Consider the following 144,179-nt stretch of genomic DNA (forward strand, 5'->3'; position numbering starts at 1 on the left):
ACTCTTTCTCAACTGTTAACATTTTTTCTTCTGGCCTCCACAATTTTTTTTTCTTTGCCTCAAGTCTCTCTGCTTTTAGTCTCAACTTATCTAATCTACCCTCTATACAATGCCAATTGTCTAAAATTGGTACCTGATCAAACTGTTCAACTTAAACACATTCAGTAACCACTTAATCAAAACTGAAAACTTTATGGCACACAAGAACCTTCATGATCTGGCCCATTTGCCTCTTCAGCTTCTCCAACCCCCTATCTTCCCACATAGACCACTTGCAATACTGCAAATGCACTATGTTGCTTCATCATTTCTCCATACGTAGAATTCCCATTTCCCCTATGACCATCCAAGGACTCTTCATTCATTCCTCTCTCAAGACTGATCTTTTCTACAAAAACTTTCATTAATACCCTCCCCCAAATAGAGCATTCCCTCTTTGATATCTCTAGCTGTAATATTTGAGTAGTCTTAACAGCTATAGCAACTGTGTTTGCTTACCTGATAGTCAAAAAATTGCCTTGCTAAAACTTGATCTCTGTCTAGCCCTTTAAAATAATTTAGCTATGCTGAATTTAACACTGCTGAAAAATTCCCAACTGTTACCATTTCACTTAACACGATGTATTTTGAATAATCTGTTCTGTAAGATTCAAATTCTTTGGATTTAAAAGAGGGAAAAAAATCCATTTTTAAATGATAAAAGCTTAGGTAAACTGAGATTACAGGAAGAAAATACCCCAAGACAATAGACTGAGGAAAAGTATACCATGAAAAATATATACTTTATGATTCCTTTTTAATACTTAGGCATTACATTCCATATCAAATTTTACCAACATGCTGTTTTATAAATTCATATTTTATACCATAATTTGAGTTTTCTGTTCCATGCTAAAAAGCCCACTCTTCCATAATTACTTTTAGCATACAGTACCTGGAATATAAAAAAAAATAACTCAGTGTTGGCAAACTTTCTCCTGATACGTAGGAGAACAATTACAGAAATGTCTAGTTAAGCTAATGAGCAAAAGAAAAGCCCCAATCCACTGGTATTTTCACGTAACTGTGGCTCATCACTACATTTATCAGAAATAAAACTACTTGCTACTGCACTATTTAGGGCAGTTTTGCCCAAGGCCTATCTTTAAGAGCTAGGTCAACTTCCAAGAAAACTGTACAGAAACATTCAGTTGTTAACAAAAATTTAATTTCAAAATCATTCAGAGTTAAGTTATTGTTAATTTAGAAAAAAAACATGTATTAATCACCCATAAGAACAACTTTTATTTTAATAAATAACAGTGGGCTTGCCAAAGGGAAGGGATTTTAATGTGTCAAGTTTTATGCATATTGGTAATAAACTTTAAGGAGGTGAAACCAACTATTCAATATAACCCATTAGGCCCTAAAAATAAAACTACAATACTTCAATAAAACTTAAAAAAATATTTTCCAAAAGAAAATAATTCACTCCTTGACCATGCTTATTTATTCAGAGTACCAGCAATTTCAGTTAAGTGCTTCATTTGTCCTGCAAATCTGATGTTGCACAGGGAATATACACATTTTCATATTATCACAACATCATCAATATCTCAGGCTAATAATATTGTGAATGCAACTAGTTTATAACAAACACAAAGTCAAAAATCAATGCTACTATATATGGCAAACAGAAACAAAGTAAATCTGAGAAGATGTTTTGTTTCCAGTACTGACTTAGTTGGACTTCAAATGAAGGTCCTAAACTCTCCTGAAATAACCTCTATCTCTGGCCGTGAATCCACAGTATAAATATGGTGAATAGAGCTAACCTATACGAGCTAATTATATACTGAATAACCAAAATAATCAATTATGACAACTAATACTGCTCTGGAAGACCAATCTAATGAAAAAAGTATCATTAGATATGGTGGGAAAATACAAATCTGTACAATCTAACATCTATAAACAGTAAAATCAAAACATCCAACTTCCTTATAGAAAGTGTTTCATCTATGTAATTATAAATGTTAAGGACTCTTGCATTTTATAAACACAAGATGGGCTCACTTTGATGATACCAATTTTAAGATTTATAAAAATGTTTAAAAAAATCTTTCCACAAAAGTTTATACAGTTTAAAGCTATACACCAATCTATAAATCTCAGAAAATGGAAAAAAAAAACTTTATAAGATCACATGTATAAAACAAGAAATGAAATGTGATTTTATTTAAGGCAATACTGGGCTACTTCACAAATCACCACCTCAAATATTTACACTGCTCCACACTACTAGTTTCTATCACATTCACAACGGATTTTTTTTTAATACCAAATGTTTAAAATCTTTGATGTAGTAAATTCTTTATTCACATTTCCATTATATTTCATGGAACCATAATAACTATATCCAATTAGAAGCAATGAAAAAAACTGTCGCTATAGGAAACTGCTAAAGAATCTGCTATAATTTCACATGAATACCATCCCCAAATCCTAGAGGATAAATTTACAAAGCAGAGCAAGGTGTTGATACAATGTGCCTACTTTGTGAAAAGTAATTTTAAGATCTTGTAAATAAATGTTTTATGTAAAAATCAATGAACTATGGCAGAGTTTCTACTTTTAGTTTGAAAAATTCTTAATTTAAAACAATAAAAGAACAGTTTTAAAAACTTGATCACTTAGTTAAAAATTAAAATTCCAAATATAAATGTGTCATTTAATAGTTTAGACTTACACACTGCTGGTGGCAGCAAATGATTTACAATAATAAATATATACAAAAAAGATATCTACAGAGTACTGTTCTACATGAGCAGTGACCTGGTGAAACATATCAATCACACAGATAATTCAGATTAGTTCATGGAAAGGGCAACTGGCTGATAGAAATCTGAGGTGTAGCTCAACTATTTACAATAACTGAAGTATTGATTCTGTTCAAGTCCCATAGGGATAAAAAAAAAAGTTTTACATGACAAATGTCATGTGTTTTTTTTTTTTTCCTTTTTTCGGCCAGGTTAATTCATGTCAACAACAAAAATTAATGAAGAAGGGTCACAATTCTAGCATGCGTGATGACTTCCTATTTAAAATAAAACCGTAAATGATGTATTTATATTACATTAGGTATCAGTACTGCCCTCTCCCTGTTGCTTTACCCAAACTAATTTCTTTCATAACAGACACATCTGGATCATTTGAATGTACTTCAAGTTTTTTCAGACTGACGGTAGGTTTCATTTCCTGAAGCTGTTTTAACACAAGTTCAGTGCAATCTTTAAGAGTCTTGTCTAAAACAATTTTTACATTATCACTGCACTGAAGCTGTGATGGATTGGCAAACTGTACAAAGGTTTCACTTTCTTTACAAGAACATACATGATTTCCACTAGTCACAGCAGTCTTGTCAATATTTTTTCTTGAATTTGAATGGGACCCTTTCTTATTTCCACTATTTGGATGGTCTTTGTCAGAATTTTTCTTCTGCTTCACTGCAGACTCTTCAAGAAACTTCAGAAATGATACTTCAAATCCCATTGGTTTAAACGAGCTCCAGTCAAAAGATGCAGGATGCTCCTCCGTAGTCTGAATTGCAACAGCAGTTTCTTCTTCTTTATGTGTGCTACTTAACTCAACTGCCGATGTTGGTTCAGCTTTTTCAACTTTCCTCTTTTTATTTTGGGAGACATTTTTTTCTTTATTAACTCTCTTCAAATTACTTGTTTTTTGTTTTTCTGACTGGCAGGGGTTACTTTCCTGAAAATTATTACTTACATTTGAAGAGGTATGAGCTTGGGTCTCCACACTTGCATTGTCTTCGTTTATTAATTTTGTAATAAATAATTCTGTTAGCTCATCCATTTCGTCTTTTTCATTTTTTTCAGTTTCCCTCTGTGGAACTGTAGCTGTTCTGGAGTTATCACTGCTCTCTGGTACACATGTGTCAGAATTTTTCACATCACTCTTATCAACTTCTTGCTCAGAAGTTTCCTTTAATTGTGAGTTGCAACACCGTTTGAAGACAATGAGGAGATTACGGTGTTGTGATGTAAATGCCTTTGATAATTTATGGCATTTATAATGTCTAATTATATTGCTTTCACTTGTAACAACTGATGTACACCCCTTTATCATACATGGATACTGGGTTACAAATCTGCTTGTACACTCAGACAAGGCATCGTTCCTAGCCTTTATAGAATATACATGCTTTCCACGTTTCAGAGAATAAGGTTTATTTTCTTCAATCTGCACAATTTTCGCAGTCTTGTTTTCTAAATTATTTTTTTTCTTTCGTTTAGTCTTAGGCATTTTTATTCCTTCCTTTCCAGATCTGTGTTTTGTACCCCGATGTTTAGACTTTGTCTTTTCTTGGTTTGCCTTGCTTGATATATTTTCCTGACCAGGTGTTAATCTTCTTGGCCGAATCAAATGAGCTTTATGTTTGTCATTATGCTTATTAAAAATGTGTCGGAGGAGATTTGACCGAGTTGCATATATACGGTCACAGCCTTCACAGTCACACTTGTATATGCCATCTTCTTCAGTTTTATTTCCCTTTATCCCAATTCCATGATCTGCCTCAAGATGAACAACATAGTTCAAGTATGTAGTAAATGAAGATTTACACTCTAACTGGTCACATGGAAATTTCCCAACATCCACAGAAGCAGTCATACTTTCAATTTCCTCAGGAGTCATTTCATGAAGTTTCATGTAGTGCTGGATCAGGCCAGTAATTGCTTGGAAGATTCGAGAACAGTCACTCACCTGACATCGAAATTCTTTCACAGTTTGTTTAGTTTCAATCTCTTCACTTTCTTTACCAGCTTCACTTTCCTCTTCAATCTCTGCAGAAAATGCAGGTAGATCTGATTTGTGGACAGCCTGGTAATGCAGAATTAAGTTTTGCTGTATAGTGAAAGCGGCAAAGCAACCTTGGTGAACACATCGATAAGGTCTGTAGGGACTGTATCTTGTTGGAAACTCATGGGAGTGGGAAACTGGCTTCTTGCGTTTTTTCTCCTCCTTTTCTTTTTTATGTCTCCTAATTTTCCGCCCTTTGGTTTGTATGTTTGTGAGAGAATTTGTATTACATTGTTCTGAAGTAACTGTAATCACTTGCAAAGAACTTTCTGTTTTTTCAGGACTTTTTTTTTCTACAAGTTGTTTTTCTGGGATCACTGCTGTATTACTGACGGCATTTTCCTTCATTGCTCCCAATTCTAAAGCAGGCTGGAACTCCCTTTTATTTTCCTCTGTCATAGTTAGCTGTCTTTTTACTTGTGCAATTCGTGGAGCTGACAAATTTTCACTCTGAGATTTTCTTCCATAAGGCCTTTTTATTTTTAACTTTACCATTTCTTCTGTTGTAAAATGATGGACCAACTGGCAGTGTGCTCGGAGATTAGAATTTCTTGTAAATGTTTTTGTGCAGGTAGGCACTACACATTTAAATGGAGCAAATTTCAACTGATTCTTCTTAATTTCAAGAATCATCTCTGGAGTGTATTGATGAATCTTACCATAGTGCTTAAATAAAGCATCCTTTGTCATAGCGCTATAATTACACCCTTGGTTTTGACACACAAAGGGTTTATTAACTTTGTCACTAAACTGAATGTTGCTTATCATTTCAGAAACTGGCTGAACCACTGTGACATTTGGGATTGGTTTAATGGGAGTGGGAGTCAGTGTCACTGATGTATTTATTAGTACACACTGCGATGCTGGAGTGGACAGGTCATTTTCTAATTTTAATTTCTGTAAGCCTTCTAAAATTTCCTGTATTTGATCCTCCTTATGTAATACTTCAGACTGAGGAATGTTACTTTTTGCTGGCAATACACCTATGAAGGAGGAAAACTGAGAAGAATCAGGTAACTTGCTATTTTGTACAGTGTTTACTGAAGGAAGCTGAATGTTATAATTTATTTGAGCATTCTGTGATGTTTCACCAACACCCTGAGATCCACTTTTTACCTCTAGTATTTGAGAATTCATAGCACTTTTAATAATTTCAAGAGTCTTTTCGAAGTTTTGTATAACATTGTCTTCAGAAATCTGCAAATCAGAATTTATTGAAGTTGTGCATGAATTCAAAGCCATCATTTGGGAATCCCCATTTTCAGTTTTTAATGTTAAAGGAGCTAACACCGTATGGGACTCAAGATTGGTTTTAAAGTTTTCTTTCACATCAGTAATAAATAACTGATTGTCAACATTATTTAATTTCTGTGCTAGGTTTTCCACCAAACCCTGAGGCTCACAATTTGGAATTACATTTGAATGGAGGTTAGTGGTTGGTATCTCAATACTCTTTGCTATAAGTCCCATTGCTGTCAAGTCACTTGTTACCAAGTTTTGGGAAGCATTGGGTGCAATTAGGGGAGGGGCAACTTTCTTTCTTCTCTTCGAAGCACTGTTTCCCTTTTTATTTAAATGACTAGACCTTGTGTTCTGAGGACCACTTATAACTGAAACACGTGAACTGTTACTGGTAAAATTTTGTGATGGCCCACTAGAATTAGGGAATGAACTAGAACACAAACCATTTTCAACAGTCTTCAGTAGTAAGTCATTTGTTGGGAAAACAGGTAAACTGCTGCATTCCTCAATGGAGGAAGTTTTGGAGTTTGGTGTCCTATTCTGGTTTGTCAGCAGGGCGTTTGGGTGGCATACAGTCTGCAACAGGGGTGGCACAGCTGGGTTTGGCATCACTGTTGCATTTACTTGTGCTGCATCTGAAACACAACCTGCTGGAACATGAGAAAGCATTTCAGCACCCTCAAACGTACTGGGAATGCCAGCAGTTTCCAAAGCCTGTTTAATAATTTCACTTCCTTCTTGACTAACACTGGTACTAAAGCTAGTCACACCAGTCCGGGGAAATGTATTTGGTAAAAATGTTGATGAGCGATTTTCAGCAGCAAGAAGTTGCAGGAATGATGGATCTTTAAAACACGCTTCTGGGTTGAAGGTAGACTGTTGAGGCTGCTGCAAATTTACTGCATTTGTGGAGAGAATCATGCTGGCAAGAAGAGAAGGCTGTCCATTATTCTGTAGAAGTTCTTGAGCAATTTCTGCTCCATCCAGTGGTTTACAGTAAGATCGCTTAGACAAGTGTCCACCCAGAGATCTGGGATTAGTAAAAGCCCTGTAACACCTGCTACAGATAAATTTCCCATCTCTGATAATTGCAGGCCATTTGGCCCTTTTGTTGTGCTTGGGTTTTCTTTCCTTCCCATTTGGGCCCCGCCCACGGTCTTTTTTAACTTTTTCAGGGGCAGACTGTTGGGCACTGGTGCTATTAAAGTCATTTGCAACATTGACTTGCGAAGGAAAAACTGCATTTTCACCATTGCCTCCCTTTAGAAAGGAGGAATTGGTGTTTCCTTCAATCTGCGAGGAAAAATGATTTGTATTATTTTCCAGCTGGGAAAAAACAGAATTAGCCCCATTATCTGCTGGTGAAGGGAAAAGAGACATTGAACTACTTTCTGCAGGTAAAGGAAGGAAAGGATCCGAGCCACTGTCAATATTCAAAGGCAAAACTGTTTTGGTTAGATCTTCCATTTGTGCTGGCAAGGCAGTAGTAGATAAATTTTCCATTTGGGAACATATAATACCACCACCTTGTTCATTTTTATCCTGAGAAGGTATATTTGGATTTATGACACTTTCCACTGAGGGCAACAGTGGAGCTGACACACTTGCTAAATGAGCTGGAAAAATGGAAGGCGAGACATGCTGCAACTGATTTGAACAAGTAGGATTCCCATTGGCTTTGGTCTGTGGTGTAAAAAATGCATTGTTAGAGCTGCTCACCTGTGATGGCAAAAAATAAACAAACTTGCCATTATTTGGTGTATTTAAGTTGTTCGATTTTTGACCTTTTTTACTTTTGCGCTGCATTTTAAATGCCGCATACTGGTCAGGGTGTGCTGTCTTCATGTGTTTCCCAATACTCTGTGAAGAATTATAGGTTCGAGTACATCCCTCAACCTGGCAACTGAATTTCTGACCTGGCGCTTTTGGAGGTACTGATGGAGTTCCTAAAGAACTACTTGGGTTGGGCTGTGATGGAACAAATGTGATACTTTCCAATGTCTTAAGAGGTAAATTATAAAGACTGGATGATGTTTTAACATTACCTCCACATTCAAACTTAGAAGCTGGTAAACTGTTTTGAAATCCTGCCTGGTTTTGCACAGAAAAGGTCATCAGGTTGTTCACTTGCCTTTCTAAGTTTTGTGGGGTAAGGTCACCTATTTTAAGGGTTTCTGAATTTACTAAAGAATTCTGAGTTATCTGGGCTTCATTAAAGCAATCCTGTTCTTTTCTTTCTTGAAAACCTGGACGACACAAATCATTACAAGTATCTTCAACCGGTGTATGTAAGTTTGTGACCAATGATTCACCAGTGCCTTCCACAGTTGAGTTTTCTTGCTTTCCAAAGTTATCCTCGATCCCCTGATTGAGGGACACTTTAATGGACACAGCCACTTCACTGGCCTGAAGCAGAGGAGTAGTCACTGGGTTTTCCAAACCATTTGACAATGGTCCATCAGCTTGCCTGAGCTCTGATGCAGAAATCTGGTCTTGTTTGGTCACAGCTGATTCTGTTTTGCTTTTATCCCAAGCATCACTTTTCTCTGCTGGTAAGGCGTTTTCAATGTTATTTTCTGAAGGAAGCATAGACCTCTCTTTCTCAATGCTCACTTCTGTGTTCTGATTCACTTTAGAAGGCTGAACACAATCTCCAGATGAATTAAGTTGGTCTTCAGGAGGCAGCACTTTTTCAGGAGTACTGTGATCATCCAGATGCTTTTCTAGCTCACTCTGAGAACGATAAACTTTACCGCAACCTGTGAACTTACAAGTATAGGTATTATAATGCTGTGCTTCATGATCATATAGTAAGTAAGCTTCTGAAAAAATTCTGCCGCATTTAGGAAACATACATTTCGCTCTAAAGACTTGATGTTCCTTTCGGTGTGTTAAGAGCTCTGCGTAACTATTAAAACCAGCCTTACATTTCATCTGTATACAGATATATGGTTTACTGCCACAGTGCATTTGTAGGTGATCATTAAGATGAGTAACACTTACAAAATGCCGTCTACAGTATTGGCAAATAACTTTTTTGCTTTGCATTTCAAGAAAGCGCTTGGCATCTTCATTATCCTTATGTCCCTTTACATGAGCGATTAAATTTTTAAAGTACTTAAAGCCCTTTTTACAAAAAGTTACAGGGCAATTAAATTCATTAACAGGTACTGGTTTCTGGACTGGGATCACTTCTGGCTCGTAAGATTTATCTTTGTCATCATTCTCATCATCTGAACCATCATTGTCATTAAATACTATGAAATCTGTTGAATAGAGACTATTCTTTTTTATAGGCCGCTGTTCCTGCTTGGTCACAGCATTAGTCTTTTGATTCTCATTGGTAGTTGTGATCTTAGGTGGCCTCCCCAATCTTCTTAATGGTTTCATAGCTGCTAGTCTCTCTTTACTAGATTGTTTAACATGCAATGTGACATGAGGGACAAAAGTTTCTTTAGAATTGAAGTTCTTTGCACATATAGGGCAACTGTAAATCCCATCTTTGTAATGTTTTTGAGCATGCCGTACTATTCTATGACCAAGGAATTCTTTGTCACACAACACACAATACTGCATGTAGGCTTGCCAATTCCTAAACCTAGCAGATATAAATCCTCTCTCTCTTAATTGTTTTATCTCTCTCTTCTTCTGCTTTTCATCACAGATGTCTTTGAGAAGGCCAGAATTAGCACCAACTCCACCAGAAAGTCCATTCATAGAAGTTTCTTTTATCTCTTCCTGGTAGTCTACTGCTTTCTCATAAACTTCACTGTCGTTTAGTTCATCTATTGAAGACACAATGGATGCTTCTTCCCCCATTAATGCAAGACATTGTCGTTTTAAGGTTTTCCAATCCCAGAATTCTGGATCAAAGGGCCACTGAGTTTTCAATACCAGTAAGAGCTCACAGCGTAGAGAATTTGGTATTGGAAGATTTTCTTCATCATATTTCTGATCTGGCTGGTTATACAACATTTCCACAGCATAATATGCATCTACTGTAGGCTCAAGAAGAAATTCACTCAGTTGACAAGCACGTTTAACTTCCAGATCATCAGGCAACAAGCAGGAAATGGTCTTGCAAATAGATATTTTCACTTCAGTATTTTCTGTAGATTCCAAACGAAGGGCTTTTACACATAGTTCTATACAGGTGGCAAGTCCAGCCCCTTCAGTCTGTGAAAAAGCAAACAAGAAATGTCAAATGTCAATTTATACTTAACCAACCCTTATAAGTGAATTTGGTTATTTTTAAATTGAGGTTTGCTTTTCTCAAATTTTGCAAATAGCAACATATGAAAAACTGCCTCTTCTAAAGCATCGTAGCTTAGCCGTGTGTGTGTGTGTGTGTGTGTGTGTGTGTGTGTGTGTGTGTGTAAAATGAATTATAAAGAATAACAGAAAATGAATAAGCACTGGGAACTAAGACAAGACCTGGGTATAAAATCATCTAATACAGCTAGGTAAACTTGGAAGTTATTACCATCTCTAACCGTTCATAGCCCACTTATAAAAGACAGATCAAAACAACACAAACTTCATAAAACTGCTGTATTAGTGAATATTATGTATTTAAAGTATCTGCTATAGTATAACGTCTGGCACATAGGAAGTGATCGATAAATGTCAACTCTATCACAAATTTCATTTCTTAACTTTGTATTTACAGTCCTTCTGAAATAAAAAAACTCTTAATCCAATTACAGAACTGAGAATGTCCCCCTATTTCCTAACTTACTAGTAATGAAAGGAGATTTTCACTTTTAACAGAATAATCTGATCCTTCATGGGGGAAGGGGTTGTAGTTCTATCATACATTGGCTGAATGCCAAATCACCTACCTTGCTGCTGAACCATCTTAAAAATGAGTAGAAGGAGACACAATAAATGTTTTTCCTTTTGAATTAGCATTTTTTAAAGTTTATTTATTTTGAGAGAGAGAGAGAGAGAGAGTGTGTGTGTGTGTGTGAGAGAGAGAGAGAGAGAGAGAGAGCGAGCGAGCAGGGGAGGGACAGAGAGAGAGGAAGAGAGAGAATCCTAAGCAGGCTCCACGCTGTCAGCGTAGAGCCCGACATGGGGCTCAAACTCACAAACTGAAATCACATAACATGAGCTGAAATTAAGAGTTGGATGCTGAACTGACTGGGCCACCTAGGAGTCCCTGAATTAGCATCCTGAACTATTATTACAAGACAGCAGTAATGAAGGTAAAAGTTATTTGAAGATATATGAAGTGAAGAGATTAAAAAAAATGGGTTTTTAAAGACTAAGGAGAACATAAATATAAGAAATAAGCCAGCTATAAGGTGTGGCCACGTTCATGGGAATGGAATATATGTTATATAGGATCAAAAGGCAAGAAAAAAATAAGTAAAAAAAAAGCTGATAGGGTCTGTATTTTCACAGACTAAGAAGGAAATAAAGTTTTTTGTTTTTTTACTAAAACAGGAGCTTAGATTCGTGAGCCAAAAGGAAAGTGAGGGGAAGATAAATTGGTCTTGACTTTAGGAAAAACAAGGACACAAAGACCAAGAAGAAAATGGACAAAAATAGATATGAGACCTATTAAATTTTTTTTTAATGTTTGTTTATTTTTGAGAGAGAGACAGAGGATGAGCAGGGAAGGGGCAAAGAGAGAGGGAGAGAAAGAATCTGAAGCAGGCTCCAGGCTCTGAGCTGTCAGCACAGAGCCCAACATGGGTCTCGAACTCACTGACTGCAAGATCATGACCTGAACCGAAGTCAGATGCTCAAGTGACTGAGCCACCCAGGTGCCTGAGACCTATATTCTTAAAAGTGACAGTGAAGAAAGGACAACTAGGAAAGAACTGGGACCATATGGTTGTCTCTAGCTTTCATGTCAAACCTGTATAGTTATTTTATACTATTCCAAGATAAATCTGAGCCAGAAAACTTTTGTAGTAAAAAACATTTGCACCTCTGTTACATGACTTAGGGGCTACTTCTAATAATGCACAAGTGATGATGAAGGCACATATCAAAAGGACTAGTAAATATGTAGGGGATGAGAATTCTGAAAAAGGCTGTAATTATTTAGAAAATTTAGGAAATGGTAGAGAAACAAAGTACTTTAAGAAAGGATTCAGGATATAGGGGTTTTGTGGATGAAGGACACCTACTCTGATGAAGCTGACTGTAACTATTCCGTCACGTGAATGTTGATCTCTTTCTCTATCAATGACAAAAGTGGATTCAAAAATTTTACTTATTGCTTAGAAAATGCAACTAAAATTATTTCAGAGAGAAACTCAACTGACAGTTCTATCCTAATACAGTCGGCTCCTGGATTCAAGGGTTCATTTCAACTCATTAAGAGCAAATGGCTTTGAATAAATTTGCTTTAAAAACATCTTAATGTTGTGTAATTAAATGTGAAACCTTAAATGATGCCAACAGAAGTACAACAAAATTTTTATTCTTTTGAGTTTTCATATTTGCGTGTGTGTGTGATTGAAAATTAAGTTTACAGGCGATATTCAAATCATAAACTTGTTATATAACAAGTGTTTTTATTTTTTATTAATTTTTAAATTTTATTTATTTTTTAAGTAGGCTCCATACCCAACATGGAGCCCAATGCAGGGCTTTAACTCCCAACCCTGAAATCAAGACCTGAGCTGAGATCAAGTGTCTGTTGCCTAGCCGACTGAGCCATCCAGGTGTCCTTATAATGGGATTTTTTTATTAATTTTATTTTATATTTACTATTTTTTAATTTTTTTTAAATCTTTTTTTTTTGAGAGAGAGAGAGAGAGAGAGAGAGACAGAATGCAAGTGGGAAAGGAACAGAAAGAGAGGGAGACACAGAATCCCAAGCAGGCTCCAGGCTCTGAGCTGTCAGCACAGAGCCCAACGCAGGGCTTGAACTCATGGACCACAAGATCGTGACCTGAGCCAAAGTCACTTAACTGACTGAGCCACCTATAATAAGGGTTTTTAAAGATGAGTCTGAATTCACAATTTTCCATAAATATGTGATTAAACAAGTAATTAGCCTATAATAATGTACTTAATAACATTAGTTAATAAAAGTACTGATAGCACCAGCCTGAATTTAAGAGTCACAGGAACAGAAGAAAGCTAAGTGCTAAAAACTCAGAGGGAGGAATAGAGACCCACCCCCTTCCCGCCGCCCCCAGACAGTGGTCCAGCGCCAGGCAACCTTCTGAAAAAGACAAGGTTTTATATTTGGTATCCACCCCCCTGCCTCCACTTCTCTGTTCCTCTCCTCTGACTGCCTAGTGTCCTTGACCCAAAGCTACTTAAGGCTTACAGACTGGTTAGTTTCCCCATGAACATCCTATTCAGCTCTTCTCCATCCGTGCATACCATGTCTTACCCTGCTTTAAAATTCTTAAATGGTTACCTTTGTATTTCAGAATTAAATATATATTCTTAATTGGTAATACAAAAAGGTCTTAACAATCCTACCTATGCCTCATCTGGTCTAGACTCATCTTTTATCTTTTGCCCTACACCCAAATAGCCTATACTGCAGGTAAACTAAGCTAACTGTAGATCCCAAAATATGCCATTCTCTCATTTGCTTGATACCACTTGTGATACTGTGATATAAGAAATACATATATATTTTTTCATCCAGGGCTCCCAGCACATAGTCCTAAAACCTTGGTAATTTCCTAAATGATAAGAGCTGTAAGGGAACCTTTTGTTCCCAGCTCCTAAAATAGCTCCAGAGCCTTAAACCATGAAACAGGTGTTGCTATTAATAAGGCCCTTTTAACCACAAAGGAGTTTGTTAATGAGGGGATTTTTGGAGAGCCCCCAGATAACCACCGGATGGTGTCTGGTAGTCAGGGGAACAAACTTGTAATTAGAGGGTTGGAACTTTCAGGTCTTGCCCCCACCCCCACCTCCAAGGGAGGGAGAGATGCTGGGTTCTGAATCAATCACCAACGCTGGCCAATGATTTAATCAAATGTGCTTATGTAATGAAGCCTCTGTAAAAACCCAAAAAGAACAGGGTTCAGGGACCTTCTGCGCTGGTAAACATGCAGAGATCTGGGGAGGCAGGCAGCTTGCCCTTTCCCCCATACTTTGCCCTGAGCATCTCTTTCATCTTGCACTTTCTAAGTTGTATCCTTTTACAACAAACCAGTAAGCTAGTAGGTAAATTGTCTTCCTGAATTCTGTGAGCCACTCTAGCAAATTAATCAAATCTAGGGAAAGATATTGTAGGAACTTCTGATTTCAGCCAGTTGGTCAGAAGCACAAGTGACAAACTGGACCTGTGATTAGCATCTGAAAGGGGTTGTGTGTGTGTGTGTGTGTGTGTGTGTGTGTGTGTGTCAGTCTTGTGGTATTGGGCACTTAATCTGTGAGATCTGTGCTACCTCCAGGTAAATAGTGTCAGAATTAAGTTGTAGGATACCCAGCTGGTGTCCAGAGAATTGTTTGATGTGAAGAAAACCCCCACACATTTGATGAACAGAAGTATTCAGTGAGTAGTGAAGAGTAGTGAAGAAAAGAGAAGTTTTTTCTTCACACTACTTTACATGCTTTTTCTAATACTAGGGACGCTTTCCCCTCCCATTCTGTCTGGCTATCACTCAGTCAAAACAGACAAGTGGGTTGGATGGTCCACATGTTTGTGTGTCTCCATCAATAGACTGAGTGCTATAGTGCAATAGTGCTATATTTTTCAACCTTTTAATTTCAAGGGTCTAGGAAAAAGCATGAATAAACTGGCCAACAGTCTTCAACAAACCCTGGAATTGTGTTTTTTTGAATTCATTTATTTATTTTTAAATTTATTTTAGAGACAGAGAGTGTGTACAAGCGGGGAACAGAGGCAGAGAGAGAGAGAAAGAGAGAATGAGAATGAATCTTAAGCAGGCTCCCATGACCCCAGGATCATGACCTGAGTCAAAATCAAGAGTCAGATGCTCAACCAACTGAGCTACCCAGGTGCCCCTAACTCTTGGATTTTTTTTTTTTTTTAAGTTTATTTATTTTTGAGAGAGAGAGAGACAGAGCATGAACGGGGGAGGGTCAGAGAGAGGGAGACACAGAATCTGAAACAGGCTCCAGGCTCTGAGCTGTCAGCCCAGAGCCCGACGCGGGGCTCGAACTCACGGACCGCGAGATTGTGACCTGAGCTGAAGTTGGACGCTTAACCGACTGAGCCACCCAGGCGCCCCACTCCTGGAATTTTTAAAAAGGGCCACCAGGTAACCCAAATCACTGACCTTGAGACTAAATTGCATCATGTGAAAACTGAGAAGTTTTACTAGAACCTAGTCACTATAGCATTAATTTTAAGGTCTCTTTTGGTCCTTAATAATAATCTAGGATTCTAGTTTTAAGATAAAACCTCTGCTTGATCAGATTTCAAAAAGTAAAAAACAAAGGGAAAAAATTTTTATGGAATGGGAAACAAGATTTTTGGGGCAGAGTAATTAGCAAGTTGCAAGTTATTCTTGTCAGTAGGTGTGCTCCCCTGACCAACTCTCTAAGCTATTATTCATGCTTTTAAGTGTTTTATATAGGTGCTTTACTTCTGAATCCAAAGTCTCTCCAGAAAGGCACTACTCAACAGAACTGTGATGATGGAAATCTTTTTTATACTATTCAATATGGTAGTCACTAGCCACATGGAGCTACTGAGCCCCTAAAATGTGGCTACTGGCTATGACAATGCACAGTGTAGCTCTTGTCCAAGTTCTTCCCCTCTCCAACACAATCTCCTTCTAAGTGGGGTGTAAGTTTGACGGAGGAGAGTCACTTTTACTTAATGTCCTTAATTAATCTAATTAAGGAATGAGGGGCGCTTGGGTCGCTCAGTCAGCTGAGCATCTGACTCTTGATTTCAGCTCAGGTCATGATCATATGATCATGGGATCGAGCTCCATGCTCAGCATGGCGCCTGCTTAAGATTCTCTCTCCTCTCTGTCAAAATAAATAAAAATGAAAATAAAATTTTAAAAAATGTAACACAAAGTGGTTAGAGTTAACAGGTGGTCAACAGAACATCAAGTTTCATACCCAATTTGTCTGGCTTCTGATTTCAAGCTCCTTCTACTTTGCTACACTGTTCTTTAAGTGAGACATAAAGCCACTAGTGGCACAACCTATGTTTTAAAATTGCACATTAATTTTTTAAGAAACTTACTATTGTAAGTTCATTTCTTTTAACTGCAACACTACAATATAGAAAATGGAAAATCAGAATGAATTAACAAGGCTGACAGAGGAAAAACTGGAAAGCAGGACTCATTCCTGTCCTTTACTTTGAGAGAAATTCTTTTCTCCTGAAAAGAAATTATTTCAGGAGAAAAAGTGAAGATATATGTAAAATTTATGGACCAACTACAGGTTTAAAAAGTTACTTTTAAAGGGGGGACAGAAGAGTATCTTTCGGTCCCTCCTTTCAAAAAAAAAAAAAAAAAACAAAACTACACATGAATTAAAAAATACTTCTTGTCATGCTGCACACCAGATTGTAAGGATTCCTAAACACTGTTTGGCATCGCATTCTATGCAACGTAGCAACTATGGAAAGTGTCTTCTGTGTACATTTAAAATGGGAACCAACTGCATTACTGCAAGGGTTATGCTATAAGAAAATAAATTAATCTTATAAAACTTGGATTCCAATTTAAATAAATAAATGGAAACACACAGGTAACCTCTGATTATTACATGCCTCTTCAGTTGTATTTAATTTGTTTGATCTACTTATTAAATGTTTTCATTTCAATGACTTGTGTTTTATTTGCAAAAGTTCTTCTGACTCTTTAAAATCTGATCATTTTGATAGTGTCTTTCTTATACTTCAATCCCTTATTTTATGTCTTTAAATACATGTATTTTGTAGAATTTTCCATAATTGTGTTAAACTACTAGGCAAATAATTCTATTCTTTTTGTCTACTGAAATTTAGTCATGTCATGTTGTTTCACATGCTTTATAAATCTTGGTGGTTAAATTTACTTATGTCTTCAAGTATATGTAATTTATAGTTTCTATCCTTTCATGTTTAATCCTATTGTTACTTCTGACAGAATTCCCTCATGACAAACTGCTTCATGTTCTGTAAATCTTGATCACAAACTCATCTTAAGCAGGGCTTTATCTAAGAATCCTACATTGAGGGTATGTCCCTCCAAAGTTCCGCATTTGCTTCTGCCAGGTATCCCAGCTGTTACCAGCCCAGTTCCACCCTTACCTTCTTCAACATTACTTATTCAGCATGGGGATTTCTGGACTATACAGACAGGGTAAATCTGGACCCCAAATCTGTGTAAGGATAGACCTATGGGTACAACTGCTTAAAGAAAACTTTTTTCCTTCTGTGACCCACAGCCCAGTTGGATATGCACAAAGTTTCCTATCATCTATCTGTGTTAAATAAAAAGTAGTATTTTTCTAGTCTACTTTTTCAGTGAAATTATAGGACTTCAAGGTTGGGGAGGGGAAGGGGGACAGGGGAACTCACTTTCAGCTCCCTAACATGAGAGGGCCGAGCCCAAGATCTTATCTCCTATCCCCATAAAGCTATCTTCTACCCCCATGGGCATATTAAAACTCAAACCCCTTAGTTACCACAAGTAGTAACATACCCTAATCCCCACCCAAGCCAGGAGGGGCCCAGCATCAACTCAAGCTTTCTGCTCTAGTTTTTAGGTTCTTCTTCATTTTGAGCCTAAGGATTTCCCCTCCCTAACATTCATGCAATCTCAGATGCTATACATCAATAGAAATGTTTATGTCATCAAGTATTTTGGGGCATTTTGTAGAAAAAGGATTTTTAGACAATGTAATCTGCCAAACTACCAACAAAGGAAGCTATCTCTCCATTTCTCTTCACACTTTCTAAATCTCTACAGAGCCAAACTATCAAAACAGCAGAACACATAGGAGTAAAAATTATAGAATGATATAATACTAGAATATTACTTTTCTTCAGGCCAAGAGCAAGACTCTGGCTCTCATTTGCATTTTTAAGTTTCTCTATAGCAAATCTCTATTATTAGACTAATAAGGAAAGCAATGTTGAAAACTCTAAATGAAATAAACAAAAATCACTGGAAGAAGTGCCAAAATAATGTCTTTTATTAAAGATTATTTATGTATCTTAAATTAAGAAAAAATAGCTTGATTATTCTTACCTCAGAATTAATAACTTTAATCAGGAAGAAAATGTGATATACCGTCTTGGTTAACAGAGAAAGCTGACGACATCTTTCTAGGTACACTTGTATAGATGGTTCTACTCTTTGCTGTAATTTACTCCAAAAGAGAGTGAGTTCCCTAAAAAAAAGAAAAAAAAAATTAAGTTGGAACAATAATGTAACAATCATGGACTATGTCAGTCCAGTCATTACATCTGAAATTAAAGCTGGTTTTAGATTCCAATTCTACATGTGAAATTAAGTTTAAATAAAATATAAAATAGATCTCAATTTTTTAGAGACTAAATAAAACCAGGATATGATTTATCACTTTATTGACTGATATTTTTCAATCTCAGGGAGAAGCACTGCCTGTCACTAATGAAGCACCTCTCATTTAAACTAAAAGTATACAAATGGTAACTCTGAGTCACATCTGTGACTTTATAAAGCACAAAATGTATGTATACATAAAATGCATATACATATATATCAATGGCATATTTTAAAAAGCATTTCATTTTATCTTCTACCTTAAATTTAAAATTGACCAACTGGTCAATTAAATTTAAAATTTAAAATTTAATATTATTAAATGTTAACAATCAATGATCACACAGAACCCAAAAGAAAGTAATTTAACTAATTTCTGTCAAATTGGTAAAATAAAGAAATTTTTGAAAATGGACTTTAAAATTGATTTCAAATGCAATTAGAATGTATCTTTCATAGAAAATAATCCTACTGAAATGATGAATTTTCCTCACTTTTACCTATTGTCCTATTTCTCTTCTGTCCTCTGTGGTTAATTTACACAAAAATCTTCTTCCTTGTTTCAAATTTTTTCACCAAGTATTCTCCTCAATACATGCCTTTCCTATTATTATTTCCTCAGTCTGCACTTCTAGGAACTCTGCTCTTTCACCACCCAATTGAACAACTTGCTCATTTACTGGATTTTAACCTATATATGGAGGACTTCAAAAATCTGTCTCTCCAGTCTTGACCACTTTCACCTCTCTAGTTCTTTATAAGACTTCTCCACTTTGATCTCTTCTGAAACCTGAAACTTAATATATGAAAAAGATGATTAACATTCTTTCCAGTTCACCATCTTTCTAATTTAATGCATCATTATCACTGACCCTAACAGCCCCTGCTTTTTACTATCCTAAACACAGCTATCGTCATTTTTTTCCAACATCCATAAGGAAGACTTCGTAACTTCCCAGATGGACTGTTGTACTGGTTTTCTAGTTGATTTTCCTATCTCAGCTCTGTCCTGCCACTTCTTCATCCCAACTCTACCCTCACCATTCAGCCCCCAACCCATTTTTCTCCATTACTTGTATTAAACAGCATTTCTTACACATAAACTTCTACTTTGCCTTCCTTCTTAAGACCTTATAATAGATTGCCTATGTTGGTCATATGAAATCCAGACTTTGATGCCTTTTTTAAAGCAACAGCACACTTAATTTCTTAGTCACTACTATTTATGTTACATAGAAAATATACTTGTCCTCAGTAGTATATGCATGTTATTTATTCTCCCTTCAGAATCTTCCTACCTGCCTTTTATATCAATCCTCTCTGTCCTGCATTTATGACTTTCCCTTCATAACAAAACTCACAGCTGCTCAGAAAACCTTTATAAACTTTATTCTTCTTTAATTACACATTTATTTAGCTTGCCTGTTCCATATTCATTTGTATGTAATGTGTTAGTCACTTGGTAAAAATTCTTAAATGTTAGAATATTGTAAACTAAATTTTGTGTTCCCATATTACCAATACAACACTGAAGACTAATAATGCTGCTCACTGAACAGATTGTCAGCTTTAGCTAACACATTAAGACAGCTGACCTTAAGATTTTTGAATCAGCTGAGGTCAACAGCTCCATTAGTTGCAAGCTCCCAAAAGATTATATAGAACAGGCTTTGCAGAATTGAAAATGTATCATATAAAGTAATGTGCACTGAAGAAGTTAGTGAAGTAAAATATCTCACAGACAGAAAATGAACTATATTTCTATACACGAATGATTAGCAGCTAATTATGTAATTGAAAGTATATAATATGCAGAGGGAAAAAATACAGACATTCAATCATAGATTGCTTACATATTTGAAAAAATTGTTATTGTGGCATCAGATAAAATAAACCTTTCTTTCATCTTCTAATATCTATTAATTATTATACAATCATTACTGGTATACTAAGGAGTTGTGTGGTCCTTAATAGAAAAAAAATTTTCAGTTATAATATGAATTAGTTGACAGTTTACATAGCATGTAATAACTGCAAATAAGCTTTTTGTCTTGTTAAGACTTTAAAAGATTAAAAATATGTTCTTGAGCTCTCTGCACTCTCACAACCTATCTTGTTTTTTTGTTTAACAAAGTTTTCCTTACAAAATAAAATCAACTCACCAAGCACAGTACATATCTCCTTGTTGGAGCTGACGTGATAGAAATGCAGTACATAAGACAAGAGCACTTTTTTCATCACCCTCAGATTCTAAGTTACAGATCATTTCTAGTGCATCTTTGCAATCAACTTCTGAGATCTACAGAAAAAGGACACAGAAATATGCCATAAAATGGTTTGTATTAGGATATATAGCAATACATGTTAAAATCTTCACTAGATATTTACAGATCATTTTCATCAGTAAAACCTCATATATACTATCAATTCATAGTTTGTCATTACTAGGCTGCAATAAAGAAATCTTTTTTCAAGTCAAAAACCAACTATTTTCAAGAACTTTACAAATATCTATATGTAAAAAACTAATGCTCATTGTAAGTACCCTCTACCCATTAATCAAGTCTATGATACTGAAAAAGAAAAGCTGTATTTTTCCCCTTTTTCATCTGGTAATTTAGAATTACCTGCATTAGAATCAGCAGAAAGACACAGAGATCTACTGGATATAAACTAATAAAGTGTCTATTCATCTGAGGGAAAAAGGTATAATATGAAACATTTTATACTGTAGTTATACTACCTTTAAACTCATCTCAGCTTTCTATAAATCTCCATTATTTTTCTTTTCATATCAATTCACTTCATCTCAAAGCCTGTCAACAGCCATGCATACATAAGTATAACCTAGATAAAGGCAACTTCATTTAATTACACACATCTTATTGCTTATTTTTTGAAAAGTTAAAATTTACTATCATATTACAATGATTTACTACATAAACAGAACTTACATATGATCTCTACAAGCATTTGCTATAAAACAAGAATATGGCAAACATCACATAATCACAAATCACCAGTGTTCCACAAAATAAAAAGATTAATTCCAACATGTTATAAATGACAAATGGCCAAAAAAAATTGAAGACGATACAGAGCACTGGCACCCATGCACCACAGAGGTAACCATGCCCCTCCTTATTGATCTTATGTCTCTCCTCATCAACTTCTGAGTATGTCAGTGTGAGAGAGAGAGAGAGAGAGAGAGAGAGAGAGAGAGTGTGTGTGTGTGTGTGTGTGTAAAATATGTGTTTAGGACTGAATAAGTATCTAAATGAGGATAACTTTGAGGCTTATCTTTGAGAACAAAGGTTGCATGAGAATAGATTCAGAGGTCCCATTCTATACCTTAAGCTGCCCTAGAAAACACTAAAACAAGAGAAGACACAGCTCTGAGTTTGTGTGTTTAACAACAATGACTTCTGAAAGGAATTATGAAGTTAGTGGCAGCGTTAAGAGTGAAACTGGAGTCTTGGAATTCCAACTCCCTGGTGCAGTGCTCTTTCCACTATGCCTCTACCTAACTCCTTCTAACAAATCTTTAAGTGAGCTCATTTAAAAAAATTAAAAAGGGGCTGAACAATATGTAATCATACAATATTTTCAAATATCTATATCACATTAAGTGCACTGTCAGACATATTTTATTATTTAATCAGAAATTTTCTACTAGGTAGGCATTATAATTAACATTTTTTACATAATGAATGTGGTGTTCAAACAAATTATTTGCCCAAGTTGCAAAAGTTAATTAAGTGGTAGAACTATAAATCAAATTTTGTCTGATTGACATCAAATACATTCTTTCCATTTAATCACATTATCTTTTACTGCAAACTGTGTTAATTTTAAACAATTATCCTGGTACACACATACAGACAATTATTAGAAGTCGACCTATGAGTTTTGTTTACTTTTTCATGTTAATAATAACAATAATAGCAGCTTCTATTTATTTGTGCCAGCTTCTTCAGAAATAGTATTGCTAAATCTGCACAATATCTTGCCTGGTAGATATTACTATTAACTTTTTAGAGATAAGGTTCAGAGAGGTTACTTGCTCAGTCACATGCTTAATTAGTGGTAGTCAAGATTTCAGCCCAGATGTAGCTTCAAAGTCTGTATTCTTTTCAGAATTCTCCATGCACAAGCAAGTTGAGGCCCTTTATTGCTAAATATTGATTTTCACATGTTCAGGTTTAATAAAAAAATCTTATATCCTGAAAATCTAATTTGTTTTGAAACCGATCTTTTGTTGTCATTCTTCTACACTATTTTTTTTTTTAATGTTTATTCATTTTTGAGAGAGAGAGAGAAAGAGAGAGACAGAGCGTGAGTGGGGGAGCAACAGAGAGAGAGGGAGACACAGAATCCAAAGCAGGCTTCAGGCTCCAAGATGTCCATAGAGCCCGACGTGAGGCTCAAACTCACGAACTGTGAGATCATGACCTGAGCTGAAGTCGAAGTCGGACACTTAACCAACTGTGCCACCCAGGCGCCCATGTTGTCCGGTTCTTCTAAAACCTAAGCCACTCTTCTTGCTCCAATGATGTAAAATGTGTATATTATATATAAGGAAACCTATTTTCCCAATGCCATTACTTACATTAGCTTACAGTTAATCATTAGAAATATATATTTGTATGTTAGGTAGCCGCTACATACTTATTTCATACATATACAACATATCAACTGAAACATTTGCCATATTCAATAATACAGAAAACCTCACTTTTTATAGGTATACTAAGAAAACAATTTTTACTGTCTTTCATTTCCCTGATTTGCCACTAGAGAGTCCTCTCAAAAAAACAGGACACTAAAGAGAATGGCAGGGAAAATGAAACTGTATTTAGACTAATGAATGGCTCTATTCAAACTATGAAAGTGAAATACAAGTCAAATATAGCTATCAATGAACAAGAATTATTATTTTTTTAAATCCAAGGCAGCATAAAGTAGCAATTGCCAGTGTTTACCTAAATAGGGACTATTTATATAAGATGGATATCTTTTCTCTATTGCTTTGAAAAATGAGCAAAAATTTAAGTACCAGAAAATTTAGAACTGAATACATTTTTAAAATCAGAATGATCTGTTAAAGACGTATTATGCTAAACTCTGTAAAACAGAAAAACCACTTCAAAAACATGAAAGATGAGGGGTGCCTGGGTGGCTCAGTTGGTTAAGCTCAGGTCATGATCTCATGGTTCTTAGGTTCGAGCCCCACATCAGGCTCTGTGCTGATAGCACAGAGCCTGGAGCCTGCTTTGGATTCTGTGTCTCCCTCTCTCTCTGCCCCTACCCTGCTCATGCACGCAGATATAAACATTAAAAAAATTAAAAAAAACATGAAAGATGACTTTTAGGTTTTAATATGGCTCTTTATGCCAGGTATTCAAAAAATATAGAACATTTCACCAGTATTTATATACATTTACTGAGTATACTTTTAAAATGTATTGGCTCTAATCACATTTTAAGAAGTCTTTTTTGCTTACCAAGATAAAATTGCTTTCCTTCTATAAAATAATTTAAATGGTAAACCTCTCATACTAATAAAACATAAAATCAAATAACGAGCTTTTTTTTTTTTTTTTTTTTTTAACTCTCAGGCTAGCAAAAATTTAAAAGACAAATTATTTCCAGTGTTAGGGAAGAGGAAATTTCATATGCTGTTTATGGGAATATAAATTGGCATAATCTTTTTTGGCTGGTAGTAAGTCCCTATCTATTAATTTAAAAATTCCTTGATCCAGGAAGTCCACTTCCAGAAATCTGTCCCACCAGTGTACCCCTGACAGGAATGAAAGGACATATATACAAGACAATAGTTCAAATGCCCCCTAGTCTGACTAAAGTTATTACAAATACATACTATGGAATTATGCAGCCATAAGAATGAGGTTGATCTATATGGAACAATATGGAAAGATGTTCATAATAAATGGGGAAAAAGTAATTAGCTGCCAGGGTGCATACATATATAGAAAAATATACAGAAAAAAATATATATATAACTATCAGAAAGGTTATATATCAAATTTCAAACTGAATGATTACTTGGGGGAGTATTAAATTGAGAAGTGATGGTTAGAGAGAAAGAAAATTTTACTTTTTAAATTCTATGTTTATTTTAATGACAAAACCAACAGAAATACTGGATCTAAAATAAACAATGCTCACTTCGTTTTATACCTCTATCAAGATTACAGACCAAGCTAGTAATTCCAGAGAAGCCAGACAGACACTCCACTCTCTCAGCCCCATTCTTCAGCCATCTACCAGGGCTAGCTGCTAATTCTATTAAAATGAAAGGATCCTGGGGGAATAGTCAATCCCTTGCCTACTGGCTCACTTGGACAAGGATTTCCTCAAAAGGACCACAGAATCCAGCCTATGGTTGACTCTTTCCACTATCTATTCCCACCATACTATAAGGAATGGGTAAAAACCTCAAATGCTTATAAGAACCAGACAAGTAAAGGTAAATGAATGTGTGTGAGAGAGAGAGAGAGAAAGAGAGAATACCACCTCTGTCTTTGGGCAATTGTTCCAAAGTGACTACTTTTCCCTGGGGCAGAAATAAAATAGACCTTGGTGACAGCCAATCTTAACCCACTTCAAATGGGAAATTAAGAAAAAGTTTCTATATGTTTGTAATAGGAACATAAAAGAATAACCAAACAATCTCTAAGCAAAGGGAGACTTTTAGGAAGAATGTGTAGACTTGGGGTGCCTGGGTGGCTCAGTCGGTTAAGCGTCAGAATTCAGCTCAGGTCATAATCTCACAGCTTGTGCATTTGAACCCCGCATCAGGCCCTCTGCTGTCAGCATGGAGCCTGCTTTCGATCCTCTGTCCCTATCTCTCTGCCACTCCCTTTCTCTCTCTCAAAAAGAAATAAACATTAAACAAACAAACAAAAAGAACATGGAATGCCTTAATTCTATCTGCTTAATGTAAGAAGGAAAAAAATCATTCCATAGGATATCAGAGATACTTGGGGTCCTCATAGAGAATTTTTCTGAGGACGTCCCAGAGCAAGCTGGGTTGCTACTACTCAACTAAACCAAAAGGAAACTTAGGTTCAGTATTGCAAGATCTTTTGATTATTCAAGAGAGTTAGAAATACAGATTCTTCCTGGAAATTACAAATTCATACTCTTCAACTTCAAACAGGACTTCAAAGCTAATCCAACGACCCTATGTTTAGAAAGTTTTCTATTAGAAGTTAAAGATTCTTTAGGCCAAGGCTTATGCCTTAACTCACATTTAACCCCACGGTGCTTAATAAAAATTTGCTGAAGGGAGGATGGATGGATGGACAGATTGACATAAGGACAAGAGCTGAACTGATAATGAAAGCTTTATTTGAGTTGAAAAAAATCTAAGATGTAGCAGCAGCACCATAGTTAATTTAAGAATTTTAGAAAAACTGTTAAATACATTTCAAAAGCTATCTTAAGAAACTATATATCTGCCAATTAACTGTCTGCATAGCTATTCTGAACTAATAAGAAAACTTCAGTCTCCTACTTTGCTCTGATATAGAGACTAAAAAGCCAATTATCTGAGATAAAAGAGAAATAAAGAAAAAAATCTATGGATTAGCCAATGTCTAAACTAATGATATAATTCCCTAGGCTACAGCCCTGGGAGCTATTCTATCCAGCCTAGAAAATGCCAGACATCACTCTTCCCAGTATCCTCATTATCCTCACCATCCACAACAACCTTATTGGACCTAATCTTGGTCCAAGGCTACCATCTTCCTCTTCATTTTCTAGTCTTTAAAAAAAAAAAAAAAAAAAAAATCACACAATTACCTCTACAATTACAACCTGTAACCTCATGTAGGCGTTCAAGTTTCTGTCTGAGGCTATATTATGCAAATTCCCATCTGGACCATGATTCTACCTCAGAATTCTGTAGTATAAAACAAATACATGAATACTATGTTTTATGTCAAACTAGAAGTAAAAATATCATATGTCACACAGAGAAAATAAAGCTTTACATTAAATATACAAGTAAAATTGTGACCTATATATAGACATTTATCTATCTGTATTTATAACTTCTTCCTAGGATACATTATGTTTTTGAATACATTATGTGTGCGTGCATGAGTGTGTGTGTGTGTGTGTAAAACAGAAAACATATTCTTAGTAAGAAGTCAAATAAATTCCAATAATTACTTAAATTAGCCAGTTAGAAAGATCTACAAGTATCCTACAAGTATCAGGTAAAACTAAATTTAAGGCCCAACTGCTGACAAATATAAACATCCTACTAAATTGTTAAGCCACCTCCATCTTTCCCAAAATTTAACCAAAGCAGTAAAAAGATTCGAATTATTTAAAACAGAAGCTAGATGAAATCAGTTTACATATAATTCTGAAAGCTGCTTAGAATCACTACCCAAGAGCATACTGAAAAGTTAAGACTGACAATAGTCCCTCACTATCTAAAAGAAAGAGAAGTCAAAGACATTCTAATTGAAAATTAACTTCTTCATTTTTAAAATTAATTACTAACAAAAGAAAATATACTCACCTCTTCCATTAACTTTTCATTTGGTGATGATGTACAAAGACAAACAAGGTAAGTTTGCTTAAAACTACCTTTTGTACCAATCTCTGGATGGTCAGAACACAGCTTTGCTAGAGCAGTTGCTTGACTTAACTGATTGGTTTTGATTAGATGTTTAATTCTCATATCCAACAAGATGGGACCCTCAAAAGCTAAAAATTCATTCACTTTAAAAAACAAGACATAATAGATTATTAACATTTGAAAATTCATTTGCAATACAAATACTTATCAGGAATATATATATATTTTTTAAGCACAGGAACTACCACTCTTTTTTCTTTGCAATTTTCTATTACTGTCACACTATTACAAAATACTTGACCTTAATAAGCAAAAGGAGATTACACTGCTAACTTTTAAAAGTTGCATTAAATATTTTTACCTGAGAGTACCATTTAGAATGAAGTGAATTAACTTAAAAATAATTTTGTATTGAATTCTAATAGCCATTGCTATTAAAATTATAGTAAATTCTTTTCCTCACATTTATTCTTGAATACCAGAAAGTAGCATCCCTAGAAGTTTGCAGTACTGGAGCATTACACACTCATACTGGTAACCACAAAAGGATACTTGGATACGCTAGAGGATGAGATTCAACCAAAAACTGTGTTCAGTACTGATGATGTATTTTTTATTTTACAAAGGTGAGGTCTATTTTGCTTTAATAGGTGTTCTAAAACAAATTAAATATCTATAGAAAAATTAAGGGAGTGGGTGACGTCTGCTGAAACTTCATAGGTTTGTAACTTTTAAAACATTAACCGATAAACCTCAACATTTCCTCACGACCCACTTAAGCATAATACACTTCTACTCTGTTCAAGTCTTTGAATTTCCTACTGCCTGTTTGATGAACTACAAATAAGAATCTTTACTGTTTGTATTTGTGAGGGAGAGTCTAAATTTTAACAGTGCAAATTTAAACTCTTCCCTGTTTTCTTTATCACAATGAGAAAATCATGTTTAAAAATCTACTGGGTGATGGCTAGCCTGAAACCTTTGGAAGGCTTTTGGGAATACAATTTTAATACTCCAAATAAAACACACAATTTCTCTCTTTATGAACAGACTGGAAGATACGTCTAGTAAGCAATTTGTAAGTTAAAAGATGGAAAGTGAGAGATGTTCTTCCTTTTTTAAACATCCTTTGCTACCCACTAGTACCTTTATTTTTTAGGTATAACTGTACTATATTCCTGTATTCCACTGTAAAAAGACTCTCCTATAAGACAGTATAATCATGGCTCCTCAGTATTAAAACCATGAGCGTATAAGCATTTTAACACAGAAACCCAAATTCCATCCTTTTCTTGAAGTCTAGACCTTTGTACTTGCCACTTTCTATTCTACTCTCTGCCACATTAAACTAAATCAAAAAGTATAAAGACTGAACAGAGAGAAATAAAACTAAACATAACTTTACAGTGCCTCTGACTATATGTCTTACATATATGGAGCATTACTTTTTTTTTTTTTAATATCACATGATTCTACTGGGGACAATTATATTGCAAATATCTTTTAACAGTTTAGTTCACTGCCAAACCAAAATCAGTAAAGATTTTAAATGAGAACTTAAAAAAAAAAAGTGAAAATAAAGTTGTTCTGGCTATAAATAAGTCACAGACTTAAAAAAGTTTTACTTTCCTAGTCATTCTTTCAAAAGGAAAAAGCCAGCAATACAAAGTCTGGGAATTACTTAAAATATTCCCATTAAAATTCAAAACCAACAAATCCTGAGGACTGTGGCAAAGAAATTATTTAAAGGTGGCAAGTATTTAACAAAACTGATGACACTCTGAATAGAAACTCATATCGTCCCTAAAATCTCAAATAGCAACATATAAATTAGAATAACAGATTGTACAAAATAATTTCTGTGCTAGTTCAATGTATAGGAGGATATATGTTAATACTGTAAAATGTCAAAAACATAGTTGCACGTGGATTTTTTTTTTTTTTTTAATGATAAGAAACCACTGCCACGCTTAGGGCAAAATTGATTCCAAAGAAATACAGAGTATTAGAGCAGAAGGGACTTTACAAATCATTTTGTCCAGCTCCATCATTTGGCAGATGAGTAAACTGAGGCTCACAGAAGGTAAGTAACGTCCTAAGGTCATACAGCCAGTTAATGACAGAATCAGGACCAGAAAGAAAAAATGGGTCCTCTGACTTCCAGCTTAATACAGTGGTGGCATTAGAAAACAAAATTCACATTTGACTAGTGTGTCTACTTTTTTTTTTTTTTTTTAAAGTAGGCTCCACGCTGGGCATTTTTTAAATAGGCTCCAACAGGGGACTTGAACTCACGACACTGAGATTAAGACCCGAGCTGAGATCAAGAGTCAGATGCTAGGACTGACTAGGAGTAAGCTAGGATGTAAGGAGTAAGGAGTAAGGAGTAAGCTAGATGCTAGGAGTAAGACTAGGATGCCCCTAGTGTGTCTACTTCTAATTAGAGTGGCACTGTATAGCAGTAAAGAGCTGTGAGGTGGCATTAACTTTTAAGGGAAAATAATTCTGAAGCACGGGGTTCAAATGGATCAAAAGTAGATTATATCTTAATACCCATTTCAGAACGTAATAAATGCTCACTCTCCCCCGCCTTTCTCCATTTCTTCCTCATTTTTCCCATTCCTCTGTATCTTTCTCTATTCCTCTCCAATCCAGACATCACAGATGTTATAACATCACCTCAAAGACTACCTGTTTTAGTGCTTGCCAGACTTACAAAAAAAGTTTTATATTTATCCTTGAATAGCTAGTCATAGCACATCTCATTCCTCACCTTGCTTTTCCCATTCCCATTCTAGAAAAGTAAAAATATCCTGAATTTTACTGGTGTGTAACCTTTTAATCTATTTTACCTGTATTTATGGACTTGAACAGAAAAGCAGGTTTTACCACATTTGAGCCTGTCAAGAGAGCTGGATTACATAAAATGACAATGTAAATGAATGTTTAGCCAGTTCAACTGAGAAAGTAAGAAATGGCCTCTTCTCATAGAATGCCACATACTAATATTTAAAAATACTAGTTCCTACATTAAAGATAATTAACTTTAAATATATTACAATATATATGTTGGATTTTTGTGATAAATCATTCCACAAATACCAAACGAGCATGTCCTATGCACAAAAACTTAATTCAGACTAGGTCCTGAATTTTCCTCAAAGTGGAATGAACTTATTAATTGGATGTGTATCTCCATGCCAAGATCTGCACACGATTTCCTCTGTAGCATCTCTGAACTAGCTATTTAACAACCATCTCAAACTCTGCATACAAAAATCTCTATACTGGGATGCCTGGGTGTCTCAGTTGGTTAAGCATCCGACTCTTGATTTTAGCTCAGGTCATGGTCTCACAGTTTGTGAGATGGAGCCCTCACTGGGCTCTGTGCAGACAGTGCAGAGCCTGCTTGGGATTCTATTCTCTCTCTCTCTCAAAATAAATAGATAAACATTTGGGGGGAAAAACCTCCATACCACAGCATATGTCATCTCAATCCACTTAGTTGTACTCAAAGCCAGGAATCTAAGAGTTGGCCTTAAAAATGCTCTCTCGTACTTGCTTCTCACCCACACATCCAATCCACCACCTAATTCTGTCACTTATAATTCCTAAATACTCAATCCATTCACTCTTCCCCATCTCTACTCCTGCCATTCACCCACTCCTCCAAGCCCAGTCTTTAATCTACCAGACCACTTTGTTGCACTTTGTTAGTCTCCTGCATCCACTCTTAAGCCATCATCTCCACTAGGACTTGCATCTTCTTTTCTTTTCTTTTTTTAAATTTATTTTTCTTTTCTTTTCTTTTTTTAAAGTACACACTTGATTGTCTTCCCCCAGTTTAAAATCCTCCAATGGTCCCTTTGCCTTCAGAGTAAATTCTAAAATCTTCATCATGGCCTACCCGAATCTGCATTACCTATTCCTTTTTAAAAAATACAATTTGTATTTTATCATAAAAACAATTTAGCATTTAGATGAGAGAAAAAAAAAGAAAACGCATTCAAATTGGAAAGAAGTAAAATAATCGGACTGCAGATGACATGATCTTACATATAGAAAACCCTAAAGACTCCACACACACAAAAAAACAATTAGAATAAATGACTTTAGCAAAAAGTTACAGGATACAAAAATAAATTGCATTTTTATACACTAGCAATGAACAACCTGAAAAGGAAATTAAGAAAAACAATTCTATTTTACAATATTAACAAAAAGAATAAAATACTTAGAAATAAACCTAACTGGGGCACCTGGGTGGCTCAGTCGGTTGAGCGTTCGACTTTGGCTCAGGTTGTGAGTTCGAGCCCTGCACTGTGTGCTGACAGCTCGTAGCCTGGAGCCTGCTTCAGATTCTGTGTCTCCCTCTCTCTCTGCCCCTCCCCTGCTTGTGTTCTCTCTCTTTCTCTCTCAAAAATAAACAAACATGAAAACAAATTAAAAAAAAAAAAAAAAGAAATAAACCTAACCAAGAAGGTGAAATACTTGTCCCTGAAATCTATAAAACATGGCTGAAAGAAATTAAAGACACAAGTAAGTGGAAAGATTCCTGTGTTCATAGATTGAAAGACTTAATAATTGTCAAAATGTCCACCTATCAAAACAATTTAAGAATTCAATACAATTCCTGTCAAAATTTCAATGGCATTTTTTGCAGAGATAGAAAAATTTAGCCTAACATTCATATGAAATCTCAAGGGATTCCAAATAGCCAAAATAATTTTGAAAAAGATCGAAGTCTGAGGTGTCACACTTCCTCACTTCAAAATAATTTATAAAGCTACGTTTTCAAAACAGTGTGGTACTGGCCTAATAACAAAGATACATAGGCAATGCTGTAGAACAGAAAGTCCAAAAATAAACCCTCACATATATAGTCAAATGATCTTCAACAAGACTGCCAAAATCACTCAATGAGAAATGGACAATCTTTTCAGCAAATGGTGCTGGGAAAACTCATATCCACATGTAAAAAAATGAAGTGGGACACTTACTGTATACCATATAAGAATTTAACTCAAAATGGATTGAAGATCTAAATTTAAGACACAAAACCATAAAACTCCTATGAGAAAACAAAGAGGATAAGCTTGAAGACACTAGACTTGGCAAGGATTTATTGGATATGACACCAAGGTACATACAAAAAACCCAAACACGGACAACTGGAACTACATCAAACCTAATTTTTATGCATCAAAGGACAGAATCAATGGGGTGAAAAGGCAGCCTACATAATGGGAGGAAGTATTTGCAAATCACATACCTGATAAGGAGTTGATATCCAGGATATATAAAAAATGTGTAGAACAATAAAATATCAAATAATCCTATTATAAAGTGGACAAATGACTTTAACAGACATTTCTGCAAAGAGGATATACAAAAGTCTAACACATGAGAAGATACCCAACTAATCATCAGAGAAATGCAAATCAAAACTACAATGAGATATTACCTCACACCATTAGAATAGTTATTATCAAAAACAAACAAACAAACAAAAAAACCAACCCAGAAAATAAATGCTGGTGAGGATATGGAGAAATTGGAACCTTTGTGCACTGTTGATGGGACTGTAAAACGGAGCAACTTCTATGGAAAACAATATGGAAGTTCCCCAAAAAGTTAAAATAGAACTAGCTACCATACGATCCAGCTATCCCACTTATGGGTATATACACATAAGAACTGAAAGGAGGGTCTTAAAGTGATATGCACATGCACCCCCATGTTTACAGCAATATTACTCATAACAGCCAAGAAGTGGAAGCAATCCCAATGTCCACCAATAAATGAATAAACAAAATGTGGTATATACATGCAGTGGAATATTATTCACTTTTTTTTATTTTTGAGAGAGAGCATGCGAGCAAGGGAGAGAGACAGAATCTTAAGCAGTCTCCACACTCAGAGCAGAGCCCAACACAGGGCTCAATCCCACAACCCTGGGATCATGACCTGAGCTGGAATCAAGAGTCAGACACTCAAGTGACTGACGCACACAGGTGCCTTAAAAAGAAAGGAAATCCTGTCACATGCTACAACATGGATTAGCCTTGAAAACATTATGTTAAGTGAAATAAGCTAGTCACAAAAAGGTAAATATGGTATTAAAGTAATCAAATCATAGAAACCAAAAGTAAAATGGTGCTTAACTACTGGCTGGTAGAAGTGGGTAGGGTAGAAGGAGTTGCTATTATTACAGAATTTTAGTTTTGCAAATGAAAAAGTTCTGGAGACCTGTTTTACAACAATATGAATATACTTAACACTGAACTATACACTTAAAAATGATTAAATGGTATATTTTATGTTACATGTTTTTAACCACAATAAAAAAAAATCAATTAAAAAATCAATGCAGCATTGTTAGTCACAAAAATCCAAATTTAGAAATTTAATAAAAACACAACACGTCAAGCTCTGGATAAGTGGCTCTTAACCCTGGCTGTACAATTATCTTGATCTTACAAAAAACTACTGATGCCTGGGGCTCAGACCCAGAGACTATGGTCTGAGGTAGGCCTCTTAAGCACTGAAATGTCTGAAAACTATCCAGGTGATTTGGGCACAGCCAGGATTGAGTACCACTGCTGTAGGTATCTAGATTTCAGTGCCCAAATTACCAATTAGGGATAGTCTTAGTCACCCCACCCCTCATCCTTTCTTGAGGGAATATATTACATTTGTAAGAAATAGAATTTTTACTTAAAAGATTTCAGTCTTGCTTCCTTTTTCATTAATCTGAAACTTTATGGTCATAATGGATTATAGTAAAAATTTATGATAACTGAATTTTTGACATGATTGAAATGAAACAGAATTTTTAAAAATTAAAAAAAAAATTCTCTGTCAGAGCACCTGGGTGGCTCAGTTGGTTAAGGGTCAGGCTATTGGTTTCAGCTCAGGTCATGATCTCACAACTTGTGGGTTCAAGCCCTGTGTCGGGCTCTGCGCTGGCGACACCAGCCATGCTTGGGATTCTCTGTCTCCCCTCTCTCTCTCTGCCCCTCCCCAACTTGTGCTGTCTCTGTCTCAAAAATAAACATTTAAAAAGAATTTTTTATTTAATAAAAATCCACATCATAGATGAACCTAGTTAGTACGCAACATTAAAATTTTTGTGTGAAGTAAGATCTCATTATGAGTTTTACGTTTAAGTTCTGACATATTTATCCACATAACATTATTATAAAATACACTCATTAATGTTTCAAGAAACCAGTGAGTGTATTTTAAAATCATTTTTAGTGAAAATGAAAATATGGGGGTCACTATGTTTATATTTAATTACATAACAGTAGAGTATAAATACAAATATATCATCAGCCCGAAACTGTGAGTGAATACTTTTATAAACTTACTGTAGTTTAATTCTGTCAGCTTAATTTTATCCCGTCACTGATCCTCAAGGATCTAAGGGTTATATACAAGTAAAAGGCAATCTAATTTAGTAGTGATTTTTAAAAATAAAATCTAAAATGTTCCCTTCAGTTATTTTGTATACCAAGACAAGGTCAGTTAAGGGCAAAGAAGAGAAGGGGACACAAAGCAATAGAAAAAGGAAATTAAACAAACAACAGAGGAAGGGAGGGAGGGACAACCAAAGAGAAACAAGTTAGGTCAACTGTACTCCTAAAAGTACTTAATACAGTCTTTAAGGTTTTCTTTTTAGTAACTTTCTGTAAGAAATGTCCTAACACACAAAAAGTGTCAGTAGATTTAAGTCTAGGTTTCAGAGTTACCTCTTCTGGCATTCTCTGTATAGACAGGTAAAGACCTATATATATCTCTTTATACAAAAATATATATATTATATATATCTTTATAAAAAATATATATATTGTATATATCTTTATACAAAAAAAATACACCAAAAATGTACCAAAAGAGTGAAGGAACTACAGATTTCTTATCCAAAAGTAAATGCAGCTGTAATCATATCTGGCCTCATCCTATTTACCTGGAAAGTATGAGTTATCACCTGCTCTCTCCTCCCATCTCCCCTCCCTTCAAAATATTATTATATCTTATGTATACTAATACCTGATAAACCAAGGAACAATTCTCTACATTCACTTTTAAATGCAAAGTTTATTACTAAAATAAAGACTTATTTTCTCACAAAACTCTTAAGGATTTATAAGTACTGTGGTAAAGCTTAAGCTTTAGAAATTTCCTTTGAAAAAGAATTGGTTCTGGGGGGAAAGACACTGCTGGGCTTCAAATTCAAGAAAGGACTGGAAAGATGATAAAAATTTAATCTGTGCAACTGCAAATTATCCCAATATATCAGAATAAGGGGAAAGGCTGAAGGGATTCAGTGTGACTGTAATAGGGAGCTCTCTCAGAGTCTAGATTGTAAAATGATGACATATACAAAAGAAGGGGAAGCAGGCTCAGGACCAAGGATACACACACCCTGAGTGTTATAGACCTGGTACTAATCTGTGTGAATTGTTATTAAAGCTAGAACCCAAGATGGCCCCTAGCTCACCAAAAATGTTGAGAACAATCAAACTGGCAAAGGTGGGTACCTTCTCGAGAAAAGTCTGCTGCTTGGGTTTGACTATGTATTATTTATAATGACAGAGAAAAGGGAGACTTCCTCTTTTCTTATGGTGGTTCTGATAATAATAAACTTTAGATTTAAAAGGATAGATAGGAAAATGTAATTTTCAAAATGGGGCTGAGCAATAGAAATAATCCTAAATAAGAGTCTCAAAATTAATTATATTAAAAACATGGCTTGTGATTGTTCAGAAGAAGGTATGTGAGTGTTAAGTGACAAGACAGATTCACTGAACACAAATTAGGTTATACCTGTCAAATTATCCCAAAATGTCCCCAAATGTATCAGAGACCCAAATATAAAATGCAAAACTTCCATGAGAAAAAATCTATAGAACTCTAGGTTTGGTAGTGAGGATGTATGTATTTATGTATGCATGTACTGTTATTCTATTTTATTTTATTTCAGTATAGTTAACACAGTGGTAATGAGTTTTTAGATAAAACACCAAAAGCATGATCCACAATAGAAAAAATTCCTAAGTTGGACTTCCTTAAAATTTAAAATTTCTGCACTGTTAAGGAAAAGGATAAGCCACAGACTGAAAGAACATACTTGCAAAACTTATAAAGGACTTGTATCCAAAATATACAAAGAACTGTTAAAACTTAACAATAAGAAAACAAATGATCTGATTAAAAAACAGGCAAGAATTCTAAAGGGATGCCTCATCAAAGAAGATATACAGATGGCAAGCATGCATATGAAAAGATCTTCAGGATCTTATGTCATTACAGAAATTGTTAACTGAAACAAAAATGTGGTATTACTATACACCTATTAGAATGCTAAATTCCCCCAAATAGGTAATACCAATTGCCAGTGGGGGTCTAGAGCAATAAGAATTCTCATTCATTGCTGGTGAGAACACAAAATGGTATAGTCACTTTAGAAAAAGTCTGGCAGATTCTTACAAAGCAAAACATAGTCTTACCATAAGATTTAGCAATCTTACTCCTAGTATTTACCCAACTGATGTGAAACTTGTGTCCACACAGAAACTTGCATGCAAATGTTTATAGTAGCTTTGTTCATAAACAGCAACTTGTAGCAAACAAGATATCTTTTAACAGGTGAATGGATAAAGAAACGGGATGAAGAATCTTTTTTATTGCTAATCAGCAATAAAACAGCAATGAGCTGTTAAGGTATTAAAAACATAGAGGTCTTTAATAAGCAATAAAAAATATTCAGCAATAAAACAGAATGAGCTGTTAAGGTATCAGAGACATAGATGAATGTTAAATGCATACTGCCAAGTAAAAGAAGCTAGACCAAAAGCCTATAATTATGAAAATCTCGAAAAGGCAAAACTATAGAGATGGTAAATAATCAGTAGTTGTCAGGTGTTCAGGAGAGGGTTAAATGGGTGAAGATAGTAGATATTTTCACGGCAGTGAAACTATTCTGTATACCATAATGGTGGATACATGGCCACCATGCATTTGTCAAAGCCTATAGAACTTTACAGAACAAAGAAGGAATCTTAAGACATGCAAATTAAAAAATTATTTAGGAGGTTGGGGACACCCAGGATGAAATGCAGAATACGGCCAAAAAAAAAAAAAAAAAAAAAAAAAAAAATCTAACTGTACTACAAGTGTTACAAAAGAACTTTACTGGAAGAGGTGGGGAAATACTCATCTAACTTTGGATGAGTGGAGCCTATCAGAAAAATGGCAAGATACTGTACACAAGCATTGTACTCTTATCAATAAAGCCGTTTTCCACAGAGGTAGAAAACATGTACACTAAGACTGATTAATTAAGTACACAGATGGCCAATGGTGTAGGAGGTCAGTCTGAAAAGGCTACATTATTGCATGACTCCAATTATATGACATTCTGTTTATGTGAGAGGTTATAGATAAGCAAGAGAAGGCTAGAATGATCCTTGTGGTATGGATTTGAGTGAAATACATCAGCATGAACACACTCATATTTAGTTTAATACACATACAGCTGGTTACATATAGAAATATTTACAGATGTGTATATACACGGCTTAGCATACCTACATATATTTTCTTGCTTTGTCTGTTGAAAGGTCCTAGAAGCAATGACACCTCCACAGCAATGAACACACCCAGTTATCAGATCTTAGTTTCTAATACTAGTCTCTAAGAAAAAGAACAAGGGCTCTTTGGAAAAATAGCTGATTCTAGGACTGGGGTAGAAAATATGCAAAATAAGCTGGAGTACCTTACAGTGTCAGAAAGCAAGGAAGTACTCAAATGAAAAACATAACCCACAATGAAGGGGGTATGTAAAAGGGACGCAGAAGTTAAATCAAAGAGTTCCCAATGGCCAAAGCTGGGACAATTTGAGCAACTAAAATAAAGTAGTATTGGATTATCACCAAAGTAGACAATGAATATCCATTAGTCCATACTGATATAAATAAATGACTGAATAAAAGGGTTAAAAGACAAATCTGTGTAGAATTCCAAATAATCTGTATAGATACTGCCCCCTCAAGAAAGTGGAGCTTAAATTTCCACCTCTGAAGTGTGGTCTGTATGTAGTAACTTCCTTCCAAAGAGTACTGTATGGAAAGGGAGGAAAAGAATAACTTTGAAGTGGAGAAACTTGATAAACACATTACCTCATCCAGGTAATCAAGTAATGTTAATATCAACAATGAGAAGTCATGCGGAGAGTATGTACCCTTGATATGATGTGATAACAATGACATTTTACCTCTGTGATCTTCCTCCCCAAATCCATAAGCCCAGTTCTAATCATGAGAGCAACATCAGATAACTCCCAGTTAAGGGACATTCTACAAAATACCTGACCAGTATTCCTCAAAACTGTCAAGGTCATCAAAAACAAGGAAAGTCTGAAAAATTGTCACAGCCAAGAGGAGCCTAAGAAGACATGACGACTAAATGTAATGTGGTATCCTGGATGGGATCCTGGAACAGAAAAAGGACATTAGGTAAAAACTAAGGAAATCTGAATAAAGTATGGAAGTTAGTTAATAACAAAGTATAAATATTGGTTTATTAATTGTGACAAATGTAGCATACTAATTTAAGATATGAAGAGTAAGGAAAATTGGCTGTGGGGTATATGGGGACTTTTCACAATTCTAAAACTATTCTAAAAATAAGAAGTTCATTTTTAAAAATAATAAATTAGGTCATAGTAACCTCAGTATTAAACAACACTACTTAAAAGAACTCTAGCCAAGTACTTGTTATGGTCTTTCACCTAATCCTTATATACAAAAAAGGAGAACCATGGAGCAGACAAAAAGAAAAATAGGAATATTTGATCAAACAACCATAATCAAACAGTACTGATTAAAGGACTAAAAGCAAGAAGGAAGATTTCTAGAAATATCTCAGGGGCTAGGTTTCTGGACACGACCATTTTATGGTTATTATCAAGGACGTGGATGTCAACAGAATATATGTTAATAAGAGGAAACTGGTAAGGACAAAAACCTTGAATAACAAAATCAAGACTTAAAAGAATATTGACAAGTTGCCGAGACAGAATAAATCTAACAGTGAAATTAAGCAGAACGGGGGGAAAAAAGGCAATGCCTTTTGTACCAAAAGACAAAGTATAAAAATGTAGTTGAGGGGTGCTTGGGTGGCTCAGTCAGTTGAGTGTCCAACTCTTGATTTTGGCTCAGGTCATGATCTCACAATTCTGGAGTTTAAGCCCCACACTGGACTCTGAGCTGTCGGGCTATGTATTGACAGCACAGAGCCTGCATGGGATTCTCTCTCTCCCTCTCTCTCTGCCCCTCCCCTGCTCATGCCCCCTCTCTCTCTCTCTCTCTCTCTCTCTCTCAAAATAAATAAATAAACTTAAAAAATGTAGTTGATAATTTAAGGGTAGCATTTGTTTTTTAAAAATTTTGTGTGATTTTAGTAATGTCATCAAGTTGTATGATATGACTACCCAAAAAGGTTAATGTCATCTCAAGTCACGCTAACATGTATAAAATGTTAGGATGAAAAATATGAGAGCACCAATGACTTCAAAGCTGGCCAGATCATATTTAGGGTACACATGAAGTTCTAAGAATTATACATTAAAGAGAACAACAAAATGCACTGAAAAACAGGAATCATGGGAACGCCTGGGTAGCTCAGTCAGTTAAGTGTGACTTCAGCTCAAGTCATGATTTTGCAGTTTGTGAGTTCGAGCCCTGCGTCGGGCTCTGTGCTGACAGCTCGGAGTCTGGAGCCTGCTTCGGATTCTGTGTCTCCCTCTCTCTCTGCCCCTCTCCTGCTCGCACTCTTTCTCTCTCTGTCTCAAAAATAAACATTAAAAACAAAACAAAAACCAGGAATCATGAATGTAGATTTAACATCTTTAAAAATCTCAACTGCTATGGCATGAAAGAGGGATTTATACTTTGGCATGGCTTTAGGAGTAGCACTAGATCCAAAAGATGGAATTCTAAGAATGTAGTTTTTGCAATTTTCACAGTGAAGATTTTCTAATCATAGGTTAAGAATGGACTGAACTACCTAGCAAACCATTCTCTAGAAGTGTTCAAGCAAAGGCCAATTTATTATCAGTGATGTTTTAAACGGGAGTTAAAAGTGGGCTTTAAAAAAAAAAAAACAAAAACATTCAGTCTTTCCAATCTTGAGATTATGACCAAAGAAAGACTCAAGTAACATGTAAGCTTCAAGTTCCTGTGATAGTCAAAGGCCATCTACCTGAATATGTTGATTTAGTTATTACAGTTACTTTATTCTAGGATGCTAAAACCTTAAAGTGAAACCAGCATTTAAAATTTTGAGTTCCACCCACGCTCAATCCCCCAAATCAAAGAGCATTTCTTGGTTTAGCTGGGTTGTAGTGGGTCCAAACTTAAGTCAATTAAAAAAAAAAAATTCAGAATTAAGTAGATTACTGTTCAAATGCATGAAAACTCTAGAGGCTTTACTATAAACTAATGAGCACAGCCTACTGAGGTGTACTCATTCTCTCAGCTCTAGCTCTTCACTTCACACTTGCTGTAGGCTAGATTAAGTTAAACTAAGGGGCTAGAGAGGTAAAACTAAAAGCTCCCCATCCTTTTCAACCATCAAGTTTGAAAATCTAAATCAATTCGTATTTTTGTGTAAAATGTTAATTCCTTCAAGTTTTCCAAAGCAGGTAATAAACATAAACTTCTAGTTTATGTGTGTGATTAGCCATAAAATAACTCCCATCAAAGAGACATTCTAAGTAAAAGAGGACCAAGTGAAGACTATGGATGCAAAATCTCTGTCATTTCACATCTGAGTTGTATTAAAGTCTGGCTACCTATAACCCACTGTACTGTAAGAAACTCCTCTTGGCTAAATAGTCCACAAATTACTCTAGTAGCTATGTCAGGCAAAGAACAAGAAATACAGCAGCACAGAAATGGGCAGAGACTTTGTTAATAGAAACAATGTTAAGCACGTTTAAGCAAGTAAGGAAACTGAGCACATGCTCTTTTAAAATAAATCTTAAATCTCTGCTAAGGTAAAGATTCCATTTTCCTGTTTAGTGTAATGTGTAAGTTTGGCAAAAATGCTATTCAGAAACTAACAACAGAGAAGAGGAGTTAATTCTTTAATTTAAACTAGGTGCAATTTTATTTACAGGTTTTAGGCTAGGTGCCAACAGGCATGATATAAAAAGGAGAGAAGTCCTGACTTCAATTTCTGGCTCTGCCTCACATCACTGGCAATGTGATATAGAAAAGACAACCAATCTTCCTGAGCCTCCATTTCTCATCTGTAAAATAGGGACAATAAAGCTCCTGCCTTTTTCACAGGATCATTGTGAGGGTTAAATGAAACCAGTACTTCTAAAAGCACATTTCAAACCGTTAGGAACTATACAATGCAATTTGATATTATTATTAATATATTACATCCAATATTTCCAAAAGCTGGATAGATCAGAAAGTATAATTTGATTATAAGAACAAAATCACAGTGGTGTTAGTATACTAGGATAAAACTAATATGCCAAAGGCAAAAAAATCTAAGATTCTCAACTTTTAAATGTTATTATTAATTTAAGTAATGAGAGGCCACTCCCCATTTCTCCAAGGTCTTGAGAACACTGTGGCTAATCTGTAGGTATCCATGATGGAAGGCGGTACTAAAAATCATCTGGCTTATGAAAATTAAGAAACAGATAACATTGCTAGAACTATCAGAAAAGCATGGAGAAATGGTTAAGAGGGGAGCCAGGTAGAAAAAAACCAGCTTGAAGAGAAGTTTGGAGACTGGCTGGGAAGACTGTTTGGTAAATATCAAAATACCAGAAGAATTCACAAGCAATGGCCCTAACAACACTTTCTCAGGGCCTTCACAATTTGCTATTACATAGCAAAATACCTAGGGTTCGCCATCAATCAACAAGCAAAGCAGCAATAAACAACAGAAGTAGTTTATTTACTTCTTCAGTTAAATACCCTGGGAAAGGTCTGGATGAAATCTGGGTATTTTCCTAAACAATTTCAAGAAAAGTACCAAAGACTGTAACTGTGGTCTTCTTCGTGGTGTATATAATTTTTGAACTCTTTTGAACATTAAGTGTTATACATATTATTAGTGATTTAGCCACCTACTTCAACAGGATATCTGCCAGTTTAACTGGAATCTTTACTGCCCAAGCTCATCCAATAACAACAAAACAGAATAAAATAAGATGGAGCAACAAGCTGAGAAAGAGTACTAACCTTAAAGGCAAAGACTTGAGAGTTCTAGCATGAATTTCTGTCTCTGTTTTGAGGAAAATCATTTAACTACCCTACTTCTGCTTCTCCATCTGTCAAGTAAGTTATCAAATATAAGCTAGACTGCCACCTGTCAGGATGTTGCAGAGTGAATTCCTCTACTGAAAAGATGCTGGGAAAATTTTTAGTTTTTCTGTTACTCTAAGATTGTGTAATATCCTATAAATACATCTTCCCCCAAATGAAACAAAGGTGAAGGGCCTGAAGCACCTCAGGTAAAATTTAATTAAATGGTCCTTCTCTGGGAAATCTTGAGATGAATTATACTTAGCAAAACAATTTTTTAAGTACTCATTTTTTTTCTAGTCTAGTGATTTTTATTTTCTCTCTCTCTAGAAAATTTACCTTTATCCTTATCCAATGGTTCCTGGGAAAGAATAGTGCACAGTACCGGGTTTTTCCACACCCCAGTCTCTTGAGCTAGAGTAGCTAAAAAATGCAATTCACAGCTGCCATTCTCCATCAGCTTTTCATGAGCTACCTATAAATATTAAATAAACATCCAAAGAATTACAACAGATTTTTAAAAGCAAGCTTATCAGGCTCTAAATATAATACTAACTTTTGAAAAGACTTTCATCTTAAAATTTTCACATTACATTACAAAGTGCTGAATTCCTTTACTTCTGATTTTTTCAAGATGAATCTCAAGAATTGTATCAATTATAAATTTTAATAAATACAATGTATTTCTAGAAATAAGTCAAACTTATTTTTCCTCCAAAATCTAAACCAAGAGCAAAGTTATTTCTCAAGGAAGCTATCAGAATATCCATAGCATAAAAGACCTTACACATTTTATATCCTGTGTTAGTAAAAAAAAAAACAAAAACAAAACTTTTCCCAAAAAACTACCATTAATAAGTGACAGATCTGCATCAAGGCCTAAGTGACAACATACACATATCCCAATAAAAGGGACTTTTGAAAACAACTAAATGCATGATTTTTCATTTATTTATTACATAGCCTTGGCAATATTCTATTTAAAGCTACGACACTAAAACTTGCTTACTAGTTGTTTCCAAGTGTTCATGCATTTAGCGTATTCTTCGAAACACAAAAGGACCAATAGTTTTTACCCAATTCAGAAACTGTTTATTGGGAATGTCTATAGGCAAAGGACTAGGGAAGAGAGCAACTGGTCTTGCATTTATGGGGCTTATCCTCTACTGGGGTAAAGAAAGGGGAAGCACAGGCTAAATGAAACAAATGCTGTTAAGCAGGTATAAAATAACCCCAAGGAAGCTCTGAAATAAGAGCAAAGTGTTATGGAAACTCTTAAAGCTACATACTATGTTTATACAAAAAGTCTATTCCTCAGAACCATAGAATCTTCCCACTGCAACAAGTTCCAGGGCTTGAAGAAATTTTCTTTAAGTAATTGCTGAAAGCTACCATATAAGGATTTAAAGAGTTATTTCCTTCTCATTAACCCATATGGAAAATATCAACTAGTGCTTCTGTTTCAAAAAGGAAAGTTTAAAAGTTTATCTTATGTCAACAAACAAAATAATGAGAAATTCAGTATTATATTTGCATATAAACAACTTAATTCAGGGATAGAGTGCCAAACAATGAAAAGTTCTACAATAATTATTTACCTAAAAATAAATACTTGCTGGGGAAATAACCTAAGACATGAGGTACTGATATGCTGAAGTAGAAACTACATGATCAAAAAGTTATTTGCAACGTGACAAACAAGACAAGACACCTTCATTGCCACAAACAATTAAGTATTATGTGTAAAATACTATGTGAAATCCTATAATATTAAGATATGAATCCTACCTTCAAGAATTTTGCAACTGATGAAGATTTTAATGGTTAATATTGAAATAGGAGAGCTGATTTCTCTACCTAAATATAGTTTATTTCACATGCTTCTAAAATTTGAAGCATGTGAAATAATAAAATTCTCTTTAATGTATCTCCTACAGAAAAACATCAAGCCAAAACATATTTTAAGAACTCTGGTTAGAGAAAGAGACAAGTATACTTTGTGAAACTAGCTAGCAGAAACATTCTTTTTAATTAATCAATTAACCAAAACGTACTTGAAGCTATAGTATATCCAGCACAATCTAGTGCTTGAAACAAAATTTAACATTCTTGAAAATATTCCAAGACAACTAAGTACTAAATTGTGTAGTACTACGTAAGGCAGAATAATAGCACTAAATAAAAAAGACAAACCATGTGTTTTCAGTTATAGGAGAAAAGCATGAGCTCTGGAATAAAGAACCTTGATTCAAATGACTACTCTGTAAAATGAACTGTACAAATTTGGGCAAATAAATATTTTAAAGTATGAGCCTCAGTTTCCTCACCTTTAAAATGGGAAAAATATACCTACCCCCACAAAGGATTATATGATATATTAAATTCTTACAAAAATATTGCAGATGTTCAGCAATTAAACTGTTTCTAAATACAAATTAGGGCATTTTCTTTTGTTTTCCCTTACTGGTCTGGCAAAGTCCTAAACTGATCTTAAAGAACAGTGCAATATTCAACCAATCTATCTAAATGTATATATTCATTTAGCACACATTTATTGAACATCTACTATATGCATGACATTAGTGTTAACGAGAGCTGCAATTAATGCTTGTTATTAGTTAGATGTTTTAAAGTGTAACCAAAAAATTTATATAAAGAAAACAGACATAAGATATGCCTATATGAAATCTAATAGGTAGATATTCTCACCTGCACCAGTGTCTGAAACTGTTCCCACTGTTTATCTGATAACTCGACAGGTAGGCACAATAAAAGTTCAACACAGCTTCTAAAAAACAAAAAATTGGTAACGATAGAAATAATTATTAAGATTCAAAGTAAAATAAAACAAATAATTCTAGTATCAGTAGGTACCCCAAAACTATTCTATTTAAACTATCATAAAAGACTGAAATACAGAATTAAAACAAAAGAGCTGTATCTGATTTTTTATTTACTCAAAGGTCTACTCACAATGCCAAGCGTTCCAGAACCAATGCTACATTTTCACATTCAGAGGTAAGATAAGGTCGGGCTTTAACATAACTTTGGATAGCCACTGTGTATACCTCCAATAAAGGTAAAGGATCTTCTGAAGTTTTCCATTTCTCTGCATATTCAAGGAGTGTCTGTTTTGGAAGGAATAATAAAAAATATTCAACGTAAATCAAAATACATACTGGCTAATCAGTTTTTCTCTCCTCCCTGAGAAATTCTGAAAAATAACATGCTTTATCTATGAAAACAAAAAGTAGCTTATACCAATTAAATTATTAAAAGTAATAAAGCCATAGTCTTATTTCTAGCAGCTCTCTAGAGGAGAAAAGATTAGTGTTAATTCATCCAACAACAGCATCATTTCATGAAGGATGACTTCCTTAGTCATAATGTCACCTTTCACCCCCAAACTTCTAAGATTTAAAAGTTGTTTTAAAAACAAGATACCTAGACCAGCTTGACCAGGAGGCATGTAGTAAAGAATTTCAAATATTTACACTTCTATTTTTCATATAGGGAGCATAAAATTGAACACCTAAAATAAATAAATTGTATATATGGTCAGAAGAAATTAACTTTTCAGTTAACAAAAAATAACGGTACAACATATTGCTATTTTTTATGACAAGTTTTAGCATTTTAAAAAAATCATCTAAAGAACTTCAACAAATATAAAGTCAAATAACTTGTATAATAAAGTGCTTATTTTTTTTAAATAGAAACTACTCCTCATCCCTTAATGAAGTAAATATTTCAAATGCACCATATCAGAATTAATAAAAGGAAAAAACCCTGTTTATTCTATAGAAAGAAGAGATGGAATAAACTGGCAGCAGCATTTAAGCAGACACCCACATTTAAGATTCTACAACTATTAAAATCGTGGGTTACTAAAAAGTATTATCTAAAAGGTTCTATAAGTATGCTAAATAAAGGACTCTAATTGTTTTTATAATATAGAAAACTGCCATAATTGGTCCTCTTCACACTTCAAGATTTAAGACTCGTCTCATCACATGTGTAAATTCAGTGTCCTTTCCTAGAAAAGAGGGTATCTTGAATGAAAACTCCATGAGGGCTTATACTTTTTGGCCTACAGAAGCAGTTTTTAAAAAAATATGTAGGGGCGCCTGGGTGGCTCAGTTGGTTGAGCATCTGACTTCGTTCAAGGTGATGATCTCGCAGTTCATGAGGTCAAGCCCCACGGTGGGCTCTGTGCTGACAGCTCGGAGCCTGGAGCCTGCTTCCAATTCTGTGTCTCCCTCTCTCTGCCCCTTCCCTGCTCATGCTCTGTCTCTCTCTGCCTCTCAAAGATGAATAAATGTTAAAAAAAAAAAAAAAAAAAGTAAAAACAATATGTAGATAGGTAAGAAGGTAGGAAGGAAGTTAGGAAGGAGGAAGGAAGAAATTACATTCTACCATTAAACACTCAAAACACTGCCTTGTCTTCTCTACTACCTCTAATAGTAGTTAAGTGATCAGAGAGGATAAGGAAGGAAGGAAGGACTAGAAAGGGTAATCTGGTAAATTTAAGAGCAATGCAGCAACAACTCACTTTATGAGCAGTCATACATATATCCACAGACCCTGACCCTCTCCAAGTTGGACAGAAGTGCAGGTAACCTGGAGACCCAAGCACTCACTTGGCCACTGATATCGGAAGTGAGGACAATCTTGAGGGACTGAATCCTTTAACCTATGGAATCTGATGCTAAGTTCAGGTAGTTAGTGTCAGGCTTTAATTGTAGAACACCTATTTGGTTTTGGAGAGTTAGAGAAATAGTATTGGGAAAAACCATGTATTTCACGTTAGCAGTAAAAAAAAAAAAAAAAAAAAAAAATTCCTGCAACAAAACTTTTAAAAATCTAAACAAAAGCTACCAACTGAATGGAAAGATGTGCATTTAGAGGTTCTTCTGTGATTATCTGTCTATTTCTAGGAATGAAATGGAGTATAATATTCTGTGTTTCACACATGCAAATGTTGGCAAGGTTGGTTTTAATGTTTTCCTTGGACATTTTATGATGATGTGACAGAGGATGACCTTACTCACATGTTCAAGAATTTCAGAAGTAACACCAACAATGCATACAATTCTTACTTCAGCTAGCACTTGTTTTTCTACAAAAAGTTATTAAGTATCATTTTCCTTTTTCTGGAAAAATATGTTTGGATGTCTAGGGAATTTCATGCCTGGCAAATGTTCCTAATCTAACATAGATTAGATTGAACACTTAGGCCTCTTGCAATAATGAATCAATTTCCATAATAATAATAGCTTTTGCTAGAAGAGAAAATATATCATACCAATTTCCCAATAGTTCTGAAATTGTAAGCTTCCTTTTTAAAATTATCTCCTAACCTCCCCCAAAAAAACCCTAAAGAAGGTGATATATTTCTACATATATATATGTATCCAGGCATACCTCATTTTACCGCACTTCACTTTATTATGGTTCAAAGGTATTGTTTTTTGGGGGTTTTTTTTGTTTGTTTTTTTTTACAAATTGAAGGTTTTGGCAACTTTGCATTGAGCAAGTCTATCAGCACAATTTTTCCAACAGTATTTACTTACTTTGTGTCTTTGTCACATTTTGGTAATTCTTGCAATACTTCAAAATTTTTCCTCATTATTATTTTGTTTGTTACGGTGCTCAGTGATCTTTGATGTCACTACTGGAATTGTTAGGGCACCACAAACTGTATTCATAGGACAGTGAACTTAATCTATAAACGCTGCATGTGTTCTGACTGCTCCACCAACCATCTCTCTCCTTCTCCTTGGGCCTCCCTATTCTCAGAAACATAACAATATTGAAATTAGGGCAATTAACCCCGCTGTGGCGTCTAAGTATTCAAGAGAAAGAAGAGTCACATGTCTCTCTCTTTACATCAAAAGCTAGAAATGACTAAGCTTAATGAGGAAGGCATGTCGACAGCCAAGACAAGCTTAAAGCTAGGCCTCCTGTGCCAAACAGCCAAATTATGAATGCAAAGTTAAAGTTCTTGAAGGAAATGAAAAGTGCTACTTCCATGAATACATGGATGCTAATAAAGTGAAACAGTCTTATTACTGATAATGCAGAAAGTTTTAGTGGTCTGAATAGAAGGTCACCAGCCACAACATTCCCTAAACCAAAGACCCTAACTCTCCTCAATCCATGACAGAGAGGTGGATAAACTGCAGAAGAAATGTTTGAAGCCAGCAGAGGTTGGTTCAAGAAAAGGTTTAAAGAAAAGAAGCCATCTCTGTAACATAAAAGTGTAAAGTGAAGCAACAAGTGCTGAGAGAAGCTACAGCAAGTTATCCAGAAGATCTAGTTAAGATCATTAATGAAAGTGGCCACAGTAAACAACAGATTTTCAGTGTAGACAAAACAGCCTTCTATTTCAAGAAGATGCCATGTAAGACTTTCTTAGCTAGAAGGGAGAAGTCAATGCCTGGTTTCAAAGCTTCAAGGGATAGGCCAACTCTCTTGTCAGGGCCTAATACAGCTGGTGACTAAGCTGAAGCCCATGCTGAAGATTCTAGGGCCCTTAAGAATTATGCTAAAACTACACTGCTTGAGCTCTACAAATGGAACAAAGCTTAAGGGATAACATATCTGTTTACAACATGGTTTACTGAATATTTTAAGCCCACTGTTGAGAAAAAGATTCCTTTCAAAATCTTATCACTCACTGACAATGCACCTGGTCACCCAAGAGCTATGTCAGAGATGTACACGATTCATGTTGTTTTCATACCTAACACAACATCTGTTCTGCAGCCCATGAATCAAAGAGTTACTTCAACTTTTAATTATTTAAGAAATACATTTCATAAGGCTAGAACTAACTGCCCTAAATAGTGATTCTTCTGATGGATCTGAGCAACATAAATTGAAAACATTCTGGAAAGGATTAACCATTCAAGATGCCATTAAGGACATTTGTGATTCATGAAAAGATATCAAAATATCAACATTAAAAGGAGTTTCGGGGCACCTGGATGGCTCAGTTGGTTAAGTGTCCAACTCCTGATTTAGGCTCAGGTCATGATCTCATAGTCTGTGAGATGGAGCCCCATTGAGTCAGGCTCCATGCTGGCAGCACAGAGCCTGCTTGGGATTCTCCACCCCCACCCCCTCGTTCCTACCCCACCTGCACGTACGTATACTTGCTCTCTCTCTCAAAATAAATAAACATTCTTATTTTAAGAAAATGTCACTGTCACCCCAAACTTTAGCAACTATTATTCTGATCAGTCAGCAGCTACCACCAAAGCAAAACTCTCCACTTGCAAAAAGATTATGACTCGCTAAAAGCTCAGATGATGGTTAGCATGTTCTAGCAATTTTTTAAACTAAGTACATATTTTTTAGACCGAATACTACTGCACACTAAATAGACTGCAGTATAGTATAATTTTATAAGCACTGGGAAACCAAAGAAATTATTTAAAAAAAATTTTTTTTAACATTTATTTCTGAGAGACAGAAAGACACAGAGCATTAGCAGAACAGGGGCAGAGAGAAGGAGAGACAGAATCCGAAGCAGGCTCCAGGCTCTGAGCTGTCAGCACAGAACCTGACGCGGGGCTCAAACCCACAAACCGTGGGATCATGACCTAAGCCGAAGTCAGACGCTTAACTAACTGAGCCACCCAGTCTCCCCAAAACCAAAAAATTTATTGAACTCACTTTACTGATATTTGCTTTATTGTAGTGGTCTGGAATTGAACCTCCAATATCTTTGAGGTATGCTTGTATCTATATTTTCCCCAAGACCTAAAGTTCTGAATATGTCTAGCTCTGCAAAGGGTATATGAATTCTGTTCTCCTGTCCTCAGATGAAAGAAGTTTTTAAGCTTAATTCTAATATGTAACCAAAGATGAGTTCTTTTGGGTTTAACAGAGTCTGACTGAATGGATGAGAAATATAACTGACAAATTACAGAATGTTAGATCCAGAAAGTACCTTAAAAACCATCTTTTTTTTTTTTTTAACCTCATTTTACAGATGAGAAAAGAGGGAGAGGAAGCAGACTCTGGTGAAAAGGAGACCATTTAGGTGGCTATTTATTTAATAGTGTGGGAAAAACTTAAGTAGGGAGAGGGTAGAAAGATGACAACATACTGAGAGATGTTATGAAAAAAGTGATGACATGCTTGCTCATAACGATTACATATAAGAGCATAAGTTAAAAAGTTGGTTAAAAAGCAAATATGTAAAAAAAAAAGCAAATATCTATGTGTATAAGGCTTTGAGCATTGGTATTCATAGAAGTATATTAATAGTAGAGGTTCCCTTGTTTCTCAGGACACTAAGATCAGCAGAACCACTGTGAAACTGAAAAAATCCCCAACATAACTGGTTATTAAATTATATTTCTTCAATTAAAAAAGAGTTACTTATTTATATCTACTTTATACAAGGGCTTTTAGGTGGGAATCTCAGACTGATCAGACTCATATTCTTTTCAGAGAATCAGAAAAGACTTTAAAGATCATTTAATTCTGTTTTACAGAGTAGTAATTAAAGGGTCCAGTGACCTGCACACTATGAATAGAACTGGTAATTAGCAAAGCCAGGCACCCTTACTCTCTGTGAAACATTCTGTCCGCTACAAACAAATATGGTTTGTGGTAATGTTAAGAGAACTATAAATCTGTGGTGTTACTTTATAATTACAAGTACCTTTTACCCGTATTGCTTCAATTATGCCTCATAACAATGAGAGGAAATGCTACTTATCCAATTTGCCAGCCATACTAGGATTAAGTAACTTCTTTATCAATTAAGCTTATTTTATTTCATTTTTTAATGTTTATTTTATTTTTGAGACAGAGACAGAACATGAGTGGGGGAGGGGCGGAGAGAGAGGGAAACAGAATCTGAAGCAGGCTCCAGGCTCTGAGCTGTTAGCACTGAGCCTGATGCGGGGCTCAAATTCATGGACCATGAGATCATGACCTGAGCCAAAGTCAGACGCTTAACTGACTGAGCCACCCAGGCACCCCGAATTAAGCTTATTTTAGTTGGAAGTAAGGAAATTCAACTCAAAGCAGCATACACTAAGAAAGGCTTCTCACATAACAAGAAATTAAGAGGAAGTTCCTGGACTGGTCAGCATAGTAGCTCAACAATGTCTTCAAGACTATGTATGACAAGCACGGAGTGTCACATGTAAGTAATGAATCACTAAAGCCTACACCTGAGATTAATATGACACTGTATGCTAACTGGAATTTAAATAAAAACTTGAAAGAAAAATAAAATACAAACAAACAATAAAAATAAAACGCAATGCCTTCAAGAACGCACATATGCCTTCACTCTACCATCCTCAGGTGGTACCCACCCTCAATCTCCAGTCCTTAAGAGAGTGAAACAGGTTTCTTATCCAGACTCAGCAGTTACCAGAAAGATGAGATCATCTCTTCATGTATATCTCATTTAGGAACAAGGAAACCGTTCCCAAAAAAACCCAAACCCAATTCCCATCAGACTTCTCCTCAGGTCTCAATGGCCACAATGGCATCACACACCCATGTAGAAAATCCCCCAGCCACAATGGAACCCTATGGTTGAGTTTTAAACCAATCAGAACTCACTCTCTAACGCTGGAGATAGGGCTTGACTCTCACACAAAGCCATGTGGAGGAAGGAAACTATGAATAAAATCAGGGTTCTATTAGGAAAGTAAGGGAGGGGCCAGTCTCACACTTTGGTTGTTTCACTACTGGTTTTTTCTGTCCACATGCCCTCAGGAATAAGTGAGGGGCACCTGGGTGGCTCAGTTGGTTGAGCATCTGACTCTTGATTTTAGTTCAGGTCATGATCTCAAGGTCTGTGAGTTCGAGCCCTGCGACAGGCTCTGAGCTAGTCGTGTGGAGCCTGCTGTGCTCTATGCTGACAGCGCGGAGCCTGCTTGGGATTCTGTCTCCCTTTCTGTCTGGCCCTCCCCTGTTCATGTGCACACTCACGCTCTCACTCTCTCCCTCTCAAAATAAATGAACTTTTTTTTTTTTTTTTAAAGATCCTCTCTCTCCCTCAAAAAAAAGTCACTATGATCTAGTTTTGGGAGGAGTGGGAAGGGGTGGATAATACAGAAGATAAAAGATAGGGAAAGAAACAAAGTTTTTCTGTAAGGCACCAGTTTCCATTAACGAGTAAACTAAAAGTATGGCAGGAAAATTTAAAACCATGTTATATGAAGAATGACTGATGGAACTAATACTGCTTAATCTGGATAATAAATAACATTTACTGAATATTTACTAAAGACTAGGTGCTATTCTGAGAGCTTTACATGTAATACCTATCACCAATTAGATAAATTACAGTAATATACTTATATTAAAAATGAACAAACTGGGGCACAAAAAGATTAAAGTAACAAGTCCCAAGACTACAGAGCTAGTTAAGAGGCAAAGAAGAGATTCCAACACTTTGGCTTTGGAGCCTGAGTTCTACTAAGTTCTATATTTCTGAAGAAATTTTTGATTCACAGCCAAATTCACAAATTTGAAGACTTGTCACATAAGAGTAGTTTTCTTCTGTGTGATCTCACAGAACAAACCAGGACCATTAGGTTAACAAACCAGGACCATTAGGTTAAAGTTTGAAGGAGATATATTTCTACTTCCTCTGAGGCAGAGCCATCAAACAATTAGAGTTAACCAAAACAGGACAGATTAGCCTCCTGGGACAAGAGGACAGATCACAATTATTCAAGTAGGAACAAGACTACTCTGAGTTCAGAATGCTGGAGAGGAGTCATCTTTTGGAGACGCATTCTATCATAGTGGAAAAGATACACTTACTGTGTTGGGGGGGGTGGGGGGGTTGGAAACTGGTGGTTCACAGAGGTTTAGACTACTGTATTATTTTTAGATTATTTGAGTTTCTAATCCTTAAAAATAAGCTTGGGGCACCTGCGTGGCTCAGTCAGTTAAGCGTCCAACTCTTGATTTCAGCTCAGGTCATGATCTCACACTTTGTAAGTTCAAGCCCCGCATTGGGCTTGCACTGACAGTGAGGAGCCTTTTTGGGATTCTTTCTCTGACCTTCTCTCTCTCTCTCTCAAAATAAATACATTTAAAAACTAATAATAATAATAATAATAGTCTTAATAAAATTTGATTTCTGGCTTTTCTTTCTAAAAAAATTAAAAAGTGTTGGCAACCTTAGCCCCATATACTACCATCACAACAACTGGCTGGAGCAGAGTTATGAGTCAAGGTCCTCTGGCATGGACTCTCTGGTTGCTCTGAGCCTCACCTAGCTGCCTCCCTCTTTAAGGGACCTATTTGACCCTACGAGGTATTTGTGGAACAAGCCTAGAGAGGAGAAAGAAATACAAGTAAAAGAAAGGTTAAAGATAATGCTGCAACAGGATCTCTAATGCAGTGTTTTACGACCTGTCCGCCCCCCTCCCCGCCACTCCCCCATCATCCTCTCCCTAAGGAACCTTTTTTTTCCCACTAACCATCCCCCATCTCCAATGAAATGTTAATACCCAGACGTACTGTATGAGCCACAAACTATTGTTATAGCTAAGGGTTTTGTTTTGTTGTTGTTTTTTGGTTTTTTCTTTTTTCTTTTCCTCTGGAAGAGCCAATTTTCACCCCCTGAGAATAAAAATGCACACTTTAAAATTCTGGCCCTTAAACTGATTTCTCAGGTGCTAAATCAGCAGAGACTGGAACATATATACACTAGGTAGACAGACATTATACATTTCCAGCAGCTTCTTTTTGTTCCTCTAAGGATTATCAGGAGAGAAAACAAAAAAAATTTTGAATAAAACCATAGGAGTGTTAAATTTAATGAACATAAGGATTAAATTCCTTATGAAGATTAAAAGGATTAAATGTCTTATGTAGAGCTAAGACTAATGGAGTGTTGGATATGTTTATACTGTCATATTCAGCTCCAATTTATATCTAGGACTGTCTAGAATAGAAGCTCTCAAAAGTTTTGATCTCATGACTCTTTACTCTTAAGAATTACTGAGGATACCAAAGATTGTTTTTTATGTGAGTTACAACCATTGATACTTAACCATATTAGGAATAAAAACTTAGATTTTTAAACTATACATTTGAGTGGATTTTAAAAAATAATAAACCTATTGCACATTACTACAAATAAGGCATTTGTAGTGAAAAAAAGCTTTTCAAAAAATTAGTAAAAGAATGTCATTATTTTACATTTTTCAAACTTCTTCATTGTTTGACTTAGAAAAAACCAGGATTCTCCTATCTATTTCTGCATTTAATCTGTTGCAATATCACACAGCACGTAACCTCTGGAAGACTCCACTGTATACAAGTGAGTGAAGACAAATAACATCTTATAGTTTTGACCTTTTGGATCCCCTGAGCATTTGCTGTGTAATACTTTTTCAATTTCAAAGTTATTAAAATTTGTGTGAAAAATTGTTGGCCCGGATACATACATTTTTGCACCATGCTCTCTCCAAATTTCAGTAATTGTTTTAAAGTAGCATAAACCCACAAAAACTAAGAAAATAGAAATGGAGGAAAGAAACAAAATTTTAAACACTGAAAAGCATATGGAAGAGTGGCACTCTTAAGAAAAGTGACTGCTAAGGAGCCTTTACATAAAGACACTAACTGCAGGATCACCAAAGGGCTCAGGAATTGGGAGCATTAGGTGCCTCTGGAAATGGGAGTGAGGATGGGTCTAGGAAGAGGATTGGTTGAAAGTCTATTTAAGGGGCTAAGCCTCTCTGATCTCCTAGTCCCTCTCCACAGCTGGGTGACCCAAGCTAGGAACTGTTCCTCTCTATTGCCAGCAGTAGCTTATTCTGTAGATAAGCGTATGTTTGTTTGTTTGTTTGTTTGAAGGTGTCAGTGCACAATTGAGGGGAGATATCTTACTTTCATAACAAGGCATCAAAGTCAACTTTACACAATGACTATATAAAAAGGTCCCCTTTTCAAGCCCTTTTCCACAACTCGTAGCCAGAGCCTCCAGAGGCCTTAGTGGAGTCCTTTTCTGGGAACTCAAGAGAAAAGACCCAAGGATTCTGCCAAGCCTTTCCCAGGAAAAGAAATAAGCTCCTTACGGTAAAGACCACAACACACCCTACTCACAGGCTTGAAACTCTGAATCAGTTTTTAAGTAGTCTACCTTTAAATATGGACAGTGAAGGACCACTAGACATTTAAGGAAAGCATCTAATAGCGAGAGATCAAAACAAACAGTAAAACAAAACAAAACAAAAAGCCCAAAAAACAAAAAAGAAACTTGGAGTAAGCAGAGACTATGAGAGAAGACAATCCAAAAAATTATCATTACACCAAAAACAGTAATGATGCAGCAACAGCATCCCATCCAAAGCAATCTACACATTTAATGCAATCTTTATCAAAATACAAATAGCATTTTTCACAGAGCTAGAACAATCTTAAAATTTGTATGGAACCACAAAAGACTCCGAACAGCCAAAGTATTTAAAAAAAAAAAAAAAAAAAAAAAAAAAAGCAAAGCCGGAGGCATCATGATTCTGGACTTCAAGCTATATTACAAAGCTGTAGTCATTAAGACAGTATGGTATTGGCACAAAAACAGACACACAGATCAATGGAACAGAACAGAAAACCCAGAAAAGGACCCACACTATATGGTCAACTAATCAACAAAGCACGAAAGAATATCCAATGGAACAAAGAAAGTCTCTTCCAGAAATGGTGTTGGGAAAACTGGACAACGAAGAATTAAACTGGACCACTTTCTTATACCATATAAAAAAAATAAACTCAAAATGATAAAAGACCTAAATGTGAGACAGGAAACCATCGAAATCCTAGAGAAGAACACATACAGAAACCTCTTTGACTTCAGCCATAGCAACTTCTTGCTTGACGTGTTCTGGTGACAAGGGAAAAAAGTTAACATGAACTACTGGGACTTCATCAGAATAAAAGGCACAGCAAAGGAACAATCAACTAAAAGGCAGCCTTAGGAATGGGAGAAGATATCTGTAAATGACCTATCCAATGAAGAGTTAGTATCCAGGAGCGCCTGGGTGACTCAGTCAGTTAAGTGACCAACTCTTGATTTCAGCTCGGGTCAAGATCCCATGGTTTGTGAGCTCAAGCCATGCTGACAGCACAGAGCCTGCTTGGGATTCATTTCCTCTCTCTCTCTTTTTCTCTGCCCCTCTCCCCTTGCACTCTCTACTCTCTCAAAGTAAATAAACATTTAAAAAATAATAATAGCAGAAATGAAATTCTCAAAGAACTGGAAGATACCTTGAGGAAATTTCCCCAACAAGTAAAAGGGATAAGAAAATGTGGAGGACAGTGCTCCAGGTCCCGTAATTAAAAATAGGTATTCCAGAAAGTCAAAACAGAGAAACGTAGGGAGAAGAAAGTAAATTTCCTAACCTAAGGACGTGAATTTTAATGAAAAGACCCAGTAAGTGCCCATCACAATTCGTAAATGTAGTCCTATACCAAGGTACTTTTTCATAAAATTTCAGAGCTCAAAGACAAATAGAGGATCAAAATAAGCTTCAGGAGGGGGAAACAGCAGACTTCTCAACAGCAGCACTGGAACCAAAGGAAAATAAAGCACTGCATTAAAAACAGAGGGGAAGGGGGGCGCCTGGGTGGCTCAGTCGGTTAAGCATCCAACTTCGGCTCAGGTCATGGTCTCGTGGTTTGTGAGTTCGAGCCCTGCAGTGGGCTCTGTGCTGACAGCTGGGAGCCTGGAGCCTGCTTCGGATTCTGTGTCTCCCTCTCTCTCTGCCCCTCCCCCTGCTCGTGCTCTGTCTCTCAAAAATGAATACACGTAAAAAAAATTAAAAAAAAAAAAAAAAACAGAGGGGAAGGGTGTCTGGGTGGCTCAGTAGGTTAAGAGCCTGACTCTTTGATTTTTGGCTCAGGTCGTGATCCCAGAGTTGTGGGATCGAGTCCCACGTCCGGCTTCTTGCTGAGCAAGGATAGAGCCTGCTCAAGATTCTCTCTTTCTCCCCTCCTCTGTCTCTCTCCCCCACTCCTGCTTTCTCTCTGTAAAATAAAATAACTTTTAATAATTAAAAAAAAAAAAACTGAGGGGAAATTATTTCCATCCAGCCATCAAAAGTATTAAGACAGAAAAGTCAGGGTGTCTGGGTGGCTCAGTTGGTTAAGCATCTGACTCTTAATTTTGGTTCAGGCCCCACATGGGGCTCTGCACTGACAAGTGTGGAGCCTGCTTGGGATCCTGTCTCCCCATCTCTCTGCCCCTCCCCCATTCATACTCTCTCTCAAAACTTAAAAAAAAAAAAAGAAAAGTCATCTCAGACATGCAAGTTCCTAAAAATTTTACCTTCTAAGCACTTTTTTTCAGGATGCTACTGTAGGGGGAATTTCACCAAAATGAGAGAATAAACCAGGAAAGGAGTATGAGTAATATCTAGGAAAAAGGAGTATCTAACAAAGAGAGGCAATGAAGATCCAAGAAGAAAGCTGTGTTAACAGGCCTGAAGAATAACTGCAACACAACAGACAGCTCTAGGAGGAATTTCTTGAAGATGAACCTGATAGACTACCTCATGTGCCTGAATAAGCTGAGAGGAGATTTATACAACTAAGGAACACTCTGGATTGAATTTAATACATACATAGAAAATTTAGCTAAGAAAATAAGGTAAGTCTACAGAAAATAGCAATTGAACAATTAGAGAATGAACATTCTTTACCAACACAAATAAAACACAAACTAGACAGTCACAAGAAAAAATATCATACATTTTATTCTTTGAACACAATGAAATAAAATTAGAAACTATTAACCAAAGAATACCCCTACAAAGAAAACTACAAACTTGAAACGTTTAAATGTACCTCTAAATCATGGCTGGAAGAAATCATAACAGAAATCAGAGAATAATATTTAGACTTGAACTACATAAAAAATACAACATATCAAAATTTGTAGGATGCAACTAACACAATCTTAAAAGGGAAATTTATAGACGTATATGTTTATACTCCAACTTCTGCTATAGTTTTTTCTTTTAAAAAACCCACAAATTTGTTCTAACACAGTTTGAGCAAGACATGAATTTCCCACTTGCTTATGTGTGATTTTGGTGAGAAACATCAGGTAAAAGCAGAAAACTGAACTCAGCTGAAGTGAGCTGTGTAGGAATATGCAAAATACATACAACTAAAAACATGTACCATCTATCTCAGTTCACCAGGTGTGTTATGAGCCATACCTACACAGATGGTATTACACTTTCTTTCTTTTTTTCCTTTTCACATTTTTTTTTCTAATGTTTACTTATTTTGAGAGAGAGTCAAAGTACGAACAGGGGAAGGGCAGAAAGAGAGGGAGACACAGAATTGGAAGCAGTCTCCAGGCTCTGAGCTGTCAGCACAGAGCCCGATGAGGGGCTCGAACTCATGAACTGTGAGATCATGACCTGAGCTGAAGTTGGATGCTTAACCGACTGAGCCACCCAGGTGCACCTCTTTTTTTTTTTTTTTTTTAAGTTTACTTACTTTGAGAGAGAAATTGAGTGTGAGACAGAGAGAGAGAGAGAGAGAGAGAACGAGCAGGGGAGGAGGAGACAGAGACAGAGACAGAAAATCCCACACTGCCAGTGCAGAGCCCAATGCAGGGCTCACACTCATGAACCGTGAGATCATGACCTGAGCTGAAAATCAAGAGCAGACGTTTAACCAACTGAGCCACCCAGGTGCCCCATGGTATTATACTTCCTGTCCAATGTCAAATAACTCTCCTTCCACCACCTCACAATAAGTCACAAGCTGTATCCCTCCTGATACCCACTTCCACAAGCAAACTTCAGTTCTTGGGTCAAGTACCACATTCATTTTAGTAGTTGTGTATATGTCTTAACCACTAAATGTGTATAAAACAGTACTACTGTTTTTAGAAGGTTCTGAGGGGGGAGGGCAGGACGTAGGGGGGAGGGAGGGAAAGGGAGGAAGGAATGGAGAGACATGAAGTTTTTGAATGTTATGCCTCTAACCCCATTTTCTCCATAAGCCCCATGATTTTTGTTATGCAATTCTCCACAGCAAGGTAATTGCTAGGAATACATATGTTGTGATAAAGCAAAACTGGCTGCATTAGAAAAGATACAATGAAAAACTTACAGAGGATATTATTGGGACAGAGAAGTCTAAACATATACTGTAATTAGATAGTATTATTGTGTCAATGTTAAATTTCCTGAGTGTGAAGGGGCAGAGAAAGAGAATCCCAAACAGGCTCTCCGCTGGCAGTACAGAGCCCAGTGCAAGGCTCGAACTCACGAACCTCGAGATCATGACCTGAGCCAAAACCAAAAGTCGGATGCTCAACTGACTGAGTCACCCAGACACCCCCAGACCCTTCTTTTATATAACTTTGGAATACTTCCCATACTGATAGAGAATATTTTCCTATCCCTTGCAACCTGTTTTAACCAAAAGAATGGGGCAGGAGTAATGGAAGTCCAGCTGTAAGTTTAAAACTGTTGCTCTGTCTTCAGCTTCTACTATCAACATGAGAAGATATATCCAGACCACCCTGATCAGGAGGATGAGAAGTAGATGGCATCCTGTTGCTCCAGTTGAGGCCAACCTGTGTCAGTCAACACCCAGCCAACTTCAGACCTGTGCATGAGTCCAGCCAAGACCAGCAGACTGCCTAGCCAACTGTCTCCTGACCTCCAGAAGTGAGCAATACATGCTTACTGTTACACATCATTAAGATTTTTGTGGTTATTCAGAATTTTGTGAAAACAATGAGGTAGTCAACTTATGTCAACTTAGACAAAGAAGAGAATACACCTGAAGTACAAAATTTTTTAAAAATTAAAATTAAGGGGCGCCTGGGTGGCTCAGTCAGGTAAACATCCAATTCTTGATTTTGGCTCAGCTCATGATCTTACAGTTTGCACATTGAGCCCCGAGTCAGCCCTGGCTGACAGCGTGGAACCTGCTTGGGATCCTCGGCTTCCCCATCTCTGCCCCGCCCTGCTTTGCCCCTCTCCTGCTCACTCCCTCTCTCAAAAATAGATAAATAAATAAGCATCTAAAAATTTAAAAAGTAAAAATAAGAGAAGAAATATATGAAACAAAGACACAAGAGAAAGGATCAACAAACCCAAACACTGGTCATTTGAAAGACTGAAAAATAAACCTTTTGACAAAATATATCAAGAAAAAAGAGAAAGCACAAATAAACAAAATTAGGAATGACAAAGGGACACCACTACAGAAACAATACAGTTTTTTTTAACTCTTAAGATAATACATTAAATAACTTTATTCCTTATTTGAAATAGCTTAAAAATCTGAATAGAAGTATTTTAGAAAAGCTACTAAAACTGTCTCAAAAAGAAGCAGAGTCATTTACTCACTGAAGAAACTAAATCCAATTTTTAAAAATCACCACATGATTTTTATAGGAAAATCCAGGAAACAATCTGTTAGAAAACAGATTTCTTTATTACAGAAACTTTTGGAAAAAAGGAAAGAAAAAAGGGAGGGATGGAAAACTCTCCCAATTCATTGTTCGAGGCTACCATAAACTTGAAAACTGGGCATATGTAGTATGATAAAAGAAAAATCATAGGCCATTCTCACTTATAAACACAAATTTAGGGGTGTCTGGGTGGCTCAGTCCGTTGGGCATCCGACTTCAGCTCAGGTCATGATCTCACATTTCGTGGGTTTGAGCCCCACATGAGGCTCTGTGCTGACAGCTCAGAGCCTAGAGCCTGCTTCAGATTCTGTGTCTTCCTCTCTCTCTGCCCCTCCCCTGCTTGCATGCTCTCTCTCTCTCTCTCAAAAATACACAAACATTAAACAGAGATTTAAAAGTCCTAAGTATTACCAAATCAAATCCTGCAATAAACACTTTAAAAAATTTAAAAATACTTTGAAACATGGGATGCCTTAGGTGGCTCAGTCAGTTAAGCCATCTGACTCTTGACCTCAGGGTTGTAAGTTTAAGCCCCTTGTTGAGATCCAAGCTGGGCATGAAGCCTACTTTTGAAACAATCGCACACTTACAGAAAAGTTGGAAATACAATATAGAGAAAAAAAACTTTCCTGAACCATTTGGAAGTTAGTTGCCAACCTGATGCCTCCCCTGCCTTTAAATATTTTAGTGTGTATTTCCTACAAACAAGGACTTCCTATGACATAACAGAATATGACCATGAGAATCTGGAAATACTGATATGTTAATGCCATTTAACCCTCAGACATCATTCAAGTGTGCCAATTATCCCAACGACCCCTTATATAGAAAAGGATACAGTTCAGAACCATGCAATGTATTTAGTATCGTGCCCCTTCAGTCTCTTAAGACCCACTTAGGATCCTTACACTATCAAAAATTATGGGTCAGTTATTTTGTACAATGTCCCTTAATTTGGGTTTGATATTTTCTCATAATTATATTCATGTTATGCATTTCAGCAGGAACCTGGCAGAAGTGACAGTGAGCGATTTCTTCTTATTGTATCCTATTAAGTGGTGTCTGATTTCAATCTGTCCCATTATGATGCTCACTTTGATCACCTGGTTAAAGGAGGGTCTGCCCTCCTCACTCCCTTTTGGCTCTGACTCAGCATGCTGGAACTGGCTGTCTCTCTAAGTAATTCCACTCCTCACCCTTCTCCTCCTGCTTAGGATCTGACATCCTATGCCAAGGTTGCCCCTCTGCAGAAATGCCCCCCTCACCCTGAAGCCCCTGAAGCCCCACCTCAAGCTGCTCCCTTCCCCCTTCAAGGATGCTCTACTTACTACACTTGGGCTCTAAATCCCCACACACAGCCATGTGAACCACCTCCCTACAGAGCATTCCTCACCTTAAATGGGCTCTGACTCCAGACCCACTGAACTGCTACTCTGTGCAGATACCCTCTTCTCCCAATCTGGGCTTTGACACTCCCTCTGGGTCAATGTAGCACCCCTACTCCCATCCCCAGATACCCACTTCACCTTACATAATCGATTAAAGATAAGGAATGAATTATTTGGGAAGGGAAGAAGAATGGCTACAATGTATTTTTAAAATGATGTTGGACTCAGTAGGATTCATCCTAGCAATAAGAGGGTGGTTTAAAATTAGAAAAATCTATTTACTGATTTACCATAGTAATAAATTTAAATGAAGAACTATGTGATTATCTCAATATTTACTCAAAAAAAAAGGACATATAAAAATACAACCCATTCAAGGTAAAGAAAAAAACAAAACCTTTGCAACAATAAATAAAAGGATATCTCCTTAACATACTTGAGGGTATTCAGTAAAACCCACAGGAAAATGTCATACTTAAGGGTGTAAGGTTAAAAATATTTCCCTTTAAAGTCAGAAACAAAACAAAAATGCCTGCTTCTATTCAATATTGTATTTACAATAATCAGTGCGCTTAGAAAAAAAGTGAAAGTAATAAAGTCTGGAGAGGAAAAATAAAAATGTCATTATTGTTAGACAATGGACACATACGAAGCTGAAGGGGGTGCAGCACCTGGGTGGCTCAGTTGGTTGAATGTCCGACTTTGATTGTCCAACTTTGGCTCAGGTCATGATATCACGGTTCGTGAATTCAAGCCCTGTACTGGGTTCGCTGCTGTCAGAACAGAGTCCCCCCCCTCTCTCTCTCTGCCCCTCACCTGCTCATGCTTTCACTCTAAAAAAATAAATAGAACATTAAAAAAAAAAAGAAGCTGAAGGGAATGTCATATAGTTGCAGTGTATCACAGCAACAGAAAAAAAAATCAATTCTGTTCACAATAAGTAGAGAATAGAATTGTTCAAAAATACCATTCACAATAACTAAAAAATTTAACAAAACATTTTTAAGATCTTGTCAGAAAAAAATTATGAAACTTCACTTAAAGACATAAAAGGCCTGCATAAATGGAAATACCACATTTGCAGCAGTAAGACAAAATTTAAAGATCACAATATGACCTAAATTTAATCTATAAAATCAAAGCCAATGCCAATGAAATTCCCCATGGAGTTTTCATAACTTGATAAGTTGACTGTAAAATTCATACAAAAGGAAAAAACAATTTTGAAGAGCCAGGTGGCAGTATTTGCCCTATCAGCTAGCAAAACTTATCCCAAAGGGAAACCAAGACAATGAAATATTAGTACAGGCACAGATGATAGAAGAGAATTCAAGCTTTAAAACAGCACTAGAAATCAGTGCCATTAGAAATCTGTGACTTAAGTATAGAATATTCCTTAACTACTGCTGAAACGACCAGCTTTCCAGGGGAAAAAATTACAACTATTCCCAGCATACAGCAAAATGATATCCCATATGGACTAAACACAAAAATATGAAAAGCAATACTTTAAAACTTTATAAGAAGAAAATATGAGAGAGGAATATCTCAAGGGACAACGAAGGACTTCTCAAACAAGACACAAAACACACAACCATAAAGGAAGACAATGACAACTGCAGCAACATTAGAATTTAAACCTGTGTTGATCAAAATCCCACAAAAATCATCAAATGAAAAGCCACAAATTGAGGAGAAATATTTGCAACCCATACTCCCCCAAAATGCTTAATATATTCATAATATAGAAATAACTCTTCCAAATCAGTTGAAAGAAAGAAAGAAAGAAAGAAAGAAAGAAAGAAAGAAAGAACGAAAGAAACACATACGCAATCCAACTGAAATGGGCCAAGGATAGAAACAATTATCTAAATGGCTAATCAAGTATAAAGACAAAATTGTGATCAACTAAAATCCTGAGTTGACTTTGGGGTAAAAGATGCCTCTGACTAGAATCAGGGAAAGTGAAATGTTAAAAGCATTTCCCTTTAAAGTCAGAAACAAAATGAAAATGCCTGCTATCACTGCTTCTGTTCAATAGTGGGTTGAATAGGGCTAATCAGTGCAATTAGAAAAAGAAACGAAAGTAATAAAGGCTGAAAAGGAAAAATAATAATGTCATTATGGTGGACAATGCATACATAAGAAATCTAAGAGAATTCCAACTACTAAGAAGCTTTTCAGAAGTCTGACTTAAAGAACTGATGTTCATCTACATCACTTCCAGCTCCCAAATCTGCCTCTGTATCTGAGTTTTGAGCTTTCCATCACTATATTTTCTTCTGGGGGTGCTACTTTTACACACTTTCTTCCAATAGTGAGAATTCAGGAAAGTCTCTTACTTACAATGAAATCCAACATTATTTCATCATCTTACTTCTTATACCATTCTGGCCCTAATACTTTTGCCCCACTTCTTTGTCTACTGTCCTTGGCAAATGGCCAACATCATAGCTATTTCAGGAGCACTTTAGGATTTTCAAGGAATATCAATTATGGGAGCTTCCGGGTTGAACACAAGGAGGTGCTGGGAGAGTGGCGTCCCTGGAGAGGTCATAGAAGCTAGCTCTGTGCCCTTTCCCCTGGCCTTGCCCTATGCATCTCTTCCATCTGGCTATTCCTAAGTTATATTCTTTTAAAATAAACCATTCAGGTGTTGGGAAGATATGTAGTAGCTGAGCACCCTTTCTTCTTAACACCATCCTCAGAATCTGCTTCTGGGATTGCTTTCTCCCCATTCATCTTCTGAAGCAGCCAGGCATGGTGCTCTTTCATAGCAGTGAGGAACACTTCAGGCTCCAGAAAGGCTGGAGTTAATCGGAAGAGCACCATTCTCTCTTGAAAAAAAAGTTGCCACTGATATTTTTATTGGATAAAGTTCAAATATGTTTCAATTCACAAAGGCTAATTGTTGAACTAATGTCCTGAAGAAATTGTCCACAGGAGCCAAAGCAGAAGTCTCTGATGCCAGCGGAACTGGCTCCATTAGACCATGGTTCATCCCCTTTTAAAATCAATTGTTTTTCTTCTGCCCTACAAGTATTTTTTTTTTCCAAATAAAGAAAAAAGCCTACACTTGTATCAAGTTCTGCATTAATCTGTGTTACACTGCCATCCAGGATTTAACAGGCTAGAATCTTGGATAACCTGTATCACTTTAAAAATACATGTTTTACTATGACAAAAGTCAATTATGAATAACATAATTCACACTCCCATACACTATTTCTAGGGAGTGAGGTATCACTCAGAAACTGAGCTTCTGGTAGCTTTCAATCCTAAACAATCTCCAATATGTATGCTATCCTCTCCAGAGCTTCTCAGAGAAGGCCTAGTTTCTTTGTAGCAGTTTGAAACGTGGCATGAACATCAGGACCCCCAAATTTCCTATTTCTTACCCTGACATAGCTCATTAAATTCTAGTTCTTGTAAAGTATATACTTTGCTATAAGCAAGTATCTGGTTACAGATGCAACCAGATCAGTTTCTTGGTGTAGAGGGTGTCAATACTGAATCAGACGATTCGCAATGCTCACAAGGGACTCTAATTTCCTATGAAATTCGATGTAATGGAAGTTGTGGTTAAAAAAAGAAAAATGTCTAGGGGTGCCTGGGGGGCTCAGTCGGATAAGCGTCTGACTTCAGCTCAGGTCATGATCTCGCGGTTTGTGAGTTCAAGCCCCACATCGGGCTCTGTGCTGACAGCTCGGAGCCTGGCGCCTGCTTCAGATTCTGTGTCTCCTCTCTCTGCCCCTCCCCTGCTCATGCTCTGTCTCTCAATAATAAATAAACGTTAAAAAAATGTTTTTAAATGCCTAGTACATAACCTAGAAAGGGAATGTTTTTAGATTCCATCCAATGAACTAATTTTCATAATGAACATAATTCTCTCATCCAATGAACAGCTATGTAACGGTTTCTGTACAATTCTGACCGTGGATTTTTTTTTTTAACGTTTGCTTATTTTTGAGAGAGAGAGAGAGAGACAAAGCACGAGTGGGGGAGGGGCAGAGAGAAAAACAGAGAGGGAGACACAGAATTCGAAGCAGTCTCCAGGCTTTGAGCTGTCAGCACAAAGCCCGACGTGGGGTTCGAATTCACGAACTGTGAGATCATGACCTGAGCAGAAGTCGGGCACTTAACCTACTGAGCCACCCAGGTGCCCCTGACCGTGGAATTTAAATGAACAGCTATATAACTGTTTCTGTACAATTCTGACCCTGGGATTTAATCTCCACAACATTTCTAACTCTGTATTTATTTTTCAAGTACCACAACAGCATATGTCTGATTGACTTGTACCTTTATATCATGACTCCAATAGTCAAACAGTCACAGCAAAGGGAAGCACATGTCAAGTCTACAGGGATGACTTTATTCTAACATACAGCTAAATACCATATGGGAAGTCCAAAATCCTACAGAAAATAATCCTCTAGGCAGAAATTAACCTTAATGTGTCCAGGAACTTACATGTGCACATAACCATATTCAAAGCAGTGGAATCAAGATGCCATAATAGCAGCATGAGTTTCAATCTGAAGTTGCTGGGGCTTAGCCAGAAAAGGTACCAGAGTCTACTGAGTATGTCTATCATGGGCCAAATGCCACATATGTGACATCCCCACTCTCAAAATTCATATGCTGAAGTACTAACCAAGAAGATGGTATTAGGAGGTGGGGCTTTTGACAAGTGTTAGGTCAGAAGGATAGAGCCCTCATGAATATGAGTAGAGCCATTACAAGAGAGATTCGAGAAAGCTCCTCTGCCTTTTCCACACATCAAGAAGGCGCCATCTATGAACTGCAAAGTGGGCTCTCACCAGACAATGAAATCTGCCAGTTTCTTGATTCTGGACTCTCCAGTCTCCAAAACTGTGAGAAATGAATTTCTGTTGTTTTTAAGCCATCCAGTTTATGTTATTTTTTTTAATGTTTATTTATTTATTCTGAGAGAGAAAGAGAGAAAATACACGTGTGTGCAAGAGCAAGCAGGGGAGGGGCAGAAAGAGGAGACACAGAATCCAAAGCAGGCTCTGAGCTGTCAGCAAAGACAGGTGCCTCTAGAACTTTTAGTAACTATCCTGGATGGTAACAAAATTCATTAGAATCCGGTTTTTTCTGGGGCACCTGTGTGGCTCAGTTAGCTAAGTTTCTGACTTTGCCTCAGGTCATGATCTCCCGATTTGGGAGTTCAAGCCCTCCCTGCATGGGACTCTGTGCTGACTGTGCAAAGCCTCCTTGAAATTCTCTTTCCCTCTCTCTCTGCCCTTCCCCTGTTTGCACTTTATCTCTCTCTCAAAATTAAAAAACTAAAAAAAAAAAAAATCCAGTTTTTCCCTACTTATATTTATGCTCACTGATCCATAGAGAGTTTTGATTAAAGACAAATAAATAAGTTACTTCTTTTTCCTAGGAAAAATGTTAATCAACATAAACTGAACTATAAGGAGATGTGATCCATTCTCAACATAACAAATGGTAGGGGGACAACTGGATATCCACATACATAAAAGAGAAATGAGACACTTACATCATATATAAAAATTAACTCAAAATGGGCCATACTTAAATGAAGAGCCAAACCTGTAAAACTTCTAGAAAAAAACACAGGATGAAATCTTAGTGACAATGGGTTAGGAAAAGAGTTCTTAGATACAACACTAAAAAGCATGATCTAGGGGTGCCTGAGTGGCTCGGTTGGTTAAGCATCCAACTTCAGCTCAGGTCATGATATCGCAGTCTGTGAGTTCAAGCCCCGCATCAGGCTCTGTACTGACACCTAAGAGGCTGGAGTCTGCTTCAGTTTCAGTGTCTCCCTCTCTCTCTCTCTCTGCCCTCCCACGCTCATGCTCTCTCTCACTCTCAAAAATAAACATTTGATTAAAAAAATTTTATAAAAAAAATAAAAGCATAATGTCTAAAAAGAAACAGTTGATGAACTGAACTTCATCAAAGTTAAAAATTTTACACTTCAAAAAACTCCATTGAAAAATGAAAAGACACATGGGGCGCCTGGGAGGCTCAGTCGGTTAAGTGTCCGAATTCAGCTCAGGTCATGATCTCGCAGTTCCTGAGTTTGAGCCCCGCGTCAGGCTCTGTGCTGACAGCTCAGAGCCTGGAGCCTGCTTCGGATTCTGTGTCTGCCTCTCTCTCTGCCCCTCCCCTGCTCCCACTCTCTCTCTCTCTCTCTCTCTCCACTCTCTCTCTCTCTCAAAAATAAATGTTAAAAAATTTTTTTAAATGAAAAGACACAAATTCAGTAAACTTGCAAGGAATGAAACCAAAATACAAAAATCATTTGCATTTCTAATAATATTATTTCTATTTCTATCATGAATTTCTAACTAGTAACAAGCTATCTGAAAAAACAATAAAGAAGATAATCCCACTGACAATACCATCAAAATCAATAAAATACTTATGAACAAATTTAACCAAGGAGGTGACCTATACCCTAAAAACTCTAAGACATCAATGAAAAAAAAAAACCCACAGAAGATACAGGTTTCCCTCACTATCTGAAAGTTCACTTTATGGGTTTGCTTTTACTAAAGACCTACATTAGTACCTGTTTTAAGGTCTTGTACTAAAGACCTACATTAGTACCTGAGAGAAATCTAAAGAGGATTTTTGCTTTTATGAAATACCTGCTTCACTTTACACAATTTTGGCTTGTGAAGTTTCACAGCAACGCTCTACTTTAGGCTAGTGGGAGAAACCTGTAAATGGAAAAATATTCCATGCTCATGGATTGGAAGAATATTGTTAAAATGTCTGTAACTACCCAAAGCAATCCACATATTCAATGCAATTCTATCAAAAGTCCAATGACATTTGCCACAGAAATAGAATAAACAATCCTAAAATTTGTATGGAACCGCAAAAGACCCCAAATTACCAAAGCAATCCTAAGAAAGAACAAGGATGGATGCATCAACACTTCCTGGTTTCCAAACTGTATTACAAAGCTACAGTAATCAAAACAGGATGACACTGTCATAAAAAGAGATATACAGATCAGTGGAATATAATAGAGAGCCTGGAAATAAACCCATATGTATATGGACAACTAATCTTTTGACAAGGTTGCCAAGAACACACAATGGAGAAAGTCTCTTCAATAAATGCTCTTTGGAAAACTGAATATTCATATACAAAAGAATGAAACTGGACCCCCATCTCATACCACTTATAAAAACTAACTTGAAATATATTGAAGACAAAAATGTAAATAAGACCAGAAACCATAAAACTCCTGGAAGAAAACAGAAAAAAGCTCCTTAGCAATCATTGCTCTTAGCAATGATTTTTTTTTGGAATATGACACCAAAAGCGCAGGCAACAAAAGCAAAAATAGACAAGTGGGACTACATCAAACTAGAAAGCTTCGGTAGCAAAGGAAACAATCAACAAAATTAAAAGGAAGCCTATGATATGGGAGAAAATATTTGCAAACTATATACCAATAAGGGGTTCATATCTGAAATGTGTAAGGAACTCATGACTTAAGAACAAAAAAAAATCCAACTAAAAAATGGGCAAAGGATGGAGACATTTTCCCAAAGGAGACATACAAATGGCCAAAAGGTATATATAGGAATAGGTGCTCAGTATCATTCATCAGGAAAATACAAATCAAAACCATAATGAGGGGTGCCTGGGTAACTTAGTTAAGCATCTGGCTCTGATTTCAGCTCAGGCTCTCAAGGTTGTTAGATCGAGCCCCATGTCAGGCTCCATGCTCTCTCTCCTCTCTCTGCCCGTCACCCAATGGTGTGGGTACTCTCTCAAAATAAATAAATAAACTTAAAAAAATAATTTATGGTATGTCCATACTATGAAATGTTTCATTTAAAAAGAATGAAGTAGTTTTGAGTCTGCTTTGGAATCTGTGTCTCCCTTTCTCTCTCTGTCCATCCCCTGCTCATGTTCTATCTCTCAAAAACAAACATTAAAAAAAATTTTTTTTAAAGAGAGACAGCATGCACGGGGAGGGGCAGAGAGAATCTTATGCAGGCTCCACACTCAGCTCAGAGTCTGACTCCAGGCTTGATCTCACAGCCCTGAGATCATGGCCTGAGCTGAAATCAAGACACTTAACTGACAGAGCCACCAAGGTGCCCCTTAAAATTATTACTGTTACTTAAATTGGCATATTGTGTTAATTGAAGGAGGCTTTTTTAAGTAACTTCTTAGTAAGATACAATACATGCCATATGAATTTCATGTTGTATTTTCTTGCAGGAGCTACCCTGAAAGAAAAAATACATATTTGACAGCAACATATGAATTATTTTCTTCCCTATTATTCTTACTGTTGCAAAAATCCTATTTTCCTTTAAGATGATCAGGTTCATCCCCCTATAATTATCTTTATCGAGCACATTACACCCTCACAAAATTTCACATGTCAAAGAACAAAATAAAATACCATTGTTTCCATTGCAAGTGAGGGGGCGGAATTTGTATTTGTAACTTAAAAAAATTTTTTTTTCTTAACGTTTATTTATTTACTTTTGAGAGGGAGAGAGACAGAGGAAGAGAGAGCATGTGCACGCACAAGCAGGGGGAGAAGCAGAAAGAGGGAGACACAGAATCCGAAGCAGGCTCAAGGCTCTGAGCTATCAGCACAGACGCGGGGCTCAAACCTAGAAAGTATAAGATCATGACCTGAGCCAAAGTCAGATGCTCAACCAACGGAGCCACCCAGGCACTCTCTTTTTGTAACTTTTTTGAGAAGTATTTTTTTTCCCTTTCAAAAACATTCACTGTACACATAGCAATTATATCCCAAGTTTTAAAAAATTAGGCTCCTCTACAGAAAAGATCATTTGCTTTTAGGGACGCTTTGGTGACTCAATCGGTTAAGTGTCCAATTCTTTTTTTTTTTTTTTTTTTCAATTTTTTTCAAGTTTATTTATTTTGGAAAAAAATAAAGTTTATTTTGAGAGAGAGAGAGCACGAACTGAGTAGGGGCAGAGATACAGGGGAGAGAGAAAATCCCAAGTAGGCACTGCACCGTCAGTGAAGAGCCTAATGTGACGCTCAAACCCACAAACTACAAGATCATGACCTGAGCCAAAAACAAGAGTGGGACTCCCAAATGACTGAGCCACCCAAGTGTCCCAAGCATCCAACTCTTGATCTAGGCTCAGGTCATAATCTCACGAACCCAGCAACTGAGCCCAAAGTAAGCACAGAGTCTGCTTGGGATTCTCTCTCTCTCTCTCTCTCTCTCTCTCTCTCTCTCTCTCTCCCCCTCCCCCACTTGTGCTCTCTCAAAATTAACTTTTAGGGGCACCTGGGCGGCTCAGGTCATGACCCTCGCAGTTGGTGGGTTCGAGCCTTGCATCGGGCTCTGTGCTGACAGTTCAGAGGCTGGAGCTTGCTTTGGATTCTGTGTGTGTGTGTGTCTGTCTCTGTCTCTCTGCCCCTCCCCCGCTCATGCTTTGTCTCTCAAAAAAAAATATTAAAAAAATAAAAATAAACTTTTTAAAATATAAGAATAAATATAAATTTACTTAAAATACTAACTAGATAAATGTTCCATTGGTAAGATCATCATCTACAGAGCCAGGGACATCAGTTTTATCTTCAATTATATCTCTACACTAAGTTGTCACAAACAGTGAAGTTAAAGCAGTAGGACCAGGAGGTAGGAACCCCCTCAAACAAGATTCTGGTATCCTACTGTTTAACTGATTTTACTATAAATAACATAATAACATAATTTATTTATTGCAACATACAGATTCATTACTTCTGTACCAATATATAGGCTATTGGATATAGATTTAACAAATGTTGCTATAAAATCAACAATCAATTTTATTCTTTCCTCCTTCAATATCTTGAGACATCATCATTTATTTTAAATACATATCACACCTTCAAAGAGAAAGCTAGAACTAGGGTGCACAAAAGCCAACACAGAAGTCAGAAATCCAGTATCCATTGAATTGAGAAGAATTCCTGGGAACTGAAGGCAGTATTAACAGAACACTAATCAAATGCACAGAAATAACTGCAGATATGTGGCAAATGTTATGAAAAATATGAAGAGATCTTAAAATTAGCAAAGCTACTGATTTTAAAACCTCACACGAAAACTCAAATATGAAAATGATGAACAATCAAATTTAGAGGTCTACAAGTAAAACATTTAACAAGTCAGCACTACTAAGAAATCAGTCACAACAGCACTTCTGTGTCTCCTTTGCCTTACCAGTCCCACATCCTCTGGGAGTATGGGGTGTGCTTTTCTTTTAATCCAACCTCCTATTTGGGTAACTTTTTATTTTATTTATTTTTTAATTTTTTTTTTAACATTTATTTATTTTTGAGAGACAGAGACAGAGTACTAGTCGAGGAGGGATAGAGAGAGAGGGAGACACAAAATCCGAAGCAGGCTCCAGGCTCCAAGCTATCAGCACAGAGCCTGATGTGGGGCTCAAACTCACAAACCATGAGATCATGACCTGAGCCGAAGCCAGGCACTTAACCAACTGAGCCACCCAGGCGCCCCTTGGGTAACTTTTTAAAAGATAATTCACATGACTGTCATTTGTTAATATTCAAAAAGAAATGACCAGGGGCGCCTGGGTGGCTCAGTCAGTTGAGCGGCCGACTTCGGCTCAGGTCATGATCTCATGGTCCATGAGTTCGAGCCCCGCATCAGGCTCTGTGCTGACAGCTCAGAGCCTGGAGCCTGTTTCAGACTCTGTGTCTCCCTCTCTCTGACCCTCCCCCGTTCATGCTCTGTCTCTCTCTGTCTCAAAAATAAATACATGTTAAAAAAATTTAAAAAAAAAAAAACAAAGACAAAAAGAAATGACCAGGTAGAAATTTTTTGAGCTATCAGATATGCTAATATCTTAATAGAATTGAAAAGTTCTCACTTGATGTTTAGATTGTTTAGAGATATATTTAACCATGAAAACATATTCATTCCATTCCCTCATCCTTAACAATTTTTGGCACCAGTGGCTTTTAAGGATGACTCCTGCACAATTACAATCCCAATAGAATGAATAAATGAATTTTACAACCGTAGCGACTTTATTAATACTAAATTTAGTTTCCATGGACAAGGTGATGACCCAAATATGCCATGGATATGAGGGGAAAAGTATTGGTACTAATCTACAGGCTTAATGTGTAAGTATAGTATGTAACTTATTTCATTTTAGCCTACTGCATCGAATAGGGTCCAACCAAGAAATAGGAATCACACAGTAACTTGAAAATAAAAAGTTTCATTTAAAGAATTATTAATTATAACAGAGGAGTAACACATATAAATGCATGGAGAGAATACTAAAGAATACCAGAAGACTCAGTGAGAGTACCCAAGGCAGAAACAAACGTAGAAGGCCGTTCCCCAGAACTAGGGTATGGACCAAAGAGAAGGTGTGGTTGCAGCCTACTGGATGGCAAAGAAACTCACCAGGTTGGGTTGTATGGGCCTAACAAGCTGGTTAGTGAGCACACAAAGGGAGATGAAACCGGGAGCCTGACCCAGCAGTGGCTGCATAGGAGAGCAATAGGAAAACAACCCTCTGTGGTATAAGCAGATGTGCAGGGGGAGTTGGGGTGTTGGCTGCTAACTCTCCAGGAAGGAGACATGATATCTAGGGTGTGCAATGTCCATGGCAGAGGAACTGGTGAGGTGGTCACTAAGTTGGGGCTGGGGTTCTAAGTTTACCAAGAATGTGTCTACTGTGGGCATTCTCTTGGGGCAGAGGACCACTAGATGTCCCCATACCTGTTCCACTAGTAGCCATTCAGAAGGAATAAGAAACAAAAACAGAAACCCCTTCCTTGTGTAGTGTCCCCTCAGTATCCTCTACTGACAAAGTTTAACATCAATCAAAGAAGAAATGCTTAAAGCATCCAATATCACAGAGCAAGTAACAGAGTTGATTCAGAGCTGAGAGGGAATATGATAACCGGCACACTTAATACTCAGGTGTCTTCATAAAGGGTAAAGCATGACAAAACACAAACTGGAAATACACACAACATCAAGTGTGACTAAAAGACAATAATTAAAAAAATTTGCTGTCACTGCTGTCATTTCTCCAGTACAATCTGAAAATGGGAAAAATAAGCAAATATATTATTATATTTAAGAATATATCTCAGAAACCTCAGCTACTCATAGCACTATAAACCAGTGGTTTTCAAAGAGAGAGAGAGTATACAGTGAAGGACAAAAGTGGGGGGACTTTTTCTATTGAATTATCTAAAACATAAACTTTATAATTCAGTACTCAGACCGAAATAAGTATATAAACTGTAATAATAGGTATATGTGGAGAGTGTGTGTATGTGTGTGTGTGTGTGTGTGTGTATACATACTCTCTCAAAATATCTTACTGTACTGTACTAACCCTTCTTCTTAGGATAAAACTATAAAATGCCTACATGATGAGACAAAGTGAGGTGAATGATATAGGTACTGTGATGTAGCATTAGGCTACTAGTGACCTGACTATATGTCAGAAGGAGGATCGTCTGCTCTGGACCACACATGATGATGGGTAACCAAAACTGCAAGAACAGTGAAATAGTGGATAAGAGGGGGAACTACAGTCTATAAATATAAATATATATGATTTATAATTAGACATTCCTATACTGAGGCTTCATATTCAAATGTTTACTGATAGAATACTCAATTAAAAGCAGCTTAAATATCGTCGATGTAAACAATGACCCAATTTTTTCCCATGATTTTTAGGTACTTCTTTGTGCCAAATAAAGAGACAAAACACCTTACAAATGCAGATTTTTTTTTCTTAATCCAACAAAGAAATTATCTTAGTTATACACAGAGCTTAGAAACCGATTTCTTCAACCAGCTGCTCCCATTATAGTTTATAAATATCAATCACCTTTATAAATTTTTTATTTTAGAGAGAGTGAGAGAGTGGAAGCAAGGAAGAGGGGCAGAGGGAGAAAGAGAATCCCAAGCAAGCTTCACGCTCAGTGCAGAGACTGACATGGGCCAATCCCACTCATGACCTGTGCCGAAATCAAGAGTCAGACGCCCAATGTACTTACTGAGCCACCCAGGCACTCCTGTATCAATTACCTTTATAAGATTCATACATTACTCAAATAAATTCAAAACTAATAAAATTCCCACTATTGCTAAACCAAGAGCCCTAATTAATACGTTCTTAAATAAGGCTAGTAATTAATCTCCACTACAATAGTAAAAGGCTTACATTCATTATTCTACTTTCCTAAAGTTTAATTTCAAATTCCTGGGGTGCCTGAGTGGCTCAGTCGGTTAAGCTCAGGTCATGATCTCGTGGTTCGTGAGTTCAAGCCCCAAATTGGGCTCTGTGCCGACAGTGCAGAGCCTACTTGGGATTCTTGCTCTCTCTCTGCCCCTCCCCTACTCGTGTTTTCTCTCTCAAAATAAATAAAACTTAAAGAAAAAGGAAATCAAATTCTTCAAGTTTACTATTACAAATTCCCTCTGTACCCTAAAAGAAATGTCAAAAAACAACACCTACGGATTCCTCCCTAAAGGAAAAAAAAAATTATTTAATTTGCGTTTTGCTTTTTGTTTTTTAAACATTAAATCATAGTTACTTATTTAGCCAAGTTATTTTACTTCTCTGTGCCTTAGCAATCTCATATAAATAGGAATAGTAATTCTACCTACTTCAGAGAGTTGTTGAGAATTGAGTTCATCTCTCAATTTCAATCTCTCTCCCTTTCTTGCCCCAACACACACACACACGCACACGCACGCACACACACACGTTCTCTCTCTCCCACAAATACACACATTTTTAATAGTTCCTGGCACACAGCATTTAATAAATATAAGCTATTAAGATGACTATTATTAATCATATACTCATGTATACTTCATAAGAACTATATGTATTTGACCCAACTCAATCCTTGCCTGAACACTGATACCTAATGTGAGATGAAATAAAAATGGTCAAAAGAAACCTAATTTCAGTAAGTAACAGCCTCTTAGGAGCACAAAATTCACTCTACTCTCCAATAATTAAAACATCTATTCAAGGGAAAAAGAGGAGACAAACATTCAACAAGATTTAATTACCTATGATTCAGTAAAATAAGACACGGCCCCTGTTTTTAAGAAGCACCAATTTGGGAATAAGTTGAGGAGACTAACAATCATAATACAGAGAAACTTTGATAAAAGCCAGAAAAAACATAAAAGTCTAATATAAATAAGGCAAATATGTCATTAAATCCATTTAGGAGTGTAGGAAAGCCTCATTAGAAATCTAATACCTAATAATTTTATCAGATTGAGGGAAAGAAATGTAGAGATATGGGGTTGATAAGAGGAAACACTAAAGGAAAAAGCTAAAGCCAAAGCACAGAGGTGAGGGAAGATATGAAAATTATAGTATAAGAACAAAACATAAAGACTTAAGGCTACGGAGAAGAAATATGGCTCCCAATTAGCCAAGCTGGTGTGCTGGGAGCCAGGTCATAAATCTGAACGTAAGGCAAGTGAACTTGAATTTTATTTTTCATGGAACAGCTTCTTATGTGGTGCTTACTAATGTGATGGGCACTGTGATGATGCCTCATTTAATCCTCACAATCCTATGAAGTAGTATTATCCTCATTTAATAGTTTAAGGAACTGAATCCACAGCTGCTATATGGTAGAACTGAGATTTCACCTCATGATATCTAACACAGAACCTGAAGTCTTCAACAATGGGCTGCCTTTTAAAATCTTTAAGGAGTGCCTGGGTGACTCAGTCAGTTAAGTGTCTGACTTCGGCTCAGGTCATGATCTCACAGCTTGTGAGTTCAAGCCCTGCATCTGGCTCTGTTCTAACAGCTCAGAGCCTGAAGCCTGCTTCGTAGTCTGTGTCTTCCTCTCTCTCTTTGCCCCTCCCCCAGCTCATGCTGTCTCTCTCTCTCTCAAAAATAAATTAAAAAATTTAAAAAGAGGATTGTTAAAAAATTGTTAAATAAATAAAATCTTTAAGGAAAGTATATGATGTGATATGCTTTAAAAAGATAACTGATTATCTTAGAGACAATATAAAGACAGATTGAAGAGAATGGAGGACAGAAAAGCACCTTCATGAAAAAAAAATCTTTGAGTTTTCTTGCTGCAAGAAACTAAGTGGCCACTGATTAATATATCAGATCTAACCAGAGAAGGCTACAGGAAGCAGTGCATGAATAAAATCAACAGATCTTGGTGAGCTGATTGTGGAGGTGAAAGGAGGAGTTAAAAATGGCTCAAGGTTTCAAAACCTAAGTTTAAGTGTGAGTGGGGGAAATGTCACCAATACTAACAACGTTTCTGTTTTGTGGGAGTGGAAGAATGTAAGGGAGAGTGATGAGTACAATTTCAAACATATTTAATTAGAAGTACCTGCTGAACTCCATGAGGAAGAGTTCCAGAGAGCTGGAAATAAGAGCTAAGAGCTAAGAAGAGTAGTAAGATCTAAAAGAATGGATACTGGGGCACCTGGGTGGCTCAGTCGATTAAGCATCTGACTTTGGCTCAGGTCATGATGTTGGGGTTCATGACTTCAAGCCCCACATCGGGCTCTCTGCTGTCAGCATGGAGTCCACTTCAGATCTTCTGTCTCCACCTCTCTCTGTACCTCCCCCACACGTGTGCTCTCTCTCTCAAAAAACATTTAAAAATAAATAAATAAAAGAATGGATAACTGGAAATGCTATCCAGAGTGACAGGGGATGCTGTCAGAGTGGATGACAACTGAAGATTAGTATGTAAATCATGGATTATCAACTAGGGCATCATGAGCCTCTTTCTGATGAGACTCCAATTTCAGACACGATGATAAAGTGGGAAAAACGGTTGAGGGTTACTCATGAAGAGTGCAAGGAAGAAAAAAACATTTGAGGAAATGACACCAAAAAAAAAAAATCCTGAAATATTGAATCTAGCCTTTTAAATAAATCAATGGTAGCTAATAATTACTGTGGAACTGCAGCAGGTAAAAGGGAGAGTCAGTGAAGGTGACTAAGGAGCAGTCACAAAAGGCAGAAGATTAGGAGAGCAGTGTAAATAAATCTGAAGAGAGATGAACTTAAGATCACAAACATTTTAAAATGCCAACAGAGGCTGAGCAGGCAAGCTACTTCAGCTTGTAGCCATGAATGAGTCTAATACTGCCAGATTCCTGACATTCCAAGATTAAGCCAAACATCCATATTTCAGTATGAAAGCTTATAACTTTTCATAAACTTTTTTAATGTTTATTTTTGAGAGAGACACAGAGAGTAGGGGAGGGGCAGAGAGAGAGGGAGACACAGAATCTGAAGCAGGCTTCAGGCTCTGCGCTGTAGGCACAGAGCCCAAAGCGGGGCTCAAACTCACAAACTGCAAGATCATGACCTCAGCCGAAGTCAGCCACCCAGGGGCCCCAAAGCTTATAACTTTTTAAATAAATGTTTATTTATTTTTGAGAAGGAAAATGCACACGTGAGAGTAGGGGAAGGATGGGTGGGGGGGCAGAGGATCCAAAGCAGGCTCTGCAATGACAGGAGAGAGCATGATGCCGTGCTTGGACTCACAAACAGTGAGATCATGACCTGAGCCAAAATCAAGAGTCAGACACAGGAGCGCCTGGGTGGCTCAGTCAGTTGAGTGTCCGACTTCGGCTCAGGTCATGATCTTGTGGTTTGAGCCCCGTGTAGGGCTCTGTGATGACAGCTCAGAGCCAGGAGCCTGCTTCAGATTCTGTGTTTCCCTCTCTCTCTGCCCCTCTCCTGCTCATGCTCTGTCTCTCTTTCTCTCAAAAATAAACATTAAAAAAAATTAAAAAAATAAAAAAAAGTCAGACATTTAACTGACTGAGCCACCCAGGCACTCCAAAGCTTGTAATTTTTAAAATGTGGACAATTACACTTTCTTACAAACAATGCAAACACGTGAAGTAATCTGAGCTGCTGGATTGCTACCTGGGTCTACACTTAATAATGTATTACAAATATGCTGAGCAAGTGACCTTTAAAAGAACATTTTCTTTAGTACGATGGGTAGAATCCAAACTGCAAAGGAACGTTAAGAAATAAAGACAACAAATATGGTAACTTTCCAAGAAGTGTGGCAGTAAAGATTAGAAAACAAGCTTAAAAGGCCCCTTTTTAAGGTAGAAGTCTCCTATGTGGAGAGACGGGCTTAAAGAAAATGAAAAAAATCCTAATATAAACGACCAACAGGGGCACCTGGGTGGCTCAGTCAGTTAAGCATCCAACTCTTGATCTCGGCTTAGGTCATGATCTCTCTGTTTGTGACTTCGAGCCCTGCAATGGGCTCCATGGTGACAGTGTAGAGCCTGCTTGAGATTCTGTCTCCCTCTGTCTGCCCCTTCCCCACTTGCACTCTCTCCCTCTCTCAAAATACATAAACTTAAAAGAGACAGAGAGAGAAAAGTAAAAAATAAATAAATGACAACAAAGCAAAAAGATGAAAAAGACATATCTGCAAGTTCAAGGTCAGGAATGATGGAAAGAAAAATGACGAAGACACAGGAAAAGTGGAAAGGTTCTCTGAGGGCGTGGAGAATCTCAACTGCACTGATGGAAAGATCCACTTTCCAGGGAACAGCCACTACTCTGGAAACACTAGGAAGAAAATGAAAGCTCCAGAGAAAATAAGATGAAGATTTGGGGGAATGTGTAAGATGGCATAGGTCTTCTGAATAAACTTTAAAAAAGATTAAAACCTTAGCATTGAGTATATCTGTAGAACTATTTGTGTGTGAGTTGCACTATTTTTTTATTATTGCTTTAATGTTTATTTATTTTTGAGAGGCGGGAGGGGCAGAGAGAGAGACACACACAGAATCCAAAGCGGGCCCCAGGCTCTGAGCTGTCAGCACTGAGCCCAATTGCGGGGCTCAAATTCACAAACCGTGAGATCATGACCTGAGCTGAAGTTGGTGCTTAACCAACTGAGCCACCCAGGCACCCCTAAGTTTCACTACTAAAAAAAAAAAATTGTTTTAAGTTTCACTAGTATTTAATGTTTATTGTTCCTCTGAAAAGGTATGATTTCTCTATTCAGACAACATACATGTCAGCTCCATGCTTCCAGAGAAATAAATTTATTTTAAATCTCAGGTGCCAAAAAAATGAGTTTACTTGACATGCATGGTATGTAAAACAAAAGTAAGCAGCACAATTAAAACTCTTTAAAAACTAAATACAATACATGAAAATTGTTAGTGATGGCTTTATTATGTCATTCATAAACTATCTTCACCAGAATACGAAGAAGAAAGGAGTAAAATTAAGAAAAATAAGGGGAAAAAAATCCCAGTTGTTTAAGAAAATAATGTCAGAAAAGAAGTATGCCTGAACCCCTTTTATAACTCTGGCATGGTACTGTTTTGTGTTAGATCAGTCCTTGTCAAACTTTGCTGTTTTATACATCAAGATATCAAGTAAGACTTTGGGGTAGAGGAAAGGAGTTCCCTTAACAAAAAAAATTTTTTAAGTTTCAAAACCACTATCTAGATGACAATAAACAGTATTTTACTAATATTAATATTCATGAGGGACAATTTCAGATCTAGTCCTCTTAAGTGTATTAATATCTAGCATTTACTGTGTACTTCCAGCATCATAATATACAAAGTGATCAGCAAACATTATGCCTTAATCACAACAGCTTGAACACAGATATTATTACCTTGTCTATAGATGAGGACAGACACAAAACCAAGCCTGAAGTCCAATAAGGGAGTTGTAATTCAAACCATAGTTCAAAATCTATACTTTTAGTTATAATGTAATACACCTTCTCTCATCCCCAGCCTCTCAAATCCCAGGTTTCAAATTTTGGATGAAGGAAAGGTTTCAATGGTAAAGCCACACACAAGTAATCTCTTTCCCCTTCACACCACCAAAATAAAAAGATTTTTTTAAAAATATTTTTTAATGTTTATTTTTGAGAGGGAGAAAGAGAGAGAGAGAGAGAGAGACAGAGAGAGAGCGAGGAAGGGAGAGAGAAAGAGGGAGACAGAATCTGAAGCAGGCTCCAGGCTCGGTGCTGTCAACAGAGCTCGACGCGGGACTCAAACTCACAAACCATGAGATCATGACCTGAGCCGAAGTCAGATGCTTAACTGACTGAGCCACCCAGGCACCACAAAAGATTTTTTTTATAAACTATTATAAGATCAAATTCCACCTTCTCTAGAATATAGACTTCAAAAAATTTGGTAAATCAGTAATTGTTATTTTTCAAAGTGATGATAATAGATGGCATTGAAAATGACAGAGTTTCCAAATTATGCTGGGTGATTATCACATATAAAACATCAAAGGTGGTTCCAAAGTAGTCTCTAAGTGTAAATGAAAACGTTTTTATATTTTAACAATCATTTAAAATAACTACGCCTTTTATCAATTCTTATAGCAAAGGTCTGTATCATTTCCATTTCAAGGATAAAGAAACAAAGAAAAATTATAAGAAGCATGCCAAGGGTCACAATAAACAATTTTGTGGAAATTAAAACCAGTGTCCTTAGAATCCCAAACCATTAATTCACAGTATCTAATGGGCTGTCAAGAAAAGTATATATGAAAGACAGGATACAAAGAACAGGTTTCTTTCATCAAGGAAAACAAGATTAAGAAAAGATTTGCCCCCCCCCCCGGGGGGGGGTGCGGGGGGTGTCAAACACCACAAATGGTTTCAATGAAGATAGGTAAATCCTCAAATGTCTTTTTTGTGTTAAAAATAATTTCTCTCTGGGGCGCCTGGGTGGCTCAGCTTTCGACTCACAGTCTGGGAGTTCAAGCCCCACACTGGGCTCTGTGCTGACAGCTCAGAGTCTGGAGCCTGCTTCAAATTCTGTGTCTCCCTCTCTCTGCCCCTCCCCTGCTCACACTCTGTCTCTGTCTCTCAAAGATGAATGAATGTTAAAAAAAAAATTTTTTTTAAATCTCTTTAAGGTAGCATTTACAACATCAGGTCATGTTTTCAGAAATATTTTATAAACAGGTCACAATATTGTATATACTAAGTCTGACTCACTTCTTGTCAACATACTCAGTTTTACATACTAGGGTGAATTCTTAATTACTAAAGAAACACCTAGTTATGATACAAGCATTCCTAACTGTTTCCTACAAAATATCTTCATGCTGACCATGAACTTCATGATCACTTTGAGAATGTAAGTTTTATTCATAATATCAGTTATTATGTGTAATATCCCAATTTAAGCAGGCAACAATTTTTTTTAATTTCCCTAATAGAGCTTTAAAATAAAGTGATACAAATATGATTTGGATAAGTCCAAATCACAGTACATCACAAGATTCAAACTACTTAAGTATCAATTTTAACAAGTATTTTATTAAACTTTATGTTTTATTCTTTAGAAATATAATCTGTGAGGGGCACCTGGGTGGGTCAGTCAGTTAAGCGTCCAACTTCAGCTCAGGTCATGATCTCACAGTCTGTGAGTTTGAGCCCCACATCGGGCTCTGTGCTGACAGCAACAGAGCCTGGATCCTACTTCAGATTCTGTGTCTCCCTTTCTCTTTGCCCCTCCTCTGCTCATGCTCTGTCTCTCCCTCTCAAAAATAAATAAACATTAAAAAAGTTTAAAAATATATATAATCTTGTGAAAGTTTTTTCAAAATATTAAAAATAAAAATTTGTATTTTGCAGAGTATGAATTGATAAAATGTTAATATTTTTAAGTTAGACATGTAATGTTTCAGGTTTTTTATTGACTGAGACCATACCTGCAAAACTTAGGGAAAGATCAAGAAATGCTTATATAGAAAATACAAAATGTAAGCTATTGATTTGGAGTTAACAAAATTCTAGGGGCATCTAGGTGGCTCAGTCAGTTGAGTGTCCAACTCCTGATTTCAGATCAGGTCATGATCCCAGGGTCATGGAACTGGACTCTGAGCATGGAGCCTGCTTAAGATTCTCTCTCTGCCCCTCTGTTTCTCTCCCCAGCTTAAGTGCACACTTCTCTCTCTCTAATATAAATAAAATAAAATTCTAAATGCCTGGTTTTGATGATAATAGCTCACCTAAAAAAGGTAGTAAAATCACTGCTACTTAAAGGAAATAATTGTCTTTCAAAAATCACATATATCTGCAGGGCACCTGGGTGGCTATGTTGGTTAACCATCTGACTCTTGATTTCGTCTCAGGTTATGATCTCACAGTTCATGAGTTCAAGCCCTACATAGAACCTACACCTGCACTGTCAGTGCACAGCCTGCTTGAAATTCCCTCTGCCCCTCCCCCACTCTCTCTCAAAAATAAATAAATAGGGACACCTGGGAGACTCAGTTAAGCATCTGACTCTTCATTTCAGCTCAGGTCATGAGCTCATGGTTAGTGAGTTCAAGCCCTGCATCAGGCTCTGTGCCGACAGCATGGAGACTGCTTGGGATTCTCTGTCTCCCTCTTTGCCCCTCCCCAACTTGTACTCTCCTGCTGGCTCTCTTCCCGCCCCCCCCCCCACCAAAATAAATAAACTTAAATAAACATTTAAAAAATAAAATACAATAAAATCCTCTCTGCCTCTACCTGCTCCTCCCACTCTGTGCACCCAATACATGTGCACTCACTCTCCCCCCCAAAAAAAAAAAAATCACGGGCACCTGGGTAGCTCAGTCAATAAAGCATCTGACCAACTTCAGCTCAGGTCATGATCTCATGGTTCATGAGTTCAAGTCCCACATTGGGCTCTGTGCTGACAGCTAGGAGCCTGAAGCCTGCTTCAGATTCTGTGTCTCCCTCTCTCTGCCTCTCCCCCGCTTGCACTCTAACCCTCTCTCTCTCAAAAATAAACATTAAAAATTTATTTAATTAAAAAAAATTTTTAAAAATCACAAATATTTGCTTCAATTAACTTTGGTAAACCAAAATTACTACAGCATACATATCTGATATGCTAACTTTCATATATCCCCATAAAACTGGTTGGGGTAGGAATCAAGTCAATTATTAATTACCACTTTTAAATTTAGATTACCTCTTTATAAATATAAAACCTGTATCTACAAGGTATAAAGTTAATATATAACATTGCCTATGTCAGGCATCAATAAGGATGCCAAATGTTCCACATGAATACACTGTCCAGATATTTGAACTGCTTTATTTTAGCCATTTAACCAAATATCTGTCTGCCTAAACAAATACCTAATAAAATTTAATATTTTCTCATGATTCAGTGTCATACCAAACAAGTATTACATAGTAATGATGAGATCCTATGAAGCAATTTGGATTAAATAGGACATTTAAACAAATTGAATGGTATTTAATCCTATGATCTCACAGGTCTTCAGATTAAACAATACACTATTAGTAAAGAATCTAACAGTGCTTGTTCTGAACACTAAATCTTTCCTCTTCAATTTGCTTAGTCCAGCCTCTAACTCCAAGCTTCACTCTCACCCCAGCCTTATTTTTTCAAAGAAAGCATGAGCTAAAGATCTTGTCCAGATTGTAGAGGAGCTCATATTTGAAATCAAATCCATCCGGCTTTCTACTACATAACATGGCTCCTCTAAGTCAAGTCACAAAGGAAGTAAAATGAACAGGTATACTTGTAAGGAATGAAGAGACCAATTTAGATGGAGCAGAAAGTTCCCATTGAACAGTGAAAGGATGGACAAAAATAAACAACAGAGCAAACAGAGCCCTGGGCTAAGGCTTAAATTTGTATGTTATGCTATGCACCAGTATTTCTCAAACTGGGTTCCATGGTCATAATGCAGTTTCCAGCATTCACTGTAAAAAAACTTAAAACTGTATTTTAATTTTGATGCTCCTCCTAAATAAAATATAAGAATGTTCTGAATCAGCTAGAAGGCCAACTGATAAACTCAGGACTGCCTACCTTTGTACTTAACTACTAAACTGAGCACAGTGATGACCCTACAAGTAGTATTTTTCAAACTGCTGGTTATGACTATCAGTGGACTATAAAATCAAGAGCAGCTTTTCAAAATAATAATAAATAATAAAAGAGAATGCATCACACATTGTAAGGATATATATGGTTTTGTGATAGTTCAGTGTGACAACTAAGTGCTGAAGTTAAAAAAAAGTTACATCTTAATCTATGAGCTGAGGTCAAAACTTGTAACTGTAAGATCTACAGACTCAGTCTCTTGGGTTTCTGCAAACTCAAATTTGAGAAACACTGTTGTAAGTACTGGACTGCCAATTAGGTACAAAGATAAAAGCAGGATATTGGGGAATTTCATAAATAGAAAGTGAGGTTAAAAGCAAGTTCTTCAGTTAAGAAAAAAAGAGGGCCAAAGATTAAGATAAGAACTAGGATGCTATTATTGGACTGTACAATGTATAGACAGCACAAAACACCAAACTGCGACCAAATTTAATATTAAGGTGAACTATTGTAAATAAAAAGGTTGTTCTACAAATTTTCCAAAGTTTGAGTGATGTAGTAGGGATACCCTTCTTCTATTTAAAGAATGAGATTAGGGGCGGGTAGGTGGCTCAGTTGGTTAAGTGTCTGACTTCGGCTCAGGTCATGAGCTCGTGGTTTGTGGGTTCAAGACCCACATCAGGCTCTGTGTTGACAGCTCAGAGCCTGGAGCCTGCTTCAGATTCTGTGTCTCCCTCTCTTTCTGCCCCTCCCCCACTGGCTCTTTCTCGCATGCGTGCACACACACTCTCCCTCTATCAAAAATAAACATTAAAAAAAAATTCTAAATAAAGAATAAGATTAGTAAAAGAGACTAGATGGGGCACCTGGGTGGCTCAGTTGGGTTATGTGGCTGACTCTTGATTTCGGCTCAGGTCATGATCTCAGCATAGCGTGTAGCCTGCTTGGGATTCTCTCTTTCTCCCTCTCTCTCTCTGCACCTCCCTCACATGCCAAACGCGCTCTCTCTCAAAATAAATAAATAAACGTTTAAAAAAATCTTAAAAAAAAAAAAAAGACTGAAAATATCTTTTGCCAAACTAAGAGAAAAGGAACAGAGAGCTGTGCTTTGATTACTGAATATGGGTGACCAAAAAAAAAAAAAAAGCAAAGACAGGGCTATAGAGAGGAAAAATTTTAATTTGACCTATAAAAGTGCCTGAAATTGCAGTGGGGAATAAAGGAAAATGAGATATGTGGTAGATCGTTACATAGATGATCCCTAAAGAATCACATCTCCCTGAACCCAAGAGAAGCTGGGTTTGATCACTTGTTGTACCCAAAGGGACCATGGCAAATGCGACACATGCAGAGGTTTAAAAAGCAGTTGTGCAGAACTTGTTCTCTTCCTGCCATGTAACAAAATCCTAGGTTACCTTACTAGATGGTAAGAATGGGGATGAGCCAACCCAACTGAAGAACCTTGACCAACCCACCTGACAACCACAAGACAAATTAGTGAGACCTCTGGGACATTCAGCCCCACACAACCTACCAGGTGACTGCAGACCACCCAACAGACCCACAGACTTGAGAACAGTAATAAAAACAGCTATTCTTCTGGGGCACCTGGCTGGCTCAATTGTTAGAGCATGTGACTCTTGACCTCAGCTGGAACCTCAGTTCCAAGCCCCAAACACCTCTTCTTCCAAAGCCACTAGGTTTTTGGGTAGTTTGTCACATTGCAATAAAACTGACTCAGGATACTTCAAGAAAAAACAAAGTTGGGGGTGCCTGGCTGGCTCAGTCAGTAGAGCATGTGACTCTCAATCTCAGGGTACAAGCCCCATGTTGGGCATGGAGCCTACTTAGGAAACAAATACCAAAGGTTTTACCATTGTGAACTTCTTTTTGTTTGTTTCAATGCCCCAAATTTAGAAAAGAGTCTTTAGTCAATGTAACTATATATTATCTACACTTAAAAGATTCATTAAAATTCCTTTGTTTGGATCCTAAACCCTTAGTCTGGTTCTTACACTTTTCTAACCTATTTTTCAAACCAACTCCTGATATTTTCATCCAAGATGCCAGTTTGAAGTTGTTCCATTTTTCTGGGTGTTTATTCCCATCCTTCCCACTTGTTTGGTTATCTAAATTCATTCAAGACCCAATGTAAATAGTGTTTTCCTTTCCTGCTTAATTTTTACTAAATTAATTTCAAAATGACCAGTTCTCTTACTTCATACTCCACTTATTGTATTTATGACTATTTTACTATCTAATATTATTGCTTAACTCAATATATGCCTTAATTTTTGTAAGAGCTTTGAAGGCAGAGAGCTCCATAATGCTCCATAGCTCCCTTAGTACTCCCACATGAGGAATTTAATTATCTAAAATACATTAAGAAAAGATACATGTAATTGAATTGTAACATATCTTCTTGGCTAAATATATGTATTTACAGACCGTTAAGTTTTTGTAATGTAAAGTCAAGGGGGGGGAGGAAAAAAAAATTTTTTGTTTTTGAGGTGCACTGTGCAACTCTCAAGGCTGAAAGAGAAATAGCAAATCAAGAGGTTCTCCTGGAAAACAATACAGGGAGTATGTAACAAATACATTAATAACAAACTTTCCATTTTATAAATGAGGCTTCTTTCATGGTGACTGGTTAATTTTATGAACTGGATTTATGTGTGGGAGTTGGAAAAAACAAGGTAATTTCTCAACTTTGACAGAATTTCAAGGCAAATAAATAGACCAACAATTTCATATAGTTAAGAACATATATTTTCAAAGATCCTTGGTTTTGCAGATTAGTGATATAAAATATTATGAAGAGCAATTGCAGAATACATCTTATCTTGCCCTATTTCAATTTAGGACCAGAAAGTGTCAAAAAGGAGGCAAGCAAAATTTGGTAAAGTTTTCCTTTGCTAAAATTGGCATAAGCATATTCTGGAAAGTAGAATTTAGTATCTCTAATATGAAATCATACTAATTATGAACATTTAAAAATTTATTTCCCCTGAGCATTACCTACACTTTTAAAGTTTAAATGACTTATTACTCCCTCAATACCTAAAGTAATTATGACTAATTAACAAGCAAGCCATCTTTTCTTCTGATTAGAAGTGTCCCAAAAATTAACTTAAGATATCCTCTAATAATCTAATAATCAAAAGAATAAAGTTTAGCTTTTTTTAAGAAAGCGAGCATTTTCAAAATACCACTATAATAAAGCTAAGAAAACAGGCAGATAAGCAAAAGAATGAACTTGTATCAAACAGATGAAACTAAAATATACACTAAAATATTTTAACTATATAATTTAAGTACTCACTAGCTCTTCTAATAGTTTTGATTTTTGTTTCTTACACCAATAAGGCACTAGTTAATACAAGTACTAAGGCCCAGCTCAAATCCTATCTCAGTAAAGCTTTCTCTGATACCCCAGCCAGAGTGCTTACCTCCTACTTTGAACAATTTATTGAAATTATTATGCAAAAAATTAACTTATTTATCTAAATAGCCACCAATAATTAAGCATGGCCACAGACTGGAATTACCATGCAGTTTAAAAATAGAAAAACATAGGGGCGCCTGAGTGGCTCAGTTGGTTGAGCACTGGACTTCACTTCAGGTCATGAGCTCATGGTTCGTGGGTTCAAGACCCGCATCGGGCTCTGTGCTGACAGTTCAGAGTCTGGAGCCTGCTTCAGATTCTATGTCTCCCCCTCTCTCTCTCAAAAATAAATAAACATTAAAAATAGAAAAATATATGGGGTGCCTGGGTGGCTCACTGGGTTAAAGCATCCGACTTCAGCTCAGGCCATGATCTCATGGTTTGTGAGTTCAAGCCCCACATCAGGCTCTGTGCTGACAGCTCAGAGCCTGCAGCCTGCTACAGATTTGTGTCTCCCTCTCTCTCTGCCCCTGCCCCGCTCACACTCTGTTTCTCTCTTTCTCAAAAATAAATAACATTAAAAAATGTTTAAAAAGATGGGGCGCCTGGATGGTGGCTCAGTCGGTTGAGCATCCGACTTTGGCTCAGGTCATAATCTCGCAGTTCATTAGTTCAAGCCTGGCGTCAGGCTCTATGCTGACAGCTCAGAGCCTGGAGCTTCGGATTCTGTGTCTCCCTCTCTCTACCCCTTCCTCACTCATGCTCTGTCTCTCTCTCTGTCTCTCAAAGATGAATAAACGTTAAAAAAAATTTTTTTTAATTAAAAAAAAGAAAAACAGATTTACACGAGCAACTATGGAATGATCTCGAAGAGATATTTTTGGTGAATAAAAGCAAGATGCAGTATATAATATGTCCACTTAATTTTTTAAAAAGGACAAATATGTATTTCTGGAAAGATGGATAAAAAACTATTGGGGAACCGTCTTTGTGGAGGGTGACAGGAGGTCTGGGGTTGGAAGATCAAGTTTTTACTGTATGCCCTTCCTCTGTTTGAATTTAAAAAAATTTCGGTACACTACATTTTCAATTTAAAAAATAAAATAAAAAAATAAAGTAAATCTGTTAATGATACACTGTCTTTTGACACTTCTTCAACTACCATCTTGAAGTTTCATTTAAATCTTATTATTTTATATACTAGAGTCTTCTGTATCTTATATCCCCTGCTAACATCTAAATCTAGTCTTTGCATTAAATGCTTTCTTAAAAGTACAGAATTTTAATTATATCAAAAGGTCAAACCTCTGCTTTAATCAGGACAATAAAGGATGCTGAAATTGCTACCCACTTACCCCAGTAAAAGTGAATTGTTTTAGTAATTGTTTAAGTAATTACTTGCAATTTCTACTAAGGAAGCAGAAATTTTCTTGACCTCTCAAGCTCAGTGTGAATTTAAATATGGCCTAGCATTTACCTGGACCTGTTCCAGATTAACCACAATTCTTAATATGCTAACTATATTATCTTAAAATGAAAAGAGCATAATAACTTTTAAAAGTCTTCTTAATATGTTATTTTTCTTTCTGTTGTGTTCCTCCAAAGAACATTCTGGGTATTTAGGCAGAGGAATACTTTTCAGTGGGGTGTAACTGTCCTGATCACCTCAAAAGTTAGAGCCCATGGGCACTAAATGTCACTATCACATCCACAGATCCTGCAAATGACAAACTGACCCCACCTATTTTCAAATGCCTTAAAAGAGAGAGCTTCAGGAAGAAAAGGACTATGCTAGTTGAGAAACACTGCTTGTATGAATGAAAGCATGCAAATACAAAATACAAACTTATTTCCACAAATCAATTCAACCTTTTCAAATAATTATCGGTCACCAGAAAATAAATGGCCAAAACCAGTCACAATTCATGTATTAATCAACCAGTCATCCAGCCCAGTATATAATGCTGTCAACATCATGCCCCAACAAATCATTTTTCCAACTATTACAATGGCTTAACTTTTTAAGTAATTATTTTAAAATCTTTTAAGAATAATTCTTCTATTGAAATGCTTTTGTTTAAACTTCCAAATAAGTAGCTTTCCATTTTACTACACTGATCTCAGAAAAAAAAGATACAAATCACAGTTTACTACAATTGGTTGTTTACCCTCCTTCAGAGACTGTAGGCTCCTTCAAGCCAGGGACCAGATCTGCCTGGCCCACAGTGTAGGTATTCATTAACGATGGTGAGTGAGTGAGTGAATACTGACCAGGTCTAACACAAAAAATAGCCCAAGAAGTTCCAACTATAATCAATTTTTATATAGTAATTATCCTGACACAAATAAGTGCAAGAAATTACTTCTGGCTATCCTATATTCTTATTCTAAGCGGATTTTAAGAAAATTAGTAAGTCAGGGTGCCTGGATGGCTCAGCTGGTTAAGCTTCGCACTTCTGCTCAGGTCATGATCTCACAGTTGGGGAGTATGAGCCCTGCAATGGGCTCTGCACTGGCAGTACAGGGCCGGCATGGGATTCTCTCTGACCCTCCCCAGTGTGCATTCTCTCTCTCTCTCCTCTCAAAATAAATAAACTTAAAAAAAAATAAAATTAATAAGTCAATTACAGTACCCATATTAAAGCTAGCTTGCAAAGATTTAAGGAATTTTTTGAGTTCTGACAGGTACTCTCTTATGCTCATCCTTTCCCACCTTTCCCTCCTCCTACTTCAGCTTTAAGCAAATGTTCAGGTATAAAAGTAAAAAGGGGGCATACTTCCAACTCAATATAAAGAAAACAATACTGTTAACAGTGAGAAAAATTTAATGTCTTTTATTTCTATTTTACTTCTCAGAACGCAATTATACTTAATTAAAAAAAAATCTACTAACTAGGATGTATAAGCAACTTCTACTTATGTAAGTTTCACCATAGTCTCCAGAAACTCATCTGTTGCTGAGGTAAAAATTCAAAATATAAACTAATTCATTTCTTTAAACTAATTCATTTTTTAAAATAAATGCAAGTTAGGATCACACAAGCATTAAGCGTTAACACATAGAGAATATTAACTCTGAAGCCCACTGACAAATATTTATCTTTGTCTTTCTGAAGCATGTAAATATCCCAGTTTTGTGGGAAACCCTTACATAGAAAAAGCTAATCTCAACGCTAGAAATCAGGACATAATTTCTAGCTCCCTAGCATTTCAAGTACTGTTTTTAGATTGCTCTAATAAATTCTTTGTTAACCACTTCTTTGCTCAACTCATATCAGAATGTTAAGTATTAATGGCTGGGATACAATTTTAAAGAAACAATTATGTTTCAAGTTACATCCCATTTAACAAAATCACTAAACAGTAACAGGTTACTTAAAAACAACAACAACAACAAAAAAAAACAAAAGAGTATGTTCCAGAGGGATCAAATATCAGATACACTCTAACTGTTCAAGTAATGGAAATTACTTTTAAATGCATTTAAATTACTGTGGGATTTTAATGCATGAAATATTTCATTATTCTTGAAATCCACAAATCCAGTATCTGTTTTATTATGTTTCCTGTAGCATGGGTCAATAAAAACTATTTACATACTATAAGACTAATAGCTTAAAAGGAATACAGGAAATTCTTTTCATATCAATAAAAAGAAATGCTGCTTCATCCATTAAAAATATTTCTGAAAGTGGTAACTTTATGATGTGGCATACACTCAAAAAAGTCCTACCTGCATGAGATTCCATTTTCCCAGAATTATTAATCCTGCGTAAAAATATTGCTGGCCAAGTGTGTTTACATTAATTAGCCTTAAACCCATCTGTGGACACTGCTATCTGAAAAGTATCTTTAAGCAAAGCTAGACTTTAATACTTTTCAAAGGCTAAAAATCAGACTTCACTTATAAAGAAAGACTTTCCCTTAAAAGGGTGTCAAGTATTCTTTTATATCTAAAATAAATACATCTAAAAGACCAATTAACAAGTAGTTCCAGGCAGGTCAAATTGGCAAATTTCAACAATTCTTTAAAACAAGAATTCAAAGGAATGATGGAATCTCTAAGTTTGACATAAGTATTCACCAGACCTAGAGTACGCTAAGTGGGGAGCTTTCACATTGCATATACTGCTAGAGAAGTCACCACCTAATCTGACAAAGTTTGTGTTTTTTTTTAGATAATGAACTACTACCAAATAGTGACAATAACGTGCATATTGAATTTTTTGTAGGTGTTCAAGTATCCCTTATCTTATAAAGAAAAAATTTCAGAACTTGGAGGTGAAAAATTAAGTGAAAACGTAATCTATTCGAATATTCTAAAATGGTCCTCCCATTGTTTGGCTTAAGCTCACTATGTTTCCAAAACAATTTCTCTATGATGATACATTCACAAATAAACTCTAAATGGGACCTGCATATATGGTCTTTTTCCTCCTCAAGACAATCTAGCCAAAATCTTCACCACAACCAGTAACAGCACCTTGAAATTTCAAACGTAACTGGAGGGTTTTTAATCAAATCCAAATGTAGACCCAAAGTCTCCGATTGCTATCAAGCAGTGTTACTAGCATTCCAAATCCTGCTTAGAACGCAGTTACTGGAAAGCAGTGTCCTTGTGCAAGAAAAGGAAGGAAAGGTCTGAAACTGACCTGAGCACAGGTCCACAAGAACCTCAACCCTCTCCTTTTCACCAGAAGGCCAAACAGGGAAGGATCCAAGTAATAAGGGTGGCGGGGAGATGCGGGAGGAAGGGCGGAGGAAACCGTACTCCTCCAAGGGTGAAAGCAAAAGAGAAGCGGACTCTGGAAAGCCGCCCCACAAAAACATTCGACCGTAGGAGCAGGGAGAGCTCCTCTCCTCTACCGAGGAGAGCAACCTTCACACCATGGAAGTGGTGCACCAAGCAAGCAAAGGCAGGAAAGGACAACCTCTGCGCCCCCCACCCCCGAACGTCTCGGCTAGCTCCAAGGGGTCGGCGGGGACTGTTCCCAGAACGTCAACAAAGGCCCCTTCAGTCCTAAGGCGAAACTCGAACAACAAAGGCCGGGAGACAGGGAGGACGGGGCCGGGGGCGGGACGGATGAAAGCAGGGGGAAGCAAAGGAATCAAACCAGTGGGGGCGGAGGCCCGTCGGAGTGGGAAACCAGAGGCGCAGAGGCGGGGGGCGCGGTAATCCCCAGTGCACAATAAGAGGAGGAGGAAAAAGGGGACCTGGCCTCCATTCCTCCCTTACCCTCTCCCTGCGGCGGAGAGGGCTCCAGCCTTCAGCCGTCTACATCTCCTCAGCCTCGGGGACCGCGCAGTCCCGAGTTCGGGGAAGGAAAGGGGCGGGGGGATTTTCCGCCCTGACCACAACTCCCTTCCCCCAGTTGGGAACTGCCGACAACAACCGCCACAACGGCAGCCACACAAAGGCGCCTGCCTCGTACTCTCCGCTCCCGCCTGGGCGGCGGCGCCAACGATGCCCCAGCAGCGACGACCACCGCTCGGCCGCCAGGCGCTCGCTCGCCCTCTTCCCTCTCTAGCTGGGGAAAAGGGGGAGGGGACCCCCAGGCGCCCTCACCTGGCACAGCTGCTGACAGTACTCCGTGGCCGCTTCCACGGCCGGCACGCGGCTCTCCCGCAGCTGTCGCTCCAGCTCCTGCAGCCGCTCGCCCAGGCGCTGCAGCTCCGCGACGCAGCCGCCTCCGCCGCGACTCAACCTCTCCTGCTCGGCCTCTTCGTCCGCCATCTTCACACCCCGCTCCGTCGCGTACGCACCTGGGTCACGTGATAACACAATGCCACGTTCGGCGGGGTCACGTGCCGGGCGCGCTCGCACGCCGCCGAGCACGTACAAAGGGCCCGGTGGGGAGGATGGGGGAGCGGGGAGATTGGCGCGAGGGAGCCCGAGGGAGGTGAAGGGAAGGGAAAAGGAAGAGGGCGGGGTTGGGGCGGTGCGGAAAACCGCGGTTTACTTACCCCGAGCGGGAAGTGGGCTGCTGCGGCCGAAAGGGGCGGGCCGGTGGAGGACTGTTGTCGGTCACGTGGGCGCTGCGACCGTCGGGGGGTGTGGGGGGGAACCCTGGGGAGGGGCTGCTCTCTCGAGTGTCCCGATTCCGGCGTGGCTTTCCCCAATCCCCGAAGTCTTCTACGGACGTATGTCCTAATTCCCCAAGAGGACGGGTGAGCGAAAGCTCTGGGTGGGCTGGGGCACTGGCAGCATTTGCGGTTGGTCTGCAGGCAAGCCAGAGGCAGGGGAAAAGCAAGAAGGTAAAACCTACCCATGGACCACAAGCGTGAGAGCCAAAGTGGGATTATGGACTGTCAAAATTGTCTCTGACTTCTCCCCAGGCGGGCAGAGGAGGGATCTAGTGCCTATGGTACTAAATCTCACCCCACTTGACTCTCCCCTTCAGCCCCAAGAACGCCTCTCCCCGGGAAACACAATTCTCTAGGGGGTGGAGGCAACAAAGAAAAATAACAATTGGATCAGAACAGAATGAGGTTGAAATCCTCCCTCTGGAGAACGGAGCGAATTCATGAAAAGCATAGCTTAAAAGATTTCACTCTGTGCAATTGTGGACGTTGTAACCAGACGATTTTTAAATCACGAAAACATTCCTAGAATAAGTGATAGCCAGCTAATCTGTTTCACTATGATTTAAGAGTTTTTCCTACACGCTACAGAAATCACCATCACTGAAAACACTCTGTATGAAAGCTTTTGTAAAGAAAGTAGGTCAAGAAAAAAACCAGCAATAACTCCATTAAAAATCACAACGGAGGACGGGATGATGATGCTAAAAGAACAAGGTTATCAAGAATGATTATAAATTCAACAGGATTTTTTTCTGATGCTGCAAATAGACATGACATTCTCAACCATATTTTATTTACAACCTGGAAGGAATGAATACCTGACGCTTGAACAAAACAGTAGAAAAGGCACTACAAAAAAGTCCTTAACCCTGAAGTTCAGAATAATAAAATGAATATTTTGTTAGTAGTAGAAAATTAGACAAGACGCTTATCTTTCTTAAAACCGAATGGTCTACAGAAATTCAGAAACAATAATACTAATCAGGCACCTACTTTTTTCACTATCATTCCAAGTGAACTATATTTTTCTAGTACAAGAATCCAAAATAAGATGAATCCCTTCTGTGTGCAGCATCCTCTTCCAGGGCTTTCTAGTAGCTACAGACAATATTCTAGATAGTATGTTGTCTAGAATGAATGTTTTGTAAAGCATCAGTGGTGGCAACCTTTGTTAAATGCCATTATATAAGGTGAATGGACACAACTGAACCCCTTATGAAAAACAGTATCAGCTAAAATATTAGTATAACATATGTATACTCTTATTACATAGTAACAGACAAGTTCTTCAAATATTTACTTCTGGAAGAATCTGAGGAGTACATTCAAAGGCTAAGGACCAGGCATATTTTTTAAAGTATCACTGATAGCTGAAAAAGCAACAATTAAGGCAGCTAATAGATCTTAATATTTGTAGCTCACTTTCCCAAGTGAAGTATTTCGACATCCAAAATTAGATTTCTCCAATTTATATTATTTTAGGATGACAGTGAAAATTTAAAAAGTAAGAAATATGAAATTAGCCAAATGTATCAGTAAATCCAAAGATAAATATCAAAAGGTTAGCAAGGCATATTTTCAACTTCAAGCATAATGGCTTATACCACACCTAGTCAATAAAAAGAAAAAGGGAGAAAAGAAAGGAAAATACATGAAAAGAGAAATATATCCAAATACTGATTTTACAAAAATAGTCTGAGAATGGTCATTCCCTCCTCCTGCCCAGGATAGCCCTAAAAGCAAGACTTGATTAGCAAATTGATTCTGAGCCCTACTAAGGTCTTGCAAATGTCCCTTAGCATGGATGGCTAAGTCCTTCATGTTATCTTTGAGCTCTACCTCCCCATTCCTCCATTTAGAGCCTACAGGAAATGGAAGGACTAGGGGTGATTGGTGTAATTACTTAATCATTTGTTACTGAGTATTTATGTGCAGGCACTGCTTGGTTTGGGGAAATCAAAAGTGAATAAAACCTATTCCTGCCTTGAAGAAGCTTACGCTTGTGATGGAGAGTCACCTGCAAAGGTATTATATACCACATGACAAGTATTCTGTTACGAAAATGCATGTAGATTCAACTCAGAACACAAAAGTCTAACTGAAGTGCTAACTAGAATGTCCATAGAGTGTCAACAGAAGTGCAAGTTTTTAATTAAATGAGGATTGGAAATACTATCCCTTATCAGGTCTACATTGTTTGGATATCCCAGAAATCTCATTCTTATCCATAGAAAATGTGTATCAACAAGTACACCACTTATTTGTACCTTAGTCCATTTGTTCTTAAATACCAAACGGTCAGTTCATGGGAATCCTTACACACACACACACACACACACACACACACACACACACACACAGACACTTACTTACTGAGACGTTCCTGGGGGAATTCGGAGGTTCGGTCCATGGAGAAACAAGAATAAGCCCTAGGGAGGAGAGAATCCACCTCTCTGGGGACCCCAGTGTCTGCGCAGTGAGTGCTCCTGCCCATTTTGGACACAGCGCGACTGCTATGGACATGATATAATCATATGGACTTTCACTCCCAAGAGACTCTATTTCAGAGTAAATCTGAGAGACAGTAATAGATCCCCACCCCACCTCTGCGATCAATAAAGCTGGGGAAACCCTTAGGGGACAGATGTATCTGCATCCGGGCGGCCTGTGCCTGCCCGTTTCGCGAGTTGCCCGGCCTGCCCTGGCCCGCACCTTGCCGGTGCACATTTTCCCCCCTAGAATTCTTGAAATAGCAGGGCCTAGGGGCAGGAAAGGAGCTGGGTTGTGCCAGCTAACAGAGCCAGAGGGCCGTGCTAGGGATGAGCGAGAGCCGTGTTTGCAGAGAACGGATAGCTAGGGCTGAGGCCGGCAGGTCCTTCCCACGCCGGCGCAAGAGAACCACCGCAGCCAGGCCCCCGCTTCAGCATGCAGGCAGAGAGCGCGAGGCCAGGAGTTGGAGGAGAGAGCGCGCCGCCCTTGAGTCGCTGTTTCTCCCTTCCCCGGCTTCCTCCCTGGGCAAGGGCGGCCGAGAAGGTCCACAGGACTAGAGCCAGGTTAAGGCTGGCTCCGCTCCGCTGACCCTGTATGCGGGTCCCCAGTCGGCCGAGACCATGCTGGGCTTCCCGGACCGCGGCCCACCGCTCGCCCGCCCGGCAGCCGCGGGGGTGCTTGCGTCCTCAGTCCCGGGGCCGCCCCGCCGCCTGCGCGCTAGCATTGGCCACGGCGGCTTTTCCACCGAGCGCTGCAGATCAAGTCCACAGAGCGTTGTGCCTCCTGGCCCCGGAGCAGCGGCCGCCGGGGGCCTCCAGGTAGAGAAACGCTGGAGCCTAACCTGGGCACGGCGGGGCTCCGGGCCTCCGAAAACCGACCGAGCGGGGATGCTCCAGTCTGTCCTGCGGAGGCCGCGATGCGGGCACTGTTGCTTGGTCTCCGGCAGGCTCAACCCGCTCCCTTCCAAAGAGCTGGGCCGCCGGCCCCACACAGGCCGCCTGCTGGAACTCAGAGGTGAGGGCTGGAGTCTGTCGAGGGTTCAGTCCAATAGAAAGTATCTCTAGAGTCTGGGAACCACCGTTGGTGCCCACAGACACAAAGAAGGACCATTGGTTTAAAGCTCTATTGGCATCAGTTAAAAGCATATCGCACTTTGACAGGGAAGACATTTTTCTTGAGAGCAACAGTGAAGGGAGTCAAATAACATGTTGAAAACATGGGGCAGGTGCTGTTCCAAATACTGAAATGATTCAAACGCACGGGCACATAGGACCCACATTTAGGTAGATTAATTTTATTCCTTGGGTTGTCCCAGATAGAAGATGGACAGGTAATTAAATGAGGAGGGGTATTCTTATTGCCTATTTGGATAATTTTTTCTTTCCACAGGAGAAAAAGCCAGATGTGAATGAGAAAGGGCAACAATTCTTTAAGAAAATGCTTTTAATACAGCCTCAATTATTCAAATTTAGAAATCAAGCAAGGTGAAAATAACCACTAAATAAAGCAAAATAAAACCTTGGAAGCATGGAAGTGTTTGATACACTGTTTCTATAGAGAATCCTTGAGTTAGTTCCCAGTATCTCTGCAAAGAAGCAAAGAGAGAAATCTACAAAGTGTGTCTCTTTTCTTATATTTCTGAGTTTTAATCACTGTATCTCATTTACCTCATTGGAGATCGATCAGAAAGTATTACTTTTGTGGCATGAAGGGGCAGAAAAGTTTTCCCTTCTTCCCTTCTAGGTGCTAGTGATTAAATTGCTAAAAGATTAACAGGAGAAAACAAAGTTTAGTAACACCTCTTGTATACAAGAGACAGACCCAGGAAAACTGCAAGCCGGGGTATGGTTGTTGTGCAAATCTAAGGCCTAGTCTTTTCTATTGATAAGAGTTTCTAGAGGTTGAATCATCCCTTTCCAGACACGGTGAAGGAGAGAGATACTTTTACAAATGGAGATTTACCTTATAAATATAAATATTTCTTATAAAAGAGTAACTTCCACTCAGTTCTCAGAGCTTTACCTGTGTCTGCTGTTTCTTAAAAATAGCCAGCTTAAGGGGCGCCTGGGTGGCTCAGTCGGTTAAGCGTCCGACTTTGGCTCAGGTCATGATCTTGCAGTTCGTGAGTTTGAGCCCCACATGGGTCTCTGTGCTGACAGCTCAGAGCCTGGAGCCTGCTTTGGATTCTGTGTCTCTGTCTGCCTCCCTTCCCACCCCCCCCCCCCCCCCGCCCCAGCTAGCAATCTCTCTCTCTCTCAAAAATAAACGTTAAAAAGATTTTTTAAAAAACAGCTTAAGATAATCCACATGCTCAGAGATACATTTTGGGGTAGCAAATACTGCTGGCCTTCAGTCTCACCTTTGAAACTTTAAATAAGTTTCATAGTCAAGTGGCATGAGTTGCTCCGTCTCACTGAAGTTGTCTCTTAGTCCTGAAAATTGGTCAGTTCAGCTAAATGCTTGTCTTATTTCAGGAGGCAGTCTAGGTGGGCTCCTAAAGTTAGGCCTATATTGTGCAAGCAATCAGGTAATTAATAAGAGCCCATATCTTTGGGGGGGTGGAGGGGAGAAAAACAAAGGTTAATAATTGGAGCAAATTATAAATCAGTTTCTTAGCCAGTAAACCAGGAAAGATTTCTAGATGTCAGGGTTGAAGCATCTTCAGATGGAGTGAGGGGAGGCAGTGACCATCTGAGAGATTTTCCTGGGTTGCACTTTGAATGCTCCTGATTAAGTCATCACTCTACCAGTCAACTTTCTGAAAGGACCATATAGCAACAAACACAAAGAAGCTTGTCTAAATATGAGCTATGGTAGCGATTTCTCTGAAATTTATATCCAGCGTCTAGCTTCAGTTTGCAGGACTTCAGGACAAAGGACAGTTTTGGTTCTCACTGATTTCAAATCCAAGGATGGGAGAAAACTGGAAACATTAGTTTTGAGATTATAGCTAGATGAGGAAACTAAAAGAATTTAGGATCCATCCAGTTTACAAGAAATACCAAAACCTCAAAGACAATTAACATGACTGGAGGTAACAGGACTAAAATCTGGTATCTACGCAAGTTTTATAGTTTCAACTGAGGCATAATATCTTTCTACAATCACTATTTTCTCTTATTTATAAATGATCTAGGTATTCAATAAATATCTCATCGTTTATTTTAACTTAGCAAAGTTTCAGGTTACCAAGAAATTTGGAAAACTGTTTTTAAGTATACATACCTTAAAGTATAATTATTGCTAAAAAGTTTATAACTCTTATCCCACTTACATCTATCTGAATAATTTGTTCCCAACAATTATGTTTAGAAGAATTTGTTTTTAAGCCAATTAAATTAGACCTCTCCTACAAATTAATTTTAGTAAGAAAAATATCACACATCTATAACATGTCTCTCTATATATATAGGCACACATAAACAGACACAAAGAGATCTTAAAGATTAAAAAAAATTTTAACTATGAGATGGGTATAATAATGCAAAACTCATTGGTTTATAAAAAAGAAATTGGATCCAAACTGTTTCTGGCAGATGGAATAAATTAAGGTTACCTACTTAGCTTTTTCTAATATATTTGTGAAGAATACATTTAAGATTTTTTTATTAGTCCACTTTCTAAATACCTACCCTTCTCTCTTTTTCTTATGATAAGAAACCTTTCCTTAAGTTTGCATTTCAAATAATGGCTCTTGGGTCCCAGAGAAGATGGAGGTAGAAAATCTACAATACAAAGTCACAGAGAAATTATCCAAGTTTTCTCAAAGATGGTGAGAGAGAAACTGAAGGGACTCCATGAAAAAAAAACAACATATATTTTTTTCTTTGCTCCTTTTCCTGCTTCTATTCTTGCTAGAATCATTCTTGCACCCCCACTGTAATGTACGTCCTCCTTATAAAGGTCACAGAGTTAAGGATTTTTTTGGAGACTTCTAGCACAATGGGTAATACCTAAGGAGTGACCAGGCAAGGTTGTCATGTACATTTTCCAAGATCACTAATTCCAGACACTTTGACACCAAAACCCTTGGTTTTAGGGCATAAGTGACTTATGGAGGACACCTGAACACTCGTCCTTGCTCCACACCCATTCCTGGATGCCTGAGAGGACACGTACACAGGACGACTGTCCTCACTACAAACTCCAGACCCCAAGCAAAAAAAATGAGACGTGTTCTCCTTTTCCTTTCTGAGTCTTCCAGACTCTCCATCTGTCTTTGCTCTCTCTTCATATATCATCAGTAAACTCTGGGCTCACTTTTTGCTGGTTGGAGTTTGATTTCTATCCTTCATCTAGCCAAGGACCCTTGTGGCTGGTCCTTCAGGTCCTTGGACCTGGCCTGCCTATACAATGGGAGTTTTGAGGGTGTATTTGCCTATTATCAGAGGGTTATGTTAATTACTATTTGTTTTGTTTTGTTTAAGTAGGCTCTATGCTCAACGTGGGGCTTGAACTAATGACCCTGAGATCAAGAGTCACATGCTCTACCAACTGAGCCAGCCAGACACCCCTACATTAATACTATTTAAAATGTTTCCTTTCCTTAAGTGCAAGACATTTGTGTATTCAATTTCCTGATCTTTTAAAATACCTACAAGCATTTTAAGATGAATAGGGGTTTGGGGATTGGTGAGGATGGTAAGCTTTGAATTGCTTTTAGAACCACATTTCTGGCTTTGTGGAGATTTGCAACACAAAGACCATTGTTTCCAATTCCTTTAAAGAACTGGATTGCAGCCTGAATATCAAGGATCTGACCTACCCATCCAATTAAATTATTTTCAATTTGTTTCTTTATATCCGGAAGACTTCCATTACAAATAGAATGGGAATTAAAATTTTCTGTGTTGTAGAACTTCAGGGTTTAATGTATTATGTCTAAAAAGTTTGCATAGGGGCACCTCAGTGGCTCAGTTGTTAGGTGTCTGACTCTTGATTTAGGCTCAGATCATGATCTCATGGTTTGTGAGTTCAGTCCCTGCATCGGGCTCTGTGCTGACAGTGTGGAGCCTGCTTGAGATTCTCTCTTTCTCTCTCTGTCCCTACCCTGCTTGTGTGCTTTCTGTCTCTCTCTCTCTCTCTCTCTCTCTCTCTCAAAAATAAATAAACATTAAAAAATAAATTAAAAGTCTGCCTAAAGCATTTAACAAAGGCCTTTGGATGCTCTTCTTTTCTGAATGCATAATTCAACCTTTGACCAATTCACTTTAGAGGGAAAGCCTCTAATATTACTCCTCTCAAGCCCTTATCAGCCTCCAGCTGAACTATTTCCTGGTCATTTGTAGGAGGGTCTGGAAGAGATTCTGGTCATCTGTTTCTTTTGGGTGGGGGGAGTTCCCCCCAAAGGGCCATCTGGCTTGTCTGATAACTATAGTATAATCTTGAGAGGGAAGAACACTTCTTAAGAGCCAATCTAGGTCCCTGTGAGTGGGCTTATGAATGACCAGTAATCTTTCCAACTCCTCTCTAAATTTTGTAGAGTCTTCTGAAAGTGGAGGTAAAGGGCTTTATAATTTAAAAGATCTGTTACTGTCCAGGGGACATGAATTTTTTGCGGTGGAGGTCCAGGATACATCCACAAAAAACATTGTATAGGAAGGCTTGAAGTTGGCACAGTGTGACTACAGAGCCCTGGAAAGTAGGAGGGATTGTAAGAAACAGCAAAGTTTCTACCACCAGTCTCAGGTACTTCTGCTAAATTCACTTCCTGACTTTTAATGTTTACATGAGTAACATATATACCCTAGTGATGAAGTTTTGGGGGTAATGGTGGGATCCAGAGCCCACAGCCAAGAAAAAATTCTTGAAGACATCTTTGGTGCAAAATGTGATTTTTATTAAACCATGGGGACAAGACCCCATGGGCAGGAAGAGTTGCACTGTGGTTGTGAGGGTAACATTATATACCCTCAGGTTTGGGGGTGGGGGGGTCAGGAATAGAGTAAGTCTCTAAGGTATTTTGGAAGCAAGGCCTCCAGGACCTTGAGGGGCTAACTGTTGCTAGGGAAATGCCATTTACTACTATTTAATAAAACCTCAGTCATGAGACCCTTCAGATGTGTATCAGGAGGCCATAAGCTTGGAGTATGATTGCCAGCATATATCTTGGGGCAGTTGAGATAAACTAAGTTTCCAAAAGAGTTTTTATATGTTAAAGTAGACTTACAGGTTCCCGGGGGGGGGGGGGGTCAGGATAATGTTAAGCCAAGATTTTCTTTTGCCCCTAGCAAAGTGTCATCCTTCAGTCTGCTGAGCTCCTAGAGGGAGGTCACTCTGCCAGTTTCAAGGACTTGACAGTAGGCTATAGGCAGTAAGGGAACTTAATTTTTCATTTGCCTTAGTTTCTCACACTACCATGGCATATACTTAAACCCCTTTCCTTTGTTCTTGGGTAGCCAAGAGTGTCTGAGGAATATCACACATATTCCACCTGGGGGGGGGGGGTCTGCCAGCCTGTATTTTGCCCTCAGCTTGCCCCCACACTCCCTTATCACTGGGGCTGGAAATCAGGCTAGAGTGCTCTCCATAAATCTCTTAAAGAAACGTGAGTCAAAATAGGCAGCTGGGTATTTAAGGGATTTTCTGGGGATGGTAGAGGAGTTTTGGTATCTGAGGGAATTTGCTGGGGCACTGGGGCTAGATTTTGAGAGGGGAGCTAGACTAGGGTCACAGAGATACAAATATCTTCTGGAAGGTCAGGGACAGGGAGGTGGGGATAAAGGGGTGTTTAAGAGTGGAGAAGGAGAATTTACATTTGATGTGGGCTCTAATTTTTATGCTTTGTTCAATTTCTGTTCTTCCATCCTATTAAGGGAGTCTCTGAGCTAGCCATCATCCTTTGTATCTGCTTTTCAATTTGGTCTTTCCATAGGTAGCAATAAGACAATTGTTAAGGATGAGAACTCTTTAGGAAAAAAAAATTACATGTAGAAATTTGTCCAGTTAAAAGGATTCATCATCTGACCATTAATGAGTAGGAACTTATTTTAATCTCAATACTGACTCAAAACGACAAACCTTTTTATGGCTTAACCATGGACACAAGAGGCATCCCCAAAGGAAAGTGCAAAAGATACAGCCCTCACAAGATTCAGAAAGTTCACTCCCAGAGATAGCCTCAGAAAGCAGACTTCGTTGGCACAAGTAGTAAGAATTGTGTAGTGAAGTGTATCCGGTTTCCCAGGAGAATATGAGATGCCTCCAGTCACAGACCCACTGATCTGTGACACTGGTAAGGAGCTACTGGAGTGAAGCTTTTCCAGCACTAACAAGACAACAGAGATTGAGACAACCAAGGTCCCTTATGGACCAGGACCCCTAATAACCAACTGCCTTGAGAACTGAGTGTTGGACAAAGAGAATGTTGATGCCAATTGTAAGTCCAGGTTGTTATCTATACTTCTGACCATCTGGCCATAAACCAGAGGTTCCCATGACTCCCTCTCTTTTTGGATCCACAGCCTATTCTGCTGTCTGCCAATGCATCTTATGGTTGGCAATGAGAATATTCTCTCTGGTCACAAAGTCAAGCACCCAAGACATAGAAGAAGACCAAAGGAAAGCCTCATCCAGTTTTTCTTATATGCACATTAACAACTTTAAGCCTTGCATCTCTTGGAGTCAAACTAATACCTTAGAGGGACTGTGTGGTCCCTCATTGCACAGAAATTGTCTTGGGGTTGGTGGGTAACCTAATGTCAATCTAACCTGTTCTGTGACCAACTTATCCTAACAGGGGAGTCTTTGGGTTAAGTGCCAAGTACTTGAACAGCTCTTCAGTGTTCTATTTGTGTCCACTGATATAGTGGCTTTGGCTTCCAAGATGTCCCTTAACAACAACCTTTATACCTCATGCACACATTAACTACTACGGCCAAGTTTATCTAAACTTGTCTGGTCTGGTAGAGAACCATGAACTCCCAGTCTGAGGCCAGATCAAACAGCAGGTTTAGAGGAATGCCTCTCTGCCTGTGTTCCACCTTATGCTTTTCTTCTCTATGACAAACGATGCAACAGACAGGAACGAAGAAAAACATTGACTATCTCTGGGAGGAAAAGGATCAATAAAAACTAAGAGTACTCAAAACAAATCTTTACCAGAGTCACTATACCTAAGGAATTAGTCCTGCAAATATTTTCTCCTGCTAATCTAAATTTAGAAAAGCAGGGAAAAAAAAAAAAAAGACTCATCACTTTTGCTTCCACCAGACCCTGGAGGCAGAAATCAGGAGACTGACATGGTAAAAATTCTTACCTTCTGCCAGCTTTTTGTCAGAAGTCCCAGAATCTCTCAGCTGCAGCGGTCCCAGAACAAGCAGTCTCCTGCCAGAGTGATAGTCCCACCTGTATTGTCAAAACTGTAGGGTTGGAAAAGTTTTCCCTTCTTACTCTCTAGGTTCCTTGGCTGGCCTAATCATTAAATTGATACACAACAGATTAACAGGAGAAAAATAAAGTTTTTAAAAATATATATATTTTTAATGTTTATTCACTTTTGAGAGACAGAGAGTGAGTGGAGGAGGGACAGACAGAGAGGGAAACACAGTCTCTGAAGCAGGATACAGGCGCTGAGCTGTCAGCACAGAGCCCAAAAATGGGGCTCGAACTCACGAGCTTTGAGACCATGACCTGAGCTGAAGTCTGATGCTCAACTGACTGAGCCACCCAGGTGCCCAAAAAATAAAGTTTAATTACATGTATATGAAGGGGTTCAGGACAGTCCCCTCCCCAAATGTGCCACTTTGACATGTGGATTATGTTGAGCTGAAGGCACTTGAGACCCCGTGGGCTCAAGAGAAACTTTTATCCCTCCCTTAACCACAAAGAAGAATCTAAATTGGGGGTCTTTCCGAATAAGAATTGTTAGCACATATAAACTCCATCTAAGTGACCCATCTGTATGGCACGACAAACATCTAATTACCAGGCATCTGCTTGCTGTTCCTATCACCCTGTGGAGTGCATTTCTTCCTTGGAAGTCCCAGACCCCTACCCTCTTTTCCTTAGTTCAGAATGTATGCCCATTTTACCTGTCTTTGGAATTTCCATGTATATGTGAATTCCCTATGCATACGCCTACTAAATTTGATTTTTTCCTGTTAATCTCTCTTATGTCCATTTGAATCTGAGTCCAGATTCAAATCTGAGGGGACAATGTGGGGTGATCTGATTGGGTGGAGACTGGCAGCACAGGAGGTGAAAGAATTCACACAAAGCAAAACATACAAGAAAGAGGTTTATTGAATACACTGCAAGGGAGGGACAGTAAAGGAGAGACTGTCTGCCAGGAGGCAGTGGTGAGGTGCTGTAGTTAAGGGAGGAAGGTGAGGAGGTACAGAACTGTATAGAATTTTCCTTTTTTGGTACCTGTGCCTGGTTGTCAGCAACCCATTGGTCAGCTAGAGCCTATGGCTAGTTCAAGGTGGTTTATCTAATGAGCCTGTTTGCATGCAGCCCACTGATCATTGTGGGCCCTTTTACCTTACTCAGGTTTTCATTGCTTGAACCTGTTGCCTAGAAGTGGCCTCCACAGGCAAGGCTTCTTGCTCCCCGCTATATACTTCCTGTATACAAGGGAGAGACCCTGGAAAAGTGTGTAACTCTCCGAAATGGCCAAAGCCATCACCTTAAGTGTCATCTTCAGCTAAAGACAAAAGATGTTGGTCGTGGGGAGTCTGTTATGGGAGGTTACCAGGAAAGCACAGCAAAGCAGGTGTGGTTGTTATGCAGATTTAAGTCCTAGTCTTCTCCAATGATTGAGTCATTCCCCTCTTCCTGGCACAGAGTGGGAGACACCCTTACAGAGATTTCCTTTGTAAATATCAATGTCTCTTACAAAAGAGTAACTTGTACTCAATTTTCAGAGCTTTACCTATGTCTGCTGTTTCTTAACCAGTTTGTAAGAATAACCAGTTTAAAATAATCTTCATGCTAAGGAGACACATTTTGGGGGTGGCAAATTCTGTTCCCTTTCAGGCATCTGGATTTTTTTTAATGCTTTCTTTTATTGAAGTATAATTAAGATACAGTGTTACATTACTTTCATGGGTACAACATGTTGATTAAACAATTGTATACATTACTCAGTGCTCATTCCAGTAAGTGTGGTCACCTTGTGTCACCATACAATGTTATCACAATATTATAGACTATATTTCCTGTGCTACACTGTTCATTTCTATGACTTATTTATTTTACCATTACAACTTTGTGCCTCGTAATGCTCTTCAGCAATTTCACCCATAAGTATCTGAATTTTTAAAAATAGGACTGTCAAAGTGTGATGAACTTGGAAATGCTCAGGTCCCTCTTCCCATTTTAGGACGCCAACTTTAAGGTTTGCTTTAAAAAGTCTTGCTGATTTTAGGGATACCTGGGTGGCTCAATTGGTTCAGCATGTAACTCTTGATCTCTGCTTAGGTCATAATCTCATAGCTCGTGAGATTGAGCACTTCGATTGTGCTGTGAGCACAGAGCCTGCTTGGCACTCTCTCTTTCTCCCTTTCTCTCTGCCCCTCCCTTGCTCTCTCTCTCTCTCACTCTCTATCAAAATAAATAAATAAACTTTAAAGAAAAAAGAAAAAAAAGTAGTTTTGCTGATTTCTGTGATTCTTACAGACATTATTCAATATAACAACAACAATCATTCAATGAATATCAATTTGAGTATTTAGTATTGTATTCATATACTGGGCAGGTTTGGTCCCACTAAACACTTACCCTCTGTCATAACCTTTCCAAAATTGTTCTCTTACTATTTCTCTCCCCACATCCCTATCCTCTTGAGTTCCTCTCTAACCAGACCTCCTCTGTGAAGCCTTCCTTGGTCTGCTTGGTCTGCTTGGTCTTCCTTGGTCTGCTGAAGTCTAGGCATAATATCTGTCATGAGAGCAGATTTCACTCATTTGTTCTGCTTCCCCTTATCTGCCCTTCCCATACAGAAGTAGCAACTCTTCAAAACTCCTATAGCTTTGATTTGCTACCTTACTGTATTTGGTTTGGAATCTGTCATTTTGCTTTTTATTACAGTTAATATATAGATGAACCTTGGTCAAGAGGCTGTAAGCCCTTTGAGGGTAGGGATTGTGTTTTACATTCAGCCCCTGTTCTTTAATACCCTTTGGCACAATAAGTTGTCGATAAATGCCCATTGAATTAAACTCAATTCAGTTTATATTTTATAGCCATATGGGATATGGATTTATACTTACCCTCATTATCTAAAATGTCCTAGACTCTGCAGGGAGAACAGATGCTCTCCAAATGTAGGAGCTTATTTACAACTGTCTTTCAAATATTTGGGGGATCTATACTTTAACAATAAAATTGTCTATAGTCAAAGTTATAACTCAAGTAGAATCAAAAGAACACAAGGTATCTACTGAGCTGTTACAACTTAATGGATGAACTGCAAATACATGGGCTCTAGCCTTCTCTTTCACAAACTTAATCTGTGCTGTAGGTCTCATTTAATTTTGTCTTTGCTCTTACATTTTGTCACAATATTGATTTTTTTATTGCCTTCTTGAGAGATTCTAAATTTCCAATCCAATTGTTTTCTTAACATGACTGGTTCTTTTTGCAATTTCTTCACTGTGAGTTTACCAGCTAATATTCAGTGCACTGCTTAATAGGAGCCCTCACTATCTTCCTAGAAATCTAAAGGGAAAATAAATGCAAGGAGATTATTTCTGGGTCCAGGTAGGACCTATTCTTCAGGATCTGAATTCTCTGAGAGAAAAGCTTTCAAACTTCAGTGTGGTAAAGATCATTTGGACAATGTAATTTCTATGCAGATTCCCAGACTACACTTCTAGACAGTCTGATTCAATAGACTGGGGCTGGGCCCTGGAAACCTACATTTCTAGCTATAATTTCAAGGGCCTTCAGATCATACAGTTCTAGACCTATGTTTATCTACTTCTACCTTTTCTTCCTTTCCTCCAACTCATGGCCTGTGCACCAATTTTTAAAAAATGTTTATTTGTTTTGAGAGAGACAATGTGCGAGAGAGGCAGAGAGAGAGGGAGAGATAGAATACCAATCAGGCTCTACGCTGTCAGTACAGAGCCTGCTGTGGGGCTCAATCTCATGAACCATGAGGTCATGACCTGAGCCAAAATCAAGAGTCAGACACTTAACGGACCAAGCCACCCAGGTGCCCCACCAATTCTTTCTTAAGTAAACTCTATACCCAACATGGGTCTCAAACTCAAGACCCCAAGATCAAGAGTTGCATGCTCCACCAATTGAGCCAGCCAGGCACCTCTACCAATTTTGTAAAAAATGCCTAAACATCCTCCTTCTACCTTCACCCACCAATGGGCACAAAGCACTTTTTAAAAACTTATGGCCAACCTTCATAATTTTTTCTGATCATTCTAATTACCCAAAGCCTTTGTTTTGTGAATCATTTGAATCCTAAGCCCTTAGTTCAATTTGGCACATAATTGTTGTGCTTTCAACAAATGTGCATTTTTCAACACGTTTCTTAAGCATTCTCTAGTGAGGTTACTTGTTGAGAAGAACTTTATTTTTTTTTTTTTTTTTTTTTTTTTTTTTTTTTTTTTGAAGAGGGACAGTGCAAGCTAGGGAGAGGAGCAGAGGGAGAGAGAGACTGAAGCCAACTCCATGATGAACCTGAAGCCTGACACAGGGCTCAATTCCACAACCCTGGGATCATGACCTGAGCCAAAATCAAGATTTGGGTACTTAACCAACTGAGTCACCCAGGTGCCCCAGAACTTTATTACTTCTTAACAGCTCTATAAGCAGGGGTGTACAGGGGTGTCTGGATGGCTCAGTTGGTGGAGACTGTAACTCTTGATCTCAGAGTTGGAAGTTCAAGCCCCGTGTTTAGTGTAGAGATTACTCAAAAAAATCTTAAAAAAAAAAAAAAAAACAAAGCAAGGGTGTGCAGGGATAGAATAAAGAGAGTTCAAAACTTTCCCTGTATTTATCTGTTATGATAAAATGCATTTTTATTAGTTTATTTATTTAATTTTTTAAAGTAATCTCTATACCCAATGTGGGACTTGAACTTACAACCCAAGATCAAGAGTTGCATGCTCTACTAACTGAGCCAGCCAGGCATCTCAGATAAAATGCATACTTATTATTTTATTTATTTATTTTATTTTATGCTTTTAGAGAGAGAGAGAGAAAGAATCTTAAGCAGGCTCCATACTCAGTGTGGAGCCTGACGTGGGGCTTGACCCCATGACTCTGGGATCATGACCTGGGCTGAAATCAAGAGTTAGACACTCAACTGACTGAGCCACCCAGGCACCCCTAAAGTGCATTTTTAAATACATGTAAGGGAAAGTAGAAAGGGAAGAAAGACTTAATTTGAAATTTGATTTCTGGGGGAGTGCCTGGGTTGCTCAGTTGGTTAAGCATTCAGCTTAGGCTCAGGTCAGATTTCACAGTTCTTGAGTTCAAGCACCACATCGGGCTGTCTGCTGTCAGCACAGAGCCTGTTTCACATCCTTTGTCCACCCCCCCCCCCCCCCCCCGTCCCTCCCCAGCTTGTGCTCTCTCTCTCTCTCTTTCAAAAATAAGTAAACATTAAAAAAATTCTTAACAATAAAATAAAATAGCATTTGATTTATGAATTCCAAATATCCATGGTTCCAACAGTTCTATAATTACTGATTAGGTGCTGTTTATTTTAAAATTACAGGGGCGCCTGGGTGGCGCAGTCGGTTAAGCGTCCGACTTCAGCCAGGTCACGATCTCGCGATCCGTGGGTTCGAGCCCTGCGTCGGGCTCTGGGCTGATGGCTCAGAGCCTGGAGCCTGTTTCCGATTCTGTGTCTCCCTCTCTCTCTGACCCTCCCCCGTTCATGCTCTGTCTCTCTCTGTCCCAAAAATAAATAAAAAACGTTGAAAAAAAATTTAAAATTACAAACATAATTCATGTTTGCATATATTTTTCAAGTAGTAAAGACAGGCATAGAATTTTAAAAAAATCTTCCTCATTCATGACCTCTAGTCTATCACTGCACTTAGTAGCAGTTTATTTATTCTTATAAGTAATTTTAGAATTTATTTATATTTCAAATAATTAAGAATTTTCTTCAGCGTATGTAAGCATTTGTGTGCGTGCACCCTCTCTCTCAAAAATAAGTATTAAAAAATAATAGTTTATTTAGAAATCTTTTCATATCAACATTCTTTGCTGTGGTATTTGTGTGGTATTCCATGGTATAAATGAAGATAATTTAATTACTTATATCATTGATGAGCAATTAAGTTATTTCCTTTTTTATATTACTATAAAAATGCTGCAGTGACCTTCCTTGTGCATGTATCTACTTATTTGAGCAAGTAAATATCTATGGGATAAATTCCCCAACAAGGAATTATTGGATCAAAAGCAATGTGTGCTTTCAGTCTAGTCAGATATTGCCAAATTGTCCTCCCAAAATGTTGGACTATCTTATAGTCCCACCAACAGAGTAGAAGAGAGCCCGTTTTCTCTAAATCCTTAGTAGAACTGTGTTTTGTAAAACTCTTAAAACAACTTCATAGTTTAAAAATAGTATCCTATTTTGACGAGCATTTCTAAATTTTGGGTCAAATTGAGTATCTCTTGACTTGATCATTGCTCCTATTAATTTCTGAAGGATATAATCAATTAAAATCAGAGACTATTTTAAGCAATTGCTAACTCTGTATAACATTAATATAAAATTTCATAAATATAGTGTGCTTGGAATTGTTTATTAAGTTACATGTTTAAATATGCCCTTAAGGGAATAACTTACCCATTTTTAAAATCTTTGTTAACATTTATTCATTTTTGACAGAGAGACACGGAGTTCGAATGGGGGAGGAGCAGAGAGAGAGGGAGACACAGAATCTGAAGCAGGCGAAGCAGGCGAAGCAGGCGAAGCAGGCTCCAGGCTTTGAGCTGTCAGCACAGAGCCCAACGTGAAGCTTGAACCCACGAACCATGAGATCATGACCCGAGGCGAAGTGGATGCTTAACCAACTGAGCCACCCAGGCGCCCTAGGAATAATTTACCCTTAAGTCAATAGAGGAATATTGATATGGAGCTAATGTTTCTTTCTTATTTAATATTTCTGCCAATTAAATAGCTTTCTGGTGTATTATTCCTCTTTTGAATATGTGACAAAGATAAATGGCTTGATTTCTAGGAAGAGTTACTGATTTTATGCATACAATATAATGTGAAAGAAGGAAGCTACTTCCTTTACCCTTTGCTTCAGGATGCTTTAGTCTTGCTGTCGCCTCCATTCCACTGCAGCATTTCCTTCTCTGGTGCTCTGCCCTATTTTAAGTGTAGAAAGTAGCAGATCAGGTATAAGCACTCAACTGTCTGCAGCTTTGGTTCATCACTTAGAAAGCAAGAATCATTTCTCGCAGAGCACTGACTGGCACAACACAGCAGGGGAGTCAAGCTGAAAGGAGGAACCATGAGAAATTTGTTTTCTTTTTGCTTGAGTTTCCTGTCAAATGCATAGAACCAGGACTTAAAAATGAACCAAATGTGGTTGAAAGGAACTTCCAATATTAAAGTCAAAGCATGGTTTTTTAACTTCCAAATGATCAATATGTATTGCTCCTCACAAAAGTATTAGAAACTACCCTGTACTTTTTATTTGAGGTTATAAGGGTATAACTATAAAAACTAGTTTCATAACAAACTCAGTCTTTTGGAGTATTTTGCATCTTTCATAATTTTAAGTCTTTTTAAAAAAATATTTATTTAATTTTGAGACACAGAGAGACAGAGTGTGATCAGGAGAGTGGCAGAGAGAGAGGGTGCCACAGAATCCAAAGCAGGCTCCAGGCTCTGAGCTGTCAGTACAGAGCCCTACATGGGGCTTGAACCCACGGACCGCGAGATCATGACCTGACCCAAAGTCAGACGCATAGCCAACTGAGCCACCCAGATGCCCCTACACTTGAACTATTTATATGGGAAGCAAAAGACTTTTTAAAAGGATAACTGATTACCATCACTTCCTTGTATAATTTTTTTTTTTGCACTAAGAATTCTCACAGTTACTCCAAATGCTTTCCCTTCAAAGCACAGTAAATCACCTGGTTCTGTTAAAGATGACTGTGGATTAATACGTGTGTCTCGAGTGTGTCATGTAGGATGCCCAGAAACTTGCGGCAAAGACCTTCATGAATTGAAGCTCAAGCTCCTCCCTTCCACTTCTGATCTCATAAAGCCACTTTTTTTTTTTAGTTTATTTATTTATTTTGAAAGAGACAGAGACAGCATGAGGGGAGGGGCAGAGAGAGACAGAGACAGAGAATCTCAAGCAGGCTCTGAGCTGCCAGTGCAGAGCCCGATGTGGGGCATGAACCCACAAAACTGTGAGATCATGACCTGAGCCAATACCAAGAGTCAGATGCTTAACTGACCGAGTCACTCAAAAGTGAAGTTAAATTTATAACAAACTTATCTGCAGTGAATGATACAGGCTTGATTGGAAGTTAGAAGACCTCACAACACAATGGAAATTTTTGCCACAAAATGGAGGAAATACTTGAACAAGTCTAGACAAGGGACTTTTGAAGAAATGCAAGAAGTCATCTCAACTCATCTTTGGTAAAACTCCATTTTGCGTAAAGCTTTGGGTACTTTGGAGCCCATTAGAAGAATGACGCTGATAGACCAGAAAGAATCTGTACAAAGTCAACGAGGGTGATAAGAACCGAGAGTAAGCATTAGTTTCTTAGGACTGCTGTAACACAAGCTACATGGCCTGAAACAACAGAAATGTATGGTCTCATCGTTCTGGAGGCTAGAGTTCTAAAATTAAGATGTTGGCAGCACCATGCTCACTCTGAAGCTGTGGGGGAGAATCCTTCTTTGCCTCTTCCTAGGTTCTGGTGGTGGTGGCTGTAAGTCCTTGATACTGCTTTGTTTGCAATTCCAGTCTCTACCTCTGCCATCACATGCCATTCTCCCCATGTGTCTCTGTGGTGGTTTGTCTATGTATCTATGTGTCACAAGGAATTTCTCTCTTCTTTTAAGGACACCAATCGTATTGGAGTAGGGCCCACCTTAATGACTTCATCTTAATTACATCTGCAAAGACCCTATTTCCAAATGAGGTCACATTCACAGATAACAGAAGTGAGGACTTTGACATAACTTTCTGGGGGGACACAATCCAACCTGTAACAGGGTACGACCTACAGAGATCTTTTTTTTTGAGTTATTTATTTATTTTGAGAGAGAGAGCACGCGCACACACGTGAGGGGGGGGAGTGGGTACAGAGGGAGAGGGAGACAGAATTTCAAGCAGGCTCCACACTTAGCATGGAGCCAGACAGGGCTTGTACTCATGAACCGTGAGATCATGACCTGAGCTGAAATTAGGCGCTTAGCCAACTGAGCCACTCTGACATGCCTACAAAGATCTTTTAAAGTTGAAATGTATTTTAGTCCAAAAATGAGTCTTTGAGGATGTGATAAATTACAATAAGCCCTGGAGTATGCTGGTGGTCAGAATAATGCCCTCTCACCTATAGATGTCCATGCCCTAATCCCCAGGACCTGTGAATATGTTAGGTTACGAGACCGGGGAGATTTAGAGTTGCAGACGGGATTACGGTTGCTAATCTGACTTTAACATAGGTGATTACTCAGAGGGGACCTAATGTCACCTCAAGTGTCCCTTAAATGTACAAGAATGAGGCAGAAGAGGAGGATATGAGAAAAGCTTGACAAAGCATTGCTGGCTTTGAAGATGTGAGGGGGCCACCAGCCAAGGAATGTAGCAGCCTCTAGAAACTGAAAAAGACCAGAAAATGGATTCTCTTCTAGAGCCTCCAGAAGGAATGCAGACCTGTCCAAACCTTGATTTCAGCACAGTAAGACCCGTTTAGGACTTCCAAACTCCAAAGCTATAAGGTAACAAGTTTGCATTGTTTTAAGCCACCATGTCTGTGATTACTTTATTTTAGCAGTCATAGGAAACGAATACAAGTGCTAGTGTCGTAAAAGGAAGATAGTATTTAAACTGGTCAATTTTAGTATAATTAGGAACAACATCTTGGTAGACGTTAAAATAGACATATTTAAGGTAGGTGTTAGTAATTTGGCTCGGAACGATTTATAAAAATCAATTGCTAATGTGTTACTGCTGGAAGTAGTTAAAAGATGCTGTGTTAAATAGACAAGAGATTTTGATGCAGAGAATGTTTCCACATTTGTTCAGTAGCATATACTTAGAGGATAAGTAAGCCTTTCAGTTATATTTCTTGTGCTTTGTTTCCCTTTACCAGAATAAAACTTACTAAAATGATGTGTATGCCCGTTAGAGTGTGTTGAATTCAATTAACATGGCTGGATTTAGAATTTCAATTTCACTGGCCGTATCAGAAAGTTCACCTGTAACCAGCTCCCTCTGGGGAAGATTGCCTTCCTGTGTAATCTGATTTCCATAGTTACATGGAATGAGAACCTGGCTCCTTGAAAACAAGGTATTGATCTGGTAAGAATCTACCTTATTCTTATTCATAAAAGCTGTTTTCAGCTGCAAGCATTTAAGTTTCTGAAAAATCACCCTATTCTAAAGGAATACTAACTAAAGCTTGAAGTGATGATTGTTGCCCTAATTATGCTTCTAACATTTTATGGGTTACTGTGTAGTCAAGTTGTATCATATTCTGCAAAAATAAGATTAGCCATAGAGAAGTCAGGAAGTTTCTGGCTTTGACTTTTCTTCAAACTGCAAATTTCAAATGATCCTTATCCCCTTTGGTTTGTTGGTCTTTTTCAACAAAATACCTCTGATTCTAATTTATATACCAAAAGGCAGGAGAGAGGTCAGAATGATTATAAAATGATTTGTGAGCCCAGAGAGTTTATGGTTATTTTATAAAATTGCCAGTATCTTGCAGCGATTTATTGCTAATTGTTAAATTTAATTCTGTACCAAGTGTTTACTCCCTTCCTTTCCTTTCCTTCTCTCTACTATCAAAACATTCCCTAGTGAGTTCCTTTAGAACTGTATGTGTGCATGTACATGCATACTGCCATTCCAAATAATACCAAGTTCAATTTCATGAGGATAATGTGTAAAAATCATTGTAGCAAGTTTCTTTAAACCAAGTAAGTAAGTAAGCCCTATACCCAATATGGGGCTTGAACTCACAACCCCAAGATCAAGGGTTGCATGCTCCACTGACTGAGCCAGCTGGGTGGCCTTGCAGCAAGTTTCTTTAAATTGAGAAAGAGTGCTTATAGTACTGGTGATGCTCTGCCATATCAGTGTAGGTGAGACTTACTCTCTGGTAAACACTCAGCCGTGAAATTCCTCCTGGCAGGTGGGAGAAACCTGCAGGTGATTACCAGAACCCAAAACATAGTGCAGATTGGATTGATTGGCTGTGATAAAGGACTAGGTACCCGTATTAAGGAGCATTATACTATATATAGGAATCAGGAATTCCCAGGCACTCTGTAAACATGGAAACTGATGTATGAAAAGTCTGAGGTCCTGGCATAGCAACAGCTGATTTCTGTGATCTCCATATTTTCTATACCTGGAATTGTCTGGGTTTCATTACCAGGACCTCTAAGTGATACTTAGATTCTTTTATATATGGACCCATCCACAGTCACATTCTCTTTTCTTTTCTTTTAATTTTTAAATTGTCTATTTTGTTAAAAAAATTTTTTTAACATTTGTTTATTATTGAGAGACAGAGACAGACAGAGGGGCAGAGAGGGGGGAGACACAGAATCTGAAGCATGCTCCACGCTCTGAGCTGTCAGCACATAGCCGGACACGGGGCTCGAACTCACGGACTGTGAGATCGTGACCTGAGCTGAAGTTGGACGCTTTACCGACTGAGCCACCCAGGCGCCCCATAAATTGTCTATTTATTAAAATTTTTTTAATGTTTATTTATTTTTGAGAGAGAGACAGAGCATGAGTGGCAGAGGGACAGAGAGAGAGTGAGACACAGAATCTGAAGCAGGCTCTGAGCTGTCAGCACAGAGCTCGATGTGGGGCTCAAACTCATAAACACAAGATTGTGACCTGAGCTGGAGTTGGACGCTCAACCGACTGAACCACTCAGGTGCCCCTAAAATGTTTTTTTAATGTTTATTTAAACACGTGGGACTCGACCTCACAGACTGTGAGGCCATGACCTGAGCTGAAGTTGGACGCTCAACCGACTGAGCCACACAGGTGTCCCCATAGCCACATTTTTAAATCTCCTTAATTGCAGCTATGTATTTCCCCTTCTACTCTCAAATGAATTAGTGTCATATTCTAATTTAGGTGCCACAATCACTTTAATAATTTAATATTTAAGTTTTTTTAATTTTTATTTTAAGTAGGATTCACTCACAACCCTGAGATCGAGTCGTATGCTGTATAGAGTGAATCAGGACCTTGTCTTGACTTGGGGGCAGGTGGTATAATCAAATAACCACAAGCAATTCATGTTCATACAGCTTTTCCTAAAGAGAGGAGTTTGGTTTTGCCTTCTTAGAAAGCAAACACTCTACCTCCAACCCTTGTTCTAAGTGAAGGTTTTCTATGCAAAAATTGCAGAAAATCCAAGTAGTCTCAAAATATCCTGCTGTACTGCGTTACCAGAGACGGAGCAAGTTTGGAAGGAAAACGTTTCCAAATTTTCACATTCCAGCTATGTGAAGTAAATAATTATTTTTCTGAATTATATTTCCTTTGATTTTTGTCAATTAGTATTGAGAATCGCATTATTTTCTCAGTAAAACAAATCAGAGCCTTTAAAAAAAGACTTCACAGCACACAATAGCAAGGGTGCATTCAAACTCAATTTAGTAAGTGTTATGTTAGGTCCTTGGGGTTTTTGATTGATGATATACCCATGTATATTACTTGTGAAATGTCTGTTGATTCCAGCCATATGGTAAAAATCATTGCTTAGTGGAAAACAATAGCTGTGAAATGATAAAATGGAAAACACTATAATATTTATTTTTAAAAAGATGAATAGGAATTCAATGAATGTAATAAATTCCTCTTGTAACATAGTTGACTAGCAGTAATAAGAATGTAGAAACTATTGGGAGAAGAATGTAATATTAACCACTTTTTAGTAAAAAGTCTTTATAACATATATCTTCAGCAGCTAAATTTAATTTCCTACAGCTCTTTGTATACAGATAATTTTCACTCATACAAGCTTTTGCATTATTTACAATTAGTTCACAGTTCATGGTGATAGAAATTTTAGCAAGAAAATATTAACTTCCTCCCCTGAGATCAACAACTTGCAAATACATTCCTTGTCAGAGATGCACTGTCTCTGTTTTTTAACACCAAGATAACAGCGCCTTACACAACTATTCTCTTACTTGATTAGGGGCAAAATGTCACCTTTGCTGAAAGCAACCCACTGCTTTCACAGCAATCAAAGATCAAAATTCCACTTTACAGATAGAAATTGCACATGGATTTTCATAGGAATAAAGGTTGTTGATAGTGTCAAGTTGTTGCCTGAGCTAAGACGTGGGGAATCCTGAAGGAATCCAGGATAAACTTAATTTTATGATTCATTTAAAAATATTATTTAAATTTATTACAAAATTCGAGAAAATTAATTTTGATTCATTTAAAAGTAGTATTTAAATTTGTTATAAAATCCTGCTTCCCAGAAGTATTAGTGAAAAAATTTTTTTAAATGTTTATTTATTTTTGAAAGAGAGAGAGAGCACGAGCTGCGGAGGGGCAGAAAGAGAGAGAGACACAGAATTACAAGCAGGCTCCAGTCTCTGAGCTGTCAGCACAGAGCCCGAAGGAGGGCTCGAAGTCACAAACTGCAAGATTATGACCTGAGCCTAAGTTGGATGCTTAACTGACTGAGCCACCCAGGTGCCCTACCTGGAAGTATTATTTTAATAAGTTCTTCAATAATTATTGCAGTACCACCGACATTGAACCAAATTATCATAATCTGCAACTAGATGATGTTTCAAAATATGGATGAATGTGGTCCCCTTCCTTTTTTTTTTTTTGTTCTTGTTCCCTTAACTCTTCCCCAATAGCACACAATAGGTCATCATTGCCCCAAGGACAAGTGAACCAGAGAACCAAGGCAGCAACTTCCTGTTTTGTTTGTTTGCTTTCAAATGTCCAGGACCAAGTATAACGCGAAAAGATTGGAAAGAATACTTGATCAATGAGTTTCACTCTGCCCCTACCTCCCTTTGTTCCTGCCTGATAGCAATGAAAACAAAACAACCAAACCAAACCACACCCCCATTAGAACCTCATCCTGCACGGGAAGAGGAAGAGAACATTGGAAAGAAACAGTAGGCAGGTGTCAGTGAGAGGTCCCTTGAAAAGAGGTCTGCACCTCTTCAAACAACACTCTGGGTTGGGAGAGGGATGTTAATAGACTCTCCGATAAATTTCGGTATCTGAGAGTGGGTGTGTCTAGTGTCCTGCTTTCTTCTGGGTGGCCCAAAGGGTCAGATGATATGCTTTGGGCAGCATAGACAATAAAGAGGCTTCCAGGAAGAAATCCAAGTGCACAAAACCTGCCTTTCACCTTGCTCCTTCTTTCTTTTTAAAAACTGTACAAAATAGATACATAATTAATAGATGAAGAGCTATTTATAAGGAATATCAACAAATCAAATATTTATTGAATGTTGTATGTGTCCACCTTCGAAAACTTTTGAGAAAGTTATTGTGCAGCCCATGTAACCCATGTTTTAAGAGGCAGAGAAAGGGAAAATTCAGAGTAGAATGAAATAAGATTCATGAAGGAGATAAATCTTGGGTGAGAGGTGGAAACTTACTGGGTTTTAGTAAAGATAAAACATACCCCAAACACAAAAACCAGGCAAGGAAGGAATAGGTCTTCAGAAGAAGAATCTTTTCTTCCTGGAATCCCTGTAGGCTGAAACCAATCACTGAAGCACGGACATATGGAAACTGAAAATATTAAAAATGAATAATAAACAACAACTCCTTTCCTCTCAACTTGTTCAAACCAGTAATGGGCAAAGGGTGCCTTTGTGAAGGCTCAGTGGTGCATGTGGATATGCAAGGAGATCACCTCAGCGGGAAAAAGGGCCAGGGGAGAATTATTGCCTCCTATTTTTATTTCTCTGGCTAGTCTTCAGGTGGAATTGTCAAAAAACACCAAAAATTATTCTGAAATGTAAATTTCTCTAACAGAATCATCAAACCAGAGGCCCATTATTGCTCATGTTAAGAACCAAGCAGTGCAGTTTACGGGATTTTCTCAGATGCCGTGTTGTAAAATTGGGAGTGTGTGTGTGTGTGTGTGTGTGTGTGTGTGTGTGTGTATGTGTGTGTGTGTAGTTCACAGTAAAGCCCTTGCACCTGTACCTGCTACATCATTCTCTCCAGGTAGTTTTCCCACAAAGCTCAGCTTCTGCAGAAGTATTCCATTGCTTACTTAGAAAGGTTATTAGGAAGTTGCTATGGACTAAATTGTGTCCCCCTGAAATTAATGGTTAAGCCCTAACTCCCAATGTCATGATATTTGGAGATGGAGCTTTGGGGAGGTAATTAGGTTTAGATGAGGTCATCAGAGTGAGGCCCTTGTGATGGGTTTAGTGCCCCTTTAAGGAGAGATGCCACAGCTCGCTCTTTCTTTCTGCCATGTGAGGACATGATGAGAAGGTGGTTGTCTACAAACCAGGAAAAGGATTCTTGCCAGAACCTACCATGCTGGTACCCTGATCTCAGACTTCCAGCTCCCAGAACTGTGAGAAAATAAATTTGTTGTTTAAACCCCACCAATTATTTTGTTATGACAGCCTGAACAAACTAAGACAGAAGAATTGGGCTTGCCAGCATGCGGATGTTTTCTGAATGTCAAGTGGTTATTGACTTTTAGTCTGCAGGAATGCATTAAGATGAACATAAACTACTGCTTCTTACCACTTACATATCATCATGTCAGTGCTTTAGCTGGGTCTGGTCATAAAATGCCAGTGGCAAAGACATACCAGTTGTCACTTAAGACAGTATCACTTAGAGAACAGAACTGTGCACAAATGACAGAGAAGCCCTTCATGTTGTCTCAGGAGTTAGGAAGTTTCACATTTTCCTCTGTTCAGGCCATACTTTAACAATTTGTACAGATTATGAACTTTCTCTGAGAGTCTCATGGAAAAATAATCCTGTGCTGCTAATTATTGTTGCATACACAGAGCTCAAGATTTTTTTTTTTTTGCTTGATGTGTATGTCTAGTTTGACAAATATAAACCTAAAAAGCAGAATTTAGTGCCTATGATTTGAACCATCTACTGGAGAAAGTGCTGGACTCTGTAGCAATGCCTTCTTAGAAAATTGTGGTGTAGAGAACCTTCAGGATAATCAGACTGAATTATTAAACTAGTCCCAGACTGGAAGGTGGGTGTGAAGGCATGTGCAGGAGAAAACCTGCTTGAGTTATTCAAGCCATTCATAAACCAGGAACAAGAATTTATCAATCTCACCTTTGGGGGAAAGTTCACAATATCTCATAAATTATTGCAACTAGGCTGCATATACAGAATCAGGACTGTCTGCATGAAAGTGACATCTAGAAGTTATATTTGAAGTCTCATAAGGCCAGCAATCCTCCCCTGGGTGCAAGTTCCTTCTATATGACATTCTAGTATACTTAATTTTATTTTTGTATGCATTTTAAGGAGCATGAAATTTTTATTTCCGAAATAGGTGAGTAATTCTTTTGGGAGCAATAAAGGAAAGAGAGAACTGAGAATAGAAAAGAAGAAAATGCCAAAAGTATTAATGGCAGATTAGGAGAGCAAGATTTTAGAAAGCTTGAGTTAGACAAAGATAAAAAAAAAAAAAAGCCAAATGTTGGAAGCAGCCTGCTATGTCTGTTAGAACAAAGGACACTGAGATGCCCCCAAAAGGAGCAGGTGAATTGGGGCCCCTCTTCAGGCCTACATTGGGATTCTGGGGACAACTACAAGTCCTGAGTAATAAAAGCAGAAAGTCTTTAGCATTTGGATGAAGAAGCAGGTGCACAAAAAGGCTAACTTTTAGGATGTGTACTATCTTCAGGAAAGTGAGACAAGTTTACTAGCATTTCCTTGAGATTGTAAGTGAAAGAGATTTGGAAAACTCTCTAGTAATCAGGAAAAGGTAGATGAAAATTAATTTTATGTGCCCATTATTACTTACTCATTTAAAATGCTTTTAAACCCAGCCTCAATCAACCCCAGGCCATATCTAATAGGTTAAACACATGGTGAAGGAAGACTGCATTTGGTAGATGTGTTTATATCTGTTCAGGTTCATAGTTTCCATGTCTGCAATCCTTGGGGACAGATGTCAGAATTCATAGATTTTGTTAAAAAAATTTAAAAATTAAAAAAAAAATTAATGTTTATTTTTGAGGGAGAGAGACAGAGTGCAAGCAGGGGAGGGGCAAAGAAAGAGGGAGACACAGAATCTGAAGCAGGATCCAGACTCTGAGCTGTCAGCACAGAGCCCAATGTGGGGCTCGAACTCACGAACTGTGAGATCATGACCTGAGCTGAAGTCAGACGCACAACCAATTGAGCAACCCAGGCGCCCTAAGAATTCATAGATTTTTAAAAAATGTTTATTTATTTTTGAGAGAGACACCATGAGCAGGGGAGAGGCAGTGAGAAAGAGGGGAACAGAGGATCTGAAGCAGGCTCTGCAGCTGAGAGCGGAAAGCCTGATGTGAGGCTGGAACTCATAAACTGTGAGATCATGACCTGAGCCAAAATCAAGAGTTGGAAGCTTAACTGACTGAGCTACCCAGGCGCTCCCAAAGATGTTTTTTTAAAGACGATAATGATTTTAGAAAAGTATATGTATTTATATGTTTTGCTGAGAAATATTGGGATGCTTGATTACTTGTGAGTTACTTTCCCCAACTCTACCAGAGGTTATGGATATAGATATATAGAGAGAATATAATACTATTTGGTGTCTCTCTTTGGTAGAGTTTGGAAAAGCAATTCATAATCAAGTGTAAGAATATTTCTCAGCACAACATAAATATTCACTCAAAGCAAAATAAAGATTATAAATGGTCTCCTCAGTTCAGGCCAGGATTTACTGCCAACTGAGTCTAAGTTGGGTCCAGTTTTACTGCCAACTGAGTTAAGAATGAAATTTCAGTTTCAAGAGATTTTTAGATTTCAGATGTAGGGCTGTGGGATTGTGAACTTACATTACTTTTTTTTTTTTTTAAGCCAAGACTCAGTTTTGGCTGAGAACTATGGAGTTCTATATGCGAAGTTATACTGTTTCAATGACAAGTGAGGTCATAGAATCTGGGTTGGACAAAGTAAAGGGTAGAGATGGGCTGATATGGCATCCTCCATGGGAGCAGACTGTGAAGGTATTTCCTCAGAGAGCAAGCATGCTCAGAACCTCTGGAGTAATCTTGTTCGGTGATGCTGGTCAGAAGGACAGGCTCAAGGGGCACCTGGGTTGCTCAGTCAGTTCAGCATCCAACTCTTGGGACTTCCTGCTTGGGATTCTCTCTCTTTTCCTCTTTCTCTCTCTGCCCTTTCTCTGCTTGCATGTATTCTCTAAACAAACAAACAAACAAACAAACAAATAATAGCACATATGCATGTGCGAAAGTGTCTCCATTATTAATCTTTATAACCTTTGTGCCAAGTGTAGGGGGTATATTAACAACAATAACAGCAACAATAATAATACAATAATAATAGTTAATTTGCAGAGAACATTTTTTTTTTATTTGAGAGAGAGAGAGAAGAGAGAGAGACAGAGACAGAGAATCTTAAGCAGCCTCCATGCTCAGCATGGAGCCTGATGCGGGGCTCCATCCCACGACTCTGGGATTATGGCCTGAGCTGAAATCAAGCATTGGACACTCAACTGACTGAGCCACCTAGGCACCCCATGCACAGAACATTTTTTATGCACCAGCATTGTCTAAATGCTTTATGTGAATTAGCTTATTTACTTTTCACAGCAACCCCACGAAAAGGATACTATATCTACATCTCACAGATGAAGAGACTAACTAAAAGAGCAGTGAAACAAGCTTGCCCAAATTTATGGAGCTACGAAAGAGTAGAGGTGGGATTTAAGCCCAGACAGACTTCACTCTGAGTGAATGAGTATGGGGATCAAACAAGAATAAAGTCAAAAGTAATCCCAAGAAAAAGTGGTGATACTATTAGCAAGATGGAGAACGAGGTTGGAATGGAACTGAGTTTGTAGAGCAGACAATGGAATTGTGGCCTGGCATCTAAACTCCCTTGTAGATATAATCCTCAAGTTTCGTTTGTGATCTCTCCTCTCAGAATCTCACTCCGTGTAGCTCTCATGCATCGGATTCCATCAGGCCCTAAAATGTGGAGGCAGACGATTCAGGGGATTCCCTCCTGGCCACGCCTTCCATGGTCCTCCATGGGTGACTGATCCCAAAGGGGTCCATAAGACAGTAGGAGCCTTTTCTTTTTTTTTTTTAATTTTTTTTTCAATGTTTATTTATTTTTGGGACAGAGAGAGACAGAGCATGAACGGGGGAGGGGCAGAGAGAGGGAGACACAGGATCGGAAACAGGCTCCAGGCTCTGAGCCATCAGCCCAGAGCCTGACGCGGGGCTCGAACTCACGGACCGCGAGATCGTGACCTGGCTGAAGTCGGACGCTTAACCGACTGCGCCACCCAGGCGCCCCAGTAGGAGCCTTTTCTGAGGAGAAAGACAGATGCTCTTGACTGCTGAGTTAGAACTCAGAGATTGTTGAGTCCAGATCGGCTGTAGCCGTCTGCTATCATATGGAGCCTGTGACTAATGCCCACACAGAAGAAGGGAGAATCAGGCTGTGGAGGGATACTGAGCACCAAAGACAAGGCTTGAGACTCAAAGCCAGTCCAACTATTCCTCTTAATGAAAACTTCAGGTTTATGAACCAACAAATTCCCTTTTAAAATGAACTCCAGTGGTGCCTGGGTGGCTCAGTTGGTTAAGCCTCCGACTTCGGCTCAGGTCAGGATCTCATGGCTCTCGTGAATTCAAGCCCCCGTGTTGGGCTCTGTACTCACAGCTCACAGCCTGGAACCTGTTTCAGATTCTGTCTCCCTCGTTCTCCCTGCTTGCGCTCTGCCTCTCTTTCTCTCTCTCTCGAAAATAAACAAACATTTAAAAAGTTTTTAAATTTTTTTTAATGTTTATTTATTTTTGAGAGAGAGAGAGAGAGAGAGAGAGAGAGAGAGAGAGAGAGCACGAGCAAGGGAGGGGGAGAGAGACAGGGAAACACAGAATCCGATACAGGCTCCAGGCTCCGAGCTGTCAGCACAGAGCTCGACGTGGGGCTCAAACCCACGAACTGTGAGATCATGACCTGAGCTGAAGTCGGAGGCTTAACCAACTGAGCCACCCAGGCACCCCTAGAATTTTTTTTTAAAAATGAACTCCATTTGGGGAGGGAAAGGAAAAAAAAAAAAAGGAAAAAAAAATTAGAGAGGGGGGAGCCAAACCGCAAGAGACTCTTAAAAACTGAGAACAATCTGAGGGTTGATGGGGGGTGGGAGGAGGGGAAGGTGGGTGATGGGTATTGAGGAGGGCACCTGTTGGGATGAGCACTGGGTGTTGTATGGAAGCCAATTTGACAATAAATTTCATATTAAAATAAATAAATAAATAAGTGAACTCCATTTGTATTAGTTTTTTTTGTAACTTAAAAATACATATACTAACAAAAATAGAATAAGAATTTGCAAGAGAAATAAGTTTGGTTGTTAGAACAGTCACTGGAGATGTTCCACAGACATTTGAAAATATAAACTAAAATGCAAATATGTGGGGATATCTGCTCAGACAATCTCCCTTTAACAGTTAAAGTTTATGATTGGGAGGCTAATTGAACAAGGAGTGTGACTAAGCTGGTGATACAGAGGAAATGGAAAACCAAAGATGAAGTTCCAGGGCAGTGGTCTTCATAATATTTTCACAATACATGTGCTCAGTCAATATATTTTTTAGGTTCTAAAAAAATTTCCATCATAAGTTGGAGTATTGCAAAGTGTGTAACTTCCTGCATATTCTAAGTTTGACATTTTAAATTAAAATGATAATATCACTCTTTTAAATGTATCACATGTAATCCAAATGCTATACCAATTTGATATCTATCATAAGCCATTTAAAAAATATATGAACAAATTCTTCTTTAATAAAGGAATTTTACATTGTCACCTTTTCTTTTCAAACTCCTTTCTATTGCACCTCCCCACATCATTTTTTACTAATGTAATATATTTCAATATTTGAAAAATCTTTAGTAGATAATCCTAACATCCTTTTATGCCACAAAAATTATTTTCAGTGCAATTTACCAAAAGAGCATTCACATATTATGACTTGATTAATAAATATTAACAAAAAACATTTGGAAATGCATGTAGAGATAGCTGTGATACATGACTGTCACCTCTATGCCATGTACAATGATAATGATGACGATGATGATGATAATCATGGTTCATATATATTGCCATTCATTTTGTGCCACATATTGTCTAAGCCCTTTTCATGTTATTTACTTTTTACACCAATGGTATGCTGTATGATGACTCTTACCACATATTTTACATGTATCTATGGGCAACTGTTATCACTAGAAGATAGGGATTCAGCATCAATTCTATTCTATTTTTGTTTATTTTAATAAGGTAAGCTCCCCATAAGTAATGGGAATGGAAGAAGTTTTATTGTGGCAATATTACTCATTTTGTCAAACTTCTTTCCACTTATGTGCTAAAAATATTGCAACTGACAACTTGATTAGGGGCTCTTTCAATTTTGTTGAAAGCTCAGAATTAGAAGCCACCTAACTTAAAAAGTATTTGTTACTCAGTCATTAGAGTCCTTTGATTTCTGAGAAGTCTCCCAAAGAGGCTTCACTAAGAGTTATCAAATGAGTATTAGTTACTCTTGTTCACTTTGAGGCATGTCAGTATACTCAGAAAGGGTTGGGAAAATTGAGAAACTATTGATGTCGATTTACCTTTGCAAATATATTTTACCTTATATGCGATTTACTTTTTTGGGGGGAGGGGGTGCTGTAAAATCTTTGGAGCTTTAGGTTTAGTTCGTTCAATCTGTGAGAAATGTCCAACATGTAAAATGGCCACACCAATCCTTTTGTCCAACTGATGAGCCAAATCACACCCACTTTCCATCAGAATAAATCTGATTTATTTTTTGAATCAAATGTGTGAGTTAGTATACATCCCATAAATTAATCATCTTCCTTCCTAATTGTAATACTAGGGTAAATGTTTAGATTAAATCATTGAGCTTTACTAGGAGTTTGTTATGGAATGAAAGAGAAGACTGCTACTTTGATGACAGTGTATTAGAGGGTGGTGATGGCTGTTTGGGGAGAAACAAAAAAGGAGAGGAGTAGGATGTGCAAGGGGATGTGATGTTATTGTAATGTTTACAGAAGGCCCCACTGAAAGATGATAACTGAACAGATGTGAAGTAGGGAGATGAGCTGTGTCTGAGGAAATTGTTTTTGGGGCAGAAGGTATAGCCCTGAAGTGGAAAACTGTCTGCTATCTCTAGAATCAAAAAGAATGACATGGCTGGAGAGGACAGAACAACGGAGAGAGTAGTTCAGGTCACAGAAAAGGATGGAGACGGGCCAGTGTGAAAAGGTTTGGGTGGATGGTCTTGTTCCATCCCTGAAAAGGAAGTGTGGGTGGTGGGGATGACAAGCAAAATGCAAGTCAAGGTTTAGCAGGGCAGCGCATGCAAAGGCAAGAGAGACACTGGTATGTTCCAAGATCAGGTGCACAAAGAGAAACCTTAAGATGTGGGCCTGAGTCAGGCAGACCCTTCAGGGCTCAGGAAACCTTGGGAGGGGGCTGGGACATTGCCCAGTTGGCAAGGGCAGGGACGAGAGGGTTGTGAGCAGGAGGTGGACAGGGTAGATGTGCTTTAAAAGATTCTTGGTGGCACTGCTGGAGAACAGACAGTCAGAGTTCCATGGGGGGAGGAGGTGGGGGAGAGAGAGACAGGTGAACAGATTTGTGACAACTTTGGAGTCTCTATCAATAGGAATCACTGTTGGACCCTACATGAAAGGGAAGGTGGAAATGATACTCTAGGTACTAGCTTTCATCTAACACATGTTTTTCTTCCGCACTCCTAATTGATATTTTTTTGTAATAGATTTCTCTACAAGATGATTGGAGAGCTTAATAATGTTAATAGGGAAATGGTTTTCTCTAAACAAGAATGCCTGCTCTTCACAGCAAACATTGGTCTGAGAAAGCCAGCATTGGTTTAAAAAACACAGTATTAGCATACACATTGGATGGGAGATGTAGTAAGTTAGCAGGTTAAAGAATTGCCCTCTGAAAAATGAGATTAAGGTGTGTAAAGTGACAGGTTTCTATGTGTAAAGTTAATGAAGGTAAACAGATAAGCATGCATTCAAAACCAGTGCTTCACTCTTGATAATTTACAGTCACAAAATCTTGAGCTACTACTCTTTTATTCATTTAGGTTGAGCTTTTAAAGTCAATATACAACAGATGAAGACAATACCGATACCTAATCAGAGAGCATCCTAGGATGTGGGAAGTTGGGGTTTGAGTTCAAATGTTGGTTCTACTGCTTCCCAGTTTCCTCAGTGTCTTTTCACTGATTTGTAAAATGGGGATAAAATTTCTGAGATCTCAGGGTTGTTTCTATTGATCAGAGTTGTTATGATCATATTATGGTAATATGTACTGTATGTGTATGATATACTCTATATATCAAATGCTTAGTATGGGTTCTGACCCTCAGAAATCACTTATAACTGATGATAATGATGATAGTTTCAACAACCAAAATCTGAGGCTCCACAATTTAATTCAAAAATTCATGCCTTGAATAATGTGGCCCCAGAACTTGCCCTCATTATACTAACTGATCCAATAGTTAAACTCAGATCCTGCTGTAATACAAGATGAGTTTGAGTGTGTGTTTGTATGTGTTATTTCTTTCCTCCTTAAAAAAGACAAAGAGATTAATCATTTTTAGTGAATAATAAGTCAAAAGCATCTTCCAATTTGTTTCAGATGTCTTGTTACTAATTATGGCTTTTTTTTATTCCTGCCATCTTTATCAAACTGCTTGCTGGGAGAGCCCAGTGTTTTGAGAGAATGGCATGTGTGTGTGATCACCAATCTATAGATAAGACTGAGAGGAGCAATGCTCTTGCCCTTGAAGCAGCAATGCTGAATTTAGAAGACACTGTATAGCAAAAAGCCACCCATAGACTCAGGAGGATTCCTGATCCCTTTAACTGTTCTAGGGCCTTACTTTTTGCCATACAATCCTGAGAGTAAATAGCTTCTAGACAAACTATGTAAAGGAATGGAAAAGGGGAGGAAAAATAATCACTTTATCCTAGTCCAAATAGTCAATTTGAGAGAAAGCAGGGGGGAAATAAACATGATATAATCTGTAATATATCCAAGGTAGAGATATGGCCAAAACTTTTTCTAGATTTATCTTACTTGCTACCTTTCAACACACCAAGATTCTGGGCTTAAATACATTTAGAGAGAATTTTTCCTTTCAGATAAATATGTCTAAATCTTAAGGAGTAGCTCACCAGAAAGCTTAAGATAGGGCTCCTCAGGAAGTCACCCCCAAGCCTTCATGGGCTATTTAGAAAAAATAAAATAAGAACATGAAGGAGAAGCTATACATCCAAAATCCAGGGTGGGCCTATACTAGGGAAATGTAAGTGTTATATTACCTAAGGACGAAAGAGGTAAATGTGGCTAATTCATCCTTATTTCTGATGGAGTTTTTTTAATCTGAAGAGAAAAACTGTAGAAGTTCTCTGGCCTATTTCCCAGCTAAATATCATCTCCTTTAAATTTTGTTTCACATTTTGTCTCCTCTTTTCCTGCAGAACATGACTACAATTTGTAATTATATATTTACTTGTGTTCATGTAGCATTTATCACCCCTACACAACTATACCACACTGGGAAAGCAAGTATCATACATATTTTACTCATGTATAAATTTTTGTTCATTCATCACTAGTGTCTGGATGGACAGTGTCTGGTACATGGGAGATATTAATGAAAGTTATGAATATACAGTTGCATCCTATGTTATAATTTTATGTATGTTATAAAATTAAGTTCTTTTTAGAATGGATATATTATTCTCTCCATAGAATCTGTAGAATGTATGTATCCCAGAAGGTCAACATGTTAGAATCCTTACCTTTAATTTACCAACTTGTCATATTGCAACAAAGAAATCTTAGGTGTTGAGGGTACTCAATGGAGTTTAGTAGCTTAATCAAACAAAAATAACTTCACAACTGTGGACTCTCCAGTGTAACCTGGAACATAAACATGTTATATGGGTGACATGCTTCAGTCTGTGTCAGGCACTGTGCTACATAAAGAATATGCAATAGAATGTAGTCTTTACCCCAAAGGAGCCAACAGTTCAATGGGAGGCAGAGCAGTAAATCCTCACCATGTCTGATGAGTACTATGGCAGGGGTTAGACAGCACTGTGGGAGCACTCTTGGGGATGCTTCACTCAGGAGAGGGCAGGCCAGGGATGATTACCAGAAAGGTGATACTTGGACTGAATCTTAGAGGGTAACAGGAGTTGTTGGACAATAAAGGAAGGGACATTTAGGGCAAAGTCATGGGACATGAAGAACATGGTAGATTCAGTGTGCCATAATCAATGTGATATTAAAAGAATAAAAAGTGTATGTGGTGGAGTGATGGCAATGAAGTCAGGGAGCTTGGCAAGGCAAAATTGAAAAGGTCTCAAGGGTCATGCTAGGTAGTTAAGATTTTGTTTCCAAAAGCAATTGCACAGTGCCTGGCATAAAATATTATTGACCATCACATTGCTGATGGTTCTGATGTAGAGGCTGCTCACAATCGATCCAGACATCAAAAGGCATGGTCACAGAATTGATGTTTGGCACTGGGACTGTTATACTGACATCTTTGCTTTGGGAGAGAAACATCAATGTGAAAACACTAAATTTTCTACATTTTTAAAATCTAAAGATCACAGGCATGAATAGGACAGGGAAGCTGTATATGAAAGGAGTGATGAGTAAAATTGGAAAGCTTGGAAATAATACACATTTAATACATACTTAAAGAGCCTCTATATTTCTAATACACTAGTTATTGATAGCAAGAATCTTTGCTGGGAATCTATTGATGAGCTTCTGGTAGTTTTTTTTTAAATAGATTTTTTAATGTTTATTTTATTTTTGAGAGAGAGAGAGTACAAGTAGGGGAGGGGCAGGGAGAGAGGGGGATAGAGGATCTCAAGTGGTCTCTGTGCTGACAGCAGAGAGCACAATGTAGGGCTTGAACTCATGAATGGTGAGACCATGACCTGAGCCAAAGTCGGACACTTAACTGACTGAGCCACCCAGGTGCCTGCTTCTTGGGAGTTCTTAAAACGTCTTGAAATTTTAGGCAAAATTTTGAGTATACATGTATTTATTTTCCAAGGGAAACGGATTTTGAATTTTTACCAGGTTCAAAAAAGTCCTTGACTCCGCAAAGGTTAGGATCCACTTGCCTCCATGACAGGCAACTAGTTCAAAAGGACATGGAGCAACATTGTTTAGACATTGCGTTGTGAATTATAGTGGGAGTGGGAATTTCTTTTCAAGTCAATGTAGGGTTAGCAGGTAGGCCAATACCCAGTGGTCTAATAAACAATCTCCCAAACCCCAGTGCCTTATCACAGGTGTAATTTATTTCTGCCTCACCTAATAGATCAATGCAGTCAGTGGTGGGAGGTGGGGCGGTACGGGGCTATGCAACACAATGTGTGGGAGGGTCTCCTATACACAGGCCTTTAAAGATTAGATTAGGCTCCTTCCATGCTCTGGCTCTGCCAGCTTCAACGTGTCACCTTCAAGGCCCTGGCATCATCCAGGTGGCACACAGGGGAAAAGCGAGAGCACACGGGGAAGGCATGCCCTTCCTGACTGCCGTGATGGCAAAGTAACACAGCCTTTCTCACATTTCATTCCCAAGAAGAGATCATATGATCCCACTTCTAGGTATAAGGAAGTCCATAAAATGTAGCTTATCAGGGTGCACAGGAAAAAGAAATACATTTGGTGAATATCTGGATAGTCTCTTCCATGCGGAGTTTTAAAAAAGTATTTGGGGGCACCTGGTTGGCTTTACCAGGTTGGTAGAGCACGTGACTCTTGATCTCAGGGGTTGTAAGTTCGAGCCCCACTTTGGGCTTAGAGATTACTTAAAAATAAAATCTTTGAAAAATAAATAAGAAATAAACAACTGTTTGGATTTTTATCTGCTGGTTATGGTTTTGGTCTAATTCTAAATGAAAAAGAGGAATTGAACTAGATATCCATTCTCAAAGGCTTTCTTATGGTTGTGCATGAGGGTTTTTAAAAGTGCGTCCTTTGTTTAAAAAGTGTTTTATTTTATTAAATTTTTAAAAAATGTTTATTTATTTTGAGAGAGAGAGAGAGACAGATTGTGAGCAGGGTAGGGGAAGAGAGAGAGGGAGACATGGAATCGGATGTAGGCTCCAGGTTCTGAACCGTCAGCCCAGAGCCCGGTATGGGGCTCAAACTCACAAGCTGTGAGAACATGACCTGAGCCGAAGTTGGACACTTAACTGAGCGAGCCACCCAGGCACCCCAAAAGTGCTTTAGAGCAGGAGCACAATCTGAAGAATTCTCTGATTCAACAATGCCCTCAAAGGTAGTCACCCACCTGGTGCCTCAGATGGAATGTAGGCTAGGAGTCTAAGCCTTCAATATGGAAAAAAGGTTTCTCCCTATAATCCTTGATTTACTAGAGATAGCTGAAGTTTTTCAAGGCCTAGTGTGTTTTATTGTCAAGATTCACTTTCTGCTCCATTCTGAGAAATCATTAGTCCAGGAGCTCCTTAACTTGGACTGCCGAACAAGCCAATTCCAGAGGGGAACACGGAGATCCAGTAATACAGGTCATCTAAGAACTGAAGCATATCATATTAAAATGCTTTGCTTTGAAAGACATTTTCAAGTGACTACTTAAATCATATAGAATTCAGCTAATTAAACAGTCAATTTAAATGCCAACTCTACTAACTGGATTTTGAGTTACATTTAATCTTAATTGTTTCTGTTCTCTAAAAATATACATGAGAACTTTTTAATTTTAATTTCACTTTTTACGCAGCAGTTAACTCTCCCACACAGTCAACTCCAACAGCCGCAAAAGCAGAAATATGCTTGCTGAGGGTACAGTTTCCCAGTTTTAAGCTTTTTAAAAATTCATCTGTTGAAGTGTTTAGATTAAATTCTGCCCTTTATCTTACCAGTCTCACAAAGACTGAGCAGACAGAGTGGTCAGTTTGAATGTAATCATGGTCACATTTTGACTTTATGTAGTCTTTTTTGGATTTAAAATAGTTTCTTCTCCAATAAAATCAGTCCTGCCTCTTTGGATACATTGGGTTAAGTAGAAGATACTATTAAACAAAACAAAACAAAACAAAAAAGCAAATAAAACACATCCTGCCTCTTCCTCTTGATTGCCAAGTTAATATTCTGGCTCTGTTTTCATTTGTTCACTTAAAAAATATATTAAAAATTGTCTACTTAGCCATGGGACTTTGGGCAACTTACTGTGCATTATAGAGTTGTAGCTTCTTTATCTCTGAGATAGGAATAGTCTCATAGGTTTGTTGAGAAGACCTCAAAGAGGACGAAGAATAGGAAGGGGCTTTGAAAAGCCTGTCAAGGGCTGTAGAAATACTGGCTACCATTATCAATGTTACCCTAAAACCCCAAATGATATAACAATAAGTGCTGAAGTTTGGAGAAGGAAGATAGTGTGATTTGAGGAATCTCTTTGAGAGCGAGAAGTGAGAGTGGGGAGGTAGGATTTGTGCAGTGTCATGGTGGAGTTAAATACGTGGAGAGGAGAGCAATGGTCACCTCAGAAAGCTGTAAGATGTGAAAATGCACACAGGTGGGAATGAACAACTCAAGATGGCTGCCTCTGAAGCAGGTTGTTGACTTACGTGTATTGAGGAGTAAACTTAAAAAGTAGATTGGGATTAAGTGGAGAGGGTCTTTTCATCGACAAGGACCTTAGGTGTTTGATTAGGATATAGTGGGAGGAGGTTAGTATCTTCACAGAATCCAAAGCAGGCTCCAGGCTCCAAGTTGTTAGCACAGTGACCAACGCGGGGCTAGAACTCACAAACCATGAGATGATGACCTGAGCTGAAGTCGGAAGCTTAAACGACTGAGCCACCCAGGCGCCCCTAGATTGGTATCTTTAGAAGACTCATCTGGCAAGAAGAGAGAGTGACCAGGTGTGCCAAGACAGGTCAGAGGACAGCCATGCCAAACCTGGTGAGAAGAAATAAAAGCCTGAACGGGAAACGGAAAATCACTACTGTCATCATTGCACCACCACAAATACCACAAAAACCAAAGCACTGCAAGAGAGTAGCATGGATTTTGGTTTTGGTAGGATGGGTAAGGAAAGTAGTCAAGAATGATTCTAAGCTTTAGAAGTTTAGTGACTAGGAAAATGACATCATCAATAGACAAGATGGTACACTTTGGGGGAGAGAGGGAAGCAGACTTTAGTGTTGGATATATTGAGTTTGAGGTGAAAGCTGGAGATGCATGTGAAAAGGTCAGAATTTCACTGCCTGCAACTCCTTGCTTTGAATGTTATGTCCTTGTAATATTGAATACGGTAATATTATAGTCTCTTTTTGCATGCACCATACTGTCATAATTCCATGACTTTTGCTGTTGTCTCTGATGAAATGTCCTTCCTACACTTATTTTTATTATTTTTCAAAGTCATGTTTAGTGATGTATAATGTATGTACAATAAAATCCATCCTTTCAAGATGTATGGTTTGAGTATCTACAAAAATATACAGTCATGTAATCACCACTACACTCAAGATATAGACATTTTTGTGTGTGTTTCTTTGGAGTCAATCCCCTCATCCCATCTTCCAAACACTAATCTGATTTTGGTACCATAGTTTTGTCTTTTCCAGAATGCCATATAAATGGAATCATACTTTGTGTAGCCTTTTGTGTCTGGCTTCTTTCCTTAGCATGACGATTTTGAGTTTCATTCATGTGTTGTATGTATCAGCAGTTCATTTCTTTGGATCGCTTAATAGCATTTCTATGTATAGGTGTGCCATACTTTGTATGTATACGTTCACTAGTTGAAGAACAATTGAATTATTTTTAGTTTTTGGCTTTATGCTTAAAGCTACTATAACCTTCCACATACAGGTCTTTGCATGGACATATGTTTAAATGTTTCTTGAATAAGGACCTAGGAGGGAGATTGCTGGATCATAATATAAATATATATTTAACTGTATAAGAAATTGCTAAACTGTTTCCTATAGTGATTGTACCATTTGCATTCCCACTAATAATGTATGAGTCCAGTTCCTCTGTATCCTCACAGGCTGTGGTTGTTTTGGGTGTCTTCTCTCTCTCTCTCTGTCTCTCTCAGGAAAGCCAACTACAAGTTGTTAGCAGCTCCATGGAGACGCCTATGTGGTAAACCCCCTGCCCCTGCCCAGCAGCCGTTGAGGGACTGAGGCTTGCCAGGAACTACATGAGTGAGTGTACAAGTGGGTTCTTCACTCCTGTTGGACCTTGAGATGATCGCAGCCCCATCTGATAACTTGGGTGCAGTCTCATGAAAGACCCTGATTTGAAACCTCCAGGCTCAGAGGCTCCCAGAATTCTGACCCTGAGAGACTATGTGAGATAATAAATGTCTTAAGGTGCTAAGTTTGGGGCAAATGGTTATACAGCAATAGATAATTCGTACACTGGACTAAGACACTGCCATGAAGGTCAACAGAGATGCCAGGTCTGGGATAGAGATTTCATGTGGAACTATAAGAGAGGACTAGTTTTGCATGGATTATTCTTGAGGTCAGAGATTACCACCCTAGCTCTGGGACCGCATCCAGAATATCTTTATCTCAAAGGGTATAAATAATTTTCAAAACAAAATTAATTTAAAAAAATACAGTTTTGGGGGGCCACATACTCAAATAATGATTGTGTTGTCTCAACTCTCTGAATTCTAGGTGTCAGTCTCCACACTGGTTTTTTCCATCTCTTTATCAACAATTGTAATGCTATGTTTTATGGCATTCTATTCTTTTGACAATTTTCGGGTATTTTTCAGGTAAAGTTCTTTACCTCCCACACTTCCTCCCCCTTCTCTTTCTTCTTTTTATCCTTGGAATCCAGCTGTAGTGTTTCATGGAGTGATCCAAGTTAAAACGGCTCCCATGGAATCTGGTCAGGCATAGAGAAGGATGAAGTGGGGAAACCTTTACCCCTATTTCCAGCTGGTCCCCAAATCCAAGAGAGTATATTTATCCTGAAGATGTGACTATGGACAATATACGGGTGTGGAGAAGGGTTGGTGGGTAATGGCTGATTCACATGGCCTCTAAAATGCTGGCGAAATATGGAGGGATGCCTCTGTGGGAGGCAGAGTCTCCCAATGAATGATGACTGGGACTCACACCAGCTCAAATGAGGGTTTGGCAGCAATTAAGGGCTGAAATTAGACAGACTCCTTCCATCCTCCGATTCAGTTTGAGCTCCAGGGTGGTTGGCTATGTGGGGAGGGGGATGTCAGGATAATGTTTGTGACAGGGCCTCTTTTTCCTTAAATACATTTTCTTTTGAATAGAAACCAAGATTTGAGGCCAGGAAAACTGGCACTGCTGGCCCCTCCTTTTTGTAAGAACAACGGGATTTCTGTTAGCCACACCAAAAACCTTGTCTAAAGGAAATCTCCTTTACTTTATAAAAGTGGCTCCAATTCTCTCCCACCAAGTTCTTCACTGTCTCTAAACCTGCACATGGCCATTCATACAGCCACAGAAGGAAAGTACGCAGGTTTCTGAATGTAGCACCCTAGCTCCTCAGGGCAAAATAGCCAAGCCCTTTAGGGCAGAGATGCTTTAGGCAAACCCACGTGACATCTAATGTCTCCTAAGACTTCCCCTGAAAAATTAGGGTAGGAAGTTCTGTTGGACCTCATTTGCCTGTCTCCCATACTGCACTATAAATACAACTGAACCTCTCTCTATCAGTACCATTGCTTCTTTTTCGGTTGTGTACAAAACCCGTTTCTTTTGTGAAGCTTTTCATTGATAGCCCATCACCAAAAGCTTTCTGGAATGGAAGCAGAAGATATGTGCAAATCAGAAAGAAATGGGAAATTGTTAAACAAATTACTTTTCACCTGTGAGATTTTCCTCCCTTTCTCGGCAGCCTTATTTGCCTCATCTATTGACATTTCAGACTAGAGGAAGATTACGCATAATTGTACCAGCAGGTTCTTTATCTCTCTGAGGGTTCAAGTGACAGGGGTTGTTAGCCTGAGAAACAGGATGTTTGCATTATTGATTAGGCTATGCTGTTTTGACTGAAATAGTGGAGAATATTCTTGGCTGCTTTGCATGGGTCAAGTTGGTCTGCTTCTTGTCCATCAAGTCTGGGGAGATTTTGTTGCTGCACCTATTAGATATCACATCTCAGGTTGTTCTTTCAGACTGTCAGTCACCTTACCTGCTGTGCTGATTAAAAATCTTATCTCAACCAAGAAACTCTGCTGCTGTTTTTGTGTCTGTGACCATGGGGTAGTTGTTTGGTGTTTTGGGCTATCTTTATTGTAGATTCCCATGGCTGCGTGTTTCAGCTGTTTTTGTGGAATGGAGGCTCACATAGCTGAACAAATGACTTTACCATTTTCAATTTAGTTATGCTACAGGGGCAGCCGAAGATGAAAACAAACCATATTGTTTCTTAACTATGTTTCCGGCTTACTAAACAGTGTTGTACAGTCATGGTTCTCAAGCTTTGGTATGTAAAATGCAAATTTCTTGGCTCAACTGACAGAGATTTTGATTCAGTAGGTCTCAGATGGGACCCAGGAATGTGTATCTTAAACAGCCTGAAAATTCTGATTTAGTGGAGAAATGGGACATACTGCAAGAAATACAGCTACACAGCATCAAAGAGCTGAGTGGAAGTTAGGAAATCAAGATTCTGTCTTAGTAGCTTCATGGTAAGTCAAAGAAAATGTTGAAGGAAAATCCCAATACCTCAATTTATAGCAACCAAATGGTTAGCAACTTAAGGATATGATTTACATCTAATTTCTCCTTGGTTGGTGATGTACTTTGCTTGGTAAACTTGATAGGCACTAAGTAATGAAATCTAATACTTAATTATCTTAACCAAATTAGAACATCTATTATCATTTATGGAACAATTTTTATTAATATGAATCTCAGCAAAAAACCCAAAACTAGACCCCAAATATTTGAGAATTTAGTAACATTTCAAATTAGCCCAGAAAGAAAAAGGATTGATTATTCCTTCCCCACATGGTATTATAACAACTGATTTGCCATTTAGATTTATTTTTTTAAGTATATTTATTTATTTTTGAGAGAGAGAGAGAGAGAGAGAGAGAGAGAGAATGCATGAGCTGGAGAGGGGCAGAGAGAGAGGGAGAGAGAATCCCAAGCAGGCTCCACACTCAGGGTGGAGCCCCATGCAGGGCTTGATCTCATGACCTGAGCCCAAACCAAGAGTCAGTCATTTAACCGACTGAGTCACCCAGGCTCCCTGCTATTTAGATTTAAAAAGAAGCTGGATTTCTACTTCACTCTTCATTCCCAAATAAGTTATAGGTGAGTTAAAGATCTAAACTGAAGATAAATAAAGCTGTACACATTCTGGAGTAAAAAATGAATACTTCTTTTTAGTATCTTGGCATTACATAAAATCAACAAGTCTAAAAGTTAAAGATAGATACCTTTGCCTACATATACTATTGTATGGTAAAAGTACCATAAAAGAGTTAAAAGTCAGGCTTAAAATTAAAGATGAAATTAACAGCTTGAGATTTTTTTTTTTGAGAGAGAGAGAGAGGGAGAGAGAGCACGAGTTGAGGAGAGGCAGAGCGAGAGAGAGAAAGAGAATCTTAAGCAGACTCCACTCCTAGCATGAAGCCCTATATGGGGCTTGATCTCATGACACCAAGATCATGACCTGAGCCAAATCAAGAGTTGGACAACTAACTAATTGAGCCATCTGGGTGCCCTGAGAAAGATTTTTGAACAGGGAGTTCATGGAAAAATAACCCATGAATGAACTATAATTTATTTTTATTTAATTATATGTTTTATTTTTTAGAGAGAGAGAGAGAATGTGTGTGAGCAGGGGGAAGGGGCAGAAGGAGACAATCTTATGCAGGCTCCATGTTCAGGGCAGAGGCTATCCCTGGACTTGATCCCATAACACTGAGGTCATGACCTGAGCTAAAATCAAGAGTCAGATGCTCATTTGACTGAGCTGCCCAGGCACACTTGAACTATAATTTATGAAGTGATGCTGAACCCTGCTCAAAATTATATAGATGCAAATGAAAATAAAATTATTTTTTTATCTATTTCATAAAACTAACATATTTTAGAGCACCGGCTTTGAAGAATGGTGCAAAAACACTTGAGTAATCTCTATACACGTTTTAAATACTCATATTCTTTGATCCAGCAATTGCACTTATAAAAATGTATTCTAGAACTATGATTATATGTGCAACCAGAACAAGGATGATAATTATAGCATTGTTTACAGTAGTAAAAAACTGGAAATGATGCAAATGATCATTAACAGAGGGCTGGTTAAATAATTAATGGTCCATAATCCTTTGTGCTATTTAAAAAGTATGGTTAGATCTGCATATCTGCATGTGGGAAAACCCACTAAAATACACCATTAGGTTTAAAAAGAAGAAAGGAGCGCCTGGGTGGCTCAGTTGGAAAAGCATGCAACTCTTGATCCTTGAGGTTGTGAGTTTGAGCCCCATGCTGGGTATAGAGAGTACTTAAAATGTATACATACATACAAACATACACGAACAAACAAATGTTAAAGAAAATAAAAAGAAGAAAGAAGCCAGGGCACTAAACAATACGTATATTATATTTCTCTACAGTTGGAGGGGTTCAGTATAGCCCTCCGCCCCAGAATGTGCCATTTTGGCATGTGGATTATTTTGAGCTGAAGGCACTGAAGGCACTTGAGACCCTGTGGAGTCAAGAGAAACTTCTGCCCCCCTTCCTTTAACCACACAGAAGAATCTAAATTGTGAGTCTTTCCCAGAAGAAGGATTATTAATGGAGATAAATTTTATCTGAGTGACCCATCTGTATTGCAGGGCAAACATGTGCTCTCCTTATTGCCTGTAAAGTGCATTCTTTTCCTCTAAAGTCCCAGGCCCCTATCTCCTTCTCCTTAGTTCAGAATGACATACAGTATATACTTCATTTTGCCTGACTGTCTTTGGAATTTCCATGTCTATGTGGATTCCTTGTACAAATGCCCATTAAATTTTATTTTCTCCTATTAATCTGTCTCATGTCAATTTGATTCTTAGTCCAGTTAGAAGTACCTTTGAAAGGACAGGAATTCTTGCTCCCTGACACAGTATAATCTCTGAAAACATGTCTATATACATAGAAAATGTCAGCAAACAAGAAATTGTTAAAAATTAACTTTGGGACAGGGAGTGAAGGTTTTGAGGTAGAAGGAAGACTTATTTTTCGTTGTATGTACTCTTGGGTTGCTTGAAACTTTAAAATCATGTAATGTAATTTGTTATTGAGATTACTGAAAAATACACTACTTGAAAAAGCAAGCATTTATCATGCCTCAGCTGTTCTTCTGATTATAGCATAGTGTTTGTGATATCACACTTTGCTATTAGAAAGATCAAATTAGGTTTAATAAAACAAATCAAGTAAGCATATGAAACACTTGTAAAGGTTGTTACTTAAAAAAATTCAGTGCGTAGATGACAAAACTTCACTGGGAAAAATTCATGCATTTAGCATAACCTCATAAAACTCACTGTGTCCTGCTACTATGTAAAGATACTGACATAGTCTCCATACCATGCTAGGCTTTCAGCACCTTGCCCAGTAGGGGTGGCTAGTTGCCTTGTCATCCCAGTGTCTTCAGCCAGTCTACCTTCTTGGAAATGGGCACTCCAAATTTTAGGATCTGGGGGGTAAGTATAAATGAATGAGGAGTGGCTTGGATCTCTTACCCACCAGGCCCTACCAGTTCTCCAAGAAGAGGGAAAATCGAGCTGCCAGGTACAGGATAGAACTGTCAATAATACAGGAAAGCAGCTACATAAAACAATGAGACTTAAGAACATATTTTTGCTATTGGTACTTTACCCAGTTGTAATTGAAGAGTGTTATTTCCCCATTAACTAAAAATTCATTTCCCCAATTATAATGAAAAGTAATAGATGCTCATTTTTGAAGGTATGGAGAACTATAATTTATACTACGTTAACAGAAAGAAATATCCCTAAATTATGAGCACAAATTCAATTTCCTCCAACTTGTATTCTGTTTATCCTGTTAATGAGAATTTGAATGGGGAAGGGGAGTTAGATATAATTTACTTATATATACATACATAGAATAAAAGCAGAAATATATATAAAAACTGAAAACATCACTCCTTTTATTTTTGTCTCAGTTTTTTTTTTAATGTTTATTTTTGAGAGAGAGAGAGAGAGGCAGAACATGAGCCGAGGAGGGACAGATGGTGGGGTGGGGGGGGAAACATGGAATCTGAAGCAGACTCCAGGCTCTGAGCTGACAGCACAGAGCCTGACGCAGGGCTTGAACTCATGAACCATGAGATCATGACCTGAGCCGAAGTCGATGCTCAACAGACCAAGCCACCCAGGCACCCTTCAAGTTCTTATTTAAATTCTAGTTTAATAACATATAGGATAATATTGGTTTCAGGTCTAGGATGTAGTGAATCAAATGTGACTCCTGAATAGGGAAACTGGGGCCCTGGGGAGGGGGGAAGTCACACATGGAAAGGACTGTTTCAATAACTTTTTTTGTCTAATTTATTATTTGCCACACCATTTTTTTTAAATATGAAAGCACTGTAAACTTTAAAAACATTATGAAAACTTTCATATGAATCCTCTAATATGCCTCATTCTTATGCAGAAACATGAAATAAAAATGAAACCCATTACTAAATCATAAACCAAATGAAAATAATTTCATAACAGCACACAAGAAACATCCTATTTACTTAATCATGCAGATAAAAAAAAAGAATGATCAAAAGAAGGCACAAATGGAGGAGAAAGAATAGAACAAAATGTCTGAATGGAGGGAAGAGGAGGCTATCCCTAAGACTAGAGAGATTTCCTTCCCCTGGAGTTATAAAGACTCAAGATTTCCACAATAAGTGTGTGACTTTGAGAATGTACTGCTAATCCTTTAAGATGTAAATGATAGAAATTCATGAATAATGGTGACAGCAACTGTCACCAGGTAAAGGTAAATGGATAGAGTGGATACTAGGAGAAACCATTGGAAGGAGATAATGGAAATCTGAAAAGGTGTAAGAACTGAAACAATCAACTTATCACAGATAATAAATCACAGAATAACATTGCTTTCTTTGATCTGTGTCTTTTTGTTAAACAAGAGTTGCTTTTTGTATCACAAGAATCTTCTAAACCCTCCCCTGGGGAGGTCCTTGGTGGTTTATATCTAATGCCAATTCCTACAGAAATGGAAAGAGGAACCTTTGAGGGATTATATAATCTCTGGGTCAAAGCCATAGCTGAGTCTGAGGAGCATGGTAGTTTTAGAGAGTCATGGATTGGGAATCTTGAAGTTAAATGTCCCATAGCTGGCAAGCCGTAACATGTATTTTTTTGTTTAAGAAGAAATACAGCTTTATCAAAGTGGAAAAAAAAAAGGGCACAATATTAAGAACCAATCAGTCCTTCTCAGAATCATCTCATTCTTTCTCTATGCATCCTTATCAAATCCAAATACATATTTAATGTTAGAAAAGTCTAAATAGGTATGGGTTTTATTTTTCTGTTTCCTCCTAGAATAACGTAAGCCTGGAAATGTTCTGTATCTTTATCTGAAATTTACAGCTCATCTCCTATTTTAAGTAAACATCAGGTACTTAGCTAATTAAATGCAATACTCATAGGATCTTGTTTATAGGAAAGTGTCAGCTTTCAGGATGTTGTGTGCAAGTCTTGATAAAATTACGTAGAAAATGACAGTGTACCCTCTTTTCATAGGCTGACCTTGCAGTCACCACCGCCTGAAAATGGCTCAAAACAAAAAATGATCTGAGGGTTGAAACAAGATAAGATCAAATTGATGTCATGGTAATTACATGAAGGACCATTCAATCATTGGGTGGAATTTACTGTTGATCCCTGGGCTTAGATGCAGGTGGGAACATGCAGTTTTTATTACTCTGCTGGTATAAAAGACAAGTGAGGACTTTATTAACTGTAGTTACTGAGAAATCACAAGGCAAAGCCAAAATCCCTCTTCAGATCCACGGTCAACTGCCCTGAACACATCCTGCAAAAAGTCCGGAGGAAGGTAATATGAATGAAACAATTTTTGAGATTTTAATTGAGTGCAGAGTAAAATATTCAATAATATAGGGCAACTATGCATAAGCCTTAGTGAGGAGAGAGACAGACATTTACACATTCTCTTTTCAACACTCATGATTGAATTGGGAGGAAGTCTGCAAAACTGTGGTCTGTGATCACAGGCTAAGATGTTATCTAACAGAAACCAGAAACCAAATGTCTCCTGCTGAGATGTGCAAGTGCCTGTCAGTATCTAAAAAATTTCCTTAAGAAATACTGGATGTCATTTGAAAGACATTTGTTTGAGTGGCTTACAAGGGTCAGGTAGAAGGAGAGTAGACATTATGTAAGTTGCTGATATTGTTTTACCATAAGTTTTTAAATGATGCATTAACTATATCTTCAAGCTGACCAGTGATAAAGCAGCTCACCTCTTCAGCTGAAGGACCA

General features: G+C 37.9%; 1 protein-coding gene across 5 annotated transcripts; it reads right to left on the minus strand.

Moving 5' to 3' along the window:
• Window positions 1-777: 777 nt before the first annotated feature.
• On the minus strand, window positions 778-97,183 carry ZNF292 (zinc finger protein 292). 5 transcript variants are annotated; one of them, XM_053222487.1, is made up of 9 exons: window positions 94,574-97,183; window positions 94,176-94,372; window positions 45,462-45,616; window positions 45,198-45,276; window positions 42,828-42,963; window positions 27,091-27,293; window positions 20,693-20,829; window positions 18,255-18,396; window positions 778-10,278 (listed from the first exon to the last, which is right to left on the minus strand). In XM_053222487.1, the coding sequence occupies exons 2-9, from the start codon at window positions 94,341-94,343 to the stop codon at window positions 3,124-3,126; spliced, it is 8,175 nt and encodes a 2,724-aa protein (XP_053078462.1). In that variant the 5' UTR covers window positions 94,344-94,372; window positions 94,574-97,183; the 3' UTR covers window positions 778-3,123. The 5 variants fall into 5 exon arrangements, with proteins under 5 accessions (XP_053078462.1, XP_026913100.1, XP_053078463.1 ...); XM_027057299.2 differs by lacking the exon at window positions 94,574-97,183 and having other exon boundaries at window positions 94,176-94,492; XM_053222488.1 differs by lacking the exons at window positions 42,828-42,963; window positions 94,176-94,372; window positions 94,574-97,183 and having other exon boundaries at window positions 45,462-45,476.
• Between the last annotated feature and the right edge of the window lie 46,996 nt (window positions 97,184-144,179).

This window comes from Acinonyx jubatus, chromosome B2 (assembly GCF_027475565.1).
Source record: "Acinonyx jubatus isolate Ajub_Pintada_27869175 chromosome B2, VMU_Ajub_asm_v1.0, whole genome shotgun sequence".
Taxonomy (NCBI): domain Eukaryota; kingdom Metazoa; phylum Chordata; class Mammalia; order Carnivora; family Felidae; genus Acinonyx; species Acinonyx jubatus.

What these genes read in the sequence shown, in the direction of transcription:
- ZNF292 (XM_053222487.1), bottom strand. Translation starts at nt 94,343, where the DNA reads ATGGCGGACGAAGAGGCCGAGCAGGAGAGGTTGAGTCGCGGCGGAGGC. An exon ending in ATGAAAAGTTAATGGAAGAG is followed by an intron (nt 20,830 to 27,090) that starts GTGAGTATATTT and finishes CTTTTTCTGTAG; the next exon opens with ATCTCAGAAGTTGATTGCAA. An exon ending in GGAGATATGTACTGTGCTTG is followed by an intron (nt 18,397 to 20,692) that starts GTGAGTTGATTT and finishes TCTTTTTTTTAG; the next exon opens with GGAACTCACTCTCTTTTGGA.